This window comes from Dendrobates tinctorius, unplaced genomic scaffold, assembly GCF_039654945.1.
Source record: "Dendrobates tinctorius isolate UK_male_01 unplaced genomic scaffold, ASM3965494v1 ptg000143l, whole genome shotgun sequence".
NCBI classification, from domain to species: domain Eukaryota; kingdom Metazoa; phylum Chordata; class Amphibia; order Anura; family Dendrobatidae; genus Dendrobates; species Dendrobates tinctorius.
This window is the reverse complement of record NW_027361810.1, coordinates 13641929-13763824: the sequence shown is the minus strand read 5'-3', so window position 1 is coordinate 13763824 and position 121896 is coordinate 13641929. Positions and strand designations below refer to the sequence as shown.

The following is a 121896-nucleotide window of genomic DNA, read 5'->3' as shown; positions in this document are numbered from 1 at the left end:
GCAGGCATCCTTACTATAAACCTATGCAGAGAGCTCCCCCTGGTGGTGACAGCAGGCAGCCTATAAATCTACGCAGAGAGCTCCCCCTGGTGGTGACAGCAGGCAGCCTTACTATAAATCTACGCAGAGAGCACCCCCGGTGGTGACTGCAGGCATCCTTACTATAAACCTATGTAGAGAGCTCCCCCCGGTGGTGACTGCAGGCATCCTTACTATAAACCTATGTAGAGAGCTCCCCCTGGTGGTGCAGTCTGTCTTGTGATTAATCTATGCTGAGCAGTTGGAGCATTAACAGGGAAATGGATAAGAAAAAAAAAAAAAAAAAAAAGAAAAAAGGTGCTCGATCTCAGCAGTCATTTATTAATCAAAGTTCACAACAGGAAAAAAATGTATTGAAAAATAAATTTTCCATAAAACTCTACAACAATGAAAACTGAAAGCGATAAGTTCAAAGATGCAAAACTGAACATTTACAACTGCTCCAAAAGCTTTATTTTAGCAAACACTATAGAAATTGTTACAATCTCTAATCCGCGATCAGGAAATGCTGGAACAAAATATAAGAACACAAAGAATTATATGTCATTAAGGGAGAACACAGAGCTGAACTCATTATTCTGCTGGTGGAGACGCAGTTTGCAACTAGTATCAATACAAGTAATGAGTACACACACTGACTGCACCAGCAGAATAGTGAGTGCAGCTCTGGGGTATAATACAGGATGTAACTGAGGATCAGTAATGTAATGTATGTACACACTGACTGCACCAGCAGAATAGTGAGTGCAGCTCTGGGGTATAATACAGGATGTAACTGAGGATCAGTAATGTAATGTATGTACACACTGACTGCACCAGCAGAATAGTGAGTGCAGCTCTGGGGTAGAATACAGGATGTAACTCAGGATCAGTAATGTATGTACACAGTGACTGCACCAGCAGAATAGTGAGTGCAGCTCTGGAGTATAATACAGGATGTAACTCAGGATCAGTAATGTAATGTGTGTATACAGTGACTGCACCAGCAGAATAGTGAGTGCAGCTCTGGCGTATAATACAGGATGTAACTGAGGATCAGTAATGTAATGTACGTACACAGTGACTGCACCAGCACAATAGTGAGTGCAGCTCTGGAGTATAATACAGGATGTATCTCAGGATCAGTAATGTATGTACACAGTGACTGCACCAGCAGAATAGTGAGTGCAGCTCTGGAGTATAATACAGGATGTAACTCAGGATCGGTAATGTAATGTATGTACACAGTGACTGCACCAGCAGAATAGTGAGTGCAGCTCTGGGGTATAATACAGGATGTAACTAAGGATCAGTAATGTAATGTATGTACACAGTGACTGCACCAGCAGAATAGTGAGTGCAGCTCTAGAGTATAATAAAGATTAAGTAAAAGATACATTAAAGGTATCAGGTGACCACTCTTTCTGTGGACTTATTTTATGGTAATTGTAAGGTGAATATACTCCTCTTTTTTGCCAGAGTTGTGACAACCTTCTCACGAACACCATTTCTCTCACTAGGTGGAGTGGCGCTTTCTAGAAGCTCGGAGTGAATATGATTTAGTTAAGTTTTGCCGATCTTATGGGTGATTACTTTGAGCAGATCAGTCACCCGATTTGACAATACAAACTGCATACATTACCAAATAGCTCTTAGACGTGATAATTCTGGTGTATTTACTTTAAAAATCCACGTCGGAAGGATTGTATAATCTTCATATTAATTTGCTAGTTATGGACTCACAAAATGCTCCTTTAATATCGAGCGGAAACTTTTACATAGAACCAAGTAGACATTCCGACATGGGATTTTCATGGCAAGTACACCAGCCTCATCAGGCGGAAGTGATGTATTTAATAATGCATGCAGTTTGCATTGAGAAATCTGGTGACCGATCAGTTTTAAACTTTCTCATCGAGCACAATTGGGACAACAGAGAATTCACCATTTTTTTTGCCAAGATATTTTCTACAGGATGATTTATAGATTTTTTTTTTCCCCGCATCCAATTGTTGTGTCTGTTATAAAACGTTCCAACAAAACCCAAATCACAAAAACAACCTTTGAAGAGTTAAAAGGCACATACTGTATTCAACTTAAATTAGGACAGACAAATTCCGACGAGACACAAAAGCACAATCTGTCATTTACAAGTGACGCCCCCCAACAGCAGCGATACAATCGCAAAAACAACCTCCAAAAAACAAAGAAAAAAAAGCAGTTCTATTTTATACATGTGCAAATAAACTTGCATATATGAGATAGTGAGGTCCTCATCGTCATCTTAACAGTGTGTATTCTATTCAAATTTTCACCAGTGGGAAAACAGAATAAAGTAAAAAATTAACAAAAAAAAACAAAAAAAACTTTTTTCACTTTATATCCCCTGAAAATTATTCAAAGGGTCGACATAACATTTCTAACAAAACCAATAACAAATACACATCAGTGCAACAAATAAAGAATCGAATGCCCATTTTTATACATCATCGTGTTGCGGTTGTGATCAGAATTATCGACAGATTGATCGGCGGAATGCGATAAGTCACATGACCAGTAGGTGGCAGTGTCCCAGCTCAACCGGGATTCATACAGCTAAGTTGGAATGTTTGGCCAAACTTTGACTTGTAATGCCAGGTTTGGTCCTGCAGGGGGCAGCAAGGTACGGGCTCATAGAGGAGAATTTACTTATCCTGCAGAGCTTTAAGTAAACCCCACCCAGAAGCGGATATACTAGTATGGACTAGTGCGTTACTAGGAGGAATAGGGCTAGTATTTAAAGGGGTTGTCCACTTTTGGGAATTTTTTTTTTTTCTTACTTACTGCCATGAACTTGGGGCTAAAAATAATTTTTGCAATCGGGTTTCATTAAAAAGTTTGCACCATTTGGCTTGGTGTTCTAGCAGCTCAGTCCTAATCATCTCAATGAAGTGAAACCGCAATACCAGACACCACCACCTATGCACAAGGGTGGCGCTGTTCCCAGAAGAAAGTAGCTACTTTTTTTTTTTTCCTAATCCTGGAGAACCCCTTTAAATTTGCATGATTTTTCTCACTGGCCATCTTGCACGCCCCTTTAAGATAAGTCTGATATTTTGTTACCTTCTTTATAAAAGTGTTTTTACTAAGTTTAATGCAAAAAAAAACAAACAAAAACAAATATAATTTGTATTAATGAACAGCTCTCTGCTACAAGCAATCATCCAGCCCCTGGGGTTGGCAGTGCCCGTTATGGCAGTGGTGACTGCAGACATCTTCACGGGACACTTCAGATAAGATGTCACAGCCCGAACGCTGCGCCGCTATCCTGTGCTCCTCCTGAGGACCTCTGCTGGAGACATGGAGTAAGACATGCAGAAGCCTAACTGAGGACCTCTGCTGGAGATGTGGAGCATTACATGCAGAAGCAAGAAATTTTTTTTTTTTTTTTTTTTTCTTTTGTCAATAAGATTTTACATACACATAGAAAAGGCTACTCTGCCTTCATGGGTTGTAGGTATAGGATGTCTTTTAAAGCCATTTGTCCTCTGCTTCAGGGGTGAAATGGCCAAAAAAAAAATAAAAAAGTTATTTCTACTGCCGGGCCTAAAAGGGTGGAGAAGGGGTTTCCCTCTGGTTCTCCGGTTTCCTCCCACACTCCAAAGACATACTGATAGGGAATTTAGATTGTGAGCCCCATTGGGGACAGTGATGAAAATATGTGCAAACTGTAAAGCGCTGCGGAATATGTTAGCGCTATATAAAAATAAAGATTATTTATTTTTATTTATAGAATGACACTACAAGTGCTTTGCTCCGTGTCTGTTATGCCTTAGGTATTACCTGGATCATTCCTTTAAGTATTTCAGATGTACACATTATAACGTTTCACCCTTCAGATTACTTAACGTCTTCACTGTAAAGATTTTTCCAAAATAGCTACAAAAAAAAAAAAAAAAAAAGTCAGGACCACCCCTGCTCAGAAGAGCTATGCGGGGGCGGAGTCCTGACTACACGGCTGGACAAATCAGCAGCAACCAACCGATTTTTTATGAAAAGCGAATAAAAGTGTTTAGTAAATTTGTATATTTTTTACTTTTAGGAGAAATTTAGGAAACTTTTTTTTATACTGATGCGATTCCGGTGTTTAGCGCGGCTCCACGGCAACTAGTTATTACTGGATTTAACCTTTGACGAGCCGGCTTCCTTACTGCGGTCAATTGGGAGGGCGGAGGGCGTTATAAATGTCTCTGTCTCCTTTAAACGTTTCGCTCCTTTACTAATTCTATTTTAAAGTTTATCTTTAATTATAATAAAAATAAAAAAAGGACAATAAATTAGGTACCGATAAAGCATCAGGAGGCAACATGGGACTGGTACTTCAAAAGTCAAGCTTTGGACACCCCCCCCCCTGTCCAATACACACAAAACCGCTATTACGAGATTACCAGATTCCCAGACACCAAGTCTATTATTTCAAAAACCTTTTACATCCCTTGATAACAAAAAATAAATAGAAAAAAAATTCCCATCGTTTTGTGCACACAGCCCTCATGCAGGCCTATGTGTCTCCATGGCGACAGACTACGACACATAGTCCGATCCTACGACCGTCCGTTTGCAGCTTCTTACCTTTTGTCAGTGAGCTCCGATTCTCTATTACGCGGAACAGAAGTATTTTACTTTCAGAAAGTTTCGATAAACAGATCCCATTGTTTGCACTTTGTAACCGTGGGGACACAGAGCTCTGCCTGGAAGCTGTTAACACAAAACGATGACTTTTTTTCCCCCTTTTTTTAATTATGAATGACTTGGTGTAATTACAAAAAGGTTTCCTTTATGAATCAAAATATTTTAAGTGCCTCATGTTGAGATATTTTTTGGGGGAACTGAAAAAAAAAAAAAAAAAAAAAAAAAAAAAAAAGTATCTGCCTTCATTCTGCACGGCTGAAAGGCATTTCTTCTAAAAAATAAAAAAAATAATAATCCCAAAACATAAAAAAACACAACACTCGTCATAAATACCTATATAAAACAAAAAAACACTCCGCATGTTAAATATATACATAATTATCTCACAGACATGCCCTGAAAAAAAATTAAAAATAAAATCCTCCTCAATTTACTGTACAAGCCATATATATATATATTTTTTTTTCTCTGTAATTCTAATGCTACGTCTCTTGAAGCACTGGCTTTCTACACTACCTCCATCACTGGCTATGACAGTATTATGACCACACGACAGTTTTACGAACTTTTTTGTCCCGAAGTTTCCTGGCAGGAGTGGAGCGTTTTGTGATCCGATCGCCTGGCAGTGTCCTTGACCGGCGGCGGGGCTGGAATATTTTTTATTTTTTTGCATTCGGCCCCCCAAATCTTGCCGCTCCGGTGTTGCGATCCGTCAGTAGGTTCTCTCGTGGAGTAGTCATGCGTTTGGATACGGCCGGATGTCTATGCGTTTCTCCACAACCTCGGCAGCATGCGGTCCCGGCTACACAATGGCGTCCTTGGGGAGGGAAGGTTATTGGATTTTCGTAACCGTTCCTTTCGCGTACATTGTGCGCGAGATTCGTATTCCAAAAAGTCTCTGGAAAATGGCGTTAAAGTGCGAGTCTGTCTCCAGGAATGCTGATGTGTAACAAGGGCAAGAAACCTTCCAGCGCCTCCCGGCACCAGCTCTGAACATATCCCATCCAGATGGGAAGAAGGGCATAAGCTGCTATAGACAGCCCTTACAGATGGCTACCTGTCCTTTCATGTAGTCTCTGCAGGGACAGACCCTCCTGTGATTGGGGTGAGACCCCGCGCAGCTGAACAGTAAGAGATCGCCTTGAAAAACGCAATGTTTTTTTTTCTCGTCAATTGACGGGGCCACAATGTCGCTCGCGGTGTCGGATGATTGGCAATGCATCCCGAACCTACGGTAGAAAACCAGATTAGGATATATGGCAGTCATCCTGTGTGACGTACAGTCAGCTGAGGGAAGAGAAACTGCAGAAGATCCGGACACCAATATACATTACATTCGTTAATTGCAATATTCACAGCAGAAGCAGAAGAGTGTGATGATTATATGAGGAGCAATGACCGGTCAGCTCAATGTTAGTGAGGACAATGCTGCGTATAATAGAGGCAATGTCCTATATCCGCATACCCATATACACTATGGCTGAGCGTATATTAATTGTAATATTTACTGCAGCAGGGGAAGAGTGTGATGATTATATGAGGAGCAATGACCGGTCAGCTCATAATGCTAGTGAGGACAATGCTGCATATAATAGATGCAATGTCCTAGATCCGCATACCCATATACACCATGACTGGGCGTATATTAATTGTAATATTTACTGCAGCAGGGGAAGAGTTTGATGATTATATGAGGGGTAATGACCGGTCAGCTCAATGTTAGTGAGGACAATACTGCATATAATAGAGGCATGTCCTAGTTCCGCATACCCATATACACTATGACTGAGCGTATATTAATTGTAAAATTTACTACAGCAGGGGAAGAGTGTGATGATTATATGAGGGGCACTGACCGGTCAGCTCATATGTTAGGGAGGACAATGCTGTGTATAATAGAGGCAATGTCATAGGTTCGCATTCCCATATACACTATGACTGAGTGTATATTCATTGCAATATTTACTGCAGCAGTAGAAGAGTGTGATGTTTATGCAGGAGGCAGTGACTGGTCACACGTATGGTTTTGAGGACAACACTGCATGTAATAGGGACGGTGTAATAGATTCTCATTATGAGTGTTTATTCATTGCAATAGTCACAACAGCAGCAGCATGTGCTGACTATGTGAGGGGCAGTGACCAGTCATCTGATATGCGTTTAGTGTGAAGTTGGTAGGGCAGGGTTATAGATCATTATGCCCACATACACAATGACTGAGCGTTCAGTCATTGCAATATACCCAGAAGCAGCAGAAAGGTGTGCTCATCTTCTGAGAGGCACTGCCCAGTATACTCACGTGATTTAAGGAGTGGGCTTCATTTAACAAGGACAGTCTCAGTCATCATGTATATTGGATTAAAGATCTATGACACTGTCGAACCAGGTGCAGCCGGGTCCTCACTAACCTCATATGAGATGATCAGTCACTGCCACTAACAAAATCTGCACACTCTCCTCGTGCTGTTGTGAATGAACACTCCATCACTGTGTATAACTGGTTTGAGGATCTGAGCGCTCAGTCATTTCAATATACCCAGCAGCACAAGGAGAGCGTGCAGATTATATGAGGGGCAGTGACCGGTCATCTCATTTCAGGTTAGTGAGGACAAGGCTGCATGTAACAGTTACAACGTCCGTGTATTTGATGATCTATCACTGAACGTTCATTCAATTCAATAGTCACAGCAGCGGAGTGTACTGATTATGTGGGGGCAGTGACCATAGATTCTCGTGATGTAACAGGGGCTGTGCCGTGATGAGAGAGTGACAAAGGAGAGGAGTGGGGGGGGCGGGGGGGGGGGTGAAGCGCAGTTTCCTAGTGGGAGAAGGAGAGTACACAGTAGCACAGAGTATTTCAGGACATGAGTAAGCTGCTCTTCTGGGAAGAAGTGACTGTTCCATTTATATGACAATGCGGAAAAAAACAAAAGCTTAAATAAACTGGTGACCGTTTTGAACATTGCGTCCGATAATATTTCACTAAAAAATGCAGCAGTAATGGTTAAACAACTACAACTCCCAGCATGTGCTGTCATCGGTTGCACTTACTTGGCCAGATCGGTGTCTTTGTTGAGATGCTGGAAGTACGAGGGTTCACAGACTAGCCGGTTCTCCTGGCACACCTGCTTGCAGGACTTGCCCGGTTCTGCCAACTTCACCTGCAGGGCGTTTAATGGCGGCCACATAACCTGACCGTGACAGAAGTCCTGCGGGGACCCAAAAAAAAAAAAACAGATGTGAAAATGCAGCGTGCAGACACAGGCTTCAGCCTACAGGTGGCGCCAAAAATCCAGATATGAGACATCCTGGGACGTGATCGGAGACGAGATCGCATTGACGCTATGTGCGAGAATATTCACCCTCAGAATAAGTCTAAGGCGCATTAAACTGCCTCCGTGTTCACTGGCTGTGCAGCTGATTGCAGACTATTGTCCTCTGCTATCAGCCATTTATGTCTGGGGAAACGTAGTGTTTAATGGGATGACAGATGGGACAACCGTGGTCATTAAACACCATAAGGGGTCACTGCTCTAATGCAGTGATCTCCAACCCGCGTTCTGCCAGAACATGCTGGGACTTGTGGTTTTTCAAAAGCTGGAGAGCACGTTCTGACTATTTCTATAGTGCTGGTAGTTCTTGCACGGGACACTGAGGTCAGGTCCCCGTCTCTGTAACGCGTCCTCACCTGTTTCTCTATGAAGGCGTTCACCCTCTGCAGCATTCCTTCACAGGTAAACTCGTAGGGCAGGTACGGCTCATTCTGCAAGGAGGGAAAAACCAGGAACGTTAATTTGTGGCGTCGGGAAAGTTTTCACTCAGGAGAAATGTGTGGAATGTTTTAGGGTCTAAAAAAATTAGCAGGACCCTGTTACAGCATCTAGGTCAGCGTACCAGGGTAGCGGTGGGCCCTCGAATGTTGGCATTGTGGGTGCGTTTAGGCCCCCAGTAATCAGGGGATGTGCTAAGGATGCCGGCAATTGAGAAAATTTGCACTGTCCTGGAACAGTTGGCACAGAGAACCGACGTGGATCCCAGACCTGGGTCGGCTCTAGTGCCAGGGTAGTCACCAACATTGTAGGCTTATCAGTTTTTCTAGGTGCAAGGCCTTGGCTCGTAGCTACTAATGCTAATTATGTCAGAGCGGTTTGTAACCTGCGGCTTGTCTGGTGGTTGCGGAGCAAGGACTGACTGCAAATCCCTGATACGCTCCACTTCCTCAATATCAGAATTTGTCCCTTTACACAGATTCTTATATCCGGAGGATGCAGGCGTCAAGATAATGAAATTCATGGTCTATAAACGGAGCAAAAACCAGACAGGAAGTGTTGCACTATGTGATAGGGGATGTGCGAGATAACGAGAAGAAAAAGAAAAAACAAACAAGAATTTAACCTTCTGCCTCAGTATCGCCTTCACCGCCTTCTCCACCTCCTCGGGGTTGTTGATGTTCACCGTCCAGACGTGAGGCTTTCCTATATAGACTTCAGCGTACGGATGCTGGGATGTTAGCTGTCAGAAAACACAAAAATAAAGTCAAAATTATACAGATGACCAGGGTAAGAGCGACTGACTTCAGATCCGGACACAGCGCCACCCTTTTCTATGGGCAGTGTGTGGTACTGCAGCTTGGCCACATTCAAGGAAATGCTGCAAAACCCGGGCGCAGTCCATGGAAAGGAGCGGCACACACCTCGTTACATTTTTATTTATGCTTTTTTAAAATGGACTAAAGAAGAACTGATATATACATAGATAGATCTTAACGGGGATGTCTAGTTTAGAAATCTCATCTTAAAATACCCTAACAGGCCACTTTGAGAAGATCCCAGGGTCAGGAGTGGAGGCAAAGAGGCCATTCACTCTCTGGAAGACCCAATGTGTCTGTTCACTATCAAGAGTCCACTGATTTCAATGAGGATGGTGTAATATTTTATTCCTCCTCTAGAGGCGCTGCAGGAAAAAACCTCAGCTGATTCATTGCAGATTACAGGCAATATCTGGGGATCCCAAGCCTGTATTGTTTTTGTTTGTAGATTTTTATGCAGAATTCTACAAAGAGCTCAGATCTGCTCTCTTTGAATTCGTCATGTCTTTGCTAATGTTCAGACATCCCCATACTTTACACTGCTTTACCTCTCTCAGTGTTGGCTTTCCTTTGAAGAAGTCTGTATTCCTGCTGCTTTTTGGTGGGTCGAATTTAGGGTTCAGGAATGCACAGCCATTGGCAATAGCTTCGAGCGGAGCTGGTCCTTCATATGGGAATCCCAAACCTACGAAGAGCTGTAAAATAAAAAACATACACATCTCATTGGAACAAGACGCACTTAGTAGAGTTGTGGCGATAATGGAGGAATAATTGGCGCTGCAGCACCTGGCTGTGACTGACTTTCCCCTGGTGGCTTCTACGACCCATGAGATCGGCTGATATGCACAATATATAGGTAGTCATACCATGAGCTCGACTCATCCAGGGACCCCCCCGTCCCCGACTCATCCAGGGACCCCCCCGTCCCCGACTCATCCAGGGACCCCCCCGTCCCCGACTCATCCAGGGACCCCCCCGTCCCCGACTCATCCAGGGACCCCCCCGTCCCCGACTCATCCAGGGACCCCCCCGTCCCCGACTCATCCAGGGACCCCCCCGTCCCCGACTCATCCAGGGACCCCCCCGTCCCCGACTCATCCAGGGACCCCCCCGTCCCCGACTCATCCAGGGACCCCCCCGTCCCCGACTCATCCAGGGACCCCCCCGTCCCCGACTCATCCAGGGACCCCCCCGTCCCCGACTCATCCAGGGACCCCCCCGTCCCCGACTCATCCAGGGACCCCCCCGTCCCCGACTCATCCAGGGACCCCCCCGTCCCCGACTCATCCAGGGACCCCCCCGTCCCCGACTCATCCAGGGACCCCCCCGTCCCCGACTCATCCAGGGACCCCCCCGTCCCCGACTCAACCAGCCCCCCCGGCTCAACCAGGGACCCCCCATCCCCGACTTAACCAGGGACCCCCTTCCCCGACTCAACCAGGGACCCCCCCAGGCAGCTCAAAGCAGAGTCTGCACTAAGCTGAGGACACAGAACCAAGAACAAACCGCAACCAACTTGCTGCAACCAACGCACCCACACAAGGAAGCATTTAAAGTCATGTAACCATTAACAAATATAAACCAGTAAGGCAAATCCGGATCACTGGTTTCCCAAGGAGGCTCTAGAAATGAAGCGATCCGTAAAGATAAGGGGAGGTACAGAATTAGAGCAGCTTGGCCGCTTTTCTTAGAAACCGTGTCCCTGGTATCTCAGCTCGGTTCCCGTGATGTGAATGAGGCTGAGACACAACACTGCAGCCAAACTGAGGACACAAAGCCGCCATGTTTTAATTTTTCTCCACTTGTCCATGTGCTTGGAACAATTTTTTTTTAGGCAAAAGATTGCGACATTGCTTCTAATGAGACGCAAATGTTTCCACTTTTTTTTTTTTTTCTATTGCTGGTTGCAAGTCGCATGCGACTCCCATGCATTATAATAATAATAAATTTTTATTTCTTTAGCGCCGACATATTCCGCAGCACTTTACATTTCAGAGGGGACTTGTACAGACAATAGACATTACAGCATAACAATAATCACATAGATCATAACAGATACCAAGAGGAATGAGGGCCCTGCTCGCAAGCTTACAGTCTATGAGGAAAGAGGTAGACACGAAAGGTGGGTGGTAACAGTTGCCCTGATTGTATGGACCAGCCATAATGTTAAGTGTGTAACAGTACAGACACAAAGGGCTAATGGATGCATAAAGCATGTGGGAACATGATGCGGGAAATCTGGTTATGGTAAAACTTTTGGCTGTGCCACACAGGGATAGATTAGGTTAATGTGTTGAGGCGATAGGCCGGTCCGAGGGCACGCTTAAAATTGTGGGGATTGGGGACTAATCGTATTGACCTGGGAAGTGCATTCCAAAGAATTGGCGCGGCACGTGTAAAGTCTTGGAGACGGGAGTGGGAGGTTCTGATTATTGAGGATGCTAACCTCAGGTCATCAGCAGAACGGAGGGCGCGGGTAGGGTGGTATACTGAAACAAGGGAGGAGATGTAGGGTGGTGCTGAGCCATGGAGGGCTTTGTGGGTGAGGGTAATAAGTTTATACTGAATTCTTGAGTGGATGGGTAGCCAGTGTAATGACTGGCACAAGGCAGAGGCATCGGTGTAATGATTGGTGAGGAATATGATCCTGGCAGCTGCATTCAAGACAGATTGGAGGGGGGAGAGTTTGGTAAGAGGGAGACCGATTAGAAGAGAGTTACAATAGTCGAGACAAGAATGAATAAGAGAAACAGTAAGTGTTTTTGCAGAGTCAAAAGTAAGAAAAGGTCGAATTCTAGAAATGTTTTTGAGGTGCAGATGACAAGAGCGAGCCAGTGATCGGATGTGGGGGGCAAAGGAAAGCTCAGAGTCAAGTATGACCCCAAGACAGCGGGCCTGTTGCTGGGGAGTAATAGTGGAACCACACACGGAAATGGCAATGTCGGGTATAGGTACATTAGTAGAGGGAGGAAACACCAGGAGTTCAGTCTTTGACAGGTTCAGTTTCAGATATAGTGAGGACATGATGTTAGACACAGCGTTTAGACAATTGCTGGTGTTTTCTAGAAAGGCTGGCGTGATGTCAGGAGAAGAAGCGTATAATTGGGTGTCATCAGCATAGAGATGGTACTGGAAACCAAATCTACTGATTGTTTGAGCAATAGGGGCAGTATACAAAGAAGAGGAGGGGGCCTAGAACCGATCCTTGAGGGACCCCAACAGTAAGGGGAAGGTGAGAGGAGGAGGAACCAGCAAAAGATACAGTAAAGGTCAGAGAGATAGGAGGAGAACCAGGAGAGAACGGTGTCCTTGAGGCCAATGGAACGGAGCATAGTGAGGAGGAGCTGATGATCCACAGTGTCGAATGCTGCAGAGAGATCCAAGAGAATTAGCATGGAGTAGTGACCGTTAGATTTAGCTGTTAGTAGATCATTAGAGACTTTAGTGAGGGCAGTTTCAGTAGAATGTAAAGAGCGGAAACCGGATTGGAGAGGGTCGAGAACAGAGTTTTCTGAGAGATAGCGGATAAGACAGGAGTGGACCAGGCGTTCCAGGAGTTTAGAGATGAAGGGAAGATTAGAGACAGGTCTATAGTTAGCGGCACAGTTTTGGTCGAGGGATGTTTTTTTAAGTAGTGGATGTATGATGGCATGCTTAAATGAGGAGGGAAAAATACCAGAAGAGAGAGAGAGGTTAAAAATTTTAGTTAGGTGAGGGGTGACAGCAGGGGAAAGGGACTGGAGGAGATGTGACCGAAATGGGTCACTGATGCAAGTGGTTGGGCGAGAAGATGCAAGGAGCCTGCTTACTTCTTCTTCTGTGACTGGTTCAAAATCAGAGAGTGAGTTAGATGCAGTGAGGGAGGGAGGACAGTGCATGGTATGAGGTGATTGGGAGATAATTTCCTGTCGGATCTGATCAATTTTTTCTTTGAAGTAATTGGCCAGATCGTCAGCTCGGAGCTCCGTGGTTGGGGCCTGTACTCTTGGGTTGAGTAGAGAATGAAAAGTGTCAAAGAGACGTTTAGGGTTATTGGACAGTGAGGTGATGAGGGTGTTGAAATAGATTTGTTTTGAGAGATGAAGGGCAGTGTTGTATGTTCGAAGCAAAAACTTATAATGGATGAAATCTTCGGGTAGGTTGGATTTTCTCCACAGACGTTCGGCGCACCTGGAGCACCGCTGCAGGAAACGTGTTTGCAGGGTGTGCCAGGGTTGTCGCCGTCTGTGTTGTGGTGTTCTATGTATAGGAGGTGCAAATTTATCCAGGGCACTTTGAAGTGTGTCATTGTAATGCTTCAGTGCAGAATCAGGACATGAGAGGGAGGAGATAGGGGCCAATGAAGACTGCAAGTTGCATGCGACGTATTTGCAATTCGTCTTTTTTTTTTTTCTTTCTACAAAATCATAGCAAGTCGCAGACAAAATTAAGACAAAACGGCATTTGCTCGTTTTCCCCCAGGGTTTACGTCGCTGCTTCGGTGACCGTTTAATGGCTACAGCAGTGAAGTCACATCAACAGAACTGCAGCCAATCAGTGATTGGCTGCAGCACCGTTAAGATGGTCTTGATGTTGAGTCCCCTTTAAAAGGGTGCAGCATCCCAGTCCCTGCACACCGCTTCCAACTAATCATTAAATGACAGGAGCCCAAACCAGTGCCGGCCACTGACTGGCAAAGAGTAGCGAGATGGGGCTGATTGATTTATTGAAAAGGTGGGAAAAAGAAGCAGGTTTGGGTCCCGCTGATTTAACCCTTTAAGTCCACCTTTGACAATTCCAAAGCATTCAGGAAAGAATTGGCATGAAAATGTGTAATATGTCCGCCCTTGAGGCTGCACTACAAAGCCGACCCACTATAAAATAATGGATTAGTGCCAATCATCGGGGGCAGCAGATCTCACATTAGCCGCAGTGTACGGCTCTTATTTATTGTGTGTGACTACACAGCGAGCGAGCGCTCACCCCCGCAAGTCTGACGACTGCCAAGAACACGGCAAAGTGCACGGCAACAACGGGGGTCCGAGGCTGCAATCATCCGGACCCTCCAGGTTATTCAGCATGTGTCACCAAGCTCAAATCTGAGCAGCTGGGCATGGACGACATTCAGGAAAAATAACAGGTCGATTCTACAGAACAGCAACGAAAAGCAGGAATAACAATGGAAATAACAAAAGCAGAAAGAACAACTAAACCCTCACTCTAATATAGACAGTAGTAGTGTCTACAGGGCGAGTCCCGGGCCGGCGCCCCGTCTACAGGGCGAGTCCCAGGCCGGCGCCCCGTCTACAGGGCGAGAGTCCCGTGCAGTTCAGTAAATTCCACCATACCAGGATTTTGCCTTTAATGTTGGGTATACAGGGGCTATTTACACGTGAATTTGGCCTCTTCCCGGGATTACTGCTGACAATGTCGGCCCTATTTACCCCTTGGGTGTTACGGGGTGGATGTATGTTGTGTGCAAGTGACAGTGGACATCGGAACTGCTTGCTCAGCACTACAGGGAATTAGTGGAGTAAATAGGGGGATTAGTGCGGGATTATATGCAGGGTGAGAACTTACTAATATTGGTTTTATTTCAGCTGCTCCTCTGTGAGTGACATAAAGGTGACATGAAGTCACCGAGCATCAACAGAAAGGAGAAAAGTCCAGAAAGTCACAAATGTCCTACAGGACACGGCCGCGAGGCGTACAACACTGTACGTGTGCGCACAGGGTCCAATAATCCCACTATGGCGAGAATTATATAACCAAGAGAAAAAAAAAAAATCTACAATAATATGCTGGATTATTTGATATTCTGGATTATTGGACGGTCATGTAAAAGTTTCTTTAGGCTGTGTGCCTGCGATGCGATTTTTAAGCGTTTTTGCTGCGAAAACGCTGCAAAAACGGTTAAAAAACTTGTACAGAACGCACCCCATGCATTCCTATGGCATTCCGCACATGCTGTGCTAATGCTCCGCTTTTTTCCGCGGCGGAATCGCATCGCAGAAAAAAACGCAGCATGGTCATTCTTTTTTGCGAAATCACAAAGAATTGCAGCGATTCCGCACCCATAGGAATGCATGAGAACCGCTTACTTCCCGCATGTGGCTATGCCCACCATGCGCAAAGTTAAGCGTTTCATGTGCGGATGGTACCCACGGTGTGGAGGAGAGGAGACTGTCCTCCAGGCCCTGGGTACCATACCCCTGTAAAAAAAAAAAAAAAAAAAAATATATTATATATATAATTATATAACGCTATATATAACGCTGCCTTCCCGGGCCTCAGCGTTCCCAGTAATGCCTTGCGGCAAGGTCCTGTGATGACGTAGTCTCGCGTGACTCTAGCGGTCTCATGAGATCGCTATAGCAACGCGAGACCAACGTCATCACAGGTCTCGCAAGGCATCGTTGGGAACAGGAGCGTCGCCGAGACTGCGCGGGACGTCGGAAGGTAAATGTACCCCGATTTTTTATTTTTTTTATCATTTTTAATATTCTATCTTTTACTATTGATGCCGCATAGGCAGCCTCAATAGTAAAAAGCTGCTCACACTTGTCAAACACTGTTTGACAAGTGTGACCAACCTGTCAATCACTTTCCAAGCGATGCTTCAAATCGCTTGGAAAGTGCTTGAATTTCGCACGTGAAAATCACGGCAAAAACGTGAACATAATCGTGGTAAAATTGCGCAGAAAAAAACGCGTGTTTTCTGGGAAGGAGTCCGGTTTTGAGTGTCCGGTTTAAAGCACTACGTGGGCACATAGCCTTAAGGCCCTGTCTCACTAAGCGATCTCGGTAGCGAGATCGCTGCGGAGTCACAACTTTTGTGACGTAACAGCGATCTCACCAGCGAGATCGCTGTGTGTGACAGCGATCAGCGAGCGGCCCCCCTGCCGGTATCGCTGAAAGAAACCTCTGGACATTTCTTTGGTCGCTGGTCTCCCGCTGGCCAGCACGCATCGCTGCGAGTGACAGGCAAGAGACCAGCGATCAGATGTAAAAAAATAATAAAAAAAAAATAAAAAAATATTGTTATTCTCACCTTCCGACGTCCCGTTCAGCCATCCTGCCTCTCTCCACGCTCCGGTCCCAGTGATCCTTTGCACGAATGACCGCGAGACTTTGTTATCCCTCGAGACCGTGACATCTCGCGGTCATTCTCGCAAAGGATCACTGGGACCGGAGCAGAAGGTGAGAATAACTATTTTTTATTTTGATTCTATTTTTTACAGCGACAGCCAGCGATGCCGGGCGCTCGGTGTCACTGTGCTGATCGCTGGTGAAGCTGTCTGTGTGACAGCTCACCAGCGATCACATAGCGACTTACCAGTGATCCTGACACCTTGATATCGGTGTCGGGATCGCTGGTAAGTCGCTATGTGTGACGGGGCCTTTAATCTGAAACTTTATTTTTTTATTTATACAAATTTGACTGCATTCACTTTAACCCTTTGCTGCAACTTTTATGATAGAGATTATTTCCCCCTTTTAACCATTCACAGATGAATTCTCCATATAAACTTCTACATTTTGTGCTTTGACTTTTTTCATTCTTTCCAGTTTCTCCCCCCGTATAAAGCCACGTACAATACATGTATGACCCAGGTCAGGGATCGGCAGCCTGTTGGGAGACTAAAATTCCCAGCATGCCGGGAGTGGCTGCAATGTCAGGGCATGCTGGGACTTGTAGTGTTACAACCTACAGGCTGACTTCTATCTAGATTTAGTATTTGAGCTTCTATAAAAACACAAGTAAAGGTTTTTTTTTAGCATTTACTTGGGTTTCCATGTAGGGTCCCATCAGAGGCAGCACTCACCTTGGTCTCTCTTAGCAGGAACTGCAGGTCCCGCCCGCTGAGTATCCCATGATTCTTCACATAATTGGGCATGTGGACCGTGCCCTTCTCGTGGACCGTGCCGTGCACCTCCATGTAGGTGTGGATGATATCCAGATATGTGTTCTTGTCCTGCAGAAGACACAACATTATGTCAGGTGCATCATGCAGCAGATTAATGTCCTGTAGTGCCCAGAAACAGCGCCACTCTTGTCCAGTGGCTGTGTCCGATATTGCAGCCCCCATTAAGAAAAAAAAAAAAAAAAAAAAAAAAAGAAGAGACTGAAAACCATCGCATCAGTTTAGATAACAAATGTGCATCATTGATACAAAATGTTGCAATAAGTTAAGATCTCAAATTGTTCTCAATGAATGGAAACCGAGGACGTGACTTATTCTCCGCTGACACTTTGTACTTCGTCTAAGCCAGGGATCATCGATCGTTGGCACCTGCAACTCCCACCATGCACTGACAGCAAGGGATGATGCGAGTGGTAGTGCCAACGGATTTTGATCTCCGCTCTCGGCAATCCTCCCGGATGTTTAGAACATCAGTGTTACAAAATGGATTTCCATGGATACATCGTATCAGGGCATGGTGCAGTCAACTGTAACAAATCCTCAGCTCTGAGAAATATCGGTGCATGTCTGCAGCAAGCGGAGAGCGTGAAGACTAAGGCATTGCAACATGAAGTGAAAAATGCAAGAGAGTACAATTAACTAACATTTTATATCCGTTCTATATAAAGGGGTTGTCCAGGATTAAAAAAACCCTGCAATTTTTCTTCTTCCAAAAACAGCGCCACCTCTTTCCAGAGGTTGTGCCTGGTATTGTAGCGCAGCTCCATTAAAGTGAATGGGACGGAGCGTTGATGCCTCATACAAGTCGTGGAGTGGACAGTTGTAAGGAGTTTTTTTTTTTTTTTGGAAGAAAGCAACCAAGTGACCATGTGTTTTTCTATTCACGGACAACCCCTTTAAAAGGATTTTTGTAGTGCGCTGCAGTCTTCCCACGCTGCTGTACAAGCCAGAGAATTCAGCGGATGGGATCCTTCAGGCCGTTCCCATAAATATAGCGTTCTATAAAAAGGGTTGGAAAAAAATCCAAAAATAAAAAAGCAGTCGAGAGTCCAAACCAAAGTAGAAGCCGATGGCAGCATCGCGATCATTGCAGCCCGTAAGCACCAGACGCGGAGGGAGACTTGCGGTGCACACCGCTCTCACCCCCATGTATCGGGCTGGACCTGCGGTATCCAAACTGTGCCTCTAGAGGGATTGCAAAACTACAACTCCCAGCATGGCCTGGTCTAGAAAACGGAAAACAGTGTTGCTCGCTGTTAGCGAATGAGAACATTTTTGATGACCTCCTGTATATAGAAATAATACTGATCACAGGTGAAGGTTTGCTACAATGTGTCAGTATAAGCAGTACTTATGTTTTTTCATGTTTTAAAGGGTATATCCATACGGGACTGAAAAGGAGAGGACGTTCCTGCCTTGCCAGGTCCCTAGTGGTCTCTTTACAACCCCACTACTTTCTGCGATGAAGTCTCATCCTGTGTGACCACTGCAGTCAATCACAAGACATGATTGCTAGAGGGCTTGTATAGAGATCGGCAGCGACACAGGACTATGTAAAAGTTAGGATGTGAGCAAAATAAAAGTAACACATCACCGTAGCATCAGACTACACAGGGATTGTTTGTAGTCTGTAACCATGGAGACACATGAGTCTGCATAGGAGCTGTAAACCCAAAATGAATACTTGCAAAAAATTCCATTGTTTGTTTTTAACATGCACTGGAGCAATTGGCTGCGTAGATCTACAGGGGTCTCTATTAATGCACAGTCTATGATGGTCCGGTAAGACCCTCTCCAGACTTCTAGGTCACCTTCACACGACGTGCTCCCCTCCCGTATAACCGAGACCATATGTTCCACGCCTCAGGCCACGGTGAAGAAAAGACATTAATACGCACAGATTCGATCACGCTGGTGCCCGCGCCATATGGAGAACGGCTTAGGGCTCTGCAGTTATCCTACGCTCGCAAAACACAAAAGAGCGAATCTCATCTGTTCAACTATGGGACCGTGGGCACGCTGCCCGACGAGGAAATCCATGAAGTCCCAACTCTCCCTGCCAAGAGGCGAGAATCATGCCATATCCCAAAAATAATCTTGTATGGTGGTCCAGATGGTGACTGCACTTACAACATATTAACCCCTCTGACAATAGCGTTTACTGCTCATCTCGCCAGGAGGAAACGCAGCTGAAAAGACATCATCTCTAACTATAGGGCTACAACCTAGAAAAATGAAGAAAGCAGATGCAAAAATAATTCTCACAGGCTGCACGGCCAAAAATGGATCCAAAAATATGGCACTGTCCTTTGGATTTTAGAATCACTTCCCTACGTTTGGCAACTTGGTTCAGTATACAGCAAATAGGCAAATGTAAGCTTCCTACGTCCCAACTCCCCCTTCCTGATAATCAATAGATAGAGGGCAAATAGGAAAAGAAAAAATAAAAAGTAACGATTGCAAGATCAGACTACACAGAGCGTCTTTGTAGTCTGTAACCATGGAGATGCATAGGGCTGCACAGGAGCTGGATACAAAATACAGAAATATAGGAGATTTTTCATCAAAACCATCTGAAAAGCATCAGAGTGGTGCACATTATTTTTCAGACTTTTTTTTAAATGATAGTAAGGGGTCAAAATATAAAAAAACAAAAAAAAACAAAAACAAAACAGTCCCCACTTTCCCAGTAGTCACAGCACAGTCCCCCCCAACTTTCCCCACTAGTCACAGCATAGTTCCCCCACTTTCCCCAGTAGTCACAGCATAGTTTCCCCATTTTCCCCACTAGTCACAGCATAGTTCCCGCACTTTCCCAGGTAGTCACAATAGTTCCCCCACTTTCCCCAGTAGTCACAGCATAGTTTCCCCATTTTCCCCACTAGTCACAGCATAGTTCCCACACTTTCCCAGGTAGTCACAATAGTTCCCCCACTTTCCCCAGTAGTCACAGCATAGTTTCCCCATTTTCCCCAGTAGTCACAGCATAGTTCCCCCACTTTCCCCAATAGTCACAGCATTGTTCCCCATTATTCTCCAGTAGTCACAGCATAGTGTTCCCTGCTTTTTCCAGTAGTCAGTTTCCCCAGTAGTCAGAGCATTGACCCCCTAAGTAAAATCCCATAAAACATGTTAGTCTTTTAAGCGCTGCAAATTTGTCTAAAAAGAGCACAATTAAATTTATAAGAAAATCCAAATACCTTCCAGAAATTGTCGACTTTCCCGTAGACGAGCGACTGGTTCTGGCGTTTGATGTCATTCATGTGTCTGATGTCGCTGGCGTTGAGATGCTGCTCAACCACAAACCCCAGGAAGCTGTTATCAGGTGTGTGCGCTGTACCCCGGGGAAAAGAGGAGACACGACGCAGTGAATATCAGTCGCTCCAAGGACCTTTCATTCTGCTCTACGGGGAATCTCACAGCAAAACGGGTTAGCATTTCATTTCTCTTTGAACACTATCCAGAACACAGCACTGACAATAGAAGCCGGGGAGTCTGAGAGGACGTCTCGTCATTTATAATGTCACTAGCTGTAATACCCCAAACACATTTCATTTATGTAGAAAAAGAAGAAATCTCCATGTGCTTTACAGGAGATGCAACAGGAAGGTACTCCTACAGAACACCATGCCTCCAGCAGGGGGCAGCACATTACACCCCCCCCCCCCCAAGAGTAACAGCATGATCACTCATTCTCCGACCTAGGAGTCACTGCTCCATCTATTCCCCACCTAGGAGGCACAGAACTATCTCCCAAAACATCCCACCCCCAGGAGTCACAGCATTGTCTCACAATCCTTCTCTCCCCTCACAGCCTTGTCTCCCACCCCTCTACTCAAGAAGTCATAATTTCTCCACTCCCTTCCCCACTAGGAGTCACAGCATTGTCCACCACAAATTAAAGCATTGCCCCCAATTTCTACTCCCCAGGAGTCAAAACATTGTCTCCGACATACCCACCCAGCAGTAACAGCATGATCTCCCAATTACCCACCCAGCAGTTACAGCATGGTCTCCCACTCCTCCCATCCAATAGCCTGAGCACTATCTACCACTTAACCCCCCCAACAGTCACAGCATAATCCACTATCCCCCCTATGCAATCACTGCATTGTCTCTCACTACACCTCAGCAGTCACAACACTGTCTCAGTTATATTAGCATTGTCTCCCATCGCTCCCATCTACAGTCACAGCACGGTCTCCTATCCTTCCTCCCCCCAGGAGTCACAGCATTGACTCCCACTTAACCCATCAGCACCATCCCCCATTTCTCTCTGGCATGGTCTCCAACTCACCCCCCTAGCAGTCACAGCATTGCTTCCCTCTTACTGCCCTTACCCCCAGCAGTTCAAGCATGGTCTCCCACTTTCCCCAGGAATTACAGCACCGTCTCAAACTTTGCTCTAGGAGTCACTACATCGCCCCTCACTTTCCACCCAGCGGACACATTGTCACCACATTGTTCCCCACTCATAATAATAGTTACAACCTTGTCTCCTCCAGTAGTCCATGTTAAATCTTCCCCCTTCACCCTCCAGTAATGACAGCAGTATTCACCCCCCAGTAGTCACAGCAGTGCCCCCTGTACACAGCTGCCCTGACGTGTACGGCATCCTTGGACCTTTCCTCTACCCTCCAGAAAAGCCATTTCCTCTTCCCACATTAATCACAGCAGTATATTTACAGAGAACTCCGAACCTGTGGACAACGTCCCCCAACATCCACTCACTGTGGAAAATAAGCAAGGGAATAGATGGTGAAGGCCCGGCCGCGCTTCACGGTTGCCGCTGTTTGTGTTTGGGAAGGTCAAAAGCAGAAAAACTGAAAAGAAAAAAAAAAAAAAAATCTATTTCTACTTTTATGATGAAATGAAAGAAAATTCTTTCAATTGTCAGTTGGTATTAATTTTCGGCTGTCAGCGCTCCAGGCAGGTTTCCTGTGACCTCAGGAGGATGGGGAATATAAATTTCAAGGGTAAATTGCACTTTAACAAGTTTTCTGAAAAATGAATTACTGGCCAGAGAGCTCACGAGTCGCGGCTGGAGCGCACGGCAGAATATTAATAATGTTTCTCCATCTGCCTGTCCATATTAGTTATAGATATGAGAAATCTCCTGCCAGGATCTGTAAAGGCCAAAAACAAAACAAAACAAAAAAAAAAAAAAAAAAAAAAGCAAAAAACAACAAAGTTTGTACTTATTAATACAAAAAAAAAAAAGAGAAAGGAACCAATGAGAAGAAGAAACAGCGGTCAACAACAAAAAAAGGCAAAATAACAGAACGAACTGACCGACCCAATAATTCCCAAGCGTGTGTTTCCAGTCTGTGGCCTGCTGAGGGGGTCCGCAGGGGGTCTCCACGGATCTTTCGCTAATCTTGCAGCAGATCCAGTAATTAGGGAATTGTACGCCATGTCAAATGAGGGAGACGCCATGTGAAGAGCGCATTCTTCATCAGGAGATCACTTTTTAGAAAAATCTGATTAATAACGCAATGGGGAAAGATACGATGTGGCGGCTATCAAACTGTCCCTGCGCTGTCAGCGGGAAAAACAATCTAAATGGGCCAGTCATTCCTGACAGACTGGGGACTACTGAGCGGTTTCTTCATTAGAACATTTAAAAAAAAAAAAAAAAAATCTGATTAATAACGCAATGGGAAAAGGCATAAAAGAGCCAGCGAATAAAGTGGTCTATGTGCAGTCAGCGGGGAAGAGAAGAATCTGAGATGAACTAAAGGCCCAGATACAGGCTAATTTCGGCAGAACCGACCTAAATCAATGGGTTTGTCTCATAGTCTAATGTGTATGGGGGGGTTGCCGGCTGATTATAGGGGTCAATCAGGTATGTCTGATTTCAGCTCCAGTTTTTGGGAGAGACAGCCAAGATAGCTGCCAACTGAGTAATAGACTGGAGAATTGTTCGGTTGACGTCATCAATGTGTAACGGTCGTCCCGTTGTTCTGATTAAAGTCTGCAATCACTTTATGGGACTGCAGACTTCCGAATCCTTAGGGCAGTGTCAGGCTGAGATCGGACAGCAATACACGGACTGGCCGGCAGCCTTCCTGACCAGAGTGCAACAGCTTTATATATTTCTATGCAGCTGTCATATTAGGGTCAGGAAAGCCGTAGCCAGTTATTGCAGTCCATATCAGTAGGATTTATACAGCTGTCTGACTGTGCCCTTACAACGTGCGCACCGCACACTATCCGTATTCTCCAGTGTTGCCTGCGAAAATGGGCAGTCACGTGACCACAAGTATGAGATTCGCACAATTCCGGCCACATTCCAACTAGACATGACTGGTATTACGACTAGTCAGCATGTGACCAACCACTCTTGTAGGCAACACTGAGAATTCCTGACTGCCTGCAATGTGTGAGCTATAAGGATTCAGAAGACTGGACAGCCTCTAAGTCATTCCAGACAGACTTGTTGCTATACAGTAGAAAAAAATACTTTCTTCTTCAGTGTCTTTTTGGAAAAATCTGATTAATAATGCAACGAGGAAAGGTATGAAACAGTTTTCTTCTTCCCTGCGGACAATCTATGTGAACCAAGTCATTCCAGACTGGTTGCTAGTAGTTTTCTTCTTAAGCTTATTTTTGTAAAAATCATGATTGTTACTATACAGTCATCTCTGCTCCTCAACTGGGGGGGGGTTAAAAGTGGATAAGAGATCTGACAAAACTCAATCTACACTTTCTGCCACCTACAATCTGGGTGGGCTTCAGTGCCTCGCTGCTGTAGACCCTCCCCCGCAATTAGCTACTACCATTTTCTTACTGCCAACAATCCCTTTAAAGAAAAAGAAAAGAAGAAAAAAGCCGTTCCGCGCAAATCTGCTTTAAATTCGGGATTCTATAGCTTTATATATTTCAGTGATGAGAAGAAACGTCCCGCTGTTGCTAAACGTTCTGATGTCTCCGGCTTTTGTGTCTAGATAAACTTAAAGACAAATCTATAAAACCAAAAAACGAGCCGCGGGGATCAATAAGCAATTTGTATTCACTTAGCTGATGTTTTTTCACCATCATCTGAAATCTACAGTACTTCATTAAAATTAATGTATCAAAGGCAGAAAGAGAATCAGGACGGCTCCCCGAGGATTAGCGGCTTTCTATCAAATAACAAACGAGATCTCCCGAGATCCCGGAGTTACCTGCCTGATGGAATATGGCGGCAAATGTCACCACGTGTACGACTTTAACTCTTAAAGTGACTCCAATCCTAAATTTAATTTTAACACAAAAGCGATAAACATGCCAGTGGGAGGAAGAAAAGCAAAATTCTGCCAAGTCTCCTTGTCCCTTCGTACTTCTATAGGCTACAGCGCCAGTCTAACTTTGAACTGTGTTTTATAGTTATTTAAAGGGATATTTCTCATCTGTACAGATGAATATAGTCAGATAGAGCTTGTAAGAACAAGCACATTTGCCATTTACAACTTATTAAAATTTGCAGTCGTTCTTGAGATAATAACGCTTATTTACAGCTCGTTGCCTAGGAAACCGACCACCGCTGCTGTCAAATATGAAAGTACTGCGTTTAAAGGTGACTGGGATTAGGAGGCGATAGCGCACTCCAGCTTCAAAGCAGTGCTCAATAGAAAAGAGCTTGTAAATACTACGCATGCTCTAGTGACAGCCAGTGGTGGTCGGTCTCCAAGGCAACAAGCTGTAAACGAAAGAAGTGGCAATATCTCAAGAACTGCTGAAAATTGTAATAAGCGGTAAAATATAAAATTGCTTGAACTCACCAACCCCATCAGACAGCTACCATTTACGAAGATGAGATTAACCCTTTAAATAACTATAGAACACACAACTCAAAGCTAGACAGGTGCCAGACACAGAGCAAAAGATCCCCAAGAGACAACGTCTTTCAAACGGCTTTATTAATCAGATTTTTCTAATGATTCATGTTTTTCAAGTCAGCAGAACCTATACAACTATATCTAAAGAGACTAAAAACAAGGAGACTTACGGAACATGGTGTAAAACTGCTGAGGGTTCAGATTCCACTTTCCCCATGGAGTTTTGTGCCCCTTGGACTGAGCATAGTGAGCATGATTAAACTCTGGTTCTGTTCCAAACGAGTCAAGAACCCGCAGCATACACCTGAAAAAACACAAAATATATATAATAGTATACAAGCTTATGAAAGGTGTCTGATTACCCCTTCATCAGTAATAGAAGCAACAAGGCACTCTTCAAATGAATGGTAGTAGGTGCACAAGTAGGGTCTCCAGCCCACGTAATATTGTGAAAAAACTTGGCACTCAAATGGCAAAGTGGATTAGATCCTTTGTTTTATTTGCATCCAAATTGTATGTTATGTTAAACGTTTTCGATCCAACAACGGATCTTCATCAGAACTTCTCTAAAAAGCATATATACAAAAATAGAAAACAAATCTGTTATTGGGTATCACATTTAGAGAAGATAACAAACATTACAATGCATACTTCAAGAAACAAGGTTGAGCTATTTATCAAGGAATATAAATCTTGTCAAACAATCTTGAAGGTGAATTCCAGGTGTGGAGTGATCCGTGAGGTAAGGTATATAAATCTGTGTTAAGGAGATATCCGCCAAAATTATTTAAAGAATCTATAAAATCTACAGCATAGGTGAGAACATGGTTAAGGATATGGGGTTCTGGTAACAGGTGCCAACCAAAAGGTGACAGAAATACACGTGTTGTGTAAACTAGGTCTTTCCTAAAAAAGAGCAAAAGAGAAAATCACATACAGAGCGGGACCTTTAAATCATTGTAATATGCTGAAAACAATGGTAGTAGTGCAAGTGAGTGAGCGCAGGAATATCTCTAAAGTAAAGCAAGTGAATGAGCGCAGGAACATCTCAAAAAGTAAATGTTAATAGTACCTGAATTGAGTATGATAAGGAGAGGTAATGCGCTGGTGTGACGACCTATGTCACTTATTTTGTATGGCGCTGCAGATGACAAAAAAATGAAAAGAATTGCTCCAAGATGTTTAATGTATACCACTCATGGAGCAATGTGGAAAATTTTGTTTTATTGTTACCTGATTCCTCGAGCCATTAGAATCCTGCGATGTGACCGCTGAAGTGGAGGACGTCAGGGCACTAGACTCCACTTCCGGGTTTATATGTCCCAGCGGGACATTTACTTTAGAGATATTCCTGCGCTCACTCACTTGCACTACTACCATTGTTTTCAGCATATTGCAATGATTTAAAGGTCCCGCTCTGTATGTGATTTTCTCTTTTGCTCTTTTTTAGGAAAGACATAGTTTACACAACACGTGTATTTGTCACCTTTTGGTTGGCACCTGTTACCAGAACCCCATATCCTTAACCATGTTCTCACCTATGCTGTAGATTTTATAGATTCTTTAAATAATTTTGGCGGATATCTCCTTAACACAGATTTATATACCTTACCTCACGGATCACTCCACACCTGGAATTCACCTTCAAGATTCTGTTTGACAAGATTTATATTCCTTGATAAATAGCTCAACCTTGTTTCTTGAAGTATGCATTGTAATGTTTGTTATCTTCTCTAAATGTGATACCCAATAACAGATTTGTTTTCTATTTTTGTATATATGCTTTTTAGAGAAGTTCTGATGAAGATCTGCTGTTGGATCGAAAATGTTTAACATAACATACAATTTGGATGCAAATAAAACAAAGGATCTAATCCACTTTGCCATTTGAGTGCCAAGTTTTTTCACAATACCCCTTCATCAGTATCCAAGGAAAATTCCCATTTTTGCCTGAAGCTTGATGGAATGATGGAACCAATAGAATATGGTATATTACCAACACAATATAATATATACAGTGGCATTTAAAAGTTTGGGCACCCCTGGTCAAAATTACTGTTATTGTGACCAGTTAAGCAAATTGAAGATGGAATGATCTCTAAAAGGGCTAAAGTTAAAGATGACACATTTTCTCTGTATTTTAGGCCAAAAAAATTATATATTGTCATTTTTACATTTTAAAAATTACAATAAGGAAAATAGGCCAATGCAAAAGTTTAGGCACCCTGCATAGTTAGTAACTAGTAGCACTCCCTTTTAAAATATCACAGCTTGTAAACGCTTTTAGTAGCCAGCCAAGAGTCTTTCAATTCTTGTTTGATGGATTTTCATCCATTCTTCCTTGGAAAATTCTTCCATTTCTGTGAGATTCCTGGGTCGTCTTGCATGCACTGCTATTTTGAGGACTAGCCACAGATTTTCAATGATGATCGAATCGGGGGACTGTGAGGGCCATTGAAAAACCTTTAGCTATCGCCTTTTGAGGTAGTCTATTGTGCATTTTGATGTGTGTGACCATTATCCATTTGTAGAAGCCATCCTGTCTTCAAATTCAGCTTTTTAACACATGCATCAAGAATTTGTTGAAATTTCATTGACTCCATTATTCCCTCTACCTGTGAAATGTTCCCTGTGCCATTGTCTGCAACACAACTCCAAAGCATGATTGATCCTCCCCCATGCTTAATGGTTGGAGAGATGTTCTTTTCCTGAAATTCTATGCAATTTTGTCCCTGCACATACCTTTGATCATTGCGACCAGAGAGTTTTATTTTAACTTCAACGATTCACAGGACTTGTTTCTAAAATGCATTGGGCTTGTTTAGATGTTCTTTTGCATACCTCTGATGCCAAATTTTATGGTGAGGGTGCAGGAGAGGTTTTCTTCTGATGACTCTTCCATGAAGGCCATATTTGATAAGGTGTCTCTGAACAGTAGAACAATTACCACAACTCCAGAATCTGCTAAATCTTTCTGAAGGTCTTTTGCAGTCAAGTGGGGGTTCTGATATGCCTTTCTAGCAATCCTACAAGCAGCTCTCTGAAATTTTGCTTGGCCTTCCAGACCTTATTTTGACCTCCACTGTTAATGTAAACTGCTATTTCTGAATTACATATTGAACTGAGGAACGGACAACTTGAAAACGCTTTGCTGTCTTCTTATTGCCGCCTTCTGCTTTGTGGGCCTCCACCATTTTCATTTTCAGAGAGCTAGGCAGCTGCTTAAAAGAACCCATGGTGGCTGTTTTTTCGCACAAGGTTAGAGGAGGCTATGTGTTTCTAAACCTGTGGAATCTGCATCACCCGGCCTTTCCTAACATTGAGGGTGAACAAGCCATAACCCTTACAGGCTAATTAAGGTCTGAAACCTTGGTCAAAGTTATCTGAGCACACAAATCTTCAAAGGTGCCCAAACTTTAGTATCGGACCATTTTCCTTTTTGCAATTTTTAAAATGTGAAAAAAATTACAATGTGTATTACTTTTTAGCCTAAAATACAAAACAAATGTGTCATCTTTAACTTTAGGCCTTTTAGAGATCATTTTATCTTCAACTTGCTTAACTGTTCACAATAACAGTAATTTTGACCAGGGGTGCCTAAACTTTTGCATGCCACTGTATGTATGTATGTATGTATGTATGTATGTATGTATGTATGTATGTATGTATTATATATATAAAAAAAGTTTTTTAACAAGACTCACTAATATATGTATCGTTTAAAATCAGGTTTGTGCATTACGTAAAAAAAGCCATTTTGTTTTCTTTTTTTACGTCATGATACTTAGAGCCTCTTGAGAATTTTAAAAGTTATATTTCATTTCCTTTCAGAAACCGTTTTCAGCATCCTCATCATTATCATCAGAGGCAGGATTACAATTACTGACACCTCTACATACAGCTGATGACACAGAATCCATCAGTCACAATACACAATGTCACAGCTGACCTGCTCCCCCTCCTTTGCAAACTAACATTTGTTGCTTAAGTACAAAAGGGTGTCCCCGTTTGGGTTTATTGCGCCTACTATACATGTGTTGTTTCTTTAAACAGGAAGCTAGAATATAAAAAAAAAATTAACCAAAAAAAAAAAAGCCCTAGTAGCTGGTGTGAAAACTACAATACCATTTTTTTTTTTTTTTTTTAAATACAGATTGTGATATGGGAAAAAAAAGCACCATTGCCAAAGATTAATACACATTTAACACAAAACCTTGATTTAAACAACGGGTTAGGTTTCTGACGATCACTTCCCTTTAAGGGCGCACAAGGCTGCTATAACGCTTTTTTGAGCCACATCAGCGAGCAGCGGATGGAAATGACTCATGACGGAGTAGACCGAGCTGTCAAAAGACACAGACAACTACTGCAGGAGCGGCTGACAGCTCGGCTCCCTGGATCCATGCCGACAGCTCACATCAGACAACGATTCATGCCGGCATCAAAAAAGAAGGCTCCGCGGATTTAAAGATGAAACACAAGATTTGGAGCAGACTTCTACTACTTCTTCTCTTGTGTACATGTCGACACCTTTTACCAGAACCCAATATCACTTCTTCTAAATCTACAGCAAGAAACCATCATGTGGAAGGAACTGAAGAGCAACGCAGAGGCGGACAGGACAGAGTTAGCAACAAAAGTAGAATCCGGGCTCGCGTCTCTATTTTTTGTGCATAGCATTTATAATGCTCGTTGCCCCCTTCCTTCGTAGAACAGTTCAGCGCCCGACCTAATCAATAGATCACTGGTTAAAATACATTACATTTAAATAAAAGGCAAACGCCTCTTAAACTTGTTGCATCTTAGGTAGAAACTGAAATCTGGAAAGGTCTGCTCATAATTTCTGGCACATTTAAATGAATGGTCGCAGCGTACAGACGTGTGCGGTTCCGGATCTCAACACTTAGGCTATGTGCACACGCTGCGGTTTGGCTGCGGTTTTCGCCCTGCGGAACCGCAGCAGTTCCACAGACATGGTACTTTACCATGTTAGCCTATGGGTTTTCAAAACCGCAGTGCTCACGCTGCAGTTTTTTCCGCGCGGTTTTCTTCCGCAGCATGTCAATTATTTCTGCGGATTCTGCTGCGGTTTCACACCTTTAACATAGTAGAGGTGTGAAACCGCAGGGCAAAACCGCAGGTCACTTTACCTGCGGTTCCGCAGGAAAAAACCCGCAGGTGAATCTGCAGTGTGTGCACATAGCCTTATGGTGGCTGCATCTGCCAATAGCTGAGCATTGGGATTCTAAAGGCAGGTCATCAGCATCTCAGGCCTGGAAAACGACTTCAGTTTATGAATAAAGTTTTACAACATTCTCTTTTTTTTATTTTGCATCAATTCCTTGCCGCTTGCTGTCAGGCAATGAGATCACTTGCGTTTACATTCAAGACAGTTTAGCAAAACGATTCCCAGGACCCTGGGCCAGCGGCATCATCAGTGTGTGGCCCCTGGTAGAAAGCCACAGTAGGCGAAACGTACGTTGGAGCTGGAGGCACGCTGAGCCATTGATCCACGGGTATTCATGATCTTGCTACATTTTTTATGCACTTTATTTCAGACTTTATGTCTGTTCACTATATGCACTTTATATTGTCTATGGACTCTATATGATCACTGAATTTACCTATGGCCCATGTGTTTAATATGAAATTATCTCCTCACATTATGATATAATATATTAAGGTATTGTATTATGTCCATTTGCATGGTTCTCCTTTAATCTATTTTGTGTAATTAAATAAAATTTATTTTAAGTCTTTATTAACCTGGACTTCGTTTTGGTTTATTCCAGGGCTGTGGAGTCGGAGTTAGTTTTGGTTGGAGTCGGAGTCGGTAGAAATGTACCGACTCCAGCTTTAAAAAAAATGTATTAATATTTCATAATTGAACTTTCATATGAATTTTATAAATGTTACTCAAATATATATGTTCTATCAAACTATGAACAACAGTGATAAGCAGTTCTGCTGGAGATAGAGACATTTCTTACTTCTTGTGTGTCACTGTTCTCCACTGCCCTTATCTAATCTTATACTTGGTTAACCTCATGCTGCCCCAACCCCCCTACTTACAATGTATGAAACTGAAAGTGAAAATGTGTTGCAAATTCTTAGTAGTAAAGCTCCTCCTCTAGACTAGATCATACTAGGTGTGCGTCTTCCAAGCATCTCACAGCTGCCTGCTACTCAGCAGAGGAAGACTGTAAGAAGTATTATCCTTTCAACAAACTTTGCATCAGTTAACTGTGAGTACATGAGGAATAATAACAGTATTACTGACCATTATATCAGTTGTACGACCTGGCAATAATTTTGTACAATTGTTTTTAGGAAAAACAATTGTCATTTGGATTGTGAATGCAGAATTAAAAACCTGAGAATGTCAAAGAAGCATCACATTAAATCAGCTGTATTTGAACATTTCACCATCACTCAAGATAGAAAACATTATGTCTGTCAGTGTATGACAAATGATCCAGACGAAAACAAATGCTGTGAAGCCAAGATGAGTGCATATTCAGGCAAAGATAAAAATGCTCCTACCAGAGCTTCTAATCTAAAGAGACATTTACAGCGCTTTCATCCAGAGGTACTGAAAGCAGTGGATGAGAAAGACTGCATCCAAACCAATGAACCAGTACCCAGCTCTTCCAGCCAAACAAAGGAGCAGAGAACTTTGCAGCCATCAGTTGCAAGATATTTTGTCAGTGACAAAGTTACTGTGACAATGACAGTAGATACATTTAAAAAACAGATCATAGAGCTTGTTGTAAAGGATAGTGTGCCTATTTCATTATTTTCACGACCAGCTTTTATGTGTCTGAATGGGAAAATGGCCCGCAAGCTTGGTGTTTCTCTGGAGAGAGAGAGTATTAGAAAATTAGTAAATCGAAGAAGCTTTTAAACAAAAGGAAGAACTTAAAAAAACTCTCAAGGGACGCTTTCTGTTTCTTAAAATGGATGCCTGCACACGTCACAGAGTGAACTATTTTGCCATCAATGTCCGATTTTTTTGTGACAAAAATGAAATAGTTACCAAGACATTGGCAGTAAAAGACACCAAAGCTCATCACACCAGTGAGTTTCTCCAGGTCTTGGTGGAAAAGGTTCTGCAAGACTATGAACTTAAAAAAGAGCAAGTTCTTTCTGTCGTAACTGACAATGCTTCAAATATGATAAGTACTATTAAGCTAATGAATGAGAGTATTGATGGTGACCAGCAGCTAGAAGAACATTCTGGGTCCACAGACACAGAAATGTTTGAAATAGAGGAACACAGTATTGTAACTGAGGAGCAAACTGAAGTTGCTTCAGATGAACAGCAACATGATAGTTTAGATGATCTTGTTGAAACTGTGTCAATATGTTCCTTCATTCATCACATGCGCTGTGTTGTGCATACGCTACAGCTGGCTATAAGAGACAGCCTGCAAGAAGGACATGCTGCTGCACTGATTGGCATGGTGAGAAAATTGGCTACTGTTGCCAGAACCCCTAAAGTTGACTCAATTTTGAAGAGACGTGCTGGAAAAGGGGCAATTATTGATCAAGACACACGATGGGGCAGTACTTACTTAATGATTCAGCGCTTGGTTGAACTGAAAACCTTTCTTGTAGACATGGCTAACCCTCAACTGACGCTAAATGAAAGTCAGTGGAATCAGGTGACTGAGCTGGAAAAATTGCTAGAGCACCCATTTACAGTGACTAAAAAATTACAAGCAGAGGACTTAACTCCAGGTATTTTCTTAAAGGAGTGGAAGAACCTGATGTTTCACCTGTCCCAAAGAGGAGGGTTAACTGCAAGTGGCATTGCTACATCAATGAAACGGAGAGAGGAGCTACTATTACAAAATAACATTCTTTTGGCAGCTGTTTATTTAGACCCAATGCATCGGATTCTTCTAGATGATCAACAGCTAAGTAAAGGAAAAGAAGCTCTGTTTGAAATAGCAGTAAGGATGAAAGGGTTGCAGAACAGTCAGGAGGAACAAGAAGAATTTGGTCGTCCTGCCACATCTTCACCCTCATCATCAACTGATGAAGAATTTAATTTCGAAAAATATTTGGATCACAAGGACCGTGCAAAGCGTTCCCGCATAGAAGAGTCATCCCCATCAAGGAACACAGCCAGTACATTTCAGCAGAATTTTTCATGTGCACTAAAAGAAATTGAGAAATTTGACCGTTCATCAAAAATAACAGTGCAACAAGCGATTCCTCTGTATCCTGACATTGTCAGAGATGTTGCCCGAGTGGTTACTGCTTTGCCACCAACACAAGTTAGTGTAGAGAGGTTGTTCTCTGCTCTCAAAATAATTAGATCAGATTTGAGGGCATCCATGAAGGAGGATCTGACAGAGGCAATACTTTTTCTGAGGACAAATTTATAGATTTCTTCTTATTAACTGCATAAAAGTGTTTATTGCATATTTACTTACAGTTTAGAAAAGTTTATAAAAGTTATTTGCTATATTCTAATTGTATTCTAATAAATGTAGTTTTTGCTCTAAGTGGTCTGATTACTTATATGATGGTGAGAAACTGAATAAGCACGATGTTTAATATTTTACAACAGTAAATTTGTTGTTATAAATTGGCCATTTATGAAGGAGTCGGAGTCGGAGCCGGAGCCTGATAAAATCCAGGAGTCGGAGTCGCAACTGTGGCTTACCGACTCCACAGCCCTGGTTTATTCATATTTTTGAGAAGGTTAGGATTATGATCAATGAATATCCATATATGCTACATGAATATCAAGTGAATTGTTCTCACCAAGTTGTTGGTCTAATTGGAAAAAATGTTGGGGATCCCGAAATCTATGACGACTGCAGGGCTCCTGTTGGTCAGACATGGACTACTGCTGGACACATCAGTTTGCTCTTAACGGCCGGTATAACTCGAACGGGGATCGCAACGCAGTGCTCAGCCTGGCTGGCGGCTCTCCTGACCAGAACGTGACAGCTGCATAGAAATATATGCAGTCACTATTGTCGGGAGAGCCGCTGGCCAGTACGAGCATTGCATCACGATCCCTGTTCAGGTTATACGGCCATTTGATTCTTCCCCAATACAGGACAGTAGCCTCCACACATCAAATCTTGGATCCTCAATGTCAGGCTAAAGCCTAAACAGCCACTATCGATTCTCAGTTGACATAGAAAAGCTCCTTGCATCTTCTGTCTGCCACGGACCACAGTTTTGTGGCTTCTGAAGACCATCTCTGGCTTGACACTTACTGATAATGAACCCAGGACGGACCAAGGGTCTTCTTGAACTGGGCGAGCCCCACAATATCGATGTAGATAAGTTCCACCACCTTGTCTCCTTGGGTAGGACATCCCGATCTGTTTCCCACCACTTTCTTCATAATCCTAATGAACAAGAAAATGAATGAATGTTCCTTCAGACATACACTATCAATACGCAGACATTATGTATCTAGAATACGTAATTACGTAATGAATGTTACTAATTGGTCCGGACGCTCAGGTTTTTGATCCCTTTTCCACTCTCTGCTTCCATCTTTCTCAAGTGATTAGGAGGTGAAGTTCTTCTGAATTATGTATTCGCTGTAGACAGCCAAGAACGTAGACGTCCAAGGAACTAGAGTCTACAGTTTATCATTGCAGGTTAATGGAGACTTGGAAGGAATTCCAAGGAAGGAGGAGAGGAATAAAGATTTGTGGCCAAACACTTAACCTTAAGGAGGTCGGGCCTCGAAGGACCTCCGGCATTTAGAGAGGGACATCATTACGCCATGCGCAGGATGGGATAATGGTATGCAGACGAGCTCGGTCTAACAGATCTGACTTATAAATCATAATGCAGATGATGAGAAGGAAACCTGGAGATAAGTTACAGAATACAACTTAAAGGGAGATAGCTAGGACTTTATGATGATAAATCTGCCCCTTCATTGTGAGAATCAGTAGATGCCTGAGGTCCGATAACTTCCAATCCTATAATGACGTCATATCCTATATACAAGGTGGGAATAACCTTTTAAGCGCACTTCTTAATCTGGTTCAATAAGATTTATCTTAGAACATCTTCAAGGGCTGTACATTTTCACACAGATTTTTTTTTTTTACCTTCATAAGTGCAAAGCAAGCAATTTTTGGAAAAATGCTACAAATTTATCAGAGACATTGGTCCTGCCCCTCTCTCCCTTCGCTCAGTTTTTGAGATAACAGAGGGGTAGCGTGGGATGGGGGGGGGAAGTTGTGCACAGATCTCATGGGTTCAGAGATGGGAGAAAGCATGAACAGCCACAGGTAGGGCAGTGAAAATTAGCAATGATATATCAGCCTTTATTACTGGGGGGAGCAGTCCCACAAGAGAAAAACCTGTTAGAGGCCTCTTTCACACTTCAGGCTTTCAGTATCCGGCATGGTGCGGCGAAAAACCGGACTACCGGATCCGGCCGCAAACGCAGACACCGGATCCTTCTTTCTGCCGGATATATTCCTGGCAGAGAAGGTTTCCGGGCATGCGCAGTGCGAAAAACCGGTCCGGCATTGTGAAAAAACATTGCATGCAACGTTTTTTTCAGACGCCGGAACGGCTATTTTCTCCGGATCCGGAAAAAAACGGACGCGCCGCATTGCCATCCGGCGCAATGCGGCAGCAATGAAACAGCACGGGGAAAAATCCGGATATGGTCGTAACAGGCGCCGGATCCGGCATTCCGGTTTTTCGCCGCAGCATGCGGGATACCGAAAGCCTGAAGTGTGAAAGCGGCCAAAGGCTGCAAACTGCACATCAAGAGGTCTGGAAAGGGAGGGACAAACCAGCAACACAGGGGAGGGACAAACCAGCAACACAGGGGGGGGGGGGGGGAACAAACAAGGAAAGGGACGGCGGAACAAAATTAAAGGGAAGGAAGGACAGAGGAAGAAAAGAAAGAAAGGGAAGGAAATTCCTTTCATCCGGGGTCCAATAATCCAGGATTGCTTATTTTCAGTGACAGAGATGCATTATTATTTGCATAACCTGATAATATATGGGTGTTTTATACACGTTGCTAGGACTAGAATATCTGATAATCTGGAAGCAGATTTGCTCCTTTTGTTGATGGATTAAATGGAACTGATCGGCATCCTTCTATGTATTCACATCACACATTCTTATTGGTGCAAAATATTGAAAAAAATCAGCTATTAAACATAAGCTCCTTATATGCAATTAGGGCCCGGATTCCTGGATTCTGCCTCTCACACATAAGAAGCGTCTACAATCGCAGTCGGTTTAGCATTGGAAGTAATCTTCTTACTCTTTCAGCTCAGCTATTGAAGCTGAAATCCTGACATCATGGCCCAATAAGTAAAGAGATGTAATTAAGTCACTCCACTGGACTAATTCGCCGAGCGGACCACCGCTAAACGCATTTTCGGCTATCTTGAATCCAGATTCCTTGGTCAGTAACCCCAGATGAACGAGAATCTGGAACAAGAAAGGAGAGGAAAAAAGGTAAAAAAAAAAAAAAAAAAAAATCAAACAATCACGTATCATCTTGCAGAGAAGGAAACCCCTAAAAACTGCTTAAAATAAAAACAAACATTCATTGAATGAAGTGGAACACAAAACATCAAAAATTTAATATTGATACATTTCTTAAAAGGGAACCAGTCAAATGTTTATCATCCTAAAATGCCCTCCACTACCTGTGGCTTCACCTCTCTTGCTTTCTAAAAGGAGTCCACATATGTAATAGGAGGAGCAGATTGAATAAGAAACACTTAACCCTCACTTGCACCAAAAGAAAACATATCTTTCAGTTGTCTATGGGGTGTAGTCACTAAAGAGGAAAGTCACACATGGCCAAGCCCGAAACCCCATCTTATCTGGCTTGATCGAAATCCTTGAAATGGTAGATCATGTCAAGCTGATCCCAAATCCCAAGTATCTGCTGCGGTTTTCACTGCAGGAACTAAAAAGACAACTCTGCACAGGCAGCAACTAAAAAAAAGAAGACAACTCTGCGCGGGCAGCAACTTAAAAAAAAAAAGACAACTCTGCACAGGCAGCAACTTAAAAAAAAAAGACAACTCTGCACAGGCAGCAACTTAAAAAAAAAAAAAAAGACAACTCCACGCGCACTCAGATGTGCTTGAGGCGACATAACCTATCCTCCAAGATGTCAAAGCTAGACTGAGCAGGATTTACCATCTTTGATTTTTCCGAGTTGCTCCACCTACTTGACTCCAGAATGGTAATTTACATACAATACATGCAAAGATTAAAAGCCTTTTTATTTACTTTTTTTTTAACTGGCATTACATACTAAGACACTTGTCCATGGGATTTATCTAGTATTTGAGCTCATCTTCACCAAAGTTAATGAAGCCGATCTGCAATGCTACACACCACCTGTGGACAGATGTGGCGCTGTTCATGGATGAAAACCAGCGATTTGCAGCTCTGTATCATAAATCTTGACCCATAAAAATATATGGTGGGGTTATCCGTTTAATGGGACAGTTCAGGCGTAATCTGTTTTTTTCCTTAATAGATTAATATGATGCCCCATGATAATTCTATATCTAGGATCGTTTCTGGGAACCATATTTTTTCCAGTAAGGAGCAGAGAAGAGAAGACAAAGGATCTATGATGGGGGGGGGTACCCTTTAAGACTACAGATGTTCTGAGAATCCCTGAAAGCCTTTTATTCCTTATAATTACTTTGAAGGTGGACTTAAAAAGGAAGTCATTTCACATGCGAAAGATCAGCGAATCACAAAACGAGAGCGGTAAACTGTGACGCTTATCTCACGTCAAGCAATGATTATTAAAGAAAATTCTTTATTTTTCAACAGAATAATTAGAGAAGCATAAGTAAGTGCAGTGAAATGGAAGGAGGAACATGACATTTTGTAATTATAACATGCTAATGGACCCTGGCCATTTCACAATCTGACATAAGGTGGAAGAGAAAACAGTCGCCTCCAATAATGCTCCTTATACAGCAAGATACACAAGTTTATAAAGTTTTTCTGATCAAGTTCCAAATCCTTTAGATAGAATCAGCCTCCTTCCCCATCTGGCAGCTGACAATATAGAGTCTATATACTTCCACCGCAAATGCAGTCTTTTTCCTGAAGTGAAAGTTCAGGTTCATTTCTTAACATAGCTTTAAAGTGCTTGGAGCTCTATTTTTTTTTCAAAGGCATTCTAAATCCCCTGAATTAAAATTCAGTATGCTTCCCCCTCTGGTAGCTGATAACAGTCTTAACATATTTCCACTGCATATGGAGCCTTCCATGTAAAGTAAACGTTCAGAATGTTTTTTTCTTTTTTTAAATCCAGCTTAACAGTGCTTCTGTATTTCTGATGTCGAATTCCTAACCCTCTGGGCAGAATCAGTCTCCTTTCTCCCCTGACAACTAGCAATTGCTGAAAAAAAAGTCTTCTCTTTAGGCCAGTTTCATACGTTCAACAGTCATGGTCTGAGTTTAGACAGTAATGTTGAAACTGGCTAGTGGTCTCCTGAGCCGAGCTAAACAGCCTTATGGGCATACATGAAGCTGCTGCGTTCAGGTCAGGGGACTTGGGGGCAGTCTAGACGTTGCAATCCGTACTCAGACCATGAGTGTCAGACGTGTGAAACCAGCCTCAAAATGAACATTCGGATTTACATTTTAATATGGCTTTAAAATGCTCTTAGCTCAGTTTTTTGAAAAGAGTCCTAAATCCTCTGGGCAGAATATGTCTCCTTCTCCCTCTGGCAGCTCACAATATAGCTCATTCTTACTTCCCCTGCAGAATGAGCCTTCTTCACTATACCGGCATGTTACCACAGTCTATACGCCTTTCTGACAAGCAGGGCAGAAAGCCATTTCTATTTGAGGATCACTGTGCAGCGATTTGGTTATGTGGGTAGTACCAGTACTCAGGTGATTACGTATTGGGGAGGGTTGAGAGTCAGTATCCTCTATTATACAATGTCAATTTTAGAACGTATTAAAAATGGCAGATAGGTGAGGGTAGCATGTATCAAGGGTTTAACAAATACGTCATGAGTCAAGGGGTTGTCCAGGACTTCCACGGGACGCCACAACCTCCAAACATATGTTGTAAATCTGGCAGTGGCCGGATGTATACAGCCAGAAGAGCACAGCTCGATACAACGTGTAGTGGCCATCCTCGATACTGCAGCTAAGCTCCAATTGAAGTGAATGTGATCTGAGCTGCAGTACCTGAGAACAGCCACTATACGGTGTATGGAGTGGTGCTGTCCCAGCTCTGTACATCTGGCAGCTGTAACATGCGGCACTTTCATTTCTATGGGAGCTCGACGGCACATTGGAATACAGTCTATCAGACATTTGCCATATATCCTAATGATGTCCCAGATAGGAAAACCTCTTTAATGGCAAGAATGTGTAGACCGCCACTTTTCTTTGGATGGTTCTCCACTTTCAATACCTACTCTGACTGTGATTGTCTTCAGGAGATATAAAGCATACAATACTTTATTTTCTAATACCTTTTTTCTTTTCCGTTTCTCTAGATTTTGTTTTTCTGCCAGAGATTTAATAGCTTCTATCCAGGTATCATCCATCCGCTTTATTCTCAGGGTCATCCAGCGAAACTCCTCGTGTCTGGACATGACGTTGTAGAGTTCATCAAAATCAGTACGGATTTCAGTCTGAAAGCAAAAAAAAAAAAAAAAATTTCATACAGCTTTATGATGTTCAGGGATATTTTTCTAAAGAGTTCTAAAGCCTCTGAGCAGAATATATCTACTTCCCCCTCTGGCAGCTAACAATATAGCCCCTTATTACTTTCCCTGCAGAGAATGCCTACTCCACTACACCGCCATACTCTGCTTACCCGCATGTGTTGGGCTATGATCAGACAGAATTACATTTTAATTATTGTGTTTTCTGAGTGCAAATGATCACAAAATGGCAGCACACATGACCAATATATGTTCATATAGGTCTGCGAGTTAGTATGTCCACGCAGATTTTGCAGCACTGCGGGCGGGATTTACCCCTGCTTAAGAAAAGGTTAAATCCAAAATGAAAATTTGCAGAAGTGAAAGGCTAAGGATCTTAAAATTGGCAGAGGTGGTCAACTTCCGCAACACCTGGCTGAAAATGGTAAAACTTTGCCTATTTGCCTAGTACTCTATTATGCTGCCCCTATATACCCGCAGAAGTTCATTAAGCTCACCAAATCCTTCCTCAAGCCAGACTCAATTAGGAAGTGCCTCTAACGAGTCTTGAAATATAACCACAAACTACTGTCATGCTATGGATCGGGGTGGAAACCCAGCAGCATACTAGTTCATTTAAAATCTGTGATTTACCTTAAGGAACAGAGGGGGCGGGGCATGACACAAAACCTCACCAATCATTTTTCAATCCTTGTTTTATGCTCCACCCCTGCAGAACCCTCAGATTTTAACGTACACTTTGGTGTAAGCTTAGTTAGTAGTCACGTGCAGATATTTTACAGGGTTGGAAAGAAGATTATATCAAAGTTCTATACGTTATCCTAATGAAAATTTCCAGTGTCAGATACTGGTCATACACAATCATTATCATGTAGGTGCACGCAATATCTCGCATTAGTTATTTTTACCAAAGCAATGACTGTTTCATGTCTCCCCGACCTCGTTTCTTTGGCCCTGACTCCTTATCTGTAGGCGGAAGCTCTAAACCCCTGTCGTGGGATCAATAATACGAGGTAGGAGCCGTCTTACCATTGTCCTTTTATCGGCTTCCTCTTTGTGGCTTGCAGCTCTCCATAGCAGTCGAGGACACCAGTTTTCAACCTGAAATGAACGATGGAAGATACCAGAAAACTAAAACGTTGCGACAACAGATACCACATATACCGGATCCGGTTACTGGTTCTACCTCGGGATCCTGGACTCACCGCACTGGGTCCAGTATCGATCACCTATTTTCAAACAGCCCATAATTATTTTGTCTTCTTGTGCTCTATAATATGCTACTGAGCCATCTAAATCATCTGTGTAATTGTTGAACGGGACCGTATTAAGATCACGTGAAGGGAACCATCAAGAAATGGAAGATATGAGTTCATGTTACTTAATAACCACTCGACCCCCCCATCTGGGTGACCACCATGCCATACAGGTGGCCTATAGAAGGTGAAGAAGTCACAAAGTTTTCTTTGCTGAAATCTTCTAGGAGGCGCAGGCTTTAAGGGCTCGTCTGGCAGATTTCTTTTATATCAGTTTGAGCTGCGTAAAAATATTTAATAAAAAAAAAAATAATAAAATGACAACTGATCCCACTGATCTCACGCAGCCCTTGTTCTGGCATTACCTGGTTTGTGCCTTGATACAATGGAAATGCCTACTAGTCCAGTCATTAGCTAAAAGCCTGTCCGGGGAGATAAGGGTCGGGAAAGTAGAATTTTACTACCCGAGCCTTTTGATACTCATGTAATAAGCCACTGCCAGGTGACAGCTTTCCATCTTAGCAGTCAGACCATCATCATTTCCCCAGTAATTCTTTTCGTGCCATTTTGGCACAGTATGCTGCCCTTACATAAGGCAGACCGGCCCGCATTAATCTAGGAGGCTTCCATTCAGAAGAGACGGAAAGAGGGCAAGTAGTAAAAATGTTCTATGCGGTAACAACCAGAATGGTAAAAAAAAAAAAATTTAATTTTTTTTTTTTAACCATTTCAATTCAATTTTGCACTTTATGTACTGACACGAGCGTCACATGCCATCCTTCCGGCTCATCCCCGCAAGTCTCCCTTCACCTTGTCCTTAGTGCCATCTGCAAGCAGCAGGGCGAGCAATCTGCCTCCATATGGCACCAGATAAGTCTCTACACAGAGCGGTGATCATATGGGTGACGTAAATGACTTTACAGGTCTGGAGGGTTTGGCCGCTGCTTTAAATACTTTTCCATTGGCCCCAGTATGCAATAAAACAAGAAATAAATATGAGCAAGGACCTTTTTTTTATTTTATACCTCTTACTTTTGAAGCACCCTGGGGCTATTGAAAATTTTTTTTCTTCAAGTAGTGGCCAATCCCTTTAAGAGGCAGCTGAACGGTCTTGCTTCCATATCTTATTTTCTTTCCAAAAACCAGAGATAAAACAAACACAAGGTATTGATTTTCTTGTTTAAAATGTATTTGGTAAAATTCTTTTAATCTGGCTTTTTGGCAATTTTTGATAGTCTGGCGCGTATTTTGGGCACAGAATAGATGATACATGAATGATTCCTGGGGGTCTGGCTGCTGGGACACCCTACTAATCCTAAGAACAGAGAACGGGGAGCTACTGAGCATGTGCAAGAACCAGACCTTTACCCAATTAATGGAGCAGTGGTAACTTTTTTTTTTTAAAGTTAGGGCTTGTTTGTAGTCTGTTACCATGGAGACACATAGGATGGCATAAGAGCTGTGTATACAATATGTTGGGATATTTTTTTTTAAAATTCGGAATATTTGAGATTTGCATTACTTGTTTTACTTTCGAAGCGTTGAATCGTTGGAAATGCCATCAAAGCACCCGATGAGATGCAACCTGGGCGCACTCACCTCACTGAGGTAAATAAAGAACGAGCAGGAGGAGCCGTCAACGCCGTAGTTGGAGTAGCAGACATCAGAACGCCACATGTCCTTCATCCACTGGTGGAAAAAACAAAACAGATAATTCAGTAATGGACTGCACTGCATCATGAGATCAGAGCAATACTCACAAAAAGGGACAAGATTACACATCTGTGCTAAAAAAGGCACATACGGTTGACTGTCTACAGTCCTGGTGTCCTGGGGCAAAGATGGGGTTGATATTAAAAAACACTGGTGGTCTAGGGTAGCATAGAGATGGGGTCAATGCGTCATGCCTAGGGTCCTCACTGGTTACTCACTTCTCTATCATGGCTTTACAAGAGATCAAAGGTTAATGTGGTCTGGTGCAGACAACATCCCCGACTATATAGGGTCGCTTATGTGGGTTTGGATCATCTCTGGAAATCTTAAGTCTTGGAAAAAAATGTATGCAGCCCTGGCGATCAGGGGCAGAGAAGGGCGTTCATTAAAAAAAATATCCTGGTGGTCTAGGGGGATAGTGTAGAGTGGGGGGGAAATCGACTGGTTATGCACTTCTCCATTCTGATTTTACTGGGGATAAGGGGTTAATTTGGTTAGGTGCGGTCATCATCCCTGATAAACTAGGTTAGCAAAGGATTAGAGCCAACCTTCCCTGGTGGTCTGCTGGGGAAGGGTTTAAAGTCTGATACACAGTAGTTAAAGGGTTAAATGTCATCACTGGTGGTCAAAGGCAGAGAAAAGGGTTAAAACAGAGCCCTGGTGGTCTAGGGCAACAAAGTCATTCCACTGTAGGGTGCAGTGTTCAATCTCTTTTCTATCCCGGCTATAGCAGGAGCCTGAGCCCTAATATTTCACCTTCCGGACGCCCCTGTCTGCTGATCATACAGATGACTACAGGGAGGAGAGGACTGTGCAGCTGCACCTACAGGAAGATCGACCAGCAGCGGAGATGTGAAGGCGACCAGGCAGAGAACAATCCCACAGAAAAAAAAAAAAAAGTATATAAAACGCACCTTTACTTTCCCCTCGCAGTGAGGGTAGCCGTCCATGGGAGGCAATTCACACTGCTCTTGGGCTCCGTTAATGAGATCTGCAGGGAGATAAAGAAACCTACAGGTTACAGAACTGCAGCTGGACAGAAAGGCTTCATACCCCCAAATCAGACCACACATAGTACAAGGGAAACAGACAACGATTATGAAGGAAATTATCCAGCAGCACAGAGTATTTCAGAGTGTTGAAAAGTTTTGTGCAAGTTCAGTTATACTTTAAATAATCAACATGTCAAGTGTCAAAAACAGGAGTTTTGGGTCAGTGGGGGTCAAGGTGCTGAAAACCCACTCTTCATGGACTAAAAAACCATCACTGTGCTTCTCCAAGGGTGAAAGGTGGCCTCAGACTATCTCGTGAGCCAGGCTTCAGCCACGGATCTCATCGGCCACTTTGCTTCAGCAATCAGTGGACTCGGTAAGGAATGGAGCTAAGAAAGGTCCCCAGCAGCACAAAGTATTTCAGGAAAGAAGGGAACACTAGAATAACAGCTAAATACCCATTTAGTACATCAATATATTAAGACTTAGTAGTCAGTAAATGTTTAATGGAACGGCATATTGGAGACTCCGGTAACACCTCTGCTTGCTGTGAGCAGGTACTATTTGCAGGCACAGATTAGGCTCGTTCCCGGCATATACTGGGTACAGAAGAGCGGTAGTCTACATCAGTCATTAAATACCTCTGAGGATTAATGTTTGCCCAGTAGATCCAGGACGGCCATGAGCTGGCAGGCGACCGGCAAAGAGGGGGCAGCTGCTGTGCCCAAAGGACGGAAAGCAATCAGTAACTGCGCCAGGGGGTGAATCTACTACCTGCTCAGGAGGCGATGGAGCGACAATGCTGGAGAGGTCCGATAACTGGGGGGGAGGACTAAAAGGGTAAAAACTAGAGAAAAAAAAAAAAAAAAAAAAGGAGAGGGGGGAAAAAAAAAACTAGAGCGCGAAAAAATAGACAAAAAAACAAAGAAATTGCTATAAAAAAAAAAAAAAAACGCAAAAAAACAAAACAAAAAACATAAAAATTGTCTGGGCAATTTAGCCACACTAAGTACAGAGACTCGCACGTTTTTTTTGGCTCACGGGTGCCATCACACATCACTTATTTCTGTTGGGACTTTTGCCTTCAGTTTTGTGTCTGCCCCGCTGTAGCCAGACATTAGCAGTAAGTCAGGCTGTTGCCCTACAGTTTTTTTTTGTGCCTTTTTGGAGTTTAGAAAAAAAGCCGGATTACTTACCGGTAATGCTCTTTTAATGAGTCCACGACAGCACCCACTGGAGGTATCGAATCCGCCCATTTGGAACAGGAAACCCTACAGGAAAGATAAAAGGGGCGGTCCGCCTTTCCTCCTCAGTTTTACGTTTGAGTACCAGAAGGACCGCCAAGGATTAGGTAATGTTCTCTTATTTTAACATCTTTCTTATCCATTATTTGGTTGATATACTTTAACTATTAATATCTTTAGGGAGGGAAGTGAGTGGGTGCTGTCGTGGACTCATTAAAAGAGCATTACCGGTAAGTAATCCGGCTTTTTACTCTTCGCCACGACAGCACCCACTGGAGAGATTCCAGAGACCATCACCTGGGTGGGACCACTGTGTCAAGGACAGTCCGGCCAAAGCTTAAGTCAGAGGCTGATGAAAGATCAAGTCTATAGTGGTTATAGAAGGTAGAAGGGGATGACCAAACTGCCGCCTTACATATAGTTTCAATCGGAACATCTCCCTTTTCCGCCCAAGAAGTTGCCATTGCCCTGGTGGAATGCGCCCTGATGTTCCCTGGAGGATCTTCGTTTTTTGCGGAGTAGGCTAAACGAATGGCTTCTCTGATCCACCGGGAAATGGTGCTCTTCGTGACTCCATACCCCTTCTTACAGCCCTGAAATGAAACAAATAGGGCCCTACTCTGCCTCCAACTGTTGGACCTCTCAATATATTTTAGGACAGTTCTTTTGACGTCCAGAGTATGGAACTTCTGCTCTTCCGGAGTGGAGGGATTTTTATAGAAGGTTGGGAGGAGTATCTCCTGAGATCTATGGTATTTTGTTGCCACTTTTGGCAGGTAGGCAGGGTCTGGTTTTAATACCAATCTGTCTAGGTATTCTTGAAAAAAAGGTGGATCTATTGACAAGGCCTGGATATCACCCACTCTTCTAGCTGAGGTCAGTGCTACCAAGAGGGCCATTTTAAGTGCTAAGTGTTTGAAGGGTATTGTGTCGATCGGCTCAAAGGGGTCTACCGTTAGGGCGTCTAAGACCAGATTTAGATCCCATGTAGGGACGGAGGGTATGTGGATTGGAGCTATTCGTTCACATGCTGTAATAAATCGAGTTATCCACTTGTTGCCTGCTATATTATGGCCATATAGTGCTCCTAATGCCAATATTTGTACTCTTAGCGTATTTACTGCTAAGCCTAAGTCTTTCCCTTTCTGCAGAAATTCTAAGATTGGGATTATCGGAACTTCTGCTGTATGAGGTACTGTATGGAATTGAAGAAATTTTTTCCATATTCTAGTGTAAATTTGGGTTGTGGACTGTTTTCTACTTTGTAGTAGTGTAGTAATTAAAGACTCAGAGAATCCTCTTGTCCTCAATAACTGCCTCTCAAATTCCACGCCGTCAAGTGCAAGCTGACCACTTGAGGGTGGAAAAAGGGGCCTTGGGAGAGTAGGTTGGGAGTTGAAGGAAGGACCCAAGGATCTGTTATTGACATAATCTGCAGCCACGAAAACCACGGTCTTTTTGGCCAGAACGGTGCTATTAAGATTATCCTTGCTTTGTCGTCTCTGATCTTCCGAATTACTTGAGGTAGGAGGATCAATGGAGGGAACGCATACGCCAGGTTGAAATTCCATGGAGCTAGAAGGGCGTCTAGTATGTCTGGGTGGTCTGATGGAGATAGGGAGGCAAATGTTTTCATCTGCCTGTTCTCCTTTGTGGCGAAAAGGTCCACCTCGGGTTGTCCCCATAGGGCTACTATGTCCCTGAAGACGTTCTGATTGAGGCACCACTCTCCTTGCCGCAGAGTGTGTCGGCTTAGGAAGTCTGCCTTTTGATTGCTCTCGCCTCTGATATGAAGGGCCGAGAGGGACAAAAAATAGTTTTCTGCTAAGTTTAAAATTCTTGCCGCTGAAGACATCAGACTCTCTGATCGAGTTCCTCCTTGTTTGTTTATATAGGCCACGGTGGTGGTATTGTCCGATAGTATCCTGACATGCTTCTGTTGGAGCTGCGGAAGGAAGTTGTATAGAGCATAGAACACTGCAGTCAGTTCTTTTAAATTGGATGAGTATTCGCATTCCTCTCTATTCCACTTTCCCTGATGAAACTCATTCTCCATGTGGGCTCCCCAGCCCTGGGGACTGGCATCGGTGGTTACGATACAGGATGGAACTATAACCCATGGAACTCCTGAACATAAATGGTCATCATCTAACCACCACTCTAGAGAAGTCAAGACTTCTTGTGACAGGGTTATTTTGCTCTGTAAATGCCCACTATGTCGCTTATCCTCCTGGAGGATCTGGTGTTGTAGCGTACGGACATGGTACTGGGCCCACCGGACTGCCGGGGTGCAAGAATTTAGTGATCCTAATAGTGACATTGCTCCTCTCAAGGATACCCGTGGTCTATCTATAGCTGCTCGTATTTTTTGTTTCGTGAGGGTGATTTTTACCTGAGGTAGTAGACATCTCTGGGTCAAGGAATCTAGTTGAAATCCTAGAAATGTCTGGAGAGATTGTGGATCGAGTCTGGACTTTTGGATATTGATGATCCAGCCAAGGCACTGAAAAGACGAGATTGCGTCAGTCACGCGTTCGGTACATTGTTTGACTGAATTCCCAATTATTAGGAAGTCGTCTAAATATGGCACGATTAGTGTGTCCTTTTGGCGAAGGTAGGCCATCACTTCTGCCATCACCTTGGTAAATATTCTTGGTGCCGTGGAAAGCCCGAAGGGCATGGCCGCGTATTGGAAATGACGAATCCTGCCCTCGACTTCCACTGCAACTCTTAGGTATTTCTGGAATCTATTGTGAATAGGGAGATGATAATAAGCGTCTTTTAAATCAATCCCTGCCATTACGCAATTTGGGAACAGAAGCTTTATAGTGGATCTAATTGATTCCATTTTGAAGTTATAATTTTTTATAAATGAATTAAGCTTCTTTAAATTAATAATGGTTCTAAATGTACCGTCTGGTTTAGAAACCAAAAACAGGGGAGAATAAAAGCCTCTACCCTCTTGTCCCTCAGGGACGTCAACTAAAACTTTTTTAGCTAGTAGCACTCGAATCTCATCTTCGAGAGCCTTTTGCTGAACTGAGCAATTAAGGCGAGTTATAACAAAGAATTCATAAGGGATCTGAAGGAATTCAATCTTTATTCCTTACCCGATTATGTTCAAAATCCATGGGCTTAACGTAATTTGTTCCCATTTGGTAACAAAAAATTTTAATCTACCCCCAACTGGTGGGTCTAAACTCTTAATTTTTATCTCTCCTATATGTTGGCCCTCTGAAGATGGTACCCTTCTGCTTTTCGTCTTTCGTGGTCCATCTATTCGTTCTGTCCGACTGTCTTCTTCTCCCGAATGGCCGTCTCTTAAAGGTTTTCCTATAAAACGGAATGGGAGAATCACTGAAGGCCTTTTTCCTCTCTTTTGCCTTGGCGAGAATTTCGTCTAAGGCTTTTCCGAAGAGGAACTCACCCTCGCATGGGGTTGCACTAATTTTGGATTTTGATTGTGCGTCCCCTTTCCAGCTTTTTATCCACAGCGCGTGTCTGGCGTTATTTACCAGGGCTGCCGACCTCGCTGCCAGTCTTAGGGTGTCCGCTGAAGCATCTGCCATAAAGGCAGCTGCACCTCTTATCAACGGGATGGCTGCACGCAGTTTCTCCCTTGACATTCTTTGTTCGATCTGCTGATCTAACTGATCTAGCCATACCAGCATTGATCTAGCAGTACATGTGCTGGCTATTGCGGGTTTGAATACCCCGGTGGTGGACTCCCAGGACCTTTTGAGCGAAGATTCTGCCTTTCGGTCTAATGGGTCTGCTAACAATCCTGCGTCCTCGACCGGGATCGAGGTCTGTTTGGAAGTGGAGGATATGACGGCATCCACCTTTGGTATTTTAGTCCATTTCAATAGGTCTTCATCAGTGAACGGATACTTCCGTTTTGAGGCTGATGGGAGAAAACCTCTCTGGTCGTGCTTTTCCCACTCTCTTTTGATGAGGTCCTTAATTGCCGGTATCACCGGAAATGATCTCCTCTTTTTTTCTGCCAATCCCGCAAACAATGTCCTGCGCGGTTTGGGCTCCCCTTTCCTCTTCACACCCCATAGTATTTCTAACCGCTTTTACTAGGTTATCTACGCTGTCCAGTGGAAAACATGCGCGTCCTTCCATCTCCGAGGATGACGATGAGGACGTGGATGCGGAGCCTGAGTTTAACTCCTGTTCTTCCTCTGACTCTGAACTAACAACGGCCTGTTTCTTATGACTGGACTCTGAGGGAGTTCTGGCGCGGTTGATGGCTTGTATCTCCTCCCTAATTATGGCTCGGATATCTTTAGAAGATATCGTCGACCCCTGCCTGGTCTCTTTCATGCATTGTTTGCAGAGTTTTTTGGGGTAGGAGTCAGGGAGAGGCTCTGAACATAATGCGCATTCTTTATGTTTAGCTTTTTCTTTTTTCTTTGACTGAAGTGGGAGGTCAAAGCAAAGGAGAGAGGGGGGAGGGGGGGGGGGGGGGGGGGAGAGGTTTAGCTTAATAGGTAGAGTATATACTTTGCACACTCACCCAGTGAAGCTTAATACCGGGTCGGATGGCTGAGACGGTCTGGATCGGGCTTCTGCTGCCTCGCTCCTGCGGGCAGTCTCTGTCCTGGCGCTGCGGTCCCTGGTGGAATTGCCCCCAGCTGAATCCCCTGCTGGGGCCTGCGACTCCGTGGGGGACGACATGGTTCCATCGTTGCAGCGCTGTTTTATCTTCTCCTGTCGTGCCCCCAGAAGTCACCCTGTGTCAGGGCGCATGCGCCGCGTCATCGCCATCCTACCCCGGAAGTTCAACCATTACTTCCGGGGTATAGGAGCGTCGGGCGCCGGCCGGCTCCTGCGCCACCACTACTCACACGCGCGGTTCGCGCGCTCATGGCCTCACCTCCCACGCTGTATCACCACCGAAGGGGGTTGTGCCTCCGGATGCCAGACCGGTCCGCTCCCTGGTAAGACCGGGCGGCCATACCCGGATCCGGTCATCACCATTATGCCACCAGACGAGGGGGGAACCGTCAAACGTAATCTCCCCCGACGCTGCTTCCGGACCGCAGCCCCTGCCGTTCCCGAGGAGACCGCACAGGCGGATGCATGGCCCAGGTAAGATCCTGCAGGATCCTGCTCCATTTGGAACAGGAAACCAAAAACTGAGGAGGAAAGGCGGACCGCCCCTTTTATCTTTCCTGTAGGGTTTCCTGTTCCAAATGGGCGGATCCGATACCTCCAGTGGGTGCTGTCGTGGCGAAGAGTAAAATAGCAGATGCAATTTTTTCAGGTGCGTTCCAATATGTTTTTTTATGCCTTTTTTTTTTTTTTTTTTACAAACTGCACTTTAGAAAAAAAAACTAAACAAAAACAATAGCGTAAAGCATGAAATCAATGGCTTTTATTCCAATTATCCCTCTTACGACCCCAATCCGCCATCCCGGACTCTGCTCCATCTTGTATGGCAGTAATCGGATGTGGCAGCATTGTCCTATAATCACCGGCTTGGAAATATGTAATAAATCGTGAACTTCTGAGTATGCGACATCGCTGAGTTTTCCATGGATCGAGCTTCCAGCAGTGAGGTCACCTCGCCCTCCATGTAGGAGGTGGGGGGAAGTTTTGTCATAAGGGCCAACTATTTGGATCTGATTTACACATCCCGCAGTCGGTGCCATGCTTTCCTGGCCTGCAGTTCCTTATATGTCTATTTAGAAAGGTTTTCTACCCTGTACAGGCGAGCGGCTGCAGAGGAAGAACAGATGCTCTATTGATCCCTGGTCCGATAGTACGGGAAGGCTCTGGAGCTCGCCCACCAACCCAAACCGTGCCGTCCACCTCCAGGGACAAACACAGGCTTCAACCTAGCTGGCGTAAACAGGGGCCAACATAAAGGTGCCCATTATAAAGCTCCGAGGCCAGGTGTCCTCAGTGAAGGTGTGACTTGTGCCTTTAAGACGTGTACAAATAAGATCAGAGACGCCCTCACAAACACGCAAAATGGGTACGGAAGTTTTAAAGCTTATTTTTGGTCATTTTTAAGAAAAATAGAAGGAGGTGGGAGGGAAGAAGAGTATAACAGGATTTCAACCGAGTTCTGACATTCCTGGTGGTCTAGTGCAGCCACTCAAAATCTCTCATGGATGGGCAGCTTCATGACTGGGCCAGGGCAGTAAGTATGTGGGAATAAATGGATTTTGAGCAGTACAGGGGCAATTACTAATCAGTCTCGGCTGTGATCGATTGATCAGGTGCGAATGTATTGTAGACTATAAACCATTTTTTTGTACATTGCCTGACAACTGCTGAAAAAGAAGAGGAGATTGATTTTAGATGGAATCGATGACAAATTCAGAAGAGAAGAAAATTTCCAAACTCCTAAGTCAAACCAAATTCTGCATCAGCTCAGTAATCTAATGTATGTACACAGTGACTGCACCAGCAGAATAGTGAGTGCAGCTCTGGAGTATAATACAAGATGTAACTCAGGATCAGTAATGTAATGTATGTACACAGTGGCTGCACCAGCAGAATAGTGAGTGCAGCTCTGGGGTATAATACAGGATGTAACTCAGGATCAGTAATGTAATGTATGAACACAGTGACTGCACCAGCAGAATAGTGAGTGCAGCTCTGGGGTATAATACAGGATGTAACTCAGGATCAGTAATGTAATGTATGTACACAGTGACTGCACCAGCAGAATAGTGAGTGCAGCTCTGGAGGATAATACAAGATGTAACTCAGGATCAGTAATGTAATGTACAGTTGTGGCCAAAAGTATTGACACCCCGGCAATTCTGTCAGATAATACTCAGTTTCTTCCTGAAAATGATTGCAAACACAAATTCTTTGGTATTATTATCTTCATTTAATTTGTCTTAAATGAAGAAACACAAAAGAGAATGAAGCAAAAAGCAAAACATTGATCATTTCACACAACTCTAAAAATGGGCCAGACTAAAGTATTGGCACCCTCAGCCTAATACTTGGTTGCACAATCTTTAGCCAAAATAACTGCGACCAACCGCTTCCGGTAACCATCAATGAGTTTCTTACAATGCTCTGCTGGAATTTTAGACCATTCTTCTTTGGCAAACTGCTCCAGGTCCCTGATATTTGAAGGGTGCCTTCTCCAAACTGCCATTTTTAGATCTCTCCACAGGTGTTCTATGGGATTCAGGTCTGGACTCATTGCTGGCCACCTTAGAAGTCTCCAGTGCTTTCTCTCAAACCATTTTCTAGTGCTTTTTGAAGTGTGTTTTGGGTCATTGTCCTGCTGGAAGACCCATGACCTCTGAGGGAGACCCAGCTTTCTCACACTGGGCCCTACATTATGCTGCAAAATTTGTTGGTAGTCTTCAGACTTCATATGGCCATGCACACGGTCAAGTAGTCCAGTGCCAGAGGCAGCAAAGCAACCCCAAAACATCAGGGGACATCTGCCATGTTTGACTGTAGGGACCGTGTTCTTTTCTTTGAATGCCTCTTTTTTTCTCCTGTAAACTCTATGTTGATGCCTTTGCCCAAAAAGCTCTACTTTTGTCTCATTTGACCAGAGAACATTCTTGCAAAACGTTTTAGGCTTTTTCAGGTAAGTTTTGGCAAACTCCAGCCTAGCTTTTTTATGTCTCGGGGTAAGAAGTGGGGTCTTCCTGGGTCTCCTACCATAGAGTCCCTTTTCATTCAGACGCCGACGGATAGTACGGGTTGACACTGCTGTACCCTCGGACTGCAGGGCAGCTTGAACTTGTTTGGATGTTAGTCGAGGTTCTTTATCCAACATCCGCACAATCTTGCGTTGAAATCTCTTGTCAATTTTTCTTTTCCGTCCACATCTAGGGAGGTTAGCCACAGTGCCATGGGATTTACACTTCTTGATGACATTGCGCACGGTAGACACAGGAACATTCAGGTCTTTGGAGATGGACTTGTAGCCTTGAGATTGCTCATGCTTCCTCACAATTTGGTTTCTCAAGTCCTCAGACAGTTCTTCGGTCTTCTTTCTTTTCTCCATGCTCAATGTGGTACACACAAGGACACAGGACAGAGGTCGAGTCAACTTTACTCCATGTCAACTGGCTGCAAGTGTGATTTAGTTATTGCCAACACCTGTTAGGTGCCACAGGTAAGTTACAGGTGCTGTTAATTACACAAATTAGAGAAGCATCACATGATTTTTCGAACAGTGCCAATACTTTTGTCCACCCTCTTTTATGTTTGGTGTGGAATTATATCCAATTAGGCTTTAGGACAATTCTTTTTGTGTTTTTTCATTTAAAGACAAATTAAATGAAGATAATAATAACAAAGAATTTGTGTTTCCAATAATTTTCAGGAAGAAACTGAGTATTATCTGACAAAATTGCAGGGGTGTCAATACTTTTCGCCACAACTGTATGTACACAGTGACTGCACCAGCAGAATAGTGAGTGCAGCTCTGGGGATCAGTAATGTAATGTATGTACACAGTGACTGCACCAGCAGAATAGTGAGTGCAGCTCTGGGGTATAATACAGGATGTAACTCAGGATCAGTAATGTAATGTATGTACACATTGATTGCACCAGCAGAATAGTGAGTGCAGCTCTGGAGTATAATACAGGATGTAACTTAGGATCAGTAATGTAATGTATGTACACAGTGACTGCACCAGCAGAAAAGTGAGTGCAGCTCTGGAGTTTCTCAATAGTGTTGTCTGTCAGAAAAAATAAATACGGTACTAAGAAGAACTAAAATAACAGTCCATCTCATTTTCATGAACTTCCACTAGAAGACATTACATATGAGGGACTGTCTTGTGGATTTATATGGCCTTGAACTTGTGGAATTCAGGGCTTAATAATCAGGCTTTCATTCAAATGACTAATCCCTAGAGAACTGATCAAACAACATCATCACTTGCCCTAAGGGCTCAGTTGTGCAAGATTATCCCAAAGGAGACAAAGATTTTATTGTGTGGTTGATCTTTTGATACACCCACTTTGTGTCTTCACATCTGAGAGCATCATCTAGCGCCCCCATCAGATGCCCTAATGTCTCTAGCAGGCAAAAACTGGCAATACAGAATCACACATTTACATATTGTGATTTCTTATAAAAACTAAGCAAAACAGTGTCACACTCTTAGAGTACCATTACACTAAGCGACGCACCAGCGATCCCGACAACGATACAACCTGGTAAGGATCGCTGGTGCGTCACTACATGATCGCTAGTGAGCTGCCAAACAGACAGAGCTACTCAACGACGCAGCAACGATACGGTGATCCGTTTAACGACCTCGGCGGTCGTTGGGACCTTGCCACACAGCAGCTATTTTGACGACTCCCGCCTGCGTCCCCGAGTTCTGCATCGCCAACGATGAAAAAATGTCCTGGGACATTCGAGCACGATCAGCAATATCCAGCGGGGGCCCGGTAGCCGCTATGTGTGACATGTAGTAAGATCGCTGGCGAGATCGCTGCGGCGTCACAAAATCGGTGACGCAACAGCGATCTCGCTAACGATCTCGTTATGTGAGATGGGGCCTTTACTTGCATTTTAAGAAGGAAAAGAATACACTTCCCTATGTACATGAACTACTATAATATTGTCTGGTATGTACAAGACAAACTACTATAATACTGCCCCCTATGTACAAGAATATAACTACTATAATACTGCTCCCTATGTACAAGAATATAACTACTATAATACTGCTCCTATGTACAAGAATATAACTACTATAATACTGCCCCCTATGTACAAGAATATAACTACTATAATACTGCTCCCTATGTACAAGAATATAACTACTATAATACTGCTCCTATGTACAAGATTAGTTATATTCTTGTACATAGGGGGCAGTATTATAGTAGTTATATTCTTGTACATAGGAGCAGTAATATAAACTACTATAATAATGCCCCCTATGTACAGGAATTTAACTACTATAATATCGCCCCTATGTACAAGAATATAACTACTATAATACTGCTCCTATGTACAAGAATATAACTACTATAATATTGCTTCCTATGTACAAGAATATAACTACTATAATACTGCTCCTATGTACAAGAATATAACTACTATAATACTGCCCCTATGTACAAGAATATAACTACTATAATACTGCCCCTATGTACAAGAATATAACTACTATAATACTGCTCCTATGTACAAGGATATAACTACTATAATACTGCCCCATGTACAAGAACATAACTACTATAATACTGCTCCTATGTACAAGAATATAACTACTATAATACTGCTCCTATGTACAAGAATATAACTACTATAATATTGCTTCCTATGTACAAGAATATAACTACTATAATACTGCTCCTATGTACAAGAATATAACTACTATAATACTGCCCCTATGTACAAGAATATAACTACTATAATACTGCCCCTATGTACAAGAATATAACTACTATAATACTGCTCCTATGTACAAGGATATAACTACTATAATACTGCCCCATGTACAAGAACATAACTACTATAATACTGCTCCTATGTACAAGAATATAACTACTATAATACTGCTCCTATGTACAAGAATATAACTACTATAATATTGCTTCCTATGTACAAGAATATAACTACTATAATACTGCTCCTATGTACAAGAATATAACTACTATAATACTGCCCCTATGTACAAGAATATAACTACTATAATACTGCCCCTATGTACAAGAATATAACTACTATAATACTGCTCCTATGTACAAGGATATAACTACTATAATACTGCCCCATGTACAAGAACATAACTACTATAATACTGCTCCTATGTACAAGAATATAACTACTATAATACTGCCCCATGTACAAGAATATAACTACTATAATACTGCTCCTATGTACAAGGATATAACTACTATAATACTGCCCCATGTACAAGAATATAACTACTATAATACTGCTCCTATGTACAAGAATATAACTACTATAATATTGCTTCCTATGTACAAGAATATAACTACTATAATACTGCTCCTATGTACAAGAATATAACTACTATAATACTGCCCCTATGTACAAGAATATAACTACTATAATACTGCTCCTATGTACAAGGATATAACTACTATAATACTGCCCCATGTACAAGAACATAACTACTATAATCCTGCCACCGATGTATAACAATATAACTAGTGACTCCAGCAGCAGAACAATGAGTGCAGCTCTGGAGTATAGTAGGCTGAAGATCGGGCTGAGCACAGGATAGATTCAGCCTCACGGTTATGATCATGTATTTTGCATTGTCTTTGTTGGCAAGTGTCTGCACAGATCTGCCTCTTATCCTGTGAATGAAGATGATTATTGCTCGATACACACAAAAAATTAGCCGACATAAGCGCATTGATAAGAGATTTTCCTCGTACATTCTAAGTCTTTGCAACGGTCCAATTGTTCCCGACAATCTAACGACAGTCACACAATCCCGGAGCTTGACCTGTGCCAAGTGCCACTGAATACCGGGGTAAGATGAAGCCGCCATATAGAGAATTCTGCAAAGGGGATTGATTCTGCTACCAGGACCCTTGGTGGAATTCCAGCATTCTTACATTTCAGGGTCTCTTGTATAAACTACCTGCAGGACTACGCTCCTTTCATCTCGCTGTTGTACAGATCTTCTCTGTACATGTTCACCGAGGCCGAGAGATGAGCAGGGGGGGGGGGGGGGGGGGGAGGAAAAAAAAAAAAAAAAAAAAAAAAAAAAGGGAAGCACTTTATTCCTATCCAAATACTTTGTGACATCAAACCAAATGCGGAATATTTTCATGAAGGAGGTGGGCGAAACACTCTGCTCACAGAGACCACATAGAGAGAGAACAAAACGCAAAATTTGCCTGAAACCCAGGCAGTCAGTGATGGATTTTGCCTACATGAACCTACAAAAACAACCATGTAATGGCCGGAGCATTCCTACTACAGCTACGACTTTCTCCATGCCACATTTCGGCATGTAAGCTTGAGATTCTTGGGCATTGTGCATACTCCATGGCAGGCACTTCCCTGCTTTCTGGATTGCTTGCCCAGTAAACTCCGCCAGATTCCCCCCCTCCCCCAGGGGGCCCACACTCCCGCCAGATTCCCCCCCTCCCCCAGGGGGCCCACACTCCCGCCAGATTCCCCCCCTCCCCCAGGGGGCCCACACTCCCGCCAGATTCCCCCCCTCCCCCAGGGGGCCCACACTCCGCCAGATCCCCCGGGGTTGTTAAAGTGACCATCTTCAGAAGCAGAAAGTTGGGGAATTATTTGCAGTCACTTCCTTCTAGTAATAGGAAGGGAAGCCACCACTTGCTCCTTTTTCTCCAACTCCCTCCTGCCAGGTTATAGGGAGTTGGAGGTACAGGTAAAACCAACTATTTCCCAAGATGACAAAGCATCAGACACAATTAACTAACAGGCCATCAAATTTACGTTGATCTACTCATACAAATAGGAATTGGAAAAAAAAAAAAATATATAATATAATATAATATATATATACACACACACATACATATACACACACACAACTCTCTTCCACCTACCTGCAACATTGACTTTTTCTCCAGCCGCCATACTGGGCATTGCAGTGGTGGTACCATTGGTAGAATTGGATGCGGTACTGTTCACAACCAGTGTATCCACTTTAGACTCCAACTTGCCAATACGCTGCAAGATATTATCCAGAAGAACTGCCAGCGTCTTCTTTAGGTCTTAAAAATAAGGAATTGGACAAGGTTACGCGAGATGTCAGTTTTCTTACATTACATAAAAACCACATACATCTCAGGATCAGCAGGGCAGAGATTCCTCATGAGTTATCTTCGTCTCCAAAATCGACAAGTTTAATTGTATTCTATCACGTATATGGATATTCTCCATGTCTGTTAAGAATCGGAAAAAAAACACATCAATCTGCACAGCAGAGAAAAGAGGCGCCGCTTATCTCTTCCTGCAGAAGAGGTCACAGATTGCCTCTATCGGAGGCCTTCTCCTGAGCCAACTCAACCAGTGATCGGGACTAAGAGGTCATTTAGCAGTTTCCATGTCTGAGCTGCTGCAGAACCTCGTAACATGACCCCTTCCTCAAGCTGAGTAAAAAATCTCATAAGCAGAACCTCGTAATGTGCCCCCCCCCCCCGCCAAGCAGCGGCAAAATCCCACCCACTGGGCTGCTGCAGAACCTCACACATGCCCACCTTAAAACTGCGGCAGAGTCTTGTAAATGAGCGCCCGCCCCCACCACCACCTGCAACCCAAGCTGCTGCAGAACCGCGTAACGTGACCCACTCAAGTTGAGGCAAAATATCACAACGTGCCCAATAGTAGGACCCCGCTCCCCAAGCTGCTGCCACATCTCAAAATTAACCCCCCCCTGCACCCAGAGGTATTGCAGAACCTTGTAACTTGCAATGTATGGGAAAAAAACACACTATGAAATTAGTAATTTACTGAAAAACAAAACTATTTACGGTATCTGTTCCATTCTCTCAAATATTGACGCTACTGGCAAAAAAAAAAATATACAAAACACAACACAGCAGTCGAGTCTGTGCACGCCTGTAATTAAATCATTAGCAACCTAGAATTATTTTCTTTGGAGGATAATCCTCCAGTGTAACCCACAAGGGATGCGTTTGTTCTTCTGCTAAATATTTATAACTGTGCTTTTAAATTAACCCCGTAAACAGGTGGCCTAGATGTTGCTCGCATCGGTTATTTTGTGTGGACAATTATGGGGAAGGGGGGATAGTTTAACAATAAAATTTAAAGGGTTAGTCCCAAAATAAAGTGGCCTTATAATATTCTACATATAGTTACTCATTTGTTATAGCTATCCCAATGTGCACATATCACCTCCAAAAGGATGCCCCTCCAGGCTCTATGTACCCTCCAAATACTGCGCTGTGTCTGTCCTGCTGTAGCTCCACTATTCCTGAGGGCAGTGTCCCAGCTCTGCCTCCCACTATTCTTCTGTGATCTACATCATTGTGTCTTACATCTTTGATTTTTTCCAGGAGAAATCAACAGTACTGCTGACAGACAAGTGATGTCTAACTGCAAATGTTGTTCTCTTAATGCTTATAGCAGATGATAATCCTCTGCCACATGCATCAACAGCAGCATTGGCACTTGTGCATCACTGAACTGTCAGCAGAAAGCATCAAACACAGCTCAGCCATTCATGTGCCAGCTCTCCTGTGCCTAGTCATTAGAAGCTCTGTTGCACAGACAAAGCAGAGAGGAGTCTGCAGCACTGGGGTGGAGCAGGGTGCTGATGGGAAATGTAGCTTCTACAATTTAAGAAATGGACTGACCATTCATCTCTATGAAAATGGATGCACAAAGGGGCAAAAAAGAAAAAAAAAAAAAAAGTTTCTGTATATTAATAGGTGTGCATATACTGTGAAAAACAACAATGATTGGTAAATGGATAGAACATCTTAAAAAAAACATAACTGCACATAAAGTAAAATAAATAATTCACACACTAATATACACCCGACTGCTGTGTGTTGTTTCAGAGTTAATATTTGGCCGGTTTTGAACATTTCAGCCTCATGACCTGGATGCCGCATCGTGCCAGGAGTCTTTATACGGTCCGTGTAAGCAGAGATTACGTACAGTCACTGACCATCGGTGACACAGACATCTGGAGGACTATTAATCACCCTCTGGCTGACAAGTGACTGTAGGGTTTGCAAATTTCTGATCTTTAGAAATGGTAAAAAAAAAAATAAATAAATAAATAAATAAACTAATGAAGCAACATTTACATCCCCCACTACTGCACATTATGGCCGCAGTGTGACAACCACTGGATTATCAGATCAGCCACATTTTGCCTGCTGTTGCACAGGACATTTTCGACCACAGACAGGCCCATTTTAGATGCCACACTCGTCTCTTATGTCTCGACCACCATCTGTCAAAGGTCGGAAACAAGAGCACAGGAAAGCTTCTGAAAATGCCGATTTCTGGGAAGTTGTGGGCAAGTGCGATTCTTCCATGAAACCTTTCCACATTGCTGCGGGAGTTTTGGGTGTTTCTGCAAAGTTGTCAAAATAAAAAGGAGGAAAAATTACAATTGTGACCACCAGACCTCTGCGACCCTTGGCTCCATGCCACTGCTGCAGGGTGGGCAGCGTTACCAGCCTCTGTCCGCACACTCCACTCACTGGGCAGGAGGGCAGACGTCAGAAGAGTCTATGGGATGGTGGCAATCACTTCCCAGCAATCCCTGGACTGTCTCACTGATTGGATTGCTACAATTTACAACAAAAAAAATAGTTTTTTCAGGAATTTGGGAGGTCTTAAAAGATATGGACACTTGCAATAATTTTTTTTTAATTCAGTCCATGTATCCAATATGAAATTAAGTAACTCTGCAAAAGGGCTGAATAAAAGTGACCATACGTTTTACTTATGCAGCTCCTATGCCAACTTAAGCGTTTCCATGGTAACAGACAACAAGGCCTGATGCAGTATGGCACGAGTCCTGTACTTCGTGTATGCAACATAAATTTGGCACTGTGGTGTAGTAACCACTATGTCCGCTAGGGGGCGCTGTGTGGAGGTTCCAAGGGAGAGGATGAGTGGCAGAATCCTGAAGGATGGTTGTGTATCTCAAAGGGGGTGGCTTTGAGATGGAGACTTAGTTATGCGTATTGATCAGCAATGGTATTGCTGAGGTGTTATTTCAAGGTATAAGGGAGAAGTCTCTAGGTAACTTGGGAGTTGGGCGGGCCAGTTACCTACAAACCCACCCAGGGGTGTGTCTCAAAACGCCTGTTGTAAAAGGCTATGTGAATGCCTAAAGGACCTGTGATGAGGTCATAGTCACGTGACCCGGTGGGCGTGGCTATGGACCATATAATGTGGCCAGGGTAGGTCACATGGGGTGAATGCTGGGACCTGGTTGGTCCAGAGTGGAAGGTCCCGTGAGGAGGAATGTCTCCTGGCTAACAGCCTGTGTGTGGCTGGGTGTAATGGCTGCCAGAGCCTGAGAGTTCCCTTGAGGGAACGAACGTGTGCGGAATGCTGAAGCCGCATGAGGAGCCCTGACTTGGGTGAGACCGTTGTGAGGCTAAGAGAGCCTGCGTACTGGATATTGGTAACCAGAGTGAAGCATTATAATGGACGCTATGCTGGTAATGCTATTAAGTGAACTTTCTGTTGCTGCTGTGGTTTATGAGGCGTGAATAAACCGCAAGGACTGTATAATTTGTTGGAAAATCCTGTGCCGGAACTGATTTTTGTTCGCTACAAGCGAGAATCCCCTAAGTAAATGACAGCGCTACCTCACATTTGGTGGAGAAAGCAATGGGCAATGTAGTAGCCTTGTTGCTGGGAGCAACGGAAGAGGACTGCAAAGTTTCGGTTGCTAAGGGCAACGGTTTCCAAAAAGTGCATGTTGCAGTGCTGGCAATGCTGAGCCAGGAAGGCTGACGGTTGGGGAAGCCACTGCCCAACTGTGGTTTTGGAACCATGGGGCGGCCTAGTGAGTAAGGCACTGTCCGGATCGGTGAGCCCAGTGCGGCCGTTTCCCCAGGAGAAAGACTGATAGGACACCTCTGCGGTAGAGGGGTCCGAGAACCTGCGCGGCCAGCAGGTGACGGTCGTGAAAGAGAAGGAAAAAAAAAAAAAAAAAAAAAAGTGTTTTACTGACCGGGCTCAGTGAGCAAGAGACTGGTGATTGCTATAGGGTGCCTCTGAGGAGAAGAGGTATCCGAGGACCTGTGTGGCTGACACAGGTAACGGACTGGTGTTCGTGGTGTACTGACCTGGGTCAGTGGGAAAGACTGTTCCTGGAGGGTTCAGTGAGCAAGGTCATGGAGGGTCAGTGTTGGGAAGAGCCCTGGAGCACGTGGTATGACCTTGGACCTGGTGAGGCGTAAGTGCTGGGCAGTCTCAGGCCGAGACGGATGTCCTGAATAGCACCCACTAAGCCCCTGGACCTGGTGAGGCTGGTGTGTTGGGAAACCCTGGAAAGAGGGTCGGCCCTGAATAGCACCCGGTGTGCCCTGTGTGTTGGACGGTCTCAGGTGGAGACTGTGCATCCTGAATAGCACACAGACAGGACACGTGAGCTGTGTGTTGGTGTGGCTGGCGTGTTGGGAAACCCTGGGAGGAGGGTCACTCCCTGAATAGCACCCGGTGCGCCCTGTGTGTTGGACGGTCTCAGGCGGAGACGGTAGGTCCTGAATAGCACACCGAAAGGACACGTGAGTTTTTGAGTTTTTGTGTGGTGTTTTTCTTTTTTCCCTTTCTCAACTCAGCCTGCGGTGGCTCAGTGTGGTCAAGTAGGTGACAAGCGGCTTGATGTGGCTCAGTGGGGTCACGAAGGTGACAAGCGGCTTCCGGTAACTTGGCGGGGTTACGAAGGTGACAAGCGGCTTCCGGTGGATCGGCGGGTCCACGAAGACGGCGCAGCAGGAGCTGCAGTGATTCCAGCCGCTGTGTGTGTTAACAGCAGCCGGTGGTGTCGGTGACAGCAGGAGCTGTGGTGGTGCCAACAAGGACTTGTGTGGTATCGTTAAGACAAACTGTTGTGTGAACTGTGGTCTGAGAAGACCGGTTTAACGGACATGGGGAGATCCCGAAAGGGGGTGGAGTCCCAGAAGGGGGCGGTGACCCAAAGCGGGGTGGTAACCCAAAAAGGGGTGGAGTCCCGGGAGGGGGCGGCAACCCAAAGTGGGGTGGTGGTCCAGAAAGGGGCCAAGTTTGAAGGAATGACAGCACTGGGTGACTCAGTGGGCATGTCTGGAGTACCGGTGTGTGTGTGTGTGTGTGTGTGTGTGTGTGTGTGTGTGTGTGTGTGTGTGTGTGTGTGTGTCATTTCCAGAATGTGGGATATTCTTTCCGAATCATGACGGGCTGCAAGTGTGTACCGTGATGCTACACCGGGAAGGGATATCGAGACGGTTGGACTCAGAGTCAGGTGACTCTGGTAGGAACTCCTCTCACTCTGTCTGACCGAGAAAATGGTCCAGGTTCGCTGTGCACATGGGGTCACAGTGAACTATGCGGTAGACAGAGTAAGGTTTGAGGGGAATGGAGGCCGTGAGTGCCATGGTGGCAGTATACCACCAGACTTACTTTATACCTTGGAGTGGGGCCTGGACCGGGTCCGGTTTGATGACCTATCCCAGATGGATAGAGACGTGTCTACTGTAGGGCTAGCAGACACTGAGACGCGGACGCCTCCTAACGTGGACAGGCCAGACGTAGGGGCGACCGGAGAAAGTACGACGTCGGACGAACTTACAGACCGGACGTCACCTGAAGGGTACAACAGTGTGAGTGAGAAGGGTGTGAAAAACAGAAAGAGCAGAGCTGATACACGGACAGAGAGTGCCTTGGGGGTTCACTGGACGGTGTGGTGTGACTGACGTGTTATTACCAGTAGCCACCCCTAGGACAGAGTCTAGTGCTGTGCTGACTGAAACTCGTGACAGGACAGATGGTAACCTGGTCGAGAAGATAACGGGAGTAGAGACACAGTCAGAGGGTAACGGGGGCTCAACTGATGGGACTGACTCAGGGGTGCCCTTTGACGGTATGATTAAAGAAGTAGTGGTGCAACACATACTGGCCAAAAGAGAACTAGAGCAGGAGATACAGTTAATAAAAGAGACAGTGAAGGAACAGCTCGAACGAGAAAGTGTGATGAGACAAACGGCCGAGCACAGAGTGGAGGAGCTTGAGAAAGAAGTCCTTAATCTCAGAGGTCACCTGTCAACGTGGCTCAGCGTAAACAACACCTTAAGAGAGGATGTGGTAGGGCTTGAGAAAAAAGTCTTGGAGCTCAGTGGTCACCTGTCAATGTGGGAAAATCTGAACAAGACTCTTAGGGAAGAAATGGAAGAACTCAGAGGAGCAGTTAAAAGTCTTCTGCGGGAGAAATTGGACAAAGACTTACCGTGGGTGAGCGTAAGTGATAACAGGACAGAAGAGCCAGTAGCCCTCGTGGCAAAGGGTCATGAAGTGATCAAATCGTGTGAAGTTGAGGAGTTAAGAGCGGAAAGAGACAGTCACCCGGTCGGGTCAACGGCAGTGAGGGAAGTGTCCGTGGTAAAGCTAGAGCCTTTGGTCCAGGAAGAGAGCAAGACCACAACCTTCCAGTTGGTGATTGACCTACCAGAAGACATGCAAGAAGTCTGTGCAGAGGAAGGTGTGCATGAGGCTTTCAAGGAAGCGGTCAAGGCGTGTGAGGTGCACTGGGCACCGGAGACTCGGCAGTTGGTGATAGTATCGGACAGAGAAGATACGTCTACCTAAGTAGCTGTCCTAAAGGAGATGCATCTACAATGTCTCTACACTAACACAACACAAAATGACAAATTTGCAAAAATACTCTGCAGTAAAAATTTGACATTTAACAGTAATCAGCAAGTGCTGGATAACAAATACAGGGTATTTAGTCGATACGTTTTTTGCAAAAAAATGTACACCAAGCTGCTCCACCTCGTCACGGTAACCCTTCACGGAGCAGTCCCTATCTAACGTATTCAAAACCTGAACATGTGAACAGTGTCTAAATGGACAGGATACAGACAGGCGCCTCCTAGTATGGGCTCGTGGTGCAAGACAGCTCATTTATGTGCATGTCACACGAGAGGGGTGGGGTCTCCCAAACCTTGCTTGCAGAGTATTTTTGCAAATATGTCATTTTGTGTTGTGTTTCAGTCAGTGGGTGGTGTGAACACTGTCCGACAGACTTGTTCACATTTGTGCATGTCACATATGTTTTTAATGTCTCTACACTAAACAGGTCAGGCAAAGTAATGTGAATGCTGCTCGACGCCTAGAGTTAGCAAGGGAGGCTATGGATCAGCTGGGTTTGCGGAAAGAGGTGGTGCCGGTACCCAAGCTCTGATTGGGAGAACCATTGGAAGATCCGGGAAGGTAATGCAAGACCTTGTAAATATCTCTGGTGTGGTGAGTGAGGATCCCTCCTGATGAAGACCAAGTATCTAGTGAGGTGGGTAGGATTCCCATCCTGGTGGTTGGCTCCATGGAGAGCCTGAGAGACTTTCAGATGCTCTTGGAGTATCGAGTGAGGTACCTGCAAGAGATCGAGCAGTTGAGGCAGGACCGCCGGCGAATTAATAAAGAAGTACGGAATACCAGGTGGCGGCCGCCTGCAACCCAACCAGATGTAAGAACTCGAAGAGTTCCGCCAAGAAGTGACAGGGCAGATGCCGAAGAACGTCAGCAAGTGATAGTTCGACTGGCAGGATGACGTTGAGAGACCGTAGTTCCTGTGAGACCCTGAATGAATCAGACTCAGGCCAGACAGTAGGCCCGATTAGGACTGATGACCGTACCAACCGGGGGAGCTGGCTGGGGAACGGAATAAACAGAGAGAGAGAGGAAGGTGGTGACTGGACCGTGTCTGATGACGCACTGTAACTGGAGGGTCAAAGAGCAGGACCGATATTCTGACCGCTGGGGGCGGGGGAGGCCTAATGTAGAGAGGAGGCCGTATGACAGGTGGAAAAGGTTCTGTCGACCTGTAGGGCAAGGTGTGGTGAGTGCCCGGTCTCGAGAGCCTGATGTAATGTTGTGTGTTCAACCCCACAAGTTTGAACAGAGGGGCGAGGTATGTGGTGTAATAACCACTATGTCCGCTAGGGGACGCTGTGTGGAGGTTCCAAGGGAGAGGATGAGTGGCAGAATCCTGAAGGATGGTTGTGTATCTCAAAGGGGGTGGCTTTGAGATGGAGACTTAGTTATGCGTATTGATCAGCAATGGTATTGCTGAGGTGTTATTTCAAGGTATAAGGGAGAAGTCTCTAGGTAACTTGGGAGTTGGGCGGGCCAGTTACCTACAAACCCACCCAGGGGTGTGTCTCAAAACGCCTGTTGTAAAAGGCTATGTGAATGCCTGAAGGACCTGTGATGAGGTCAGTCATGTGACCCGGTGGGCGTGGCTATGGACCATATAATGTGGCCAGGGTAGGTCACATGTGGTGAATGCTGGGACCTGGTTGGTCCAGAGTGGAAGGTCCCGTGAGGAGGAATGTCTCCTGGCTAACAGCCTGTGTGTGGCTGGGTGTAATGGCTGCCAGAGCCTAAGAGTTCCCTGGAGGGAACGAACGTGTGCGGAATGCTGAAGCCGCATGAGGAGCCCTGACTTGGGTGAGACCGTTGTGAGGCTAAGAGAGCCTGCGTACTGGATATTGGTAACCAGAGTGAAGCATTATAATGGACGCTATGCTGGTAATGCTATTAAGTGAACTTTCTGTTGCTGCTGTGGTTTATGAGGCGTGAATAAACCGCAAGGACTGTATAATTTGTTGGAAAATCCTGTGCCGGAACTGGTTTTTGTTCGCTACAAGCGAGAATCCCCTAAGTAAATGACAGCGCTACCTTACAGCACCAAAAGGACGAAAGTATGACTGCAGGATAAGAGGGCATGGAATGCTTTGTTTACTGTGTTACCATGGAGACCCATGGGTCGAGATAGAGCTGTGGATGCAAAACGAGAAGTGCCTGTGATGTGCCTTCACGGTGCCACCTAGCAGCCAGAAGTTTTTGTTTGCCTAACGCAATATTCACCAACCCGTAGGCCGCCATCTGGGGATAAACTACAAATGACGGCAACAAGGCACACAGAGTTGTTGTAGATGAGGCTAAAGACCACTCAAAGCGAACCAGCAACAGGAAAAGGGCTGGGTTTTTTTTAGTGCAACCCGTCCTTCTAATAAACTCAAGAACATAAAAAAAAAAAGGCTTGATACATATTTTTAAGCAGTGAAGTAGTACAACTGAGATGCGCTGCTGAAACTGGCTGCACAATCCTAATTCATGACTTACTCTTCTGGAGGAGATTCAAGACCAAAAAAAAAAAAAAGTTGGCAAAAACATCTCACGCTGCTCCAACAGCACTACTGAAAAATAGATTTAATAGGAAGGAGAAGGCGAAGACTAACTCCTGGGCTGCTGACCAAGGTGCACGATCCAGCAGCGGCTCCAAACGAATAAACCCCCATTTCTAGGATACACAGATCCCAAAAGTTACCAGATAGTGACACCACACTGCAGAGAAAGAGGATAAAGTACAGACAGTAATGCACACACTGTGGGAGAGCAAAGGAAAACACAAATATTCTTGTACATAGGGGGCAGTATTATAGTAGTTATATTCTTGTACATAGGGGGCAGTATTATAGTAGTTATATTCTTGTACATAGGAGCAGTATTATAGTAGTTATATTCTTGTATATAGGGCAGTATTATAGTAGTTATATTCTTGTACATAGGGTCAGTATTATAGTAGTTATATTCTTGTACATAGGGGCAGTATTATAGTAGTTATATTCTTGTACATAGGGGCAGTATTATAGTAGTTATATTCTTGTACATAGAAGCAGTATTATAGTAGTTATATTCTTGTACATAGGAGCAGTATTATAGTAGTTATATTCTTGTACATAGAAGCAGTATTATAGTAGTTATATTCTTGTACATAGGGGCAGTATTATAGTAGTTATATTCTTGTACATAGGGGGCAGTATTATAGTAGTTATATTCTTGTACATAGAAGCAGTATTATAGTAGTTATATTCTTGTACATAGGAGCAGTATTATAGTAGTTATATTCTTGTACATAGGAGCAGTATTATAGTAGTTTTATTCTTGTACATGGGGAGGTATTATAGTAGTTATATTCTTGTACATAGGGGCAGTATTATAGTAGTTATATTTTTATACATAGGGGGCAGTATTATAGTAGCTATATTTTTATACATAGGGGGCAGTATTATAGTAGTTATATTCTTGTACATAGGAGCAGTATTATAGTAGTTATATTCCTGTACATAGGGGGCAGTATTCTAGTAGTTATATTCTTGTAAATTAGTCTTTTTGTCATGTTATCACAACTACCTACCAACTGGTAAGAGCAAACTTTCATAACAGAGAACAGGAAAGTGCAGCCAAAAAAAATACAAACATTTTTGCACTGCTTTCAGCCAGATGGTCCGATCCATGATAGAATTTGCACTTTTTTGGGGGAAAATAGCAAAGAAATTGGATTATAAACAAGGAAAAAAAAAAAAATAAGCAAGCGACACGCTCCTCTTAGAAGCAAAGCCTTAATAATGACATGTCATCCATTCCCTCAAGGCCACAGACAATACCGCACGTTTTTTGCACTTACCATATGCTGTCATGGTGCCGACATATGGGCCGTCTACTACGTTCCTATTTTCTTCTGCCAGAGCTTTGATATATCTTTTGCTGAGATCCAAAATCTGTTCGCGGAGCACGGTGCTGCTCTCGTGCGGAGTTCTCTGCTGAATTGTAAAATGCAGCAACATCATGCCCCATATGAATCCAAAAGTGACCAGGAAGAAGCCGAGCTTCTGAGACGAAAGTTTCCAAGGCGTAAAGTAAGCCATGACCTTCTCAACAAGGATATCGGTCAGTGCGTTATCTCAAAGGATGCAGAAAAAGTACATATCCATGGCAGAGGCCTTTATAAGAGTGCCTGGAGAGACCATATCCTGCAGCTCAAAACCAGTCGTTTCAGCTCCGTGATGCTAGAATAAAAAAAGAAGAGGAAATAAACAACATTTTATAGGAGAAAACAGTTTACACTAAAAAAAAATGCTGGTATTATTTTCTTTATTTCCTGTTAAGAAGACTGCCTGCAGCAGGAGCCTCTCCCCTCTGCCCTGGCTGAAGCAAGATGAAAATTATGATGAATGATTAAACAAGAAATCTCGTTACTTCTAGGTTTACAATTCCATGAATTTTAATAATATACTTTCATCATGCTTTTAAAGATCGGGCAGATAAGATTTCATCTCTGGAAATTCCTCCTGCAGGAAGTTGTAAAAAAATAAATACATACAGTTATGTGACCAAAGGCTCGAAGTTAGAACAACGTTTTTGCAAGTGTTTGTCATTTATGATTATAGAAGGAAATAATTCTCCTGATCATCATGTTCTCGCTGCACCCCTTGAATAAGACCTGTTCTATCTACTTTCTTTTTTTTACGCTTGATCCCATACATTGGCAAATTTTCAGATAGTTCTTATAAAGAATATCCTATTGTTTTTGGCTTACAATTGCACATGACAAGCTAAAGATGGCAACTATTTGGAGAATGGGGGTATCCCGAGGCTCAGGTGAGGAATATGCTTTTGAAGGTTAGGGAGGAGATATTGCAAAGAGAGAGAGCAGGACTGCAAGACCAGACTATGCAAGGTTTGATTGTAGTCTATTACCATGGAGACAACAATGCTCAAAATGTTTTAACATGAGTTTTACCCGCCATACACGCCCCAACCTTAAATACTGGAATCACTAAGTGCGCCCGACCTCGTCTGTCACGTCCAATATTAATACAGACCCCAGCCCCGAAGTTTATATTTCTGTAAAACACAACTATAAATGAATACTGACCGATTCCAGAAATATCAACATATACAGCTCAATAATCTACATACAGACCCCGGCCCAGATGGCCCCATGATAAAACGTTAAAAAAAAAAAAAAAACACATTTGTCCCTTCAAGATACGAACACTGAGGCAGACGCCTACCCCAAGGTGCTGACCTCATTCCAGACCAAAATACAAACCCCAAACTGGATGTTAATCAAAGGCCAAAGCCCAAATAATGTAGACCCTAGTGCAGACCCCCTAAATAGAGACCCCAGACTGGTACCCTAAACATCTGACAATCTCCTAACTTCATACAAACCCAAAACACAATTTGAGACGGACTGTTACACAGTCCCTGCTGAGCGCCGTACACTAAACATCCCGACGTGGGGTCATCAGACGTCGCACAGGAACCCGGAGAGCGGTGCATGTGCTCCGGATGCAGCATCTGGAAGGAGCCCCTGCTCTTTTGTGAAGGTTCTCCCGACAATCTGCGAGAGCTGGCATGCATTTTTCTGGCTTTCACTTGCAGAATGATGCAAAAAAACAAAAACAAAAAAAAAACAAAAACAAAACAAACGTCCTTTACACTTCTAAATTCAACAATTCTGGATTTGGGCTACACAGCCGGCCATGGAGGAGCCAAATGGTTTAGAGACCGGGAGCCTGCTGTGGCCACTCTCTCTCCACTGAAGATTTGGTCTTAAAGGGGTTTTCCAAGATTAGCAATAAAATGGATGCTTTGTTAAGCAACAGCATCAAATTCGTCCACAGGTCATGTGCGGTACCGCAGCTTGACTATTCATCAAGTTTACAAGCTAAAATAAAAATACACAATTTGCTTTAAAAACTTTTTTTTTTTTGTTAAATCACAGTAATGTACTTCGATTATGCACCACATTCCCCAATTCACTGGTCTGGAGTGGTCCCATTCTCCGACTGCACTGTTGGTCACATGCTCAACACAAATGGCCGTCTTCTGTATCAGCAGGTGACCAGTGCTGGGTGTGAAGGGGGATGGCTTTATGGCTTGTGTCAGTAGCCAAGCCTGCCCCCTTCTCAGTCAATCCTCGGGGGCTGGCTTTATGTACAATGTGTTTTTCAGTAAACTGATCACAGTTCTAAAGGACAGATGCATTAATGCATGCGGAGTCTCGTGCAAGTAAACAGGAGATACAGAATAGGGCAGAAGGGGTCCGCAGATTAAAGGTTTAAATAGAGCCCCCTACTGGATCTGGTTATGAAGGTCCGCTCTACTCCAATTTCCTGACATGTCCATTTTTAATAAATTGTTGCACTCCCCATAAGGAAATTCCAAAAGCATCCTTTCATAGAAGTTTGCACTGTATTGTTCCTCTTGGAAATATATGCATAAATTACCCAACCAACCGGTCTTACCACTGCCTTGTCAAATGGGCTTGTATGATCAATGCTCACGGCAAAAGAAAACGTACTGGTAATGGGGGTGGTACTGAGTAGTTGTCAGTTTATGTATACATTTAGTGAAAATCTAAGCATATATAAAAACGAACGTCACAAGACGTGGGCTGGAAGGGGGAAGGCTAGTGCAGCAAGATAAAGGCGTAACCGCAAAAGTAACGTCTTCCACCCATGCGCTATCAAGTGCTGGCAATTAGTCCATTCGGCAATGCATCCACAATGGAGTATGGATATTATCCCAGCGAACAAGAGGGAAGTGACCCGAATCACGGGACATAGGACGCCCCATAGCGACTCAACACAACACAAACATTCCTAATAGAACATCTGTGGTAAAATAATGCCCGATCCAGGATGGTGGATAGTGATAAATGGATGAAAGTGATAAATATATACACATGAATACTATAAAAATACAAAAGAAAAAAAAAAAAACATGCATATATAATTTATCTAATTATCTAATGTATCTCCATCTCTCTCTATAACTTGAACAAGTACAGATTGCGCCATATAAGTGACCACATTTCCTTCCTGAGAGATTACGGCAGGACAGCGACCGCTTCGAGGCTCCAGTAAAAAACTGCATCAAAAACCAGACTGGGTATGTGAAAAATTGGAGAAAATTTCCTAAATTCACACACAATGGTATGAATGGCGCCCAGGCAGAAAATGTGCTAAATTTTGCAGCATTTTAACTTCATTGCTACATCAAGCTTTTAGGTCTATTGCTAAGATATTAATTTAAAAGAGTATTTCCATCTCCAAGAAGTTATTGCAACATCTATTAGGAATAATAATAACAGCAAATACCTCCAATTAGAAATATAGTATAGTTCACCTGATTAGCTATTTCACTTACACCATGTGAAGGGTATTGCAGTATCGTAGCTATTCATGATTACAGCGACTCACAGTGACAATTAGTGGCCGTAACAATGGATACCCAAGCTACGGCAATGCCCTTCCCATTGGGTAAGCGATTTAGCTAATCAGGAGAACTACACTACATTTCTTACTGGCGGTATTTGATAATAATATTACTACAACTGCTACATACTGGGATAGGAATACCCCTTTAAGTCTCGTGTGAAAGAAAGGTTTGGCTTCCCCAAGATGTGTGTCTTGTATGAAACGGTGCCTGACTTACAGGAGTTTTCCATTTTTAATAGTTTATCTTTAATAGCTGGTTGGGTAAAAATAAAAATCAGCCCTACGTCTGTTTCACTTGTCCATTGTTCTTGGTCCGGCTGCAGACCCCGGTGATTGGAGCGGCTGAGGGTCTCCTGACCGGATATCAGACCTCGTTTGTGACTGTGAGGCGACCCGCAGACAGTCTGGACCCAGAGGTCGATATTCAGACCATGAATGTCAGACATGTGAACATGGCCTTACATACCATAGCTGCGATGCGGACGTTGTGACCGCTTCAGCCAATCACACACTGTACCGCAGACATGTCAGCAAAGACTTGATTGGTTGTTACGGGCAGCGAACACAGTTTGGATGACTGGGGCCTTCTATCTTTTCTGTTTCCCCACTGACAAAAACCATTAGGCCTCCATTATAAAAAAAAAAAAAATTGTTTTGGTTGCCAACAGCAACCTATCAGAAATTAGCTTTCATTTTGTGAACTGCTCTGGTCAATTGAAAACTGCATTGTGATTGGTTGCTATGGGAAACCAAAACAGCCTTCCTCCACCATAACAAATCAGTCATGGAGTGTGTGTGTATGGAAACCCAACAACAACGATCGCCAGCCCCAGCTATTCAGAGGAATGGTGCTGATGGGTTGCCATGCAATGATGGTGCCTGCACAAACCTGTGGCCGCCATCTTGGTGCTGCCATGTGGGCTTCATAGGAGATCATGACATGCACTGTTTGCAGCAATACCTCAGTATATAGAAAAAGTGACCAAAACGATTGCAGGTCCCAGAGTGGGGAGGTCTAAAGAATAAATAAAAGTAAAAAAAAATATATATATTCTGGGACCTGCAATTGTTTTGGTCCCTTTTTCTATATATACACAAACACAATTTTGTATCACAGCCTTTTCCACAGTCCAGAAATAAAAAAAATAAAAAAAAGGAAAAATAAAACACTTTCAGTATAGATGTGTCCATAACTGTCTGATCTATCACACATTTTTTTGGTCACGCCACCTCACCCCCTATAAATCCAATCCAAGCAACAAAGACACTTTATGTAACCCAAAATGGCACTAAAACAAATCAAAACTCAAGCAAAAGAAAAAAAAAAAAAAAAATTCTGACTTGGTAAAGCCATAATTATACAGACCTTCATAATTACATTGCCAAGTTATTTTTACCACACAATTAATGCCGTAAGAGCAAAAACCTAAGAAAAACAATGGCGGATTTGCTGAGTTTCTCTTTTTTTTTTTTTTTTTTTTTTTTTTTACCCATAATAGCAAATATGAAGCATTAGTGAAGTCTGAGCCCATAAACAGAACTAAAAACATAAAATCTGCTATTTTATAATTTACTGATTGCTGCAAATCTACTGTCGGACAGAAGAATAAAACGAAAAAAAAAAAAAAAAAAAAGGAAAATCTAATAATTACAAATAATGAGAAGAGTCTGGTACCAGGGACGGCTCCCGTGTGGCGTGAAATATTAGCCCAGCTGCCACGTGTAAATCAATATTCCTGACAAGTCAATCTGAGGCGCTCTGTGCTGCGTGGCAGCTGTGTACACAGCGGCGCCCCACGCTGCGGCCCCCCAACAAAAGGAGCGGGGTAATGTCCCAGATAAGCCTGGAGCTGGCAGCCGCGATTACACGACGTGAAGTGGTCGCACGAGGCAGATGAGAGGGCGAGACGCTACAGAATAGGGTCACATAAACATGTCACCCCCCCCACAATACACACTATAAATACCGGCCCGGGATATGTCACCCTCACTGTTCACACAACGCGCAACAATCTGCATGATCCCGGCCATCACACGCCACAATCATCGAAAGATCGACCACAAGATAAATGAGAGGACAGGCGGCAAAGCTCCAACCGGTATTTTCTAAGTTCACTCCTGCCGATTTGCATTTTTGCGCTTTCGCTTTATCGCTTTTTCTCCCATGTGTCAGGCTAGTTTCACACTAGCGGTTTTTTTTTAGCGCTGTGCTTCGTGCACAATTGAATCGCATACAAAAAACGCATCATGCGTTTTGTGTGCGTTTGCTTTTTTTAAGCGCATGCGTTTTAACCAGTTTCTAGCCATGTTAACTCTTAGAACACATGCGATTTTAAACGCAGGTGTGCGCATGTCCATGCGCACGCCTGCGTTCCCATAGACTGTAATGTGATTTTTTTGCGTATTCCTTGCGCATGTGTTTTTTATGAGACAGGTCGGACGGACCAAAAATGCAACATGTAGCGTCCGGCGCGCCTAAGCGCACACTACAAAAACCGCATGCGCACGAAAACGCATACGAACGCGTGCATACGCTAGACCATGTGCCCCCATGTTAAAGATAAGGGCGCAGGACGCATGGACGCGCAGCGCTAAAAACGTTAGTGTGAAACCAGCCTCAGACCTTATTTTTCCTTCATCATTGCTGCACAAGAGCTTGGGGGTTTTTTTGAAGGACAAGTTTCAGTTTTGAAGACACAAATCATTTTACCTTAAAATGTGCTGAAAAATCGTTGGCGGGTGAGAAAAAAAATAAAGTAATTCCAGCAACAACAAAAAAAAAAAAAAAAAAAAAAAAAAAAGAAAATGTTTGGTAAGCGTTTTGATAATTTGAAAAAAAAAAAAAAAAATTGGGGGAGTGTAGCAATCAAAAAGTGTAAATTTTGGCATTTTGATTTTTTTTTTTTTTTTTACCTTTCCTAGAATTTTACATTTTTACAAATCACACTTACAGACGTGGCAATAAAAAAAATGTGTGCATTGTTTGTTTTATCTTTATTTAAAAATGGGGAAATGGTGACGGGTGGGTGACGTGAAGATCCGATTTTATTAATGTTTATGTTCTTAAAAACTTTTTTTTTTTTTAATCATTCTTATTCTTTTGGACTTTATATTTTAGCCCCAATAGGAGACCTGAACCAGCGATCATTTGATCACTAATCACAGTCCTTTGAAGTCATTCATCAGGTCCCCGGCTGCTAGGCATTCCCATGGACACCCTGTGATCACGGGATGAAGGGGTGATGGTAATCTTCAATAGACAATCACTGAGGGTGGCATTTAAATGGCTAAATAGCTGTGATCGGGCCGAGCTGGGATCAGTGCTGTATAACACAACTGACACCTGCGACTCCGGGACATCATAATACAGCAGCGTGCAAAAGTGAAGGGTTTAAAAGGGGTTGGGCAGGGGCAATTTTATTTTTTCTTTAATTTACTTTATAATATTATGTATTTTTTATAACATACTGTATAAATCCAATCTAATGCATGACCAGCAGCAAGAACGGATCTGGCTCAGCTGCAGGGATGTGTGACGCAGGTGGCAGAACTCTCTCGGATATTAGTAACACCGCACCTCCGGTGTACACCGCCGCACTCACTATGCAATCACCTTCAGAAGCAGCCAATACGTTTCCATTAAACAGGTTCTCTTTAAAGAGGATGGACCCATCACCGCTCCTGACGCGTCTGCCGTGGTAAATACCTGCAGCCCCCGAATTACGGTACGGTAAGGCTATGTGCACACGCTGAGGATTGATCTGCAGATCAATCCGCAGGTAAATCCGCAGGACAAAAGTCCTGCGGATTACCCTGCGGTTTCACATCTCATACCGATAAGGTGTGAAACTGCTGCGGATTCCGCACAAAGAATTGACATGCTGCGGATTGTAATCCGCGGAAAAACTGCGCGGAAAAATCCGCAGCATCTGCACAGCGGTTTTTGTTTTGCATAGGCTAGCATGGTACTGTACACCGCTGTGGAAACCGCTGTGGGTCCGCAGGGCCAAATCCGCTGCGGATCCGCAACATGTGCACATTGATTTATTCATGAATTTCCAGAAGGAATAAAGCTATGTAACCATGAGGCCCTATATAGTCAGCACTGACAAAACTCCAGGGAGGAGCCGCCAGTCAACTGGGATGTGGCCATCTTGCCAACTGAAATCGCTTGGCCAAGTAAGTCACCGGAGTTATATCACATATGATATAATATAACATAATAAAATAATATTTTTTTTATTGATTATGATTGGGTTTTTTTTGTTTAATGGCCTCATCTACTTGTCAACTGATTTATACATTTCCAACAGAGGATCAGATTTCAGTGTATACAGGCCAAAAGAAGAAGACTGCGCACTTTGGCTCGGTGTAAGGGGAAAACGAAAAAAGAAAAAAAATGGAGGGGGGCTTTTTATGATGGAAAACCGCTAGAGGAAATTACAGATCTTTGCATCTGATCACATTCAGGATATGAGGAAAACTGGAAAATAAGTCCTAGTTCATGTTCACACAATTATTTGACGCTTTATGGGTGGGTTCCACACCAAAATCACCTGTATCAAAAAGAAAAAAAAAAAAAAGAAATTAAAAGTCATGTAAATTCTTGGGTTTTGTTTACTTTAGTTTTTGCAGTGGAAAAGTGACAAAACACAGAAAACCCCTATTGCAACAATCCATGATATAAATATATAAAAAAAAAATCATGGAAAAAGAAAAAACGGTGAAATCCACATGTTCTCTAAATAAACTGCACCAAAACATTACTTGTCTGCCACCATCATTTGAAAAACAGGTGAACTTTATCTAGTGGGGACCTTCTGCTTTTTAAAAGATTACAAACAACTGGTCGGAAGAGCGAGTCAGCACCTGAAATAATGAGACATCGTTGGGCAATAAACTTCTCTATCAGAATAATTCAAGGAAAAATGAATGCAGCCAGAGCCAGACAAAAAGCCCAAAGTCACCTAACAGGAATTAACCCATGTGTGAAGTCACATAAGACTTGTCAAGACCAAGGGAGTCGACGCTTAGATGTTGATTAGCAGCTTTTCAAAAACTTTAAAATGCAAAACTAAAGCAGCTCGTCCAAGAATTAGCTTCCCAGATGTCTGCGACAGCAAAATAAATTCAGGACTGGTTTGGTCTGGAGAAACAAGTTTGGTTTCATTGCTGCCTTATGAAACACAATCTAGAAATGTAAGCGGAAAAAAAAAAAAAAAAAAAACACAATCAAAAAGGTAGAAATAAAAGAGAAAGAAAAAAAAAAAAAAAAAAAAACTAAAGAAAAACAAAAACAATACTCCTCCATTCACCCCTTTCCCCCCCAATCCCCGGAACCAGATGTGTCGACCACCAGCCCCCCGACCTCTGAGGCCACTTTTGCTTGCTCTGGTACCATTTCTGGTCCCAGAAAGAATTATTGTAGTTGTAATGCTGAAGCAGGACGGAAGGGAGGAAGATTTGCAGTGGTAAGCAAGTATTGCAGGGCACTCTGTAAACTTCACAACTTTACGTAAGTAGCAGAAAACTACTCACTATTCCGTTTTGGGGTTTTTTCCCCCTTCTGGTCACAAAATGCCACTAAAATAAATTTTAAATTGCCTAGTCCTTTCTGAAGGAATCATTCTGTACAAGAACTGCGTTGTTTTGGTTCCTCAGGGGCGGGGCTAGAAGCAATAGAGTGCTAAGAGTTGGGACTTTTATTTTAGCTTTTTTTTTTTTTTTTTATTTAGTAAAGTCTTCATCTGCTTACTTTAAATATTATATTAGTTGTTTTTTTTATTTCTCACTTTCCCACTAACATAGAAGATACAGCAGGCCAAACGCACGGCAGAGATCTTGCACGGCACCTGACAATCATGCGATCACCAGGACAGGAACAGAAAGCAACATTGTCACTAACTAAATGGTATCCACTGTGCTCGTGGCCTGTATACAGCGATTAGGAAGACAGGGACCACAGCAAACGCTCTCCACCTTCTCATTGGAGAAGGCGGCCATGATGTCAGACAAACTGCTTCCCTCTCCTGCAGCTGCAGACTATGCAGGGTGTTTGCAGAGACAAATGCCTCTGGGTGATGAGCGAAAATCTGGAAATTCAGAATCATGTTATATACTAGCAGTGGATCCAAAATCTCCGCTCTGTTCAGGATTAGATAAACATGGCAACTCGCTTTCCAAAACAGCGCCTCCCATGCCTACAGGTTGTGTGTGGTATTACATGTCCTCATTTCCTTTAATGCATCCAAGATGCAATCCATAGACATGTTTCAAGAAAAAAAGAAAATAAAAATCAGCTATGTTTTTGTAATCCTGGACAACCCCTTTAGGCCTCGGCTTCTGGTCCTGCGACTTCAGATTTTTAGCCAAAAAAAAAAAAAAAGGGTCAGACTATAATTTAGAAATGACAGGGCGACAGGTTAATGTTGCTTACATTACCTGAGAGGTCAGACAATTGAGTAATTCAGGTCAAAGACCCTGAAATATTATACAAACAATAGAACAGGGCTTTTATGTTGGTTGTACAAAGTATAAAACCATAACCACAATGAAAGCATCCATCATAATACCTGCTCCGGTGGTTGTACCAGACGCTCAGAAGAACCCGCCCTGTAGGAACATGATGTATCGCCGCAATCATCCACCCTGCAGCGCTTCTTGTTCACTCTCCTTGAGGCGGTATTGCAGCACAAAATTGAGAAATTTTCTGATAAAAATGCTGTCATACCGTCCAAAATTACCAACACCGAACTCTCAAACTATTTGGTTTAGTGCCATATTCCAGAAAAGTGGGTCACAACCAGTAGTGGGGCAGAAAAACTGCTGAAAATCCAGGTGATTGAGAAATGTGGGGATCGGTTTGCGGATTTCCAAATAAACAAAAACACGAAATCTGTGAAAATGAGGGTCAAAAATCGGAAGGAAAATTAATAGGATTTCAAAATCTGCACCGCAGGTCAATTTCCGTGCGGAAAAACTCTGCAGCGAGATCCGTAGTAATCCGCTGCAGATTTTCTGCTTGCAATCCAGACAGGAAATTCACAGCATTTCCGTGCCGCGCAGATATATTATGGCTCCCATCGGGTTTATCTCACAGCTTTGATAAGCTACTGAAAAAAAAAAAAAAAAAAAAAAAAAATCAAATTTAACAGTGATAAGGTTTGTAATTTAACAGTCAAAGTGACGTGTGCAGCCGTGGAGGAAACGCTGAGAATTTTTCCACAGTGGATTACAGGATCAGTTGCAGATTCGTAATCGAAAATTTGAAAAAAAAAAAAAAAATTCCAATGGGACCTTTCTGCTTCCGAATCTCCGCAGAGGAAAAAAAAAAACAAAAAAAAAAAAAACAAGAAAATACACATGAAATCTGCAGCAGTAAATACCGATGCAGAAAAGGTGCAGATTTGCTGCGTATTTCACTTTTTGCATTATGTGACGTCAGCACAGAAATTGGCATGCCGCAGATTTTAAATCCGTGCTCCAGTAGCACTGCGCTGTTACTGGACCTCACAACAATCTGAGCAGGCAAAATCCACAGGAAAAAAAAATTGTGGATTTTCCAGGCAGCTTTCACATAGAAAATCTGCAGCAGCTTACAAAACCAGCCATGCAGAGAAGGATTTTTTTTTTTTTTGCACGGAAATTTACTTGTGCAGATTTTTAGATCCGCAGAATGTCATTTCTGCTGCAGCAAAACAGCGCAACGTTGCATGAAGATTTTGCTGCAGAATGCGCACTGCTGCAGGGAGACTGGAAGAAGCAGGAGATTTTCTACTAGAAAAAAGCGAAGCATGTAAGTAAAGAGAGCACAAGGGGATGTGTGTATTATCCCTATGCCTCCTACCTGGAGGACGGCGGCGGCACCCGCTCACCTCTGTGCCCACAACGACATTTACTCCCACCAGGACGAGTCTTGTAACTCTCAGAATGGCGCCATTAACTCCCCACAGAGAAGTTTCGAGTGTCACAATCTGGAGAGACTCTCAACCTGCAGGGTGTGACTCGGCGATTGCTGCGAATTTCCCAATAATAGGCGGCGTCCTCCCTCTGGTAATAATGTATTAAAGATGTGACAAATTGCTAACGATTAAATAAGGTTTGTCCCTTAGTGGTAAAGTCAGCATTGCACAAGTGGATTGTAACGTCACATGGAAAAATCCCTGCAGGACAGCATGGAAGTCCCTGCCGGGAGCGACTGGTGTATGGTCTCCGTATACATCAGGAGGAATATACGTCTGTACCAAGGAACGCGAACAGGTCGCGTCAATCCATAGGAAAACCATTTATCCAAAAGCGTAAAATCATACCGCAATAAAAACTACAGAATAAGCATAAAAACAGCATTCAACCACAAGAAAAATCTGATTACTAAAGACTGACAGAGACTGATCACTGCCCTCCCTATTCTGCTGGTGCAGTCACTGTGCACATACTTTACATTACTGACCCTGAGTTACATCCTGTATTATACTCCAGAGCTGCCCTCCCTATTCTGCTGGTGCAGTCACTGTGCACATACATTACATTACTGACCCTGAGTTACATCCTGTATTATACCCCAGAGCTGCACTCACTATTCTGCTGGTCACTGTGAACATACATTACATTACTGATCCTGAGTTACATCGTGTATTATACTCCAGAGCTGCACTCACTATTCTGCTGGTCACTGTGTACATACATTACATTACTGATCCTGAGTTACATCCTGTATTATACTCCAGAGCTGCACTCACTATTCTGCTGGTGCAGTCACTGTGTACAGACATTATTCTTATTATTGCATTTCCACTTTTTGTAGTTTTTGGCACTTTTCACCTTCGTTTTTAGCTTTTTTTTTTTTTTTTTTAACATCTTATTTTTTACTTTGCTCTCCTGCCCCCAGTGTATTTTATGTTTGTTCTTTTTTCGTGTGCAATTTTAGTACAGTTCCTCACCCTATACTTTCATAAAAAAAAAAAAAAATAAAGTTGCCTTTAAGTAGCAAAAAGAAGACTACAAAAAGTTAGACAAAAAAAAAATGCATTTTTTAACCTCACTACTATTAGTTTTAAAGTTTTGTGTGGAGTTGTCCTTGAATTCCAGATCAGAAACATAAAACAGAAGAGAACATTACCTCGTTGTTCTCCTCATGGAGTTGTAGGACATCCAGGACTCCGGTAATGGAGAACTCTAAATTACTACAATGGAAAACACAAACAATCACCAGCGTTTCCATTTAAGAAACCCATACCTACTTGCATCCAAAATAGCTCCGCTCCTGTACTTAGGTTGTGTCTGGTACTGCAGCTGTACCTCATGGGTTTTCCCATCATAAATGGGCATTGACAGATAGCGCCGATGAATACAAGCACTTTTGCTATTTATTTCTTGTTAATATCTCAAGAACAGCTGAAAAATGTTAACACTTTCCTTTGCGCGTTGCCTTGGAAGCGGACCACCGCTGATAGCCGAACATGTGCTGCGCTTACAAGCTCTTTTCTATTAAGCTTGTAAACACTGTTTGGAAGCAGGCCAGGAGTGTGAAGTTACCTCCTAATCCAGGCTAGCTTCAGTACAGTGTTTATAAGCTGGACAGCAGCGGTGGTCGGTCTCCCAGGCAACGCGCTGTAAACAAAAGAAAAGCGTTAATATCTCAAGAACGGCTGCAAACTTTAATATGCAGTAAATTGCAAAAAATACTCGACTTTCCCCGCACTATCCAACAATATCCATCTATGAAGATGGGAAATAACCCTTTTAACTCGACGGAGCAGAGGTGAAATACCAGACATAATCCTGGAAAACCCCTTAAAGTGCTGCCGAGTGAGAAAATCTAAGATCTAATGATTCAATTTAGAACGGTCGCACATAAAAGTATTTACATCTCTGGGTGGAGACGCATCTCATGAGATACATACACCTCAATAACCGCAGGACGAGAACATCGCAAAAAAACAAATGTCAGTTCCGGGACCGGACAACCACAGGTTTCCTGTTGCAAACAGCAGTGGTAAAAAAAAAAAAAAAAAAAAAATAAAAAAAATTACTCCCTCCCCTCCAACGTGCAAAGATTTGCATTTTATAAAATTAAAAAAAAAGTAAAAAAAAAAAAGCCACCGTCCACCCGGCTGAAAAGTCAATAACCGCAGAATTCGCAGCCTCACCTGTAAAGTCTGACTGCCCGCATGACAGCGACGTTCCTGCCCAAGGTTTATGGGCATCACCCGGCCGCTCCGAGCGCCTCGAGGACAGATCACAATGTCATTTCCTATCTGAATCATGACTAGTGTGCAGATGTCGGGCACCGCCCTCGCCAGGGGAAGGACTGGCATCAGACTATACCAGGTGTTTCCTTCTTAGAGACCCGCGCACAAGATCTCGAGTCGCTCCTTCTGAAAAGTAGATAGTTGGGCAACAACCAACAGGACCAACATGCCAATTTTTGTTTTTTTTCCTCTTTTTCTAACAGATCATGTATTTTTTTATTTTACACTTATCTGCCACGCCGACATGGTGCATAAAATGTATACTGCAAAAAAAAAAAAATCCAAACGTGACGAAAGCGAGAAAATAAAGAAAATCATTATTGTGATTTGTTTTTACACCCTTCATTGTGCAGCAAAAGTGGCGTGGAATTTGGATCAAATAAAACGTTGGATTCTGCCGCCAACTCTTGAAATCGGCAACTTTTTTTTTCTTCATTTTTCGATACGTGTCACTGGAGGCGTTCGGTGCGAATGCTTCAATTTTCTGTAAATGTCATGAAAGACACCAGCGTTCTCGCCGTACAGACTGAATACCGGCCACCTGTATACACCTGCTGCGGATGGAGATAACCGGCGGGACGGTCGGGGGCTGTGCAAACCCCAGCGGGAGAAAAAGGAATTCTGATGGAGCAAAAAAAAAAAAAATAACACCAGCAGAGCAAAGAACACATCCCATGGTGTCAAAATAAGCTACACACCAGAGGTGAAAGGAAAGAAAAACGTCATTTAACTTTAATTCATACTTTCATTAAAAAGTTTGCTGACTAGTTTAAAAACTAAATTATACAAGGTGTGGATTTATGTGTATTAATAAGGCTGTGAACTGATTTTTCTTTTCATCAGCTGACAATGCAATGTAGGAATTTATGTAGATTACGATAATATCAGAGTAATATGCCTTTTATATACACACACGTTTTTTAATTAGTTGAGCTTTTATTATTTTATTATATTTTTATTATTTTTCTCATTTAAATTATTTTTTTTACATTACTGGAATGCATGCATATATATTAATGCGTCTCAACTAAGTAAAAAAATATTGTATACACACAATTTTTTTCTCATCTATATGGTTGTCAACTAATTAAAATCTATAATATATGTTAATTAGCGGACCACCACGTGCTCTGGCACATTGGCCCGTCGTCCATACACAGACTAATAACAGGCTTTTGTGAACAGGTCCCAGGCGTCGTTTCAGTCCCCACAAGTGGCACCATTATTGGTAAGTGAACAATGCGAGCAAAGTTGGCAACAATGGGAGCGCTGGTTACACTTGATTTACAGGGTTTTCTCTTTGTTTTGTTTTTTTTGAGCAGACACTATTAAAACCTGTGTGATCCGACCACCTAAGACTCCACCGAGAAGTGGACTCTGCCTGTCTAGTCTCCCATACGAGCGGATCGGCGCATGCGCTTGGCCAATGTAAAGTCTATGGGACTAACTACAGCACGCACATCATCATCAGTCTCACAGACGATGAGTGTAGCGACAGCGCGCAGGTTGGACCACCTAACCTGTGGACTGGTAATAAGATGAGCGCTTGGGACAACTGTTATTCTCATCTTTATCTACAGAATAGGCGAGGATGTGCTGATTGTTGGGGTCCAACCACTGGGAACCCATCGATCGCACGAACCGTTCTCAGCATGGCCCTAAGTGAATACAGCGGTGCCCCAGAAAGCGCGCCACCGCTTCATCTGCTCTTTATGGAACTGCCGGAAAAAGCGGAGCGCTGCACTGGGCCATCGCCAGCAGATCCAGAGACAAGTTAGGCCTTATCGTAAGGATGACAATAACAGTTTTTTCATTGAAAATAACCAAGTCAAGTGTTAACATAAAATCTAATATATAAAGCTCAAGTGTAAGTGTGTGTGTGTCCAGGATTGGCATCCGCACCGTCGCAGCTACAGCCACAAAATTTGGCAGTGTCACACGTCTGGACCTCGAGAGTGTCCTAAGCCATGTTGTGAGGCAAAATTTTAACCCCGCGCGTTCCAATTCACCAAACAATTTTGCCCCTATCTACATAATGGGGAAAAAGTGTGTGTGTATCAAGCCCCGCCCCTCATGATGTCATAATGGTTACCATGGCGACGCTGATGTCTTCATAAGTTGCAAGCCCCGCCGCTCATTATGAGGTCAATGATTGACTATGGGATGGAGGATGTGTGATGGGTATATGGGCACGGGACTATGGGATGGAGGATGTGTATGACGGGTATATGGGCACGGGACTATGGGATGGAGAATGTGTATGATGGGTATATGGGCACGGGACTATGGGATGGAGAATATGTATGATGGGTATATGGGCACGGGACTATGGGATGGAGAATATGTATGATGGGTATATGGGCACGGCACTATGGGATGGAGAATATGTATGATGGGTATATGGGCACGGCACTATGGGATGGAGAATATGTATGACGGGTATATGGGCACGGGACTATGGGATGGAGGATGTGTGATGGGTATATGGGCACGGCACTATGGGATGGAGGATGTGTGATGGGTATATGGGCACTGGACTATTGGATGGAGGATATGTATGACGGGTATATGGGCACGGGACTATGGGATGGAGAATATGTATGATGGGTATATGGGCACGGGACTATGGGATGGAGGATATGTATGATGGGTATATGGGCACTGGACTATTGGATGGAGGATATGTATGACGGGTATATGGGCACGGGACTATGGGATGGAGAATATGTATGATGGGTATATGGGCACGGGACTGTGGGATGGAGGATGTGTGATGGGTATATGGGCACTGGACTATGGGATGGAGGATGTGTGATGGGTATATGGGCACTGGACTATTGGATGGAGGATATGTATGACGGGTATATGGGCACGGGACTATGGGATGGAGGATGTGTGATGGGTATATGGGCACGGGACTATGGGATGGAGAATATGTATGATGGGTATATGGGCACGGGACTATGGGATGGAGAATATGTATGACGGGTATATGGGCACGGGACTATGGGATGGAGAATATGTATGATGGGTATATGGGCACGGGACTATTGGATGGAGGATATGTATGACGGGTATATGGGCACGGGACTATGGGATGGAGGATGTATGACGGGTATATGGGCACTGGACTATTGGATGGAGGATATGTATGACGGGTATATGGGCACGGGACTATGGGATGGAGAATATGTATGATGGGTATATGGGCACGGGACTGTGGGATGGAGGATGTGTGATGGGTATATGGGCACTGGACTATGGGATGGAGGATGTGTGATGGGTATATGGGCACTGGACTATTGGATGGAGGATATGTATGACGGGTATATGGGCACGGGACTATGGGATGGAGAATATGTATGATGGGTATATGGGCACGGGACTGTGGGATGGAGGATGTGTGATGGGTATATGGGCACTGGACTATGGGATGGAGGATGTATGACGGGTATATGGGCACTGGACTATTGGATGGAGGATATGTATGACGGGTATATGGGCACGGGACTATGGGATGGAGAATATGTATGATGGGTATATGGGCACGGGACTGTGGGATGGAGGATGTGTGATGGGTATATGGGCACTGGACTATGGGATGGAGGATGTGTGATGGGTATATGGGCACTGGACTATTGGATGGAGGATATGTATGACGGGTATATGGGCACGGGACTATGGGATGGAGGATGTGTGATGGGTATATGGGCACGGGACTATGGGATGGAGAATATGTATGATGGGTATATGGGCACGGGACTATGGGATGGAGAATATGTATGACGGGTATATGGGCACGGGACTATGGGATGGAGAATATGTATGACGGGTATATGGGCACGGGACTATTGGATGGAGGATATGTATGACGGGTATATGGGCACGGGACTATGGGATGGAGGATATGTATGACGGGTATATGGGCACTGGACTATTGGATGGAGGATATGTATGACGGGTATATGGGCACGGGACTATGGGATGGAGAATATGTATGATGGGTATATGGGCACGGGACTGTGGGATGGAGGATGTGTGATGGGTATATGGGCACTGGACTATGGGATGGAGGATGTGTGATGGGTATATGGGCACTGGACTATTGGATGGAGGATATGTATGACGGGTATATGGGCACGGGACTATGGGATGGAGGATGTGTGATGGGTATATGGGCACGGGACTATGGGATGGAGAATATGTATGATGGGTATATGGGCACGGGACTATGGGATGGAGAATATGTATGACGGGTATATGGGCACGGGACTATGGGATGGAGAATATGTATGATGGGTATATGGGCACGGGACTATTGGATGGAGGATATGTATGACGGGTATATGGGCACGGGACTATGGGATGGAGGATGTATGACGGGTATATGGGCACTGGACTATTGGATGGAGGATATGTATGACGGGTATATGGGCACGGGACTATGGGATGGAGAATATGTATGATGGGTATATGGGCACGGGACTGTGGGATGGAGGATGTGTGATGGGTATATGGGCACTGGACTATGGGATGGAGGATGTGATGGGTATATGGGCACTGGACTATTGGATGGAGGATATGTATGACGGGTATATGGGCACGGGACTATGGGATGGAGAATATGTATGATGGGTATATGGGCACGGGACTGTGGGATGGAGGATGTGTGATGGGTATATGGGCACTGGACTATGGGATGGAGGATGTGTGATGGGTATATGGGCACTGGACTATTGGATGGAGGATATGTATGACGGGTATATGGGCACGGGACTATGGGATGGAGGATGTGTGATGGGTATATGGGCACGGGACTATGGGATGGAGAATATGTATGATGGGTATATGGGCACGGGACTATGGGATGGAGAATATGTATGACGGGTATATGGGCACGGGACTATGGGATGGAGAATATGTATGATGGGTATATGGGCACGGGACTATGGGATGGAGAATATGTGTGATGGGTATATGGGCACGGGACTATGGGATGGAGAATATGTATGATGGGTATATGGGCACGGGACTATGGGATGGAGAATATGTATGATGGGTATATGGGCACGGGACTGTGGGATGGAGGATGTGTGATGGGTATATGGGCACTGGACTATTGGATGGAGGATATGTATGACGGGTATATGGGCACGGGACTATGGGATGGAGGATGTGTGATGGGTATATGGGCACGGGACTATGGGATGGAGGATATGTATGATGGGTATATTGGCACTGGACTATGGGATGGAGGATATGTATGATGGGTATATTGGCACGGGACTATGGGATGGCGGATATGCATGACGGGTATATGGGCATGGGACTATGAGATGAAGGATGTGTGACGGGTATATGGGCACGGGACTATGGGATGGTGGATATGTATGACGGGTATATGGGCACGGGACTATGAGATGAAGGATGTGTGATGGGTATATGGGCACGGGACTATGGGATGGAGGATAATTATAATTTGCTATAACTAACCACAGTTAGTTACTATGCCCAGGCAGCGCCGGGCTCTTCAGCTAGTACATACATATATTTTAAAATAAAAAGTGCAAAAGAATGCAGGTATGAATAAACGAGGATGGAAAAAAGAACAGTTTAGGAGTTTTTTTTCCAAGTTTACATAAGCTAAAACCTGCACCAGGATGGATCCGATTGAAATCACTAAAATATTAAATAAATATATAATACACACACATACGAGGCCTAAATGCCGAAGAAACGCCTTCATGTTAAAAACAGCTCGCCCAATACTGGCTAAAGTGCTGGCGAACAGACTAACTGGTGTTGTTGATACATTGATCCATATGGATCAATCGGGGTTTATGCCCAACAGATCAACAGCAGCCAATATACGGAGACTATATCTCAATATGCAGCTGCCAGTCGATAACCCAGGTGGGAGGGTGATAGCCTCACTTGATGCCCATAAAGCCTTTGACTCTGTAGAATGGTCATACCTGTGGAGAGTGCTGCATAGTATGGGCTTTGGTCCTCTATTTACAGCGTGGATTCAGCTATTGTATACTCAACCCACAGCTAGAGTTAAGATTAATGGGGTAATGTCCGCGGGAATACAGCTGCATAGAGGAACGAGGCAAGGCTGTCCACTGTCGCCGCTCCGGTTCACTATTGATAGAGCCAGTGGCGGCTGCTATTAGACGCAACAAGGCAATAAAGGGGTTTCAATATGGCGATTTGGAGGAAAAGGTGGCCCTGTATGCGGATGACCTTTTGTTATTCCTAGGGGAACCCTCGGCTTCATTGGATCATGCTGTGCAGACCATTGAGGGGTTCGGTGAGATCTCAGGACTGACCATAAATTGGTCTAAATCAAGCCTATTTAAAGTTGACAAGGAGGTGGTATGGACTCAGGAAGACATAGGGGCCAATAAACTACAATGTGTGGAAATGTTTAAATATTTGGGGATACAGGTTTCCCTACCGGTGACTGAGTACCTTAATACTAATCTAGTACCCCTACTGGCAATTCTAAGAACTAAGGTGGATACTTGGAACAAATTACACTTGTCGGTGGTGGGAAGCATTAATCTACTTAAAATGGTTTTAATGCCCAAGCTTTTATATATATTACACAACTCCCCAATCTAGATACTGCAGAAAAGGTTCGGAGTGGTGATTTCACTGTTCAGAGCCACGGTATGGGGTAAGAAACAACCTAGAAGGCGGCTTGAGACCAAAGGACGAGGGGGGACTGGCACTACCAAATCCGGAACTGTATTTTTGGCTGCTGCCCAAAGTCAACATCTTAGAGGGTGGTCTAATCAAGAGAAGGCAGGCGTCATCAGAGGAGTGCTGGAATACGTACTAAATAGAAGCCTGTTGATACTTGGCCTAGAGGATGGGTGTAATGGGAGACGGGTGTCCCACTCTGCGACTCTTACAAGACCTGTGGAACAGACTAAAGCGGGTGAGAGGGGTGACCGGGTTGACTAGATTCACAGTTATATGGGATAATAGTAACCTCCCAGAGATTCGGAAACTTGGGAGACTGGAAGGCTGGAAACGTAGGGGGCTGACATTAATGTCTCAAATTATGGGTAACGGGGAGCTGAGACCGTTTGTGCAATTACTGAATGAGTTTCAGTTGCCGGATTCTGAATGGTACCACTACTGTCAGGTACGGCATGCCATTACGGCTCAAAAACTTTCCAGAAACCTGCAGATACAATCTGACATAGTGTTGGACTATATATGTGGTGGTGCTGGACTTACGAAGGGGGTAATTTCTAACACCTACAAAGATATATTGCATACACATTTAATGAGGTTCCCACTTAAAGCAAGATCCAAATGGGAGGGAGAGATTGGGGTGATGACTGACGAGGTATGGGACAGCGTCCTAGAATATGTCCCCAAACTCACTATGAGTGAACCAGCTAGGTTGTCCCATCTTTATGTGATCCATCGTGTGTACCGTACCCCCCTTCTGATGTTTAAAATGATGTGGGGGGTCTGATGCCGGAATCCTTCATATGATGTGGACTTGTTCCAGGCTATCTGCGTTCTGGTTTAATGTCATTAACAGAATAGAAGGGGCTTACGGAAGTGTTATACCCAAAAACCCACTGGTCTGCATACTGGGATATGTGGAGGAAATTGACATCGTTAATAGTGCAAAGCTTGCTATAGCCAGACTACTACATGTAGCAAGGAAGCTGATTGCGAGGAACTGGATCAGGATAGAACCACCTTCTGGGAGAGAGTTTGTGAAACAGGTGTCTTGTATCATCCGGCTGGAGGAAAGGATACATGCTAAAAGAGGCAATTCTAAAACCTATGAGAGGTTGTGGAATCCCTGGCTACAATACGGTACAGTGAACTGATGGGAATGTGCTATATTTTACAATGCTGGTCTTGTGGATAGACCATTAATACCCGGACATAGGAACATTTCTGTTTTGTATGGTTTGATTGACAATATGGGTAAAGAGGATGACTAATGGTAAATTACGGTGTAAGAGAAATCTTATGGAGAAAAGAGTTATATATGCTGTCTACATGGGGGGGGGGGGGGGACAGGGATGTTCAATTTGTAAATCTATTGTTTGTGGAAGATTTACTGTATATTTTGTATTTTGAATTCTGATTAATAAAAATCTATTTGATCAAAAAAAAAAAAAAAAACAGCTGGCCCTTTAAGAAGGTATGATGCGACGTGATGCCCTGCGAAGAGAACGGTCGACACATGATAAAATGGCGCACTAGTGTCTTCACACCGTTTTTTGTGACACTTATGATATTTTTTTCCCCCCCTAACACTTCTATCCTAGTGAAAAATTAATGTAAACGTGTGTTTAGAGGGTGGGGAGAGGGAGGTGGATCAAGAATACCACAAAGATTGCACAATATTAAGCGCAAATGACACAATCTGCACAAAAAAGCAGCAAAAACGCACCACAATCGGCTTTTTGTAAGCAACTTTTTTGCCTGCGGAAAAAATGCAACATGTGAACATTACCTAAATGTTGCAGTTTTTGAAATGATTTTTTTTTTTTTTTTTGGGGGGGGGGGGGGGGGCAGAGGACTGCGTTTAAGACCAGGTACACAAAGAAGAAAGCTTGTTTTCTAGTAGAAACTACTTCAGGAAATGCTCCCTCTTTGGGAGTTTTTGGAAGAGACTTTTGGTTTCCTGAAGCTTCTGAGCAGCCTTCTGATTGGCCAGTGTCCAGTTTTGGAGCAGATCAGAAGTCACTTCAGAGAATGGACGAGCCGTCCGAGAAAACTCCCGACACTGAACACACAACCAGAAAAGTGGATTTAAATTAGAAAGTGTTTTTGAGCAATTTTTTAGGAAATTTTTTGGAGTAGAAAAAACTTTTCAAAAAACTCTGTAGCCTTACAGTTCACAAAGTGGCTAAAAACTCAATGCTAATTGTGCGTTTCAAGACCAAGTTCAACCCAGGGATTTTTGGAGCGTCTTTTTATGGGGAGAATCCCTGCAAAGTTACTAACCACGGTCAAATCTGCGCCAAAACCATCGAAAAAAGGGGACAAACGCTGCAAAAATCAGCAGACGGCTGTGGTGTATCCTGGCGCAGGGACTTAAGGGGGGAAATGCAGCGGTTTTGCCAGTGGGGACACGACCTGTAAGTTACCATATATGAAAGGAAAAAAAACAAAACACTCTGATCCGAGAGCATCTGAGAAATGTCACCGCACAGATCAGCGATGACCAACAGAGAAACGGAAACCCACAGACGCCCCAAGGAGGAACGTCGTCACCTAAGGGGTGCGTTACCATCGGGCAGAGTCACAAACAGAAGAGCCATAAACTGCCCGGGATCCCCCAGAAGACGGGCGACATCCATCACACGTACAGAATGTCCGGAGGATCGGACCCCACAGTCAGGAAAAATCCCCACTGACATCTAGATCTTACACCATGGGGTTTTTTCACCCCAACTCAGCGCATAAACTGAGAACTCTCTGGGCAGTGGGGTCCACAATCAATCACCCGGACCCCCGCAGCTCAGCAGATACCTACCTGCAAACATGCACGCCCTGACCCCGCATCTCCCGGCCCCGCATCTCCCGCACGCCCTGACCCCGCATCTCCCGGCCCCGCATCTCCCGCACGCCCTGACCCCGCATCTCCCGGCCCCGCATCTCCCGCACGCCCTGACCCCGCATCTCCCGGCCCCGCATCTCCCGCACGCCCTGACCCCGCATCTCCCGGCCCCGCATCTCCCGCACGCCCTGACCCCGCATCGCCCTGACCCCGCATCTCCCGCACGCCCTGACCCCGCATCGCCCTGACCCCGCATCGCCCTGACCCCGCATCGCCCTGACCCCGCATCGCCCTGACCCCGCATCGCCCTGACCCCGCATCGCCCTGACCCCGCATCGCCCTGACCCCGCATCGCCCTGACCCCGCATCTCCCGCATGCCCTGACCCCGCATCTCCCGGCCCCGCATCTCCCGCACGCCCTGACCCCGCATCTCCCGGCCCCGCATCTCCCGCATGGGTAGAAGAGGGGGGTGACGGCAGGTGTGGGGTCAGGGACTGACTGTATAAGTCATGAGGCAGGTGGGGGGGATTTGTGATCAGCAGGAGGGTCACAGTCGTGGGTGCAGGTGAGGGAGTCGGAGGATGGAAACCCTGCAAGTTATATGGCAGAACATCATGACAGGTTTGTACCTGTCCAGGTTAGTTTCACATTAGCGTTTTTTAGCGCTGCGCTTCGTGCGCAATAGAAACGCATCATGCGTTTTGCAGGCGTTTGCTTTTTTTTAGGCGCATGTGTTTTAACCAGTTTCTAGCCATGTTAACTCTTAAACACGCCTGCGTTCCCATAGACTGTAATGTGTTATTTAGTCGCATTCTGTGCACATACGTTTTTTGACACAGGTTGGACGGACCAAAAATGCAACAGGTTGAGTCCGGCGCGCCTAAGCGCACACTACAAAAACGCATGCGCATGAAAACGCATACAAACGCATGCAAACACTAGACCATGCGCCCCCATGTTAAACATAGGGGCGCATGCACGCGCACGATGCGCTGCGCTTAAAACACTAATGTGAAACCAGCCTTATAGGGTCACACGGGCAGAGGGACAAGGAGGGAAGTGGCATGATATGGGGGGCTGCACTGTCTAGGCTGGGGGTAGTGTGCAGTGTGATGGGGGGAGCTGTACAGTGTCAGTGACAGGAGTGCAGTGCAGGCCAGGGGTTGTGTTATGTACAGCGACAAGGAGTAAAGGGAGCATGATACGGGGGGCTGCGCCGGTTATGTGGGCAGTGTGCTACGGGGGGCTGCGCCGGTTATGTGGGCAGTGTGCTACGGGGGGCTGCGCCGGTTATGTGGGCAGTGTGATACGGGGGGCTGCGCCGGTTATGTGGGCAGTGTGATACGGGGGGCTGCGCCGGTTATGTGGGCAGTGTGATACGGGGGGCTGCGCCGGTTATGTGGGCAGTGTGATACGGGGGGCTGCGCCGGTTATGTGGGCAGTGTGATACGGGGGGCTGCGCCGGTTATGTGGGCAGTGTGATACAGGGGGCTGCGCCGGTTATGTGGGCAGTGTGATACAGGGGGCTGCGCCGGTTATGTGGGCAGTGTGATACAGGGGGCTGCGCCGGTTATGTGGGCAGTGTGATATAGGGGGCTGCGCCGGTTATGTGCGCAGTGGGATATAGGGGGCTGCGCCGGTTATGTGGGCAGTGGGATATAGGGGGCTGCGCCGGTTATGTGGGCAGTGGGATATAGGGGGCTGCGCTGGTTATGTGGGCAGTGGGATATAGGGGGCTGCGCCGGTTATGTGGGCAGTGTGATACACGGGGCTGCGCCGGTTATGTGGGCAGTGTGATATAGGGGGCTGCGCCGGTTATGTGGGCAGCGGGATATAGGGGGCTGCGCCGGTTATGTGGGCAGCGGGATATAGGGGGCTGCGCCGGTTATGTGGGCAGTGTGATACACGGGGCTGCGCCGGTTATGTGGGCAGTGTGATACACGGGGCTGCGCCGGTTATGTGGGCAGTGTGATACAGGGGGCTGCGCCGGTTATGTGGGCAGTGTGATACAGGGGGCTGCGCCGGTTATGTGGGCAGTGTGATACAGGGGGCTGCGCCGGTTATGTGCGCAGTGGGATATAGGGGGCTGCGCCGGTTATGTGGGCAGTGTGATACACGGGGCTGCGCCGGTTATGTGGGCAGTGGGATATAGGGGGCTGCGCCGGTTATGTGGGCAGTGGGATATAGGGGGCTGCACCGGTTATGTGGGCAGTGTGATACACGGGGCTGCGCCGGTTATGTGGGCAGCGGGATATAGGGGGCTGCGCCGGTTATGTGGGCAGCGGGATATAGGGGGCTGCGCCGGTTATGTGGGCAGCGGGATATAGGGGGCTGCGCCGGTTATGTGGGCAGCGGGATATAGGGGGCTGCGCCGGTTATGTGGGCAGTGTGATACACGGGGCTGCGCCGGTTATGTGGGCAGTGTGCTCTGGGGGTCATGCGGGCAGCGCAGGCCAGTGTGCCGGGTGACAGCGGGCACCGGACGCCGCAGGGTCAGTGATGCCCTCCGGTGCTGTGCCCGGCTCTCCGGTGCTGTGCCCGGCTCTCCGGTGCGGGCAGCCTCCTGCGCTGTTACCTGCTGCTCGCGGACACGTCGGGGCGATATTGTCGCATCCTCTCCCCGCAGGACGAGCTCCTCTCCGGGGTGCAGTGATCACGATCCGTAGTGGACGCCGCCTCCATGGCCCATCGGTCGGAGCAGAACAATCCCCGACAGCAGAGCGACCGCCGCCACCCTGCGTCCTCATACCCTGCACAGCGCTAGGGCGAGCGAGGGCGGGACCAATGCACCTCACACCAGTGTGAGAGCGAACCAAGCGCTCACAAGAGGGGCGAACACAACAACACACCGCGCTCCAGTGCGTGCAGAGCAGCAGGAGCACGTCCGTCCGCCCCCCTACTAACGCAGCAAGATGGTAGACTCTGACAGACAGATTGACAGAATGAATAGCCAATAACAACTAGAGTCAGCGGGATAGTAACCAATCACACCAGTGTGGGCGGGGCCTGCTGCTGATTGTAGTGTATAAGTGTAGTCACTAGTCTGGCTTTGTGAAGCTGAGCTGTGCGCGAATCAATCTGTGAAGGACGTGAGATGGAGCTGCGGTGCCGGCTCCTGGGGATGTAGTGTGGGTCGCCCTCCCAGGGCTGTGGGGTACTCAGTACCGGGCCGGTGTCGGGGGGATGTGTCACAGCAGCGGTGACCCGGTCCGTGGCCCTGGGTGCCCAAGCAATGGGGAGATGTGTTAATGGTAGAATAGTTCGTGACGCCACCAGTGGTGTTTGGCAAATATGGTGTTAGGCCAACGCTGCGTGCAGATCCGCTGGGACTGATGGTAGGTGCAGCTCAGGCTAGTTTCACACTAGCGTTTATTTCCTGCAGCGCATGGCGCCGCTAAGCCCCGCCCCCTCCCGGCTCCCTGCCCGCCCCATCCGGTCATCGCCGCCTACTAGCGTACATGGACGCTTGCGATCTGTGCACCCTCTCTTTAGCAGATCGTGCGCTAGCAGGATTTTGCCGTGCGCTGCGCACTTTTGAAGGTGCGCCGAAATGCAACATGCTGCGTTCGGCGCACACGGGCGCACCTTCGAAAGTGCGCAGCGCACGGCAAAATCCTGCTAGCGCACGGCCAGTGCACGATCTGCGCACCCTATGCTAAAGATAGGGTGCACAGATCGCAAGCGCCCATGTGCGATAGTAGGCGGCGATGACCGGATGGGGCGGGCAGGGAGCAGGGAGGGGGCGGGGCTTAGCGGCGCCGTGCGCTGCAGGAAATATACGCTAGTGTGAAACTAGCCTTAGATGGTAAAGCTCCCCACAGGTGGAGCTGTAGTCCCAGGGCAGTGTAGATGTAGCTGGCACGGGGATGCAGCAGTGCCGAAAGTATAGGGAACAGACAAGACACAGCGGTTGTAGTTTCTGTACCTTTATGGAGTATATGCAGTCCAGGGTCCTGATCACAGATGGTATTGGAGCAGGTTTATTGGAGCAGGTTAGCCTGGAAGCAGATCAGGATTCTCTCTCAGTAGAAGGGCTGTGCAGTCTCCTTCCTAGCGCTTTGTAGTGTGAAGCACTCCAGTACTTAGTTACTCTGAAATGCCTCTCTTCAGATGTTCCTAGAACTTTACTTGTATGACAGACAGCTGTAGCCTCTCTCGGAGACTCCTCTCCTGAGTCCTGGCTAACTAGTCAATTGCTGTTGTGTCCCAAGTCTTTGCTGGGAGCAGGGCATTTACAGCCTCCTACTCCTCTGGTATCTGTGGTAGGACCGTCAATATCCGTACCACTGTGGAGACCAGGCTCCAGTTCTGGGCGCTCTCAAGCTGAGGGAGCTTGCCTTCTGCAGCTCTACCTCTCAGCTTCGCACCTCCCGTCTGCACACTTCACACTCCGCAGACTATCTGAACCTTCTTCCTCCTGGCCCTCAGAGGACACTCCTCTCCAGAATCCTGGTTCAGAGTTCCCCCTGCTGGCCCGGAGTGGAAATGTGTTGCATGCATTACGTTAACTGCTGTAAAGACCCATCACTGCTTCCAAGCCTGGCATTACCCTCCCCTGGAGGAAGGCAAAGCCAGTGTGGCGACCATACTCCTGGGGGCGCCACATTCCCCCCTAGTGCAAGTCAGCACTCTTGGGCTGAATAAAAGAAAACAATTGAACAATAATAAATTGTACAAGATTTAAAAAAGGGAAAAAAAATGTACAAAAACCAAGAGCTCAAAAATGGTCCTATGATGATAAGTCCATCATCAATGTCCATGGTCCATTCCTGGCAAATGGTAAATTATTTACAAATAAAGTTTTTTGACCACACACAAGTCCTGTGGTTCAGTGTCCATAAAAGAAATTCCAAAGGAAACTCTTACAGGTTACCTGTAGGTACAAAACTTCGAAAACAGTTACATATTTACATTCAATTTCAATATTCACATTACTTTATATACAGTATCTAACTGGTAGTATGCCTTGGGTGGTGCGAGTGGATCTGCGTAACCCTAGTGTAGGCAAACTAGGTAGCATTCTCCTATGGACTCTTAGACTCACCATGGGTACAACAGGTTCACCACTGGCAGGGCGAGGGTTCTCTGGCTCCACTGCTGGTGTGGCATCTGCTACCCGAATCTCCTGATTCTCTTGAGTCACATCTTCCTGTACTACCGCTTGGGGAAACAGCAACACTGGTACCACTATAGCATCGTTCACTTTAGTCCAATTCGCAGGGAATTCTCCCAGCACGGTACTGACTGTCTTTTCTTCCTCTGTAGGTGGGATGTTATCTGATCCTCCCGCTTTTTCTTTCAACTGGTCAGGGCATAACTTCAAGTGATCCCTGGATACCGCTGCTGAGGTCTCTCCTCCATCTTTGCTAACAAGGCATACTTTGGCATTATCAAAGTTCGAGGACAGAATTGTATAGGGCTCCTCTTCCCATTGATCATCCAGCTTATGCAGTCTTCTTTTTCTCTTGAGATCTTGTTCTCCCGGCGAAAAAGGAACAGCAGGTGCATTTTGGTTATAAAGTCACTCCTGCTTCTGCCTTGCCTGAGCCAGACTCTTCTCCACACACTCCTGTACCCTTCTGTACTTCTGCTGCCTCTCCTTGTCCCAATCAGCATCTGGTGACGTTACTTCAGGCGTCAGGACTCCCATGTCCAAGTCAATAGGCAGCTTACCAGGCCTTGCTCTCATCAGGTACGCTGGAGTACAGTTGGTAGAGTTCACTGGGATATGGTTGTAGAGGTCCACCAGATCGGGCAACTTTTCTGGCCACAGATTTCTCTCCTCCAAGGGCAATGTCTTCAGTAAATCAATCACTACCTGGTTCATCTTCTCGCACATGCCGTTGGTCTGTGGGTGATAAGGTGTTGTCCGGATCTTCTTACACCCATATAAGTTGCAAAATTCATGGAACACTTCTGCCTTGAAAGCTGGACCTTGATCTGTCAGCACCCTCTCAGGATAACCATGTGGTCTACAAAAGTGCTGTTGGAATGCTCTGGCCACCGTCCTGGCTGTTAGATCTTTGACGGGCACAACCACCAGGAATCTTGAATAGTGGTCCACAATGGTAAGGGCATAGAGGTAGCCTGACCGGCTTGGAACCAGCTTCACATGGTCCAGGGCTACCAAATCCAGGGGCTGTTTGGTGATGATTGGCTGTAAGGGAGCTCTCTGGCTGTCTCAATCCGTTCTGCGCAGGTTACACTGTCCACACTCCCAGCACCACCTCTTAATGGCCTTCCTCATGCCAGTCCAGTAGAACCTCTCTCGGAGCAATTTTTCCAACTTCTATCCAAAGTGTGCAGCTCCATTGTGGTATGCTCCTAGGACCATTGATGCATCTCTCTTTGGGACCACCACCTGCCAGACCAGCTCATGTGTGTGGGCATTGATACTCCGACGACACAGCTTCCCTTCATAAATGAACAGCCGACCTCTTTCCTTCCACAACTGATGAGTTTCTTCAGGAACATTCAACTCTGGGCGTGAGTCACCTTGTGTCAACAGCTCTTTCACCAGGCGGACTGCATGGTCATTATCTTGCGCTTCTGCCCAATCATGATGGGGCAACGGATTCAGAGTGACATCCTTCAAGCCAGGCCACCTGTTTCTCACTCCTTGAGCACGTTGGGCCGCCAGTGGCTGGTGGAAGGGAGGCAATTCTACCTCTTCCAGAGCCTCAGGGTCTTCTCCTGCATTTGGCAGATTAGGCATTCTGGACAGCGCATCAGCATTGGCATTCTCGTGCCCTGCCCGGTACTTGATGGTAAAATCATAATTGGATAACCGAGCCATCCATCGCTGCTCCAGTGCTCCTAGCTTGGCAGTGTCCAAGTGGGTCAAAGGGTTGTTGTCCGTGAAGATTGTAAATTTGGCCGAAGCTAGGTAATGCTTGAACCTTTCGGTGACAGCCCAGACTATGGCAAGGAACTCCAGCTTGAAAGAACTGTAATTATCAGGGTTCCTCTCAGTGGGACGCAGCTTCCTGCTGGCGTAGGAGATCACTCTCTCTTTTCTATTCTGTACCTGCGACAGTACTGCTCCTAATCCCACGTTGCTGGCATCCGAGTACAGCACAAAGGGTTTGTCATAATCTGGGTAGGCCAGAACTTCGTCACCTGTGAGAGCCATCTTCAATCTGGTGAAACACCTCTCCAACTCTTCAGTCCATTCAAATGTGGAATTCTTCTGCTTGCCTTTCTTGGACTGCCCCACCAGAAGGTTTTGCATCGGGGTGGCTATTTCAGTAAAGCCTTTGATGAATCTCCGGTAGTAGCCTACCAGTCCAAGGAATTGGCGTACCTCATGGAGGTTGCTGGGCTTCGTCCAGTCCCGGATGACCGTGACCTTGTCAAGATCTGGTGCCACACCATCCGCACTGACCACATGACCGAGGTACTGTACCTTAGGCTTCAGGAGGTGGCATTTGGAAGGCTTCATCTTCAGGCCAAAATTGGCCAAAGCTTCAAACACTTCAGCCAGGTGTTCCAGATGCTCTTCATAGGTCTTGGAGAAAACAATGACATCATCAAGGTACAACAGGACCGTCTCAAAGTTCATGTGCCCCAGGCAACACTCCATCAGCCGTTGAAATGTTCCTGGAGCAGTGCAGAGCCCAAATGGCATATAATTGAACTCACAGAGACCCATTGGAGTAGTAAATGCTGTTTTCTCCTTATCTGCCTCTGCCACGGGAACCTGCCAATACCCACTGGTGAGATCCAAGGTGGAAAAGTAATTAGCAGTTTTAAGTGCAGCTAATGATTCCTCAATTCTGGGTAATGGGTAGGCATCCTTATGTGTAATTCTGTTAATTTTCCTGTAATCAACACACATTCTCATGGTACCATCCTTTTTCTTTACAAACACTATTGGAGCTGCCCATGGGCTACAACTGTCCCTAATGACCCCTGCTTCCTTCATCTCTTTCAACATACTCTTAGCACATTGGTATTGTGTTGGGGGTATAGGTCTGTACCTCTCCTTTATGGGTGGATGGTCTCCAGTGGGGATATGATGTTGAACCCCTTTTGCCTTCCCAAAATCTAGTGGGTGTTTACTGAATACCCGCTCATATTCTTGTGTCACTCTGTAAACCCCATTTCTCTGGTATGAAGGTGTAGAGTCAGTTCCCACCTGCAGTTGCTGGCACCACTCTTCTAGCTGCTTCACAGAGCCATTGTCCTCCACCGGATCGGATGAGACCAAAGGCTCTGCTGCCCGCAATGAGTTGTTATTAACAGTGAGCAGTTTAGCAACCGTGGCGTACCGAGGTATTGTGGCTTCCTCCTCCCCACAATTCAGAAGGCGTACAGGTACTCTCCCCTTTCGTACATCAACCACCCCTCTGGCTGTCAGGACAGTGGGCCTGCTATCTGAATATACTGGCTCTACCAATGCCTGGTAATCCTTCCCTCTGAGCCCTATGGCTGCCCGACACCAAAGCAACATTTCACATCTGTTGTATTACAATGGGAAAAGCATCACTCACTCTGACGCTGCCAATCTCTCCGCCAGAGAGTTCTACCTGTTGCATTTGCATCAAGGCTCGGATCTCCTTCTGCAGGACTCGTTGTTCACCGGAACCAGCAGTCTCAGGCTACTTTCACACTTGCTTTTTTTTGCAGCACGTTTTTCCCGGAAAAAAAATGCATGGACAAACGTATACAAATGCTGCGTTTTTTTCAAGCATTTTTATGAGCATGCATGAAAAAAAGCAGCGTTTTTATGCGTTTGTATTCGTTTTTAGTGCGTTTTTACCGCGTTTGCATTTTTTTCCAACATTAGTTGGCCCCTCACACTAACCCAAACCATGACTTTACTAACCCTGACCCTAACCCTAACCCTTAACCAAACCATACCCTAACCCTAACCCTTAACCAAACCATACTAACCCTAACCCTTAACCAAACCCTACCCAAACCCTAACCCTAAGCCCTAACTATCCCTAACCCTTAACCAAACCATACTAACCCAAACCCTAACCCTAAACCCCCTTAACTAACCCTAACTATAACCCAAACCCCTAAATTCCATTGTCTAACTAATGGTCAACAAAAAAATGCATGCGCAAAAAAACGCATACATGAGCATGGCAATGCGCACATATGCGCACCCATAGACTTATAATGGGTGTCTTGCTGTAAAAAAAACGCATTGCGCGCGCATGCGTTTTTTGAGGCAAGTCGGATGCCAAAAAAATGCAACAGGATGCATTTTGTGCGTCCGAGCGCACACCACAAAAAAACGCATGCGCGGAAAAACGCGTACAAACGCATGTGTATGCGCACATAAGCGCATCCCATGCAAAATATAGGGAAAAAAACGCATGCGTTTTTTAGCGCTAAAATCCAGCGCAAAAAAACGCAAGTGTGAAACCAGCCTCAGCCACCTGTTGTAACAAGACAATAACCTCGGACAGACAGTTTTCAATTACATTTGTACCAAGAGTCATCATGGGATTACATTCACGTTGGTCAATATCAACAACTATCAGACCTTGTGATTTTAGCTCCACCCGACCCACTTTAACAGTAATTTCCTTACATCCAATCTGCGGCCAGGTATGACCATTACTGGCAACTACTGTTAGTTCATCAGTTGGGCCACGGGTAAGTTCAGAATCAGCCCAATACCTCTTGTACAAAATATACGGCATAGTGGTCACCTGGGAGCCAGTGTCCAGCAAAGCGTTCATGGGGATGCCGTCAATCAGGAAGGATCGGTCGCCCTCCAACATACTTGACTCTCCAGTTCTTTGGGCCTGCTGAACCTACTCCTGGGGGTTGGCCCTTTGCCCCAGGGGTTGCTCGTTTAAAGGACAGTACCTTGCAAGATGACCTGCCTTGTAACAGCGCCGACAGATGGGACGTCCGTCCTGGTCATAGCGATCGTTGTTCCTTCCTCGAAGTGGCGGGATTCTCCTCCTCCGGAGCCACAGGACATCCTCTGGACTGGAAGCAAGCTGGACCTTTTATTTGGAGGAATCCTGCAGGGACTGCATGGTTCTGGTGAGTGCAGCCATTCCTTTGGTCAGCTCCTGGACCTGAAGACGCAGCTCCTCTGGTGGATCTTTATCCAGGGTCTGGGCATCAGCCTCCACAGGGATGGAAGGAAAGGATGTAGCTTCTTGATGGTAGGTGATCGCTGGGTGCCTAGGGGGAGCTGGACGGCTGTCAGAGGATTCCTGCAGTACCCGGATAGCCCTGTCCTTAAACTCAGCAAAGTCCAGATCAGGGTTTTGCAGGGTAATGATGCGTAACTGTCCTCTGTGGGTACTGGACAGGAGTCCTTCGATGAACTGCTGCTTTAACAATTTGTCTTCTTTCACACTATCAGAGTCAACTTGCTTAACTGCTCGCAGCGCCTCCTGCAGGTTGAGGGCATAGTCCCTGATACTGTCCTGCGCCCTCTGTTTACAGCCAAAGAATCGCATCTTAATTTCAGCTGCCATGTGGGTGTCAAAAGTGCTCTTCAGTTTGGCCAGGACCTTTGCAACAGTCTCTTTATCAGTGTCCTGCCAGGCTTTCACCTTCCTCAGTGCTGCAACCGTTAGCTGTCCAATCAGGATGTTCACTTTCTGGTCTTCAGACAGAGGGTATACTTTAAACAAGCTGCACAGTCTTTCTTTAAATTCACTCAGGGTGTGGGACTCACCCGAGTACTGCGGTAGCCAGGCCGCTCCCGGTATGTAGGGCATGGACAGCGGCATTATGGGGACCGGTGCAGCAGGCGCTCCTCCTGGCGGTGCCGCGGGATTGGCACCGGCGCCTGCCACTGCATCGCCGTTTGGCGCGGACATCTTCTCCCCCTTAGTGGACGCTGGCCAGGGCCGGGGGGTTGTGTGAGCTCACTGGCGGCCGCTTCACAGGCCCGACGCTCCGGGCTGTAGGCCTCAGCTCCTCCTCCTCTCGCGCGCTGTCCTCTCTTCCCGCGCGGCACTTCGCTTCTTCGCGCTCTGCGGCAGGCTCTGCCCACGAAGGCCGCCCCTCTTTCTTCCCGCGCGCGCCAAGCAGCGCGGCAATGGCGGTTTCTGGAGGCCAGATTCACACAGTTCACAATCACAGTCTATGGCACAGAGGACCCGGGGATACCGGGCTCCGTAATCCTGTTCGTGACGTCAAATTGGGTCGCCCTCCCAGGGCTGTGGGGTACACGGTACCGGGCCGTGTCAGGGGGATGTGTCACAGCAGCGGTGACCCGGTCCGTGGCCCTGGGCGCCCAAGCAATGGGGAGATGTAGTTAATGGTAGAATAGTTTGTGACTCCACCCGTGGTGTTTGGCAAATATGGTGTTAGGCCAACACTGCATACAGATCCGCTGGGACTGATGATATGTGCAGCTTAGATGGTAAAGCTCCCCACAGGTGGAGCTGTAGTCCCAGGGCAGTGTAGATGTAGCTGGCACGGGGATGTAACAGTGCCGAAAGCGTAGGGAACAGACAAGACATAGCGGTTGTAGTTTCTGTACCTTTACGGAGTATTTGCAGTCCAGAGTCCTGATTACAGATGGTATTGGAGCAGGTTAGCCTGGAAGCAGATCAGGATTCTCTCTCAGCAGAAGGGCTGTGCAGTCTCCTTCCTAGCGCTTTGTAGTGTGAAACACTCCAGTACTTAGTTACTCTGAAATGCCTCTCTTCCGATGTTCCTAGAACTTTACTTGTATGACAGACAGCTGTAGCCTCTCTCGGGGACTCCTCTCTTGAGTCCTGGCTCTCTATTCAATTGCTATTGTGTCCCAAGTTTGTGCTGGGAGCAGGGCATTTACAGCCTCCTACTCCTCTGGTGTCTGTGGTAGGACCGTCAGTATCCGTACCACCGTGGAGACCAGGCTCCAGTTCTGGGCGCTCTCATGCTGAGGGAGCTCGCCTTCTGCAGCTCTACCTCTCAGCTTCGCACCTCCCGTCCGCACACTTCACCCTCCGCAGACTATCTGAACCTTCTTCCTCCTGGCCCTCAGAGGACACTCCTCTCCAGAATCCTGGTTCAGAGTTCCCCGTGCTGGCCCGGAGTGGAACTGTGTTGCATGCATTAGGTTAACTGCTGGAGAGACCCATCACTGCTTCCAAGCCTGGCATTACCCTCCCCTGGAGGAAGGCAAAGCCAGGGTGGCGACCATACTCCTGGGGGCGCCACATACTGCACGGTGCCGGCTCCTGAGGGGGCTGTAGTGCGTGGTGTCGGCTCCTGAGGGGGCTGTAGTGCGTGGTGTCGGCTCCTGGGGGGGATGTAGTGTGTGGTGCCGGCTCCTGAGGGGGCTGTAGTGCGTGGTGTCAGCTCCTGGGGGGGCTGTAGTGCGTGGTGTCGGCTCCTGAGGGGGCTGTAGTGCATGGTGTCGGCTCCTGGGGGGATGTAGTGTGCGGTGCCGGCTCCTGGGGCGGCTGTAGTGTGTGGTTTCGGCTCCTGGGGGGGCTGTAGTGCGTGGTTTCGGCTCCTGGGGGGGATGTAGTGCACGGTGCCGGCTCCTGGGGGGGATGTAGTGTGCGGTGCCGGCTCCTGAGGGGGCTGTAGTGCGTGGTGCCAGCTCATGGGGCGGATGTAGTGCGCGGTGCCGGCTCCGGGGGGGATGTAGTGCGCGGTCCTGACTCCTGGGGGGATGTAGTGCGCGGCGCCGGCTCCTGGTGATGTTCTGTGCACGGTACCGGCTCCTGGGGGGGATGTAGTGTGCGGTACCGGCTCCTGGGGGGGATGTAGTGTGCGGTGCCGACTCCTGGGGGGGATGTAGTGCGTGGTGCCGGCTTCTGGGGGGGATGTAGTGTGTGGTGCCGGCTCCTGGGGGGGAAGCTCCTGGGGATGTTGTGTATGTGTGCGGTGCAGGCTCCTGGGGGGGATGTAGTGTGCGGTACCGGCTCCTGAAGGGGATGTATTGTGCGGTACCGGCTCCTGGGGGGGATGTAGTGTGCGGTGCCGGCTCCTGAGGGGGCTGTAGTGCGTGGTGCCAGCTCATGGGGCGGATGTAGTGCGTGGTGTCGGCTCCTGGGGGGGATGTAGTGTGTGGTGCCGGCTCCTGAGGGGGCTGTAGTGCGTGGTGTCAGCTCCTGGGGGGGCTGTAGTGCGTGGTGTCGGCTCCTGAGGGGGCTGTAGTGCATGGTGTCGGCTCCTGGGGGGATGTAGTGTGCGGTGCCGGCTCCTGGGGCGGCTGTAGTGTGTGGTTTCGGCTCCTGGGGGGGCTGTAGTGCGTGGTTTCGGCTCCTGGGGGGGATGTAGTGCACGGTGCCGGCTCCTGGGGGGGATGTAGTGTGCGGTGCCGGCTCCTGAGGGGGCTGTAGTGCGTGGTGCCAGCTCATGGGGCGGATGTAGTGCGCGGTGCCGGCTCCGGGGGGGATGTAGTGCGCGGTCCTGACTCCTGGGGGGATGTAGTGCGCGGCGCCGGCTCCTGGTGATGTTCTGTGCACGGTACCGGCTCCTGGGGGGGATGTAGTGTGCGGTACCGGCTCCTGGGGGGGATGTAGTGTGCGGTGCCGACTCCTGGGGGGGATGTAGTGCGTGGTGCCGGCTTCTGGGGGGGATGTAGTGTGTGGTGCCGGCTCCTGGGGGGGAAGCTCCTGGGGATGTTGTGTATGTGTGCGGTGCAGGCTCCTGGGGGGGATGTAGTGTGCGGTACCGGCTCCTGAAGGGGATGTATTGTGCGGTACCGGCTCCTGGGGGGGATGTAGTGTGCGGTGCCGACTCCTGGGGGAGATGTAGTGCGCGGTGCTGGCTTCTGGGGGGGATGTAGTGTGTGGTGCCGGCTCCTGGGGATGTTGTGTATGTGTGCGGTGCAGGCTCCTGGGGGGGATGTAGTGTGCGGTGCCGGCTTCTGGGGATGTAGTGTGCGGTGCCGGCTCCTGGGGATGTTCTGTGCACGGTGCCGGCTCCTGGGGGGGATGTAGTGTGTGGTGCCGGCTCCTGGGGGGGGGATGTAGTGTGCGGTGCCGACTCCTGGGGGGGATGCTCCTGGGGATGTGTGTGTGGTGCCGGCTCCTGGAGATGTCCGCAGATAAACTGCCTGTGTGCTAGATACATTTACTGTCCATTCAGATATAGAATATAGGGTGTATGAAAGTGCAAAGCGAAATAGCTTGTGATGCATCTGTGAGAGAGTGCAGCCAGCTGCATAAAATTGTGCTTCTGCTGTGCTGCACAGTGGCCGGGGCTGCCTCTTTCTGTACCCTCACTTACAGCAGTAGATAGAGTGTTAAAGAGGTTAGTTACTAAGAAAGGGCTTCCATAGTAACAGCTGTCATACATGGCTCAGCTGGTTGTTAGGGAAGTGGTTGGGTTGTAACAGCTGTCATACATGGCTCAGCTGGTTGCTAGGGAAGTGGTTGGGTAGTAACAGCTGTCATACATGGCTCAGCTGGTTGCTAGGGAAGTGGTTGGGTGGTAACAGCTGTGATGCATGGCTTGGTTGGTTGCTATGGAAGTGCTTCTATAGTAAACTGTCATATAAGGTTCAGCTGGTTTCTAGGGAAATGCTTCCACAGTAACAGCTGTCATATATAGCTCAACTGGTTACTAGTGAGGTTCTTCCATAGTAATAGGTGTCATACAAGGCTCGGCTGGTTACTACAGAGATGCTTCCATAGCAACTAGGGTGTCAAACAAGACTCAGCTGGTAAGACCAAAACTGAATGCAAAACTTTTTTTTTTTTTTGGAGAAGGCATCCTGTAAATTTATTTTATGCTTCATGATTCCAAAGGATGAAAATCCGCTGTCAAAATCTGCAGCACTTAGATGAGATTTTGTAAAATATAATCCGCAATGTTGGTGTTTTGCGAAATGATTCCTGTCTGAAAAATCTGTTGCGTATCCGACCCCTGTGGACATTCCCTTAGCGACATCTGCATTCGCACAGCTGAGGCCGCTGCGTACAGCGCAGCTCCGTGCTGCACAGGTGCCGGCTGTGTTATACAGTCGGCAGCTGCGAGTATCTGCTGTGATCGGAGCTGGCGGAAGGCCCCCATCTGCTGTCAGAACTCTGAGGATGAACCGAGAGGGCAATCAGCCGATCACAGCTTCAAGTGCCTAAAGGGGACTGAGAAATGTAAAAAAAAAAACTTTAAAGGGATGGTCCACCAATAGGACAGGTAATTCTTAAATGCCAGAGTAAAACGAGAAAAGTTTATACTCCTCTCCTGCAGCGGCGTCATGTCAGCGCCGATGATCAGCTGGAGCGCTCATGCGGTGAATCAAGGGATAAACTTCTTTTGTCCTATGTGCAACTATTCCTGCTTAGATATCAATCATACAGTCTCACGTTATTGTACCTACCTGTGAGCGGCCTGCGGTTTTTCCACATTTGTTTAAAATTTTTAACTTTTTTCATTTCTTTTCGCTAAGTAAAAATTCTCAATGTCACTTTTGAGCAATATGGATGTTTTCGGCACACAGAGGACCCATACGAACAGCCTTGGGTCTATTTTGGGTTGGTATTTTAGATCTAACCAGCTGCCCTAAAATTATCTTTATCCCCTCCTGTGTTCGGCCCTGTAAGGCTATGTGCACACAAAGTTTATTAAGAAAGTTTTTTGGAGTGAGTCCGTTTCAGAAACGCCCCCCCAAAAAATCACTTAAAAGAAAAACTCTTGAAAGATTCATCCTGTTTGGTTCTAAATCAAACTTTGTTGCTCATCTGTTCATTCTTTTACCTGGTGGGAAACAAAAGCGCATGTAACGTCTCTGAAGCGGATCCTTATGGAATCTGTTCCAAACTAGTCACTGTCCAATCAGAAGGCAGGAAAAAAAACTCTCCTACAACTTTTCAAAACTACTTCAGAAAATGTCTCCAAAAACTCCCCCAAGAAGGAACATCTCCTGGTACAGTTTCTATTCAATGTTTTTGAAAGCCGCAGGTCCATACAGTAATTAAAGGGGTTGTCCAGGGCTTTAACATTGAAGGCCTATCATTAATATAAGTCATCAATGTCTGATCAGCGGGGGTGCGACACCAGGAACACCCGCCGTTTGTTGGTCCCCCTATGTGACTCCCATTTACCCTAGGAAGTATGGAAAGTTGAGGTTGTTGTTACTCATCTGTAATCTTTATTTTAATCTTTTTACAGCTGTGATACATGTCAAAAGGGTTTTCTTTCCATCTTTCCAAGCATATGCTATCACTCAAAGGGGCTGTCCTAGATTTTTCTAAAAAAATGAAAATCACTAAGGAATATTATAAAAGAAAGAAATTACCATTCCTTACCCCTCTAATACCCCCCTCTGTTCTTGGAACGCTGCTCTTGCCATCTTCATCGGTTCCATCCGTCCTTTATGGGACCGCTGCCACAGATCGCTGGTCTCGGAGATCATGTGAACTCCATGCAAATGATACTTCTAAGGACAGTGATCGGCTGCAGCTGTCAGGTGACTGATGGATGGGACACCATCACTTCTGGTAATGCTGGGGACCACTGGACTCCGTGGGGGGGGGGGATTCAGCCCGTATGCAATGCGCTTTTTTATTTTGTAACATCCTGTACTCTTTGCTCACTTTTGAAAAATCCTGGAAAACCGTTTTAATAAGCGGTGGGGGTCCAACCTCCAGGGTGTCACATCGCTGTCTCCCCCGCTACTGTTTTTGCTCTGTACAACAGCGTCCTTGTCTCCAGCAAATTTAGAAGTGGGCATAGTATCAATGACCCCTTTATGCTCAGGATCGCTGGGGGTCCCAGGGGTCAGACCTTCACTGATCATATAGCCATGGTCTAGCCTAGCGATATGTCATCACCCCGTAAATTTAGAGGGTTGCGTCTGGGGTGTCCCGTCTCTTAGCATCACTCCGCTATCATTCGCTCTCGGCAGGATTTCCAGCAGAACATTCAATATCCTCATTTCTGAATACCTGAAAAGACACTTCAACTTAATTGGCTTCATATTAGTAAAAAACTATTTAGCCGTAGTTTACAGTTTCTATAGCACCCCGGAGTGTGATTTACTGCGAAAGAAATAGAAACTATATTTTATTTTATCTTATCTTTTGTTTTTTTAGTGCCTTTGAACAGAAATAAAATTATTGTATTATATAAAAATGAGATGGCGGCTGCAGGAAATGTTTCCCTTGATAAAGTTTTTTGTTAATTCTCCGCTAAGCTGAATTAATGGATCCATCCACTGTGCGGTCTACGGTGGCATGAAATATTGGAACAACCAAAATCAGGCGCCTGACAATTACTGTCAAGGAGACTTTAGATATTGTGCTGTCGGGAAATGTTTGGCACAAAGCCCCGCATCCCAAATCCTGGTAATTTCTTCAGAAATATTGGCAAAATACCCCTTAGTGTCACAGGTCCTCCATAAACAGTGTCAGACTTTGAAATTCAACATTCCTGACATGATCTGTGGTAAAGAGTCGACAGACCCCCATACACATTATGTTCTTAAAGGCCTTCAGCTTGATCTTGAGCCTTGGCGACTTGATGGATAAACTTTCTGTAGGAAAATCGATCCCGTGCAGCCTCGATAGGTCCACCAGGGTCTTCTCCTCCTTTAAGTTGATAGTACCAAGCCATCGGGTTGCTGGTCTTCTTTTTCGCCTTGGTCCTTCTATCCTTCCGACCGTGATGTTCTTCTCCAGTGATTGCTCTGTAGGCAAGTCGTAGCTTGGTGATCTTTGCTTCTGGTGACATGCTTGGCTTGACATTAGATAGTCAAAATCCGAGGGTTTGGCAGACAAATACGTTACAATACCAAAAAATAGATTTCTGACTTATCCGTTTTGAGTTTCCATTGTCTACAATGGAATAATGTAGACTAACATTGAAAACTTTATTACATGTTTGGATAGTCGGCCTCCCTGGCGATCAGTTGTCACCTATTCATACAGTAACTTTCCAAGTTGGAGATAACCCTTTAACCAACCCCAAATCAGCCATTTTGACGGCTATTAATCTAATATACATGACGCTCTGTGCATTTTTTAAAATAATCCAATAATGTAGGATGATCCAACAACTATCAGGTTCCATTAGTAATGGAAATGTGCTGCTCACCTGGCGTCAGATCTGGAGCGTTATGTGCTTATTTACACACCCTGAAAGCTTCCATGACACCTGGAATTGTCACATAACCGATAAGATAACTCCCAGTAAGAAGATTGGAATAATCCTTCTCCTGCAGATTCCTGTAACTAACCTTGAGGTTAATGGTTGACAGCGAATGTAATCCACAGCTCGTGGGTGGTGGCGTTTGGGGTCCATGGCAATCAGCTTATTTCCTCGATGACGGTGAGGCTAGGAGATTCCATCATTTCCAGACTGAGGTATAAAAAAGCACAGCAGCGCTCTGTGAATGCCAAGACATATAGTGATAATGGAAATAACTTCCAACTGCATTGTCCCTCAGCAAGATGTACTTACAAAAAAAAGCAAAGGTTCTTAGCGTATAAATTGGCCAATTCATGTGTGCCCATCAACCACGGCAAGGTGACACTTCTCTGATGGGTCCTATCATAACCTTTCCCTATCCTACTGTACATGCCACTTTCGGGCTAAAATGCCTACAATAGGGTGAGAGATGTCCCAGGGTTTGAAGTTGTGGACTTTTTGGATGCTACATAAGAAATTTATTCCCTATAGTAGTTGCACGGACATGGCTTTATTGATTCTCCATAGGGCATACATCACTCCGTCAATGCAGGCCATAATGACACCTACAACATTGTATATAGCTCAAAATGTGAAACACACAACACAGACCTCCTCCATCACCAAGAATACAAGAACTGTGGCATTGGATACATGTAGAACTACAGACTACCTTTCATATTACATTCCCACTTACACCGCAATCTTCAATATGATCGGTGAATCTCGGCAATCTCTGCCCAAGCATATAAAAGCAATCTTGGTAATATGGGCTTCGGCAGTTAGGAAGAGCATATTCCACCATAGGTTGAACCCTAATATACCATCCCAATCACTAATCCAGACAACAATATTGTTCCTATTCAAAATGGATTGGTTGGAAACATTAACCGACAGAGAGAGACTAACGGGGAAGTTTCTCACGACTTGGTCTTATTCCTATAGACTGAGAGCCCAGCTGAAGGACACCAGATGGCATCTCCGTAAATGTATTGATGGACATATCCCGATTCCATAAACTCTAGATTTTTATGGATGAATGCAGAGAGGTGGGGGGGGGGGATTACAGAATAGGTAGAGTTTGGATAAGTTTATTGTTTTGACAATAATGGCATATTGAATAGAATGGAAAAGAGAACTCGACCTGGATTCTCTGACGTTATTGGTTTGATGTGTACTGTTTTAAACTAGTAAAAAGAGTTTGTCCATTATTGTACGCATTTTTTTTTTTTTCAAACGTCTCTCCTGGGCTGCAAGCCTACAATTTGACTGGTCAATGGGAGGAGTGCAGGGTCAGAGCAGAGGGAGTCACACCCTCCAAAATAAGCAATACAGCAAAACCTGACCAGCACCTCCCAAGTGTGAATAGGTGCCAGCTGTAATGACTACAACAAATGTATATAAAAAAAAAGCACAGCAGCACTCTGTATATGCCAAGACGTATAGTGTCAATGGACACTAGTGTCTCTCAGTAAGAAGATTGTAATAATCCTCCTGGAGATTCCTGTAACCTTGAGGTTAATGATTGACAGCGACTGTAATCCACACCTCGTGGGTGGGTGGTGGCGTGTGGGGTCACTGGGTTTTGGGGTCCATGGCAATTCGCTCATATCCTCTGTGATGATGAGACTAGTAGAATCCTTCACTTTCAGATTGAAGTAGTCCGACTGCCAAAACCCTCAGCTTTTTTTTTACGTAACATATTTCTTTTGCCGCCTTTCCGTGATGGAGGGGGGGGGGTTCCCAAAAATCAGTTCTAAAGACTACGTTTATCACCAGTTTCATAAGAGATTCTAAAGGAAGTATAGAACCAAAAATTACGAGGAAGGAATGGGGGGCAGCAAGATATGACCCCCTCAATGCATTTGCTGTTTCGTTTCTGGATGGGTCTTGCTATATTTGTGACTATCATGCCCAGGCTCGGACTGGCCCACAGGAGAATCCTCCGGTGGGCCCCCATGCAGAAGTGGGCCACCACCCTCTAATATGAGCAGTACTTGGCACAATATACTTGATTCACTGTGTACAGACAATGGCGGCATCTTATTCATTTTATTTATTGCTATAGAATTTTGTGAATGAGGGTAAAGTCATATTTGCATGTAGCTGAAAAGTTGGTTATTGGTGGGCCCATGGCATCCCAGTTCGACAGTGATCACACCCATAAGAGTAGGCTTGTATCAGCCAATATGTATCATTCTTGGAAAATTACAATATTTTTCTGTATGAGTACTTTGTTTTTCAACATGCCTGCTTTTTGTTAATAAAGGGGAACCTGTCATCATGGCAAAAATTACAGTTGTGCTCAAAAGTTTACATACCCCGGCAGAATTTTTGTTTTCTTGGCCTTTTTTCAAAGAATAGGAATGTTAACACCAAAACTTTTTCTCCACTCATGGTTAGTGGTTGGGTGAAGCCATTTATTGTCAAACTACTGTGTCTTCTCTTTTTAAATCATAATGACAACCCAAAACATCCAAATGACCCTGATGAAAAGTTCACATACCCTGGTGATTTTGGCCTGATAACATGCACAGAAGTTGACACAAATGGGTTTGAATGGCTCCTAAACGTAACATCCTCACTTGTGACCTGTTTGCTTGTAATCAGTGTGTGTGCGTAAAAGCTGGGTGAGTTTCTGGGATCCAGACAGACTCTTGCATCTTTCATCCAGCCACTGACATGTCTGGAGTGTGAGTCATGGGGAAAGCAAAAGAATTCTTAATGGATCTATGGGAAAAGGTAGTTGAACTGTATAAAACAGGAAAGGGATACAAAAAGATATCCAAGGCATCGATAATGCCAGTCAGCAGCGTTCAAACTGTGATTAACAAATGGAAAATCAGGGGCTCTGTAAAAACAAAACCACGGTCAGGTAGACCAACAAAAATGTCGTCCACAACTGCCAGGAAAATTGTTCGAGATGCAAAGAAAACCCCACAAATAACATCAGCTGAAATACTGGACTCTCTGAAAACTAGCAGTGTGGCTATTTCAGGCTGTGTGCACACATTGCATTTTTTTGGCGTTTTTCCGCTGCGGAATCACCGTGAAAACGCATCCTAGCAATCCTATGGGATTCCGCAATGCTGTGCTAATGCTGTGGATTTTTCCGCTGCGGAATCGCATAGTGGAAAAATCCACAGCATGCCCATTCTTTTTGCGGAATCGCGGCGATTCCGCACCCATGAGAATGCATTGATCCGCTTACTTTATGTGGCTATGGCCACCATGCACAAAGTAAGCGGATCATGTGCGGATGGTACCCTGGGCCTGGAGGAGAGGACACTGATTATGGGGGAATTCTCTAGCTCATACTCTCCGTAGGTTTTTCTGGCTTGTTTGCTTCATGTGAACACTTTTTGGCCTGCACTGTTTATAGAGGCATCATCTGCTTGGCGCGTTTCTGTGGATTTTTGTTGCCTGGCAGTGTTTATAGGGGTAATCTCTTCCTGCTTCTGTTTGTGGGGGAATTCTCTATCTCACATTGTGCCCATGCACTGCTCTGTGCACATACTCATCATCTTCCTCTTATGCCCATACACACTACTTTGTGTGTGCTTCCTTTTCAGACTCCTGAACAGCATTTCAAAGCAGGTTTTTAAGTGAAAAGCGAGGGTCTCAGGACCTGGATCACCACCGATCAGCAGTACGAGTAATGGGATAAAATATACTTAAAAAAAAAAAAGTTAGGTACGCGTTAAAATTCTGATTACAGTCAACACTAGTAGAGAGAGCTCTCTGTATACAGAGTTATTATTGAGTTCAATGTAGAAACTGTATGCGGTAGGCTCCTGAGCTCCCCCTGGTGGTGTTTTCAAGCAGCTAGAATATTTTCTTATAATTCTGTATCAATGCAGGGGTTGTGGAGCTGTGTATCAGGAAAAAAAGAAACAAAGCTGAAACTGCTATAAAGATATGTTAATTAACACAGAATTTTGGACCAATTTGAAAAAAAAAATTGTGCTCCCCAGTTGGAGTGTTGGCAGCTCGACGGTCTGAATCTCCGCTGCTGAGTCTTTTCTCCGTCACTCTGTTGTCTCGCAGTTCTTTCTGCGCAGATTGTGCATTGTATAAGTCACTTTGAGATGACAGCATTATTAAAGATTTAGCCCCTCGCTGCAGGGAAATCTACTTACAATTGATACACAAGTGCGGCATTAAGCAGACTATCGCGGCTGATCCAGCGCGGCTTTACACGTCTTCTTCACCAAATCTGCTCTTATTTTTTTCCGAGGATAATTAGCTGTGTCTCCTCATACGCTAATTAATAACATGACTCAACAGTCGGACTTATTTTCCACGTCGCCGTTTTCATCCCCACAACCTCGCGTGAAGGAAAGATTAAAACATTTCCTCGTCTTCTTTGCTCGTTACACATTGAATAAAGACACAGAATTCACCGCGAGATGAATCGCCTTCTCCGCGGCGGTAACGGTGAGAACGACAAAGGCCGAGGACAGGCAAAGATTTATGAAGAAAACAAGCCGGCGTCTACAAATATCAGAGCCGGGAAAAAAACGGCGTAAAACCTTCTAGATTTCTGCTGAGGTCGCACGGTTTACATCTTATTTCACTTTTTGTAAAAGTTTCTTGGTATCAACCATGCACAAATAATATCTATATTTTATATTTCACTGGGTTACTGAACTCTTTCCCTTTTAAAAAGAAAAAAAAAAAAGTATTATCATCAGATAGGACAAGCCCTCTCAACAGAAAGCCTAGATGATGCATTAGTGCTAGTTCACACACTGGGTTTTTTTAAGCTTTTTTCTTTTTTCTGCGTTTTTTTAAGCTTTTTTCTTCATTTTGTTTATTTACATTGTAACACTGTTTTATAGTAACTTGCAAAATGAATCAGATTTCTAAACTGATATTCACATGGTTCATCCACCCCCCCCCCCCTGTTTTTTGACCTTTGGTGCATTTTTTCTTTAAAACTGTCCTTGCCAATTCTTCAATGTTTTACTAGTTTTTTTTTTCCAATTAAGACCCAAATGGGTTAGCCGCCAAAAAAAAGCACCAAAATCACATAAATAAAAATAACTTTTTCTGCAGTTTTCTGTCCCTATACATTTTTAAAAGAAAAAAAAATGCATAAAAAAGCTTCATGTGAATATGCCCTTGAAGGGGATTTTCACTGCTTATAATTATTTTACAAATAGGCCTTAAAATAAAAAAAAAAAAACTCATTTAAAGGACCCTTTTCATCCCTGACTGCTGGTGATTGGCTGCAGAGGTCACGTTATGTTTGAGCCATAAGAAACATTGTCCTCTCACACCCCTGCTCCTCGGCTACTGAGCTGGTCTCTGCTGCCCAGTGATGTGACCTGAGAACGTCACGAGCTCTGAAGGTCATTGTGGATCCTAAAGTCTCCAACAGAACAGTGGTGCAGGGATCTGACGGCTCCATGCTCCACTATTGTATTTTGCTGTATTTGTGTCAACAGGATACAGAGTTGAAGTCAGGACATACCCCTGACCTTCCGGGACAGTGGCACAGCTCACCACATTCGAAACTGTCACATTGGGAGGTATGTATACTTATGCATATAACAGACCGTATAAAAAGACACTGTAGAGAAGTAATATTTGGTATGTCCTCCAGTGCCAAAGTTACAGGTTCTCATCTATGGTGGGAAATGCACCTGGTCTCTGGTGACCCCAGGTGCATTACGATAAAATTGGCCAAACTCTAAAATTTCAGCAGACCTGGCCAACCAATGTGAGTGGGGAAGAGACGCTCTCACTTTCAGGTGTATGATCGCAACAAGGCCACATAAGAAGATATAAATACTATAAACGTCATCCTCAATGGGGTGGCTGTGGTTAGGAATTTTATCAGGGGGACCCAGAAGTTCAAGTTACACCTCTGAAGTGCAGAAACCAGCATTTAATGCAAATATATATATATATATATCTATATATATATATATATATATATATATATATCTGTTTATGGAATGTTGGGGGAAAAACAATATTTTATTTTCTTATTTTATATTATTTTTTTTCAGTGTTTTGCAAATGTTTTAAATCAATAACACAGGGAAAACTCGCACAGAGTGTCCGCAGACGGCTCTACTCCTATTATTAGACTGCAGAAACCAGAAATTACAACTGTGCCCCGAACACGGGATTTGCACTTAATTAATTACAAAAACAGCCATCTGCTTTTTTTTTTTCTTTTTTTTTCTCCCACCCACCAGACAAAGACGGGAATTGATCCAGCCGCAGTGGATTCCCGATCACATGTCCATAGAAGCGTTGTGTCATCACTGGATGCGGTTACTATGATTGACTCTACCCAGAATACATCATTAGGTTCCAAAGTTCATCCCTGCAATTTTATTAGTTTAACCCCGTTTCACCCATTGGACCTCACAGCACATTTCATGGTTTTTGATCTTCCGGAAAAAAAGACGATTAACAAAGGAGAAATAGATTAGTTTGTTTGACCTATTAGTAGAGCATTCTAAAAAAAAATAAGCAAATGTAATGTTACTTTTTGTATCCACTCCTAGTTTTATCCTTTGTTACCAGTTATTAACAATTCATTTTGGGACTCTTTGTATATAAGCCACAGCCTCAAAAAATAGCTCACAACTCAGTGGCCAAAATAGTCGGCATGATAGCCAGAATATGCCCCTAGAAACAATTGGAGCCCAATAGTGTTCTTACAAGCAATGTGTGCCCCAGAATCCGCATCAGCCTGAGAATTCCCCCCCATAAACAGTGCCAGACAGAGAGTGTCCACATAAAACGTACTAGCCGGAGCATGACCCAATAAGATGAACCAACCAGAGCACCTCCATAATCAGTGTCAGATAGAGCGTTACCCCATAAACAGTGTCAGAGAGTGTCCATATAAACAATATCATCTAGAGTACCTCCAGAAACAGTCAGATAAAGACTTTCCCCATAAACATTGCCAGTGAGAAATTGCCACATAAAATGTTCAAGACAGAGAATGTCTCAAGGAACAGTGGAGGGTCAGTCACAAAGTGCCTCAGAAACAGTGTCCTACTGAGTTACCCCACAAACAGTGTCCTACAGTTACCCCACAAACAGTGTCCTACAGTTACCCCACAAACAGTGTCCTACAGAGTTACCCCATAAACAGTGTCCTACAGAGAGTTACCCCATAAACAGTGTCTTACAGAGAGTTACCCCATAAACAGTGTCAGACAGAGTTACCCCATAACCAGTGTCATACAGAGAGTTACCCCATAACCAGTGTCAGACAGAGAGTTACCCCATAACCAGTGTCAGACAGAGTTACCCCATAACCAGTGTCAGACAGAGAGTGCCACTAGAAACAACGTCAGCCAGAGAATGTCTCATAGGTAGTGCCAGAGAGTAGTAGCTATTAAATGTCCCTAGAAACAGTGTGAGACAAACAATACCCGATAAACAGTGCCAGACTAAGAATATCCCCATAAATAGTGACGGACAGAAAGTGTCTCTACTAACAGTGACAGGCAAAGATCTACCCCAGATGCAGTGCCCCTAGAAACAGTGTGAGTCAGCTAAATATAAAAAAAAATGACTTTTCTTGGCTGCAACGTCTCTGCTCAATGCCAGAAAGAGTCTTGTGAGCTCCCAGTAAAGAGCTGCCCTTATCAGACATGTTGTCTGGACACTCACCAGCGGACATCACTGCCAGGCTAGTGCAATGTGCCCACATTTCCTGACCAGACAGCTGGCCTTGTAAGGGTTAAGAGAGTTCTCTTTTTGGTTGGCAGACATGGTTACGGCTAAGAGTATGCATGTACACAATTCACGAAATCTGTGCCGTGTGAACAAGGTCTTATCGTACGCCTCCTGTTTGATTTTTTTTTTTTAGAATAAATTGTTTTAATGCACAGAAGCTGTCTACACAAATTTATGTCAAGGCTACTTGTAAAACGTGGGCTATTTTTAACATGCATTGGTTTTCTCTGAAAAGTATTCACACCCGTTAATCACGTCTGATCCACCAAACGCAACACGGCTGATAAATCCCTATTCATATAAAACCTCTGAAAAATAAAATATTGACGTCGTTAGTAAATAAACCAGGAAAACACTGCAATTCACTGGAGGATGTAATGAAAGTCCTTGCTGGTTCTTATTACAGGTTAGGAGATAAAGCCTCGCAGCCGACGGTTTATTTATGAGCCATTATTCCTGTACAAAAGCCGAGGACTGAGCGTATAAATATAGAGGTCCCCACGACTCCAGATCTGGGGATGTGACAGTCATTTTAGGCGTGAGTAGGAAATTTACTGCGCTGCAAACTCGTAAAGTGTTCACATCCCCGGGATCGTTTTATATTAAGACATTTCTAGTTAAGCCGGGCATTTCCTAGTGAGGTTTACGACCTGGCTGACACTTGGTGCCAGGGTGGAGAACCTAGAGAAGTGTCGAGAAAAGTTCACATGATTGCAACTCTTCCTTGCTGTGCCCTTTTCATTGCATCATCTGAGCCAGAAGTTGGGCTGATGATCTACCTGCATTCTTCATCAGTGGCGTAACTTGAGGCTTTTGGGCCCTAATGCAAAACATCCAATAGGGCCCCTAGTTATTGCAAGTCTTTGATAGCATTGGTTTAGCAAGGGTCTTTTGCGCTCCCTAGGCTCTGGGGCTCGGGTGTGATTGCATCCCCTATACCTATTGTAGTTCTGCCCCTGTCCTTCATGTGTTATGAAAAGAACACCTAAGAAGTGTTGTGAAATTGCTTGTGCAGTTTGGACAGCCACGGGTAATCCTCACAGGGGCGGACATATAATTGGAGCAAGCTATGCAGCCACACAGAGGCCCACGAGGTAAGGGGTCCTACATCCACCCCCAAAGTAGGTGCAATTGTACTTTATGATGAGCTATTGGTCTGCAAAGGGCACATATAGTGTTCCTGCACAGGGGTCCTCTGCCGTCTGTGGGTCCAAATGATAAGCGGATCAATGGTCGACTGGATTGTTAAGGGCAATGGGATGTACTGTATATGTAACATGTAGACAGGCTGGATCCTCCAAGGGACGGCTGCTAACCTTTACATCATAGAAGACTGCACCACTTGTTACCTTGCACATTCAAGGTTACTTGTGCTATAAGGGGCTGGACTGGAGTTCCTCAGGGGTTGGTACATAGGAGTTTTTTCTTTAATATGTGTCATGATCCAGGTTGGATATGACAGGTTTTGAATAAGTAACCTTTTTTTTCTTTTGAGCTCGTTGCTTAGAGTTGGGGTTGCCCCCGATGGCCATTAGGGTTATTACACAGTGGTGTCTTTTGTTCTAGTTTGCCCCCGGTGGTGGTGAGCGTTATTGCACAGGAATCTCTAACAGAGACTCTGGCTCCTAGCTATAAACGTGTGTCAGGTGTTCTCACTCATGGCTGGTGATATTTGTGTTTTCCAACCATCCTTGGTGAAGGAAGGAGCTAGAGAGAGTTCCTGGCAGCTCAGTCAGAATCCTGGAGTGGCAGCAATGGTGTCAGCGAGGAGTTCTTGCAACACATGGTGGAGTGGCAGCTATGGTGTCAGCGAGGAGTTCTTGCAAAGCTTGGTGGAGTGGCAGCTGTGGTGAAAGCCGCACTCAGATGCTGGACTCTGTTGCTGGAAGAGAGCTGCACTCAGATGCTGGACTCTGTTGCTGGAAAGCTGCACTCAGATGCTGGACTCTGTTGCTGGAAAGCTGCACTCAGATGCGGGACTCTGTTGCTGGAAAGCTGCACACAGGTGTTGGATCCGGTTGGATGAAAAGATGCACTCAGGTGTCGGACTCTGTTGCTTGGAGCATTAGCAACAGAGCAAAGCTAAGTGGTGTTTCCCTGTTTGTCACTTTCCTCAATGTGTGTTTTAGTGCAGTGGTGGGATTAGTTTCACTAGTAAGGGATTGGTTCAGGGCAAGCTAGGGATTTTAGGTATCCTGATCGGCGCCCGGTGCGGAACCGGCCTAGGAATCGTTAGGAGTGTAGAGACACTGACTCAGGGGAGTGCAGGAGGTCTCCACGTCCCCGTTCCCTATCGCAGGGCCACCATTGTAATTGTTTTCCTGGTTTTCCCCTTTATTCTGAAATTCTCCCTGCTGGAGGCAGTGTATCCAGACATACGTGTACTACTGAAATTCGCCTGCTGGAGGCGGCGTATCCGGCTGCACGTTCTGTTATTTAAATTCGCCCTGCTGGAGGCGGTGTATCCAGGGTCCCGCGTGTCATATAAATTCGCCCTGCTGGAGATGGTGTGTCCAGTTACACGTGACCATGACAATATGTTCTAAAACATATATTTTTGCTTTAAGGCCACTGAGAACTGGCGAACTGAACGCACTTTGGATTCTGATGACCGTTGCAGGATTAGGCATGGATTATGTCGGTTGTGGGGGCTTCTTCATTGTTGGATGCCCAAGTGATGTATTTATATAGGAAAATGTTCCTGCTCTAGATAGAATGTGTGTGGGTCGCCCTCGCACACCCAGGGCAGCGGGGTGCTCGGTATCGGGCCGGTGTCAAGGCGGGAATGTGTTACAGCAGCAGTGACCCGGTCCGTGGCCCTGGGCGCCCAATATCAATGGCGGTGATGTTAATGGTGTTAAAGTTTATATGAATAGTTCGTGACGCCACCCGTGGTGTTTGGCAAGTAAGATGGTAAGCCACCGCTGCATACAGATCCGCTGGGACTGATGGTGTGGTGCAGCAGAGATGGTATAGCTCCCCACAGGTGGAGCTGTAGTCCCAGGGCAGTGTAGGTGCAATGGATGAGGAGAGGTGCGGAATGGTATAGATGTTGTTACTCAGGTGTAGCGGTGCTGGAATAACTGGAGGAGACCAGGGTGTGCGGTTCCAAAGCTTTACTCACTGTTTGCAGTTCACACCACTGCCTGCCTCCGCACTGTGTTCTCCAGGTCAGGGCTCCAGCCAACCTCCAGGCAGGATAGGATTCTCCCCTCCACACTCCGCCAACATGTACCTTCCTGAACGACTCCTCCAATGCGCCTTTAGGTGCAAAGCACTCCAGTACTTAGTTACCCTGGAATGCCTCTCTCTAGGTGTTCCTAGTCTCTACTTGTATGACAGACAGCTGTAGCCTGCTTCGGGGACTCCACTCTGCATCCCGGCTCTCTATTCAGTTGCTGTTGTGTCCCAAGTCTATGATGGGAGCAAGGCGTTAGCGGCTCACTACTCCTCCGGTGTCTGTTGCCGGACATAAAGATCCAATCAACCTCGTGGACCGGGCCCCGGCCTTTGCGCTCTCTGGACTGGAAGGGTTCTCTCTCTTTCTCAACCTGCTTCCCACCGTCCTTCTATTCTCCTTTGTTCCGATCTGTTCTCTCTCTCTTATGGAAGGTTAGGTTATCAATCTTATCAGTCTCTTTCTCTGGTCTTTCTCGTGCCAGCAGCCCAGATCACTGGGACCTGCTGCAGCACGTCCCTCAGACACCCATCTTCTCTCTTCTCTCTCCTCTAACCAACTAACTAACTAACTCTCACTCTTCCCACTCTTTTGTATCATCTCACTCCACCCGCCTCCCAGCACATCTCGTGTTACGAAGCAGGGTTCCATGAGGGGTGCTCTGCTAACCCCCAGCCTGAAGCTGTTAGGTGGCCCCACTGAACTATCCTGTGTGTGGAATGCAGGTGTGGAATGTGGTCAGGAGTTCCCAGCCTACCTGGATAGTGGGGCACTACACCTTAGGAGAAGGTGCAGTACCTCTGTGGCGACTGAAGCCTCAGGGGCGCCATATGTGTCTACAGTGAAAAGTGAAGTTAGCTCTGCTGGTAATATGGCTGTCATCCTAATATTGTCCAATCAGGATGAAACGCGTAGAGGCAGCGGAAGTGCGCACAGAGTTGGGGAGCAAGACTGACGTCTTGACATCTGACGGCAGCAGCAATGACCGAGTAGGAGTCTCAGAGATAATATCTTCTGTGCAGATAAAAGCAAAACAAAAGAAATGATCTAGAATATATATTGATATAAGTGCAACGCATAGGTGCACATTCACACTGTGGCCTCTTACCAGACAAAGCATAAAATAAAATAAAATGAGTAAATACGGAAAGTAAATGTTAATAGTAAATGTAGATAACATGGGGTGCTTAGCTAACACTATTTTGATTTAAAAAAAAAAGCGTAAAAGCCATCCCACAACGGCAAGGTGTACCCCAAATCAGGATGGTACCTAACTCTTATAGTTCCCCTTACTATGTGTCAGCAGACATAAAAGTGGACAAGGGCAGGGCAGTCATTGCCCTTATACTAACATATATTTTGTCTCATCTCTTTGGTCTTGCTTTAGTTGTACTTCGTACATACTGGGGCGCAGCTCTCCCATTTTTTGGGTGGGCATTTTGTATATATAGCTTTCTATGGGCAGGTGTCTGAACAGTCTGGCCTGGGTCCTGCTCTGGCCAGA

The 121896-nt window shown here is 45.1% G+C and overlaps 1 protein-coding gene across 3 annotated transcripts; it reads right to left on the bottom strand.

Annotated features, from left to right (window-relative positions):
* Positions 1–339: 339 nt before the first annotated feature.
* MGAT5 (alpha-1,6-mannosylglycoprotein 6-beta-N-acetylglucosaminyltransferase) lies at positions 340–94349 on the bottom strand. 3 transcript variants are annotated; one of them, XM_073545523.1, is made up of 18 exons: positions 94017–94349; positions 68040–68421; positions 57418–57585; positions 43569–43645; positions 42541–42630; positions 40715–40786; positions 39491–39652; positions 36277–36446; positions 34241–34375; positions 25172–25305; positions 21882–22004; positions 20382–20515; positions 17083–17232; positions 9826–9972; positions 9085–9201; positions 8378–8452; positions 7741–7898; positions 340–5918 (listed from the first exon to the last, which is right to left on the bottom strand). In XM_073545523.1, exons 2-18 carry the CDS (start codon positions 68278–68280, stop codon positions 5720–5722), a joined length of 2352 nt encoding a protein of 783 aa, XP_073401624.1. In that variant the 5' UTR covers positions 68281–68421; positions 94017–94349; the 3' UTR covers positions 340–5719. The 3 variants fall into 3 exon arrangements, with proteins under 3 accessions (XP_073401624.1, XP_073401627.1, XP_073401626.1); XM_073545526.1 differs by lacking the exon at positions 57418–57585; XM_073545525.1 differs by lacking the exon at positions 21882–22004 and having other exon boundaries at positions 94017–94347.
* Between the last annotated feature and the right edge of the window lie 27547 nt (positions 94350–121896).

Excerpts from the sequence above, each read along its gene's own strand:
- MGAT5 (XM_073545523.1), bottom strand. The coding sequence starts at position 68,280 with ATGGCTTACTTTACGCCTTGGAAACTTTCGTCTCAGAAGCTCGGCTTC. Across the intron at positions 57,586-68,039 it reads CGGCACCATGACAGCATATG|ACCTAAAGAAGACGCTGGCA; the intron begins GTAAGTGCAAAA and ends CTTATTTTTAAG. Across the intron at positions 17,233-20,381 it reads AAGTCGACAATTTCTGGAAG|GACAAGAACACATATCTGGA; the intron begins GTATTTGGATTT and ends TGTCTTCTGCAG.